The 110,309-nt window shown below is 39.9% G+C and overlaps 3 protein-coding genes and 1 non-coding gene across 12 annotated transcripts; 3 read left to right on the top strand and 1 right to left on the bottom strand.

Annotated features, from left to right (window-relative positions):
* Nucleotides 1-25,041: 25,041 nt before the first annotated feature.
* OPRK1 (opioid receptor kappa 1) lies at nucleotides 25,042-45,593 on the top strand. 2 transcript variants are annotated; one of them, XM_070392248.1, is made up of 4 exons: nucleotides 25,042-25,115; nucleotides 25,469-25,765; nucleotides 38,716-39,068; nucleotides 41,661-45,593. In XM_070392248.1, exons 2-4 carry the CDS (start codon nucleotides 25,509-25,511, stop codon nucleotides 42,191-42,193), a joined length of 1,143 nt encoding a protein of 380 aa, XP_070248349.1. In that variant the 5' UTR covers nucleotides 25,042-25,115; nucleotides 25,469-25,508; the 3' UTR covers nucleotides 42,194-45,593. The 2 variants fall into 2 exon arrangements, with proteins under 2 accessions (XP_070248349.1, XP_070248351.1); XM_070392250.1 differs by lacking the exon at nucleotides 25,042-25,115 and adding an exon at nucleotides 26,530-26,554 and having other exon boundaries at nucleotides 25,731-25,765.
* Nucleotides 45,594-57,826: 12,233 nt separating this feature from the next.
* LOC138993086 (mediator of RNA polymerase II transcription subunit 25-like) lies at nucleotides 57,827-60,064 on the top strand. Its single transcript, XM_070392172.1, has 2 exons — nucleotides 57,827-57,970; nucleotides 58,085-60,064. Exon 2 carries the CDS (start codon nucleotides 58,813-58,815, stop codon nucleotides 59,851-59,853), a length of 1,041 nt encoding a protein of 346 aa, XP_070248273.1. The 5' UTR covers nucleotides 57,827-57,970; nucleotides 58,085-58,812; the 3' UTR covers nucleotides 59,854-60,064.
* Nucleotides 60,065-62,081: 2,017 nt separating this feature from the next.
* TRNAM-CAU (transfer RNA methionine (anticodon CAU)) lies at nucleotides 62,082-62,154 on the top strand. The gene has a single exon. It is a non-coding gene; the product is annotated as a tRNA-Met (tRNA).
* Nucleotides 62,155-65,836: 3,682 nt separating this feature from the next.
* On the bottom strand, nucleotides 65,837-109,952 carry TBC1D31 (TBC1 domain family member 31). 8 transcript variants are annotated; one of them, XM_070392001.1, is made up of 22 exons: nucleotides 109,736-109,945; nucleotides 105,804-105,950; nucleotides 101,832-101,947; nucleotides 96,319-96,497; nucleotides 89,989-90,140; nucleotides 88,514-88,673; nucleotides 86,099-86,299; nucleotides 84,748-84,924; nucleotides 83,369-83,448; nucleotides 83,126-83,272; nucleotides 82,460-82,593; nucleotides 80,090-80,223; nucleotides 79,601-79,780; nucleotides 78,048-78,280; nucleotides 77,629-77,781; nucleotides 76,494-76,629; nucleotides 75,803-75,895; nucleotides 73,809-73,949; nucleotides 72,426-72,620; nucleotides 69,825-69,963; nucleotides 68,410-68,508; nucleotides 65,837-66,173 (listed from the first exon to the last, which is right to left on the bottom strand). In XM_070392001.1, exons 1-22 carry the CDS (start codon nucleotides 109,810-109,812, stop codon nucleotides 66,040-66,042), a joined length of 3,207 nt encoding a protein of 1,068 aa, XP_070248102.1. In that variant the 5' UTR covers nucleotides 109,813-109,945; the 3' UTR covers nucleotides 65,837-66,039. The 8 variants fall into 8 exon arrangements, with proteins under 8 accessions (XP_070248102.1, XP_070248104.1, XP_070248105.1 ...); XM_070392003.1 differs by lacking the exon at nucleotides 73,809-73,949 and having other exon boundaries at nucleotides 109,736-109,947; XM_070392004.1 differs by lacking the exon at nucleotides 72,426-72,620 and having other exon boundaries at nucleotides 109,736-109,947.
* Nucleotides 109,953-110,309: the final 357 nt, after the last annotated feature.

A 110,309-nucleotide genomic window follows, 5' to 3' on the forward strand; every position in this document is an offset into this window, starting at 1 on the left:
TGGGATTTGGGTAAGCATTTAAAGATTTTTTTTCAAGGTAAATTGTTTTAAAATTTTTTAGAGAAACTCGCACACATTCATGCTTATCTTTTATTCTGATGCCATAATTACAAGAAATGTAGTAAATTTGATAGTTCATTTTATATTCATCCATAAATTATAACAAACACAGACTTTTATTATTGGCCAAAAAACGAAATGTGAGGGAACCAGAGGGTAGGGGAGTGGATGGGATCAGCAACATCTCAAGGTGCTTTTTTCTGTCTCCTCTGTCCAAGATTATCACCCGGCTTCTTTTTCCTACATCTTTCCTCTGAGTAGGACAGGTATACCAGTTGGTTTATTTGGTCATACTTGAAATTACTTGATTAAAAATGCACTTGCTGCTTCTCGTCCTTGCTGTTTTGTACCAGGGAGACCTACTTTCTAGTTATTAAAAGCAAATTGTACTTGGAATTTCTATATCATTAATATCACATGTCACTACATTTTTCCATGGACTCATTTCCAACAATCCATTTATTTCTAAAAGTGGAAGAAGTAAACTATGGAACATTGCCTTTACATTCAAGTGGCATGGTGCCATTTGATACGATTCTAAAGGATTTTTGTCTCCTTTGGCTTTGAGTGCCTTGGCTCTAGAAAATCATTTGGTTTTCATTACCCTGAGATTGTTTCAAGTTTAACAGAATGTTCTTTTCAGGGACTATAAAAGTCAATTTAATGAACAGTTGAATCGTTAAAGAAAAAAATCACAAATAATAGCTAGATTTCACTGGGTCCTGTAGAATGTGTATAGATGTGGGGGAAAGTGTGTAGAATTAGAGCTCTTCGGAGGTAGTGATAATAAAATGAAAACTCCCCTTTGACTTTATATCAGCTTTATCTTCATTGGCTATCACTTATATAAGTGATCAGTTCTATGAAAGAAAACAACTTAGAAATGTTATTCAATTGGGGCAAATATGGGAGACACTAAAGATAAAAACCAAAAGAACAAACTGGAAATCTGGCTGGGGAGTGTCAATTTATAAAAGTGTCATGTTATTCCAAACCAAAGTAAAAATGAAAAGGGGCAAGTGGGAAAAAAAAGGTTTAGAAAATATTCTGGTGTGCAGTACATCATAAGAAAGAATATTGTGTGTGTGTGTGTGTGTGTGTGTGTGTGTGTGTGTGTACTCAGACACAGTTTAACACAGAACTGGATAAACTATAATTACTGTGGTTATTTGGGATAAAATGTCAGTTTGTCAAGTTTACTTTCATTTCAAAGTAATTCATATTCTAATCCTATACTTTTTTCCTAAGGTTGTTCTCTCTAGAGATGCATTAATATGAAATGCCTCCAAAAATATTTTAGAGAAGATTCTACACAACTTTGAAATTCCACTTAAAAAATTATCTCTTTAAAATGCTTGAATTTATGGTACTATGTTATAATGGATTTTACTTACCCAAGAACTTGTATAAAGTCAACTTCATTATTTTTAGGTGTTTTTTTTTTTTTTTTTTTTTTAAATAGCAGATGGTTGATAATTTTCACTTCCTCCTAAAGATTATGCCATATTTCCAGAGACATTTTTTTCTATAGGGGAAGAAATGCTGAGCTCTGAGAAGTCCTCTGTGGCATTTGATATGCCTACAGGCTGCCCAGCCAAGTGGACCAAGCCACAGGGTATGTGTGAGCATTTTCCTGGGGTCACATGTGTAGAGATTTTATCTACAGCCAGAGTTTAACAACCTCAATGACAGTCACGTTCCTTAAAAATTCTGTTATCTGAAGGTCCTATAAAAACTGCCCTCTCAATGAAGCATTCTTCATGTTCTGGACATTTTGAACACCCTTGGCTAACTTTCTATGTTAGCTTGGCTTTATCACTTTCTACCAATAGTGGACTCACCTGATGTTAGACTCTTATGGAAGAATTCCATGGCACTGTCTTTGCCTTCTAGGAGATCAGAGCCTGAGTCATGGGAAACACTCAAAAGATGTTGAAGGAAAAGATATATTCAATTTAAAGACATACAACAAGAACAAAGACATTTAAAATCTTCCAATTATTCTGGCCCCATAAGTATAAAATTGAGGGTAAGAAATCGGTGCTTTCCTGTGAGTCTAACAATTGATGGGGGATCTTTCATTATGTGAAAGAGAACTTTACAACGCCTCTCCTAGATACGGGGAATTTTTCTGATAGCCATGTCTAAGTAACCAGGAAGAGTGGCAAGTAGTTTCATCAGGACCTACTAATAGAGTCTACTGTGGTTAGGGTGAATTTTAAAATTATTTTACCCTTGTCATTTCTTATTTTGTTTATGTGTGTTTGTCCCTTTATTTCTTAATTAGTGTTTGTCTATTTATTAAAAAGAAAACTTGGTTTTTATTTTGATTTACTAATTAGGTGTATTAATTTTTCCTTTTGACCTCATTAACTTCTATTTTTATTAAATCCTTTGTGATTTCTTTTTTGTTTACTTTGTTGTTATTTCCTTAAATTGGTAATTTGGTTCATTGGGGATTAAAAAAATTTTTAATGAGTGTTTATTATAAATTTTCTTCTGATCACTGCTTTTTATGTATCATAAATTCTGCTTTATTTTTTGTTATTACTTTTTTAGATACTCTTTTATTTCAGTCTTTATTCCTCTGTTCACCTAAGAATTATTTAATGTGCAATTCTTAAAGTTCTAGGAAGAAGGTCTTTTTAGGTTTTTGATTTTGTTAATAATGTCTAGTTGCATTGCATTGTGACCAAAGAGCATGTTTGTAATGTATGTATTTCTCCAAATTTACCAATATTTCCCTTGTAACCAAATATATGATCAAATATTTTGTGAATATTCCAAAGGCATGTGAGATGATACCTTTCCTACTGTCAGATGTAAAGAGTGATACCTATATATATAAAAGCCAAGCGACTGAACAACCGGTCGCTATGATGCGCACTGCAGCCGGCCAACCAGCCTGATGGGGATGGGGCCGGCCAGCCAACCTCCCACGTCCCCTCCTCTGGACCCCACCCATGCATGAATTTGTGTACCGGTGTCTAGTATATTTATGAGAACTGCTGTATTGATTATACTATGTATATTTTTTAGTCTTACTTATTTTTATCTACTTGACCAGGAATGTTAAAGTCTCCAATCATTAGTATATTTTTATCTTTTCCTTTTGTCTTTATCTCTGCTTCTCTTGCAGTTTTTACTTTTTAAAGAAAATTGGTGTGTTATTTGGTAATAGATATTTATAACTCTTCTATCTTCATTGCAAATTGTGGTTTTTGCATGGAAATTTGTCTCATTTAATATGCTTTCATTTGCATTCTATTTTTGTCTGATATTGGTATCAAAATTCTTTCTAAATGTTTCCATTTCCCTACTATACTCTGCTTGCTATTATTATATATTTAGGCTTTCAAAATACTCTCATTTTCTATAATTTTATACATATGATATTTACTGAGATCTTGATTTGTGAGCCAAATAAAAAATCTTTTTTTTCCAGAGAGGTGAGCTAAGGCTTATTAATATTAACAGATATGACTGATATGTTTGTTCTTAGTTTTGTCATCTATTTTATATTATAATTTTAATGAGTATTATTGAACTTGCTATGTTTCTTTATCTGCATTGTGTTTTCTTTGCTCTTTATTTTAAAAAAATTATTTGGGTATGTACTAGTAGAAGCATTTTTACTTTTGTTCTATTCAGTTTCTTTTTGTTCTTATTCCTTTTGAATATACTTAGTCCCTATTTTCTTATTTAACCTTTAGTTATCTGGCTTGTCAATTTATAATTATATATGTTAACTTCCAATTATTGCCTATGAAACTATCAATGAGCTTATTTTAGTTTCTGTTTTCTTCTCTTGAATTTAGTTACAGTATTGCTACTTTGTGAGAACATATAGCTCATAGAACATAGCCCACACTAAACAGCATATAACATATTCTTCTATCCTTATCCCCATTTTTTAATCTTATATCTATAATCAAATGCATCAACTGCTCAGAACCAGTCTTTTGTTGAGGTTTCTCCAGTACACCCTTGGTTTGATGAAACCCATCCTAAATTACGTTGTTTAAAATGGCTCTTGGGTACAGAATCCCCTAACTTTATGCATGTTTAAAATTCTTTTCCTGTGGACTTGGTAGTTGAAAGATAGCCTGGATATTGATTTTGAAAAGTCTTATGCTAGTTTAACTCTCCCTGCCCTTCGAAGTTATTTCCTCTTTTTGCCTGGAGGCCCTGGGGTTTTTCTTCTCTTTGAATTTTGAACATATTACTAAGGTAGATCTCAGAGCTGATTGTTGCAAGTCAGTTTTTCTTCCTACAGAGTCAGCCCTTTCAATATGTAGCTTAGTGCTTTTTTACTCCTAGAAAGTATTTTTAGATTAAATTTTATGTTATAATTTAAAGTATAAATTCGGTTCCATTGATTCATCTGTTGTGGAGACTCTAATTATGCATAAATTTATGTCTTCAATTTAACCACTTTCTTTTGGACACATGTTACTTCTTATTTTTTTCTCCTTTTCATTTTATTTTGCATATGATCCTTCTTATCTTTAATGCCCTTCATTAAGTTTTCACTTATAATTATTTATTTTTCACCATCTCATTTGGCCCTTATTATTGATATGATTTTACCTTTCCTACTATTTATGTTCTGAGTTCAAATAACTTTCATTTCTTTTTGTATTTTGTCCATTTCTATTTTTGCTTTCTCAATTTTAGATTAGAGGTGTTTTTCATATGTCCAAATTCTTATGTGGGAATAATTTGACTGTTCAAGTTTTTCTCTGATACTTCATTGTTTAGTTGGGGGATGGACAGATAGTTTCCATTAATTGTTTGTTTTTTTTAAATCATTTTATGTTTTATTTTTATAATCATTTTGAGTATATATGATGCTTGCTTTCATCTTGACATTTCTGATAAAAGGACTGTTTGTTTAAGGTGCTTTGCAAGATCTCTAGTTTAAGAGTGTCTGAACTCTTTAAAGGTACAGTTGTGTAGCCCTGACCGGCGTGGCTCAGTGGATAGAGCATCAGCCTGTGGACTGAAGGATTCTGGGTTTGATTCCAGCCAAGGGCACATGCCTGGGTTGTGGGCTCAATCCCCAGTAGGGGGCGTGCAGGAGGCAGCTGATCAATGATTCTCTCTCACCAATGACGTTTCTATCTCTCTCCTTCTCCCTTCCTCTCTGAAATCAATAAAGAAATATTTTTTTTAAAAAGAACAGTTGTGCTAGTTCAAATTAATGGCCTCAGTTCTCTTTACCTCTCTGTATTCATGCTCTTTTTCATGTGACTTTTCAGTTCTTCCTATCGTAGATGTAAGTTGCATTTTGCACACAATTTAAGGGAAGGGATTTTCATGAAACCCCTGAAGCTCATGTGTGCACCACAGGGTCAAAGACTTTGATGCACTGACCAGCAATGCAGAGCTTCTTCCCACAGATGGAACCAGCATTAGTGAAAAAATAAGGAAATTAAACTTAGGCTGTCTGAGCAAGCAACAAACCCATAGTAGCAGATCAATTAGAACCAAACACATTATTGTTTTTTTAATCCTTTGGGCTAAACTCTTCTTTTAGTCTGAGTTAAGTATAATTTCTTCAACCCTCTACTGCACTTCAAAGGTATAGATAAAGTTAGAGAGCTGCTTTAAGATTCATATTAATTCTCTTGGCAAAGAGCCAGCTCATATAATTGAGTGATTCTTTATTCTCTTCAGAACACTTTCTCTGGTTCAGATATTTCTTGCTGACAGTTTTCTGGGCAGCAACTTTATGAACACATAGGATACTACAAACATAAATGTGGGTGAGACTCTATGCATGAAAATCACCCAAAGCATCTTTTGTGGACAGATGAACAGGGTCAATTATCCAGACATAGTTTATTAGATTTTGTTTTCATAGTTACGTCTGACATAATAAAATGTTACAGGTTTTTTATTTTAATAAAGCATTTCAGTATATGATCTTTTGAGTATATGATAATATTGCCTTGACTGGCTTTTATGTCTCAGAGAAGAAAAGAAAACCTGGAGATATTCATTTCCCTGGGCTATGGCGTGTTTCCTAGATTGGATGCTGTAACTGCTCTCAACCTTAGACTCACCTGGGAACATTTAGCAATATGTTCATACTCAGCCCCACACAGACTCAGCTCTTGCTACATATGGGACATTGTGCTAAGCACTAAAGATAGAGGAACAAGACCTAGGTACTTCTTTCAGAACATCATATTCTATGCAAAGGCCATAAAATTAGCAGCCTATGGTTTAATTTGGCCTGAAGATGAACATTATATTTAGCTCATGCATGGTTGGACTCCAAAATTTTAAATTAGTGGCAAATTTTTTTTTACATATATTTTATGTAAAAGCTAATATATTTTTTCAGCCTTAAAAAAAAATCAGGCTATACAGCAGCACTGAGCTCAGGTTATACATGACTCCCATCAGCTGGACAATGCTACTCCTTTAGAAGGTGCAGACCCCCACCTACTTCTACCTTGTCTAGACATTCCTGCTGTTTGTGGCACCCTGTAATCATGGGAGTCTGAGACGTGTGGCCAAGGTGAAGTAGAAAAAATGCAGATCCAGTTGGTAATTATACTGCATAAAAAAGGCTATGATAGATGCATTTACATGAAGCTGTGGGACATGGTGTGTATGTGTGTGTGTGTGTGTGTGTGTGTGTGCACTTTGGAAGAGTATTTCTGGAATTTTTTATTAACATCTTATGTTAAGTTGCATTTTTAAAATAAGATTGATTTGCTGGTTATCCAACAATACACAAAGAATGCAATCTCACAGCAAATTGTGAACTCAATCTAGCATAATTTAGGCACCTATCCCTTCATGAAGCAATCTGCAATTCTATTCACTGTCTACTAAGTACTTGCCATGCACTGTGCACTCAATTACACACTAGGTTTTATTTATGACAGCTCAGAGATTGGCTTCAGTGCCATTCTCCTCTCTGTTCAGGTATCTCTACACTTTTTAAGTGTCGGTGATGATTTACTCATTGTTACCATCTCAGAGGTATATGAATGCTTATACCAGAAATACACAACTAAGAAACAGAATCTCAACAGTAAAATGTTCTTCACTATGAAAAGTTAATATCTGGAAGCAGGTGCCTATCCAATTAAGTCATATAGACGTGGCCATTCATTTCCTTTTGAGATAAGCTTTGAGTGCTTGGAAGCAAGATAGATAAATTGAGTAAAAGAGAAAGAAACGGGGTAGAATAATTAGACCACATAGAGCTTGTTCACCTAAAAATAAAGGGGAGCCAAAGTGGGAGGCAACAAGCACTTATTTGAGATTTTTTAAAAAGCCATTTGGGAAAAGCACTGATTCTGAAACCCAAATCATTTTCAGATTAGGAGACAAAGGCAAGGGGTGTTTATGAGAAAGGGAAGGGAGACAAGTACGTACATGGAAGAAAGGTGTTTCTATTGGTGCAAAAAAGCTAACATAGCAACACTAATTCTAAACAACGTTTTAGAATCATATCATAACATCTGCTTTCTTGCTATCTCTGCAGACAGTTCTTTGGGCCATGTTACTTTAGGCCCAGTCCAAAGGTTATCTTGTCCTGTTTTAACATCCCAGAGGTTTGAGGAGTAGGACCTGCCAGGCAGTTCCTCTGGGATGGCAAGTCTAGCTCCCTTTTAAAGTGGCTCAATTTACATATGTACCTTTAGACAAGCTCTGGGATGTCCCCCTGGAAGGGGAGAGGGAGAGGAACATACGGGAAGGAGGACTTCCCAATTTATATTGGAATTTCACCCAGGTCTAACCTTGTTCTATTGTACTCACATATATAACAAAAATGATCATCTCTGCACATTGGAGAAATACAGTGGCAAACTAGCTGTTTGCTTGCCAACAAGCTCCATGTGTGTTTGTGTCCTGAAAAAAAAAACAACCCCAAGTTGTTAACACTGAGGCTTCAATCCAGAAACATCATTGAAATACATTGTTATCAGAGAATTGCGTGGACTGCCCTTCTCCTTTGCTAGTGGAAGTGGGGTTCTTGGGGTATCACTAGAATAAGAATTTCCTGAGGCTCCTATGGGAGGATGAGATGTGGTAGAAAGTTTTATTTGTGTGGAATTATATCCCTGGGTCCCATTTCCCTTAAACCAGTCCTGGAAAATGTGTAGCTGGGGATCCAGCTGAGCTAAAAGCAAAGCCAGTGTCCAGAGTTTCCCTCCCATAGTGGAGCTGGGTCTGGCACAGCATCAGTCTAGTTCCAGCCCATCAGTCCATCGTGTGTGGGATCCATGTGGGCGAGTGCAGAGCATGACAGCCCCACAAGCCAAGAGGCAGGTGTGAGCAGCAAGAGAGGGAACTCCTTTGTTCTGGAGCTTATGTTTCTCAGATTTCACGCCCTTGCAGTGGCCATGCCCATTCTGGCCAATGACCTGCTCCCAGGTGTGACTGATAGACAAATGCCTTATCTACATCACCCAGACTTTACTGGATATGCCTATAATATTCAGCCTTCCCTGAGATCCTTTCCAGTTAGTTAATAACAGGGTTAAATACAACAATATCAACATGCTATTTATAACTAAGGAATGTGATATTGATGTTTTTTTATTTTATTAAAAATTATTTTGGCCCTAGCTGGTTTGGCTCAGTGGATAGAGTGTCGGCCTGTGGACTCAAGGGTTCCAGGTTCAATTCCGGACAAGGGCACATGCCCCGGTTGTGGGCTTAATCCCCAGTAGGGGGTATGCAGGAGGCAGCCAATCAATGATTCTCTCTCATCATTGATGTTTCTAACTCTCTTTCCCTCTCCCTTCCTCTCTGAACTAAAGAAAAATATTTTTTTAAAATATTGTTTTGCCCTATCTGGTTTGGCTCAGTGGATAGAGCATTGGCCTGTGGACTGAAGGGTCCTGGGTTTGATTCTGGTCAAGGGTACATGCTCAGGTTGCGGGCTTGATCTCCAGTGGGGGGCATATAGGAGGCAGCGGATCAATGATTCTCTCTCATCATTGATGTTTCCATTTCTCCCTTTATGAAATCAATTAAAAAAATAAATTGTTTAAATCCTCAGCTGAGGATATGTTTTTTATTGATTTTTTAGGGAGAGAAGAAGGGGGAGAGAGAGAAAAATAAACAAATATTGATGTGAAAGAGAAACATTGATCACACTGACAGGGTGTCAAACCCACAACCTAGGTATGTGTCCTGACCAGAATTCCAACCCACAACTTTTTGCTATATGGGATGATGCTCCAACCAACTGAGCCACCTGGCCATGAATATGAGATTGATGTTTTACATGAATTATAAAAGGCCCAAAGGAAATAAAAGCCAAAAAGTATTTTATTTTTCTTTGACACCAACCAGATTAAGGTAAGCAAAATAAAATGAATATTGTAAGTTATAAAATATGCAGTTTAAATTTATTGCCATTAAAGACAATGCATTGCCTCAGAAACCTGAGTGCTCTAGGTTGATTTTCCATACTTATTTACATTTACATTATTGCTTAATTCTTCCTTTCATTATGTCTGATTGAAAAAAGCAGCATAGTCACAAACAACTACATATTTAGACTTATTTCTCTTCTCTTTACAATTTTCTATTTCTTTGTCATTACTGTGTTTACCTCCCCATTAAGAAAAATTAGTCAAAGAAAGGACAGTACTTAATTTCCTGCTTAGGCAGGTGGTGCTGTGCCAAAGATAAATGGCCCTGCATGACTAAGCTTTAGACTTGAATTTAAATCCCTGCCAATTTATTAGCTATCTTAAAAAGTGGTATATAACCTGCTAAATTTAAAATTGTAATTATAAAAGATAGTCACTTGGCAATGGGATAAGAGAATTGAAAGCAGCTAAAATGCAAAAGTTCCAAGAATGTTTAGGTGTATCCAGAGGGGGAGAGTTGTCCAGCATAAAAAGGTGAAAAGTAATTATAAATCACCACTGCTAAGGAAAAATTGAAGAAAAAAATATAACAACATTGGCTGCACTATTCCAAGATAAAGAGAAATACAGTTTTTTCATAAGACATAAAAAAAATATTGAGATGCATGTTCTTTCTACTGCTCCTCATCTGCCAAAAACTAGTTGGGATGCCTTTGTTATTAGACCTAAATTTTATTTTAAAAAATAATTAACCTCTCTTAAGAAAATATTGCTAAAATTAAGTAATCATCAAAAACCCTCAAATAGAGAGAGAGACAGAGAAAGAGAGAGAGAGAGAAATAGAGAACTCAGGGCAACTATCTTTGCTTAGGTGACTTCTCCCAAACAAAGCTTAGAATAAGGGCTTATATCTCCGGAAACATGGAAATGGCCCCTGCGATGTAGCTTTGTGTTGAGTATGTTTATCAGCAAGTGTGCTCTCTGTATCAACATGTACAAAGGAGTGAGAGAAGTGGATTTGGACCAATGGAGAAGCTGAAATGTGATGCAGTTGCAATGGAGGCCTCATCAAATCCCATAGCAAGTTTTCAATCTGAGTTGGCCTTGTAGAGTTGTTCCAAATTGGGGCTAGGGGTGTAGGCCTGTATGTCCCAATATGGATGAGTCACTGGGTATTACTAAATGACTAGATTTTTTTCCTAGTCTTAGGAAAGTAGTACAGACCTGAGAAATGCAGCATCTTCAGTCAAAAGCAAATTCTTAGAGAGCCATCATCAAGCAATATTTCTAATCCCTGAGACATGAGTGCCTTCATCCTCATAGGAGTGCTGGATGAAGCACCACAGCATCCATTAAGCTTGCATGTGCCGGAAGCCGGTCCATCCTTGCTGCTTGACACAGTCGCTGCAGGAAAGAAACATCTGCACAGCATATGTTTCAAGTGACCTGGCGTATATGGCATACTGTTCTTAATATGTTTGCTCCCCTTAGCGCCATGTGTTTTAACCAAGGTCACCTCTCCGAGAAAGGTTGTTTCCCCAGGTGGGGATTTTTCCCTGAGGTTAGGGAGGGAATACAACCCCTTAACTAAGTGCCAGGCGGGAAGTTAATCACTTTAACTACAAACAATCACACTTAAGCTACATAATCTTTACTCCCTGGAATGGAGATAAGAAACGCCCTAACCTTTGCAACAGAAATTGACAGGATTAAAATCGACTGGTATAAATACAGATGTAACAAGACAATAAACATCAGATCCTAACCAGAACTTTGCTGGAGATCCCGACCAGAACTTTGGCTGGAGATCCTGGCTAGAGGTCCTGACTAGGCTGCTGATCAACTGAAGGCTGTCTCCGTGTCATTCCTTCTTCGCCCCCTCCATCCACACCTTGGGGAACCCCTGGACCTGCTGGGGTTGGACCCCAGCATGCATGAAGGCTGAATATTTTGGAATGTGGTCAAAAAAAAAAAAGATGGGAGTGGAAGACAGGGAAAAACAAAATAGAGAGGAGCAGGAGGAAGTCAACTTGAGGCATTAGTGCATAATTGAGTTGGTCATTGCTGTGGGCAACTGGGGCTCCTTTGAGAATTCTCTAAAGAACTTGGCAGAAGGCACAGAAACATCCATCTGAAACATGGCAAATGGAAGCATTTATCAAATGGTTTCAATCCCCAGTGGAAAGGGTTATTCCGGGGCTGTTAACTCCCTCTCACTCCTAGATATGTGTTTGTGTTAGAATAGCTGAACAGCCCTAGGTTTGGCTCACTGGATAGAGGGTGGCCCACAGACTGAAGTGTCCCAGGTTCGATTCTGGTCAAGGGCACATACCTTGGTTGCATGCCTTGGTCGGGATGCATGCAGGAGGCAAGCAGACTCCTACAGGACTTCCACATAACAGTAGCTAAAACATTATGGCAGAAAGTAAGTGCTACATGGTGTAACAGAGATGAAGTGCTCTTACATTACACCTGATGGCAACTGGTTGCCAGAGCTGGGGTCAGAGCAAAGCAGTGGGCTGAAATGGTATCAGATAGAGAGGAAATCATATTAGTTTTGCCTTTTCTATTCTTAATAACTACCTGCTAGAAGACCACTAGTCTTTCTTGCTTATTTGGCAAACTCATAACTGAGAATCAATATTTATTAGCTTTATGTTCAGTTATATTTTGCCACATGTATGAACACCAGGAATAATCTGTCACATTTGAGCAAGTATGATGAACATCTTGGGAACTATTGAACTACAATCTAAGAATTCTAAGTGTTTTTCCATTTTGATCCAAAGACATTTCATATGAAGTGTTACAGTTTTTATATTGCTCTTTATGATGAAGAGTTTGGGAGTACGGGGTGGGCAAAAGTAGGTTTACAATTGTGAATACGCTATGGAAGCAATCCAAGTGCCCATCAATAGGTGAGTGGATAAAAAAGTGATGGTACAACCTGGCCAGCATGGCTAAGTGGTTGAGTGTCAACCTGTGAACCAGGAAGTCATAATTTGATTCCCAGTCAGGGCACATGCCCAGGTTGCTGGTTCGATTCCCAGTGTAGGGTGTGCAGGAGGCAGCCAATCAATGATTCTCTCTCATCATTGATGTTTCTATCTCTCTCTCCCTCTCCCTTCCTCTCTGAAATGAATAAAAATATATATATTTTTTAAGAAGTGGTGTTACATATATACAATGGAGTACTACTCAAACCTAAAAAATGAAATCATATTATTTGAGACAGCATGGATAGACCTAGATGATATAATAGCAAGTGAAATAAGGCAGTCAGAGAAAGACAAATACCATGTGATTTCACATTTATGTGGAATCTAAAAAACAATATAAATGAACAAATAAAAGAGAAGCAGACTCATATTTACATAGAATAGGATGGTGGTTCCCTCATATTTAGGGAACTGGGTGAAAAAATTCAGATGTGGTTCTGTGAAACAATAATAATAAATTTTAAAATAAGTAAACCACCATGTGGCTCAGTGGTTGAGCATCGACCTATGAACCAGGAAGTCATGGTTTGATTCCTGGTCAGGGCACATGCTTGGGTTGTGGGCTCGATCCCCAGTAGGGGGTGTGTAGGAGGCAGTTGATTAATGATTTTCATCATTGATGTTTCTATCTCTCTCTCTCTTTCTCTCTGAAATCAATAAAAATTATATTAAAAAATAGGTAAACCACTAGCTAAACTATTTTTGAAATGGGGAAATTTTCAAATATGAAAATAAATCATAAGGGCAAAACAATAAATTATAGGAATATATAATTTACCAAGCCTGACACCATAAAAGACACTGATTTTTCTAATTACATTCTGGTAACAAGAAGGACAAATTCTTATTGAACTTATGCAAATAACTATATTGCCCTGAAAGGTAAGGAGACTCAAAAGAAGTAATTTGTTGGCTGTTGAGAATCAGATGTCAAGTCTAAAGTTTTAATTTCAGTTTACCAAAGTAAAGCCTACAAAATTATTAATTACAAATAGCTTAAAGTCATCAATGAGTAGTATGTGAGTAAATGTTGAAATAGCTCTATGGAAAAAACCAATTCTGATTTGTAGCATTTGCCAGTTTCTGAGGTATAACTACTCCTGTCATTGCTAATTACAGCTACTAATGTGATTCTATAGAACGTGAAGTTGGGAAGAGATGGGTAGTCGCACATTATATAGTATCCCTCATACTGATACAACAGTCATAACTTCCAAAGACTAGATTATAGTAAAAACCTAGTGAACAATTGTGATTCATTTTTAAGTATTAATTACCTTTATTTATAATATAATTTATTTAATTATAGGTTTATGTAATTTAACACTTAGGGTCTTTTAAATAGCTAATTAAAGATGCCTAAAATTATATCAGCAAATTTCAGTATGCTACTCTATTTACCTTCTGATTAAACCATCTCAGCTCTGGGGACTTACCCAGCAGATATACCTGCACATATGTGGAAGACATAACCATACTTGCAGCATTGTTCATGATAGGAGAAGAAAACAATCCAAATTTCTATTTGTGAAGAACTTACTACACAAGCTCTGGTATAACCACAAAATGGAAAGCTCTGAAGAGTTAAACAATTTTTAAAAGAATGAGAAAACTATGTATTTATATAGAAATATCTGCAGTATATACTGCTATATTAAAAATATATTATGCAGAGTATGGTATAGTTTTTGTATAAAAATGTAGAGAAAGTAAGTTAATTATATTTGCATAAAACAAAAACTCAAAAATGTAGTTTACTTATATAAGATGGTAGAATGGAGAAAATAGATCAAAGTTGTCAATACCGCCTGGCTGGTGTGGGTTGGTGGTTGAGTGTCGACCTATGAACCAGGAGGTCACGGTTCAGTTCCCGGTCAAGGCACATGCCTGGCTTTCGGGTTCGATCTGGATCATGTAGGAGGCAGCTGATCAATATTTCTCTCTAATCATTGATGTTTCTATCTCTCTCATCCTCTCCCTTCCTCTCTGAAATCAATAAAAAAATATTTTTTTAAAAGTTGTTAATACTTTTGTAAACAGTTCTGATTTTTGTTTCATGTGACTATATTACCAAGGAAAGTAATGATCTTTTTGAACTAATAAAGGTAAATCTTTTTCTATTTTGAACTATAAATGATATTTTCTCAATATTTACCAACTAAACTTGATAAATTTAATGATTTATAATTGTGAGTGTTACTTTTACATGTGCTATATAATCCTGTTCATATCAATTATTTTCTTCAAATAAACATGGTTGCAGTATTCACTTATTCAATATCTTTCTTTGCATTGGCTGTGGAATTGATCAGTCTTTCCTTCTACTTGCTTTAGTTGTCTAAATATACCCCTCTTATAAGGGAGTTTAATATACTAACATTGACATTTTTTTCACAATGATTTCCACTATGACCATTTGTGGCTGTTTCATAAAGTCCATTAACTAGCTCTTGCACAAGAGACAATGAAGCTGCAGTTCATGTTTCAAAATTAAAGCAAACACTTGACATTCTTCTCACACTTCAGTTTTACCCTTATGACTCATCTCTGCTTTCATTCAACCTGGATAGGTGAAAAGATCACCGGGTGAGATCAAAAGAATGATTCTATTCCTAGTTCCTTCACTTATTAAATGATCATGGTTATGTGGCTTAACCCTTTGGAGACTGTTTTAAATTATAACAAAGATATAATCACGGTTATTCTGCATAAAGCACAAAGAAGTTATCATGACCACATGAGATATTATCATATGAAGTACTTTAACAAAAGCAGGCTTGTACAACTTTATGATATTATTGCCTTCAGCACAAAAAGAGATGTTTTAATATGCTGCACAGATTCTGAAATCCAAATAAAACAGTAACTTTGAAGTAAAACGGTGTTCACATTTTGCTGTATCATTGAAAATAATGATCTTTCAAATGTGAGTTCTGTTTTAATTTGCTTCTATCTTTTCACCAAAAGTAATATTTTATAGCAGCTACTCCCTCTGGTGTTCAAATGTCCTTGTTTTCACGTGTTGTTACTAGTAAACTAGGGAGTTGGAGGGGGGCAGAACTCAGGAATAAAATGAAACAGAATTCACCTCTGTGTTACCTGGAATACTCTTATAATTACCTCTTTCTTTCTTAATGTAGATTATTCAAACTTTCTTTTTGAGAACTAGTCTTTGATCGGTGCAGTCTAAAGCTTTTCATTTTAATGGCATACGTTGCAAAAATGCTAGAAATTGAACATCTTATCTTATTAGACAAAGGAGTCAGTCAGAGATGGTGTTATTAGATGTCAGGAGCTATTGTGGCTTCTGCACTCAGGGGATTTTGTTTCTAGACTCTAAGTGGTAAGTTAATAATTGTGAAATTTACTGCAAAACAAGTAACATTTTTGGCAAATCTTATTCTGAGTCAGAACTCTGAACTTATGAACTCCTAAGTTTTGTTAAACTGACTGAGTTTATTAATCTTAAATGTACACGATGCTACGTAGGATTCAAAAGAATCCACAAGCTTGTTTTCAGTAGATTTATTATCTTTTGAGTTCTATCACTTTGCTCATAAGTAAGTAAGATATGGAAGCAGCCCAAGTGCCCATCGATAGAGGAATTATGGTACTATATACAATGTAATATTACTCAGCCATAAAGAGAATGAAATCTTACCATTTGGGACAACAGAATATTATACTAAGTGAAATACCTCAGAGAAAGACAAATATCACATGATTTCACTTATATGTGAAATCTAAAGAACAAATAAACAAACAAAATTGAAACAGACTCATAGGGAGGGAGACTGGGTACAAAAAGCAAAGGGATTACGAAGTGAAAATTGGTAGTTACAAAACAGTCATGGGGATGTAAAGTACAGCATAGGAGCCCTGTCTGGTTTGGCTCAGTGGATAGAGCATCGGCCTGCGGACTGAAAGGTCCCAGGTTCGATTCCAGTCAAGGGCATGTACGGTGGTTGCAGGCACATCCCCAGTGGGAGGTGTGCAGGAGGCAGCTGGTCAATGTTTCTAACTCTCTATCCCTCTCCCTTCCTCTCTGTAAAAAATCAATAAAAAAAGATAAAGAAAAAGTACAGCATAGGAAATTTAGTCAGTAATATTATAATAACTATGTATGGTGCCAAATAGGTACTGGAAATATTGGGAGGAGTACTTTGTAAAGTATATGATTGGCTAACCACTATGCTGTACACCTGAAACTAATGCAAAATAATATATAATTGAAAATGTAATTGAAAAATAAAATAAAAAGGAGTATATAAGAAAATGGATAAGAAAATACTTTTGGTAAATCAAAAGGATAAGAAACAAAGTTAATAAATCAAATATAACCCCTGTCTCAAATTAATGCTACCTTTCAAAGACATGCTAACCTTCTATCAGTACCTGCTCTGATTTCAAGTCCATTCAATCCATTTTTGCTTCTTTACTATGAAATGTAACATATAACCTGCCATTTTCTTAATTCATTCAGTGAATATATGTTTTGTGGATGCCAAATACAGTATTGGGGTATATCAGTAGTAATATTATTATGAATGTTTATTTAATCAAAATATTTTTCAGTCTTTGCACACAAAACAGGGGGATTGGTGAGGTCAAGCAAACCAAGTGAGTTGGGGGGTTGTTTCTGTGTGATTCCCTGGATACATTCTGGGGATTCTGCACAGTTTTTCCTGGGTCATTTGAGGGCAAGGCAGAAAGCGCTTTTCAGGGACTGAGGAGTGCCTCAGTTCTTAGAAAACCAGTCATCCTCCAAAAGAGCAGTGGGTCAATTCCTCAATGGTCAGTGCCTTTGTGAACCTGACCTCAATGTCCATGTTTGCTGGGTTGTGAATCAGTAGTTTGGGTTGTCCCCAAAGATTAAAAGCTCCTGATCTTCTTGCTCTTTCTTGAAATTCATGGTTTTATACATAAAGTGAAATCATGAACTATGAGCAATACTTAAATAATGTGCTCATGGGTTTAAAGTGACTTTTCTGATTCAGTTCTCAGAAGAGAAAGATCTGAAGTGCCTTCAGCTGTGCTCCAAACCAGTGTTTGCAAGTAGAGTGGTGGGGGCAATAAAGATGGAAATGGAGAGGCATCCTCCTCTGCTCCAGGCCTATTTGGGGTGGACTGTACTGGTGGAGGAAGGAGGGGTTCAGGAAATCTTCATGAAAAATATCCCCAGGGGAATCTCCTCTTACTATGTCTTTTCTAAGCTACATGTGTTGCATACAAACAATGGGAAAGAGAGCGTATCCCCAGAATTGCAGTTTTAGTAATGACAGATGTACTCACTAGGGCTGAGCGAAGGATAAGGGACCGTATTGTTATGATAGAAAACACAGAGAAAATAATAAAAGAATTCCTTGCAGTTCTAATATGTTTCTGTAAAGTGTTATGCAAATAAAATTATGGGAGATATGGTATCACGAGGAACCACATGAAAAATTTTGACTTTCTACCAATAATGCACGTAGTATCTAATCAGCTGAGACGCAATGTGACTTCAACATGTGTGAACCCTTGGCCTGGCAGGATTGAATCAGGTCGCCATGTCTCTCCACAATAGCCAATGAGGACGTCCTTTGGTCAGTATGTGGTCTAGTCATGACCTACCATGTGTGGGTGTGACTATGTTTTAACCACAGTGGAAACATTTAATGCTGATGATTAAAAGAGCAAGGAAACGTCTGCTTGGGGCATCTCTGTGTTGATATTGTTTTGTGTCACTAATGTTTTTTTGTCATATTCCAAGCCAATTCAAAGGCAGGTCCCCCCACCCCCACCCCCTCCACACCCTCCTCCCCACCCCCCAGAAAATGAGAGTTGGGCAAGGGAGCATCTTTTCATGTTCAATTAGGGCATTTGGGAAGACAGATGAACAAGTGCAAGAGTGTAACCTTTCAAAAGGAGCTTAAAGAAAGTCAGAACCAACTTCCTTCTCTATGATGTGGGTTAAGCATGAACAGGGCGACGAATGCATTGCTACTTCCCAGCTTCCTCCTTGTAGCAGGGTGAGTACAACCAGCAAAGTTCCCACACGAATCACGGAATGTGGGTCCTAAAAGGAGACAAACCAACACCTTTAATAAAGGGATATTTATAAGGTGTGGGAAAAGCTGAAGGACACAAAGAAAGGATGAATTCAGTACCCCCGTGAGAAAAGCGGGAGGGAGTTCTTCCACTCCTTGGCCTAAATAGGCAAGAGGTAGGAAGAATTCTTGGTTTTGAGAGGTTAGCCATACAGGGTGGGCTACTAGGCAGGAGCTCTGCCCTTCAGCAAGGAATGCAGAGCCCTGGTGGGAGGGCATTGGGATAAAAATAGGACTTCACTCTGTCTGCCCTCTGATCTTTTGCCAGAGTGTTCCCATACCTGGACCCAACCAGAACCTTTTAGGCACAGAGCAGAGTGGAGAAGATAGAGAGTGGATACACAGGGGCAAATAAAGAATATCCACATGGTTATAGGGAAAACAAAAGCTGGTGTCTTCATGACCCAGGGCTAAGTCCTTGACTCCCAAACATCTCATAGGCCAAAAGCCTGGGACCTTGTCTAATGCACAGAGGGAACCCCCACCCCTGGAGTTCACAGGTCTCTCACTCAGCAGTCAACCCAGATGGGTGGGCTTTTCTGTTCCTACACTGTGATGTAAAGTGAGAAAGGGCCTCAGGGCAAGGCAGAAAAGGCAAGTGTCTTTCACACTACCCCCCTGACATAACCCTCTGCCAATGTAAGAATTTCTTCAACAGGGAACTCTAATACCAAGTGGGTCTTCATCCTTTCATTGTTTTCTTGTCAATTCATTTCCATTCTGCTGCTCGAATATAAATAATAATTTTAATTAGGTATTATCCTTGGACCCCAGTGGTTTTCTCTGTGTCAAATATCTTATTTACAGTCTCTGTCATGTGGACACTTGATTAACTCTACTTCCTAAAATCCTCTCCTCTCTTGACTTCTCTGAGTCTGTTTCTCTTTCTCCTCCTTCATTAACACCTATTATCAGATATAGGAGATGGTATTATGCAAGGACAAAAATAAAGAATGAAAAAGGTATTACTTGAAAAGATTTAGGTAAGGTTTTAAAGAGGTGAAAAACTTCAAAGGAGTTTTCAAGTTAGTACAATTACAATAATTCAAACTATAGACCTCCCTTTCTTATAAATATACAGGGGTGGGGAAAAGTAGGTTAAATTACCAGCCATTATTACCTAAAGGATGTCATAAGTAAGGATACAAAATAATAATAATACAAATAAACAATATAATACTTAGTAAATAAGTAATAATACAATAATAAACTCTTGTTTCCTGTACTCACCACTGTAAGCCTACTTTTTCCCACCCCTGTATAATGTGTGCAGAGGGGTTTTGCTGGGAAAATATTTCTGTAATGAAAACAAAATGTAGAACTCTGCCTGAGACTTTTCAAGTATAAGGTGATATTCTAATTGTGATCATTGCTGGGATACCTCCACTAGTTAGACAGTCTTTTGAAGGCAAAAAAATGTACTAATTATGACAAAAGTAGTTTTGTTTCATTTGAATACTTCCTTTTTTTTTCTTTTTTACCAAATTAAAGGTGAAATGAAGCCAAAATGGGCAGAGCATTAATGGGGCCTCAGGCCACTCTGGTTGCCAGGGGAACCTGGCCTGTGTCTCTGAGCACAGTGAAGAAAGCTGCTCATGTGGAGGTAGGTCATCAGGAGTATGAGATTTTATCATAATATTGGAGGAAAGCTTATAAAAGAGAAAGGAAAATTAAACTGCTAAAATGCTGTACATTGTTATACATGGACATAAAGCACATGTTATTTAACTTACTAGGATTTTATCTCTGTCATTCTGCTCCATGCAAACACTGCTTATAACTACAAGTAAAGCACACTTAAAGCTGAAAAAACGTGTTTTCAGTGATTTTTTTATTGGTTAATGCTACAAAGCATCTTGAGTGGTGGGTACTTTGGCATTTCTGTCATATGGACTTGAAAACACATTGGCAAATTGTGATCAACTCTCTTTCTTGTGGATCTAACAACAGAGATCAACCTGCAATGAGTTTATAGCTGAAAGAAGCAGTTATGTTTGCTTAAGACTCTATGTGCAGCCCACACAACCTTGAGGAAAGCCAGAATGCAGCCAGCTCCACATTACTTCACTCACCAGGTATTGCTAACGTCCCCCAATGGCAGATGAGAGGGCAGGATTTCAGGGTGCAACAGAAGACATGACAAAAGCAATCTCTTTCCCAAGGGGATGTATACTCTGGTGTGAGAGGCAGACTCTAAATTTAAAAAAAAAAATTATGGACACTTAATAATTAACAAACTAGAGACCTGTTGCATGAAAAGATTTGTGCAATAGGCCTTCTCTTCCCCTGGCTGCCGGCACCAGTTTTCCTCTGGCACCCGGGACCCAAGCCTTTGCTGCTCTGCCGAAGCCGCCTTCAGTCTTCGCTCCGCCGCTTCGCGCCTACGTATGCAAACTAACCGCCATCTTTGTTGGCGTTTGATTTGCATATTGCTCTGATTAGCCATGGTTGGTGTAGCGAAGGTAGAGTCAATTTGCATCTTTGTCTGTTATTAGATAGGATATAATTAACTCTGGTGTTATGTAGGAAAGGTGTTGAATAAAACCGAGTAGCCAAAATGGCTCTCCTTCTTCAAGACACTTTACTAATATCTGTTAAATTTCCATAATTAATATTCAATCCCCTTCGTGTCTTTGGCATGAACGCACCCTGTGAGTTATTGCAGGTGTGCAACCTGCACATGTTTGTACAAAAGCATTAGGGAAATTCTTGACAAGTGGCATTGAAGCTGACATATAAAGACTATGTGGTAGCTCTCCAGGTAAAGGGACAGAAAGGGACCATTCTAGGCAGGGAACAACATATGTGAAGGACATGGATGCACAGGAGTAGGGCACATTTGTGTAACTGCGGGGAAGCAAAGGTACCTAGGCCTCATAGCCAATGGAAGTATGACAGAAGACAAAATGGCAGTCAAGGCCCAGATCACTCTGGGCCCTAACAAATATGTTTAAGATTTTGGATTTCAACCTAAGAGTAATAGAGAACCATTGAAGGAACTTAGGCAAGAGAGTGGTGGGCTCAGATTTGGGATATTTGAGACATCACTGATCTTTAATTTGTAGAATGTATTAGAGGGGCAAGAGGAGGTGTGAGAAATTCCATATTGAATCAATATCGTGCACTTTTAGAACAGTGGCTACTTGGTCCCATCCAAAATACTCATGGCGACATTCGGTCTGCACCAACATGTCCTTGAAATTTGATCCTACCAAACACCTACATGAGCATATTTGGTCCATGTCAAATGGTCCTGTTTAAAACATCCATGCTTACAAAGAATCCCTGAGTTCAAATAACCCCATAAGGTTTACTTATACTTTGGGTTTTCAGAATTAATACATTTTTAAAAAGCTATCATGTTTTATTGGTCCAACGTGTTGTGGTTATATTGCCAACAATAGCCCTTCTCATCTTGGTAGCTATTTGATAATGACACATGGGCTTAGGTAGATGACTATTGTCTTTATGGACATTTTGGACAGGATCCAATATCAAGGACCAAATATCAAGGACCTTTTGGTGTGGTCCAGTTGTCTCAATGGACCTTTTGGACAGGACTAAATGTCCTGCAAGGGCACCGCTATAATAAAAAGGCATCTTAGTGTGCTCATTAGTGAGCAAGAATTTATCAGGAAGAAAAGGCATAAGAGCACACATACAAAGGCATGAAAGCCTGACACATAGTTGTGTGTTTGCAGTGTCACCAGCACCAACGGTACTAAGGTGAAAACCAGGTGGAGAATGGAGGAGATGGAAGTGGGGAGTCACAAAGTCAAGTGCTGCACAGACAGAGGCTGTGCTGGGGTGGTGGGTGGATTGCTTGGTGGAAGAGTGGTACTTCACGGATTTGAGGAGGGTGCGTTTTGAAAAAAGAACCATGGTAAAGCTATTATGAGAGATGATTCAACCCCAAATCAAGGCAATTGCTGAGAAAATAGGGAGGAGATGCGAGTTTTGAGAACCATTTAGGAAATTAAGTTGGTACAACTTGTGGTTTGAATGTATATGGAAGTTAAGAAGGAAGAGCCTAGAATTACTATGGGCTTATGCTTGGGTGACCAAGTGAATGATGGTGTCATTAACTGAAAAAAAAGTATAGGAGAAATCACAACAAGCTTGAGGGGAACATAATGAGCTCGGGTTTCTGAGGCTGTGTTTAAGGTACCTGTGAGGCATTTAATTATGTACACGGTGTAGGACCATCTAATGCTGGAGAGAGTCAGTGTTGGAGAGATAAAGGGCAGTTAGAGGCATGCAAGGAAATAAGGATAACAAGGTGAAAATGGGGAGGGGGGTGGGAATTAAGCTGATGAGCAAATGCTGCAGAAACCTTACCACTTAAGAAGGGTTTTGCTAAATACCTCCTCCGGTATTTATTGTTGTTTGGAAAAGAGTGGTTCTGCATTTCTTCTGTTACATGAAATCATTCTGTTCACTCAGCATATGTCAAGAGCCAGAAAAATCTGTGTTTAAACCCAACTCTAATATTAACAGTTGTGTGAGCCACCTGAGTGCAAAACCCAACCCCAAAACTAACCCACGTGGTAAATGATTGCAAAAGGAGGACAGATATTATAAGCACACTTTCAAAAGTGTGTAGCACAGACCAATTGTATCTTCAATGCATAGAATCATCTATATATATAAAAGCCTAAGTGACCAAACGACCGAATGACTGGTCGCTATGATGCACACTGACCACCAGGGGGCAGATGCACACCCACAGCCAACCTCCCATCGCCCTGATTAACCCCGATTGCCAGCAGGCTGAGGGACCCTACCCTTGCACGAATTCATGCACCAGGCTTCTAGTAAATAAATAAAGAGCCAAATAGGTCACAGATATGCAGAAAGGTAAATGGATCATTTTGCCCTTCCCAGCTATTTTCCTAATATATTATTTTTACTTTCTGACTTAGGTACCTCTTACTTTTTGTGAACTTCAAACAAAACATCTTGCTGGGCTGATTTGGAGGTAGCCCAGGATCTCACCAGCAAGAAGTGAGCCCCCAGACGTCTGGAGAAGATTCCTCTGCCATCTTCCTAATGGAGAGGGTCTCTCAGACTCACGGAGATCTCATCAGGTGCAATGTTTTGTGAAAGCTGATGTTTGCAATCAGACTTAAAAGAAATATAAGATTTGATAATATTTATTTTCAAAACGTCTAAGGTGTCCAAGGTTGAAGGGGATTGTTGGGCAAAGGGAAGCTCTTTTGCTCTTCATATCACACCGCTCAAGAGAACTGTGCATTTCAAGGCTGTGGTAAGACTCTGGAGGTTAAAATCCTTCTTTTGGAGATAGGAGCCCTCTTCTGCTGTCAGCTGATGGATGGAATTCCTGTATCAGCCATTATGGTGTCTGCGTGTGGGCATGGATGTGAGCTGTGGAACGCGGTGGGGGGCTGTATTTGTCTCAAGAAGCCAATCTTACACCAGGAATCCAGCTGAGAAAAGGAGGTGCCTTGGTCTCCTGGCATCCAGCCTCCAATACCGAATTAGACAAGGGGAAGTCCCCACTCTTCTCAGGATCCCCACCTCAGTGGCTGAATCCTGGCTCCCCTCCTCCAGCCCTCCTTTACTGTCCTACCTTTAGCCATTGTCCCATGAGTCCCTTTGCCTGCGGGCCTCTTACACCCAGCAGAATCTGACCGTGGTCCCTTGGACTGGCAGAGTTACCCAATGAAACGATGGAGACTGGATTTCTCTAGGGGGGTTCAGGTTCTCAGAGGCATCATAGAGAAGGCGCTATAGTCAGGCTGTGAGGCCGCACGGATGGATGTAGAAGAAAGAGGCATTCTCACCTACATTGGATCAACACTGAGCCCTACGGAGTGTTTTGTTCTGCAGGTAATTCCACACAGTACAGGGAATACCTGCAAGACTCAGTCTGTGGGCTGTCCCAGTTCAAGGATCCTGAAAGGAACAGAAATTAAATCATTACTGTTTTATGACCTGTCTTATTCTAATTGGATGATTTTGCTACTGTATTTGGATGGGTCACTCAAATAAGCAAACCTACGTTGTCTCTCCGCCCCTGAAAGAAGGTGTGTGCTGGGAACTATGCCTACAACAAATTCTGGGCATATCCGGAATAATCCAAGTGAATACTCGCACTAACTAGGCACCTGCTTCCTTACTGCTCAGTGTAAACGACTCAGCGGCTCCCTGGATTGGGATGGTGGGAAGACTGCAGAGCCCTCCCAATGAGGCTGTCGGGAGGGTCTGAGAACTTCCTAAAAGGGTGAGCCCGCAGGGCGAGTTTGGGGCGCGGGGCCGAAGCCCCCACCCCTCGGCAGGTTGTGAGTGGGCAGGACGGGGCGCGGCCCCCGGGTGGGGCGAGCGCGCCACCCGAGCTCCCCGCCCGCGCGCCCCTCGCGCCCGCCCGCCCGCCCGCCACGTACTCGCGCGTCCCGCCCGGCTGAGCGCCGCCAGTCCCGGGAGCCCCGCGCTGGGCTGCAAAGGGCCCTGGGGCAGAGCGGGGAGCGGGGTCCGAGAGCCTCCGCAGTGCTGCGGGTGCCTGGCGACCCTGAGAGCCGAGCCCGAGCCGGGCACGCGCTGTTCATCACCCGCCAGGGCGACCTCGGGACCTCCCCGCGCGTCTCCGGGAGCCAGAGGTGAGCTTCGGGCTTGGCGGGCGCAGTCCTTGGGAGCGAGGACACTGCACTCGAGGTCTCTTGTCCCTGGGGGCTCAGAGCGGCAGGCTGAGGACCTGCCCACCAGGGGACAGTGCCTAGGAAAGGGGGGCTTCTCTGGACCTAGGGAAAAAGAGCGAGAGCTCTCCACCCCACCCGCCACCCAGCAGCGCGCCTGTTCCCTAGGGTGACAGCTAGACGTCCTTCTCCTGGTCCCGCCTGGTGGGCAACAGCGGGCCCTGGACCCCCAGCCCCGCCGGCCTCCCTGCGCGAACGAAGCCTGACGCGGGCAAAGTTTGCCTCCCCAGGAGCAGCTCATTCTCTCGCTCCCGCAGCCCCGGAGGTGCAGCCTGTCCTCAGGCTCCACCTGCAGCCATGGAGTCCCCAGTTCAGATCTTCCGCGGAGATCCGGGCCCCACCTGCGCGCCGAGCACCTGTCTGCTCCCCAACGGCAGCGGCGGGGTCCCGGGCTGGGCCGAGCCCGACAGCAACAGCAGCGCGGGCTCCGAGGACACGCCGCTGGAAGCCGCCTACATCTCCCCCGCCATCCCGGTCATCATCACGGCGGTCTACTCGTTGGTGTTCGTCGTGGGCTTGGTGGGAAACTCCCTGGTCATGTTCGTGATCATCCGGTGAGCGCAGGGTCCGGGCGCGTCAGTGGGCAGAGGCAGGAGGGAGGGCAAGGGCCCGCCACCCAGACCTGCGATGGGGAGCCAGCCAGGTGGTGGGGACTCTATACCGTCTGTGCGGGGCTCGGGAAAGGCTCAGAGGGTGGCCTCTTAGACATGAACGATTTCCTGGGAGAGTTTTTGGTGGGGACTGTGAGGTTCACACAGGGCGAATCCCGGTTGCCAGAGATTCTTGAGCATGTCAGTTTCCTCGTTTCCCCAACCCCTCCATCCTTCCACCTCATTCTCAAACTCTGGGCAGGTAAGTACCAGGGTGTGGACCAAGGCCAATGCTCCCGGAGAGAAAACCAGTCCATTTGCTTGGCCCTTTGCTCGGTTGCCTGGGCCAGTTGGGAGCACTTTGTTTTGCTCTTTGAAAATAGTTTTTTAAGATAAATTCAGACCCACCGAGTACACTGTACATAAATCAGAATTTCCATGATTCATCAGGTTAGTACTAAGTTTTATGAAGCGAAAACCAATCTACTATTTAAGGTTGTTTGGTATGCACGCGTGAGCCTTTTTTAGTACTGAAATGCTATTTGTTTAGCCCATCAGGGACTTTTGTAAATAAGTCATCTAATATTTATCTCTGGAGTATGTATGGGTGGTGGAAGTTTTTAAAAAAATTGCTTTTTTTTATTCTCCACCGTGAGAAATTGAAGGTTTTATTTTATTATTCTTTTGTGGGATTCTGTTGATTTCTACTTCCAATAATAAATATCCAGCTATCCACATAATGCTAATGCTCTGGTAAGTGAAGTTATTCTTTTTTTTTTTTTTTTTCGCTTAAAGTATTACAAAGGGTATTACATAAGTGTCCTTTCCCCCCCCCCCCCCCCCCCCGCCCTTGACAAACCCCTACCCTCCCTTACCCCCCAGTGTCTTATGTCCATTAGTTATGCTTATATGCATGCATACAAGTCCTTCGGTTGATCTCTTACTCCCCTCCCTCCTGCCCCCCAACTCTCTCTGGCCTTCCCACTGCAGTTTGACAATCAGTTTGAGGCAGCTCTGCCTCTGTATATTGTTCAAAAGTTTGTAATGGTCTTTATTATCCATGAATGAGTGAGATCATGTGGTATTTTTCCTTCATTGACTGGCTTGTTAAGTGAAGTTATTCTTACTTTGGCCTCTTTCAACAAAGAAAAAGAAGAAAAATACAACTTTGTTCTGGTTGCCCCTTGAGACATATGTGTTTCACTTTTGGGAGACTTAATGCCCTGGCGATGCACCTTTGGGAGGGAATAAGAAGCTTACATTGCTTGGAGAATATCCTGTGAAATAAAATGTGCAAGTCACTCTGTTTAGGGGCATTAAAAAATGAGGAACTAATTTCTTCTTTTTATCCTGACTTGAGTTTTAAAACAGGCTTTTTACTTATCATGAACTTTAAGAACAGTATCTACAGTAGCTGGAGTCTGATTCTCTTGGGAAATCATTGTCATACGGATGGTTTTTGCTTTTTTTTTGGCTTGGGAATGTCAGGTCTTTTATCTTCACCCATGCTCCGAAACTAAAAACCATTATTTAGACCTCCAAACACATTATAAAGCTCATTTTACCTACAATTAGTGTCTGTAGCTTGGTACCCTTGGTTTCCATAATTGCTTATTGCATTTTACAGGAATTCTATCAGTGATGAGTAAAAGCTACAGAAGGGGGGAATATTTTAAAAGCAAATTGTTTTTCCAAGTCATTAGTAATTTCAGGGCTGCTCTCCATTAGAGAGAAGATTATAGTAACAAAAAGAAAAGAAAAGACAGCTGTATTTTATATTATAATTAACATTTTTAAAAGATCTTTGATACAGAGGCTGTTGTTTTGTAATAAAAGATTGTTACACAAAAAGAGGTCGCTAAGAAAAAGTCCAACTCTGCTCCTACTCATACTGTATTTACGTGCTTCAGTAAAACAGACACGGCTTATTGTCATTTGAATGAGCACCTGAAGTTTTTGCCTGAGAAGAGTTTCTTTAGCTGCTCTACAACTTTTTATATGGCCCTGCAGACTAAGATTAAAAATAATGAAAAATCCTAAAATATGTGCCAAGACAATGGAGAACATTAGACATGTCAAAAAGAAGAATCATTGTAGAGGCCCAGTGCATGAAATTTATGCACAGGAGGCGGGGGTCCCTCAGCCTGGCCTGCACCCTCTTCAATCTGGGACCGCTGGCTCCTAACCGCTCACCTGCCTACCTGCCTGATCACCCCTAACCACTTTGCCTGCCTGCCTGATTGCCCCTAACCTCTCTGCCTGCTGGCCTGATCACCCCTAACTGCCTCTGCCTGCCAGCCTGATCACCCCTAACCGCCCTCCCCTGCTGGCCTGATCACCTCTAACCACCTCTGCCTTGGCCCCCACCACCGTGGCTTTGTCCGGAAGGATGTCCAGAAGACATTCAGTCTAATTAGCATATTACCCTTTCATTAGTATATATATATATATATATATATATATATATATATATATATATGTATATATATATGTATATATATATATATATATATTGCATTATATATAAGCCAGTAACCTATCTTCCTTTTCCTATACATGTATATATATATATATCTCCAGGACTAAATTTGTTAGAAGGGGATACATTTAGCTACAAATACAAAAGCAGTTAGACAGTTCACATAAAAACATCTTCCATCCTTCCACCTCATTCTCAATTAGTTGGTGATTATGTTGGATAATAAATGAAAAGTGAAGAATTATACTATTATCCTGGAATGCCAGCCTATTGAAATGATAGTGCTCATAAATCTATAGCTAAGGGAATTGTAGAGTACCTAGAATTTGTTCAGAATGATACATAAAACCTCAGAAGAAAAATTGGGGGACTTGGATTTCATTGGCTCAGGTGAAGAAAGGAGTGAAGATTGGAGAGGGTGGCCTCAAGAGGGTCCTGGGATGCTGTTTAAGAACTGAGCATGGATTCAAATTGATGTTGAGGGCTGAGCAATATTGCTTGGAAAGATGAAGGCTCACTTTTGAGAAGAACACGATTTTAATATACATGCAAAGGGGTCCTGGTGGAGTTCAGTCAACTAGGAACTCATCCTGGAGATGGAATGTGGGTGCTTGGATGGCAGTGCAGGTGCCAGTCTAACGGCCAGCTGAGACCTGAGGAGAAAGTTAGGGTTGTGGAACAAACATTGATTGTTTGTGAGCCTGCCTTACAAATTAAAGTTTCAATTGTTTTCATCATTTAATGTGTACCATCTTTCATGATTCCCTAACATGAGGGCACATTAACCTTTCACTATGAAAACCTTAAATTTTGTGCCTTTCAGCAAACCCTTCCCTCCAGGCTTTGGGGTTTGTAGCCTTGGGGAGGGAAGTTCTTCTTTAGCTTTTGATCCACATCCTTGGGTCCCACCAACACTGTGTGCCTATGGTGTGACACTCGTGTTCTCTTCACCTGCAACCCAGCTCACACTCCAGACCTTGCCAGGTAGCCCCACCTCTAACATATTAAACATCCATTCTCCCACTCTCATTACAACTTCCCATGCAGACAGCTGTCTCCTCCCTTAGCAAAACATAATTAAAATTTAATAAACACTTACTATAAGCCAGGCTGGTAAAGCTACCTACTTCACTTGAATTATTTTATTTAATCTTTGCAGCCATAGATATATTATCATGACCACTTAACAGATGTTGAAAGTAAGGCAAAGAAAGATTAAATAAACTGACTAACGCCACAACTTGCTAACTGTGGGACAAGAATGATCCCAGCAGCTTGACCCCAGATCCTGTGCTGTGATCCATTCTGCTATTCATTTTCCTTTAGACCACTTCTACAGACTGGGATACCTTCTTACCTGGCACACCTTCATTTTCTCCCAGACTATTTCTTCTTTTCTTACCTAGCCTAGACCCCAGGAGCCATAACTTCAGCCTCTTTGATAATATACTCAAATACCATGATTTCCTGCCCCTTTGCCACTCTATCCCATCAAACCTTAATTCTGGTTCAAGCCAGTAACCTATCTTCCTTGTTCCTATACCCAGCTAGATTAATGCTGCAGAATAAAATCAATTTTATCTTTGTCAGAGCAACAGCACTTGCTTCAAGTGCATCCGACTAGAATTCTGCCTAGTTTCCTGTGTCTCCTATTTTCCAGAAGGGTCCCATTCCTTTTACTATTTCCCACTTTAAAAACCTAATTTAAATGGTACTAATTCTCAAGCCCTCTATCTGACTATATCATCCACCTGCTAGGAACACTCCTTCTCTTACCTACATGTACTGGCAGCCACCCTCCCCTCATTCCCTTTCATCTCAAAGAGTTCCCTTCCTTCTATCCAAGGCAAATCCCTGCTCCTGTGTTTTGAACTTTCACAGCTATAGGTTTCTTTGCCATATCAGTTATCTCCTTTCTACTCTATCCATAATCTCTCCCCTTCTACTGCTTTTGTCCGGTAAGCACCTGGACATACTCAAGTATTTCTCATCTTAGAAATAATCAACATCCATAAAGCTTCCATTTTTCTGAGTTCCCTTAGCTAATGTCTTTTCATCCTCTTGTTTGTCATAGGCCAGCTTCTTGGAGGAATAATCCCTCCTCTTCATTTCCTTGTCTTCCGCCTATTCCTCAACTCAGTGCCCTTAGGTTCTTTTCCTGGCGGTTCTTCACCAAAGTTATGGCGCTCACATTCCAGATGCTCACGTGTGAGGCTGGTTATCACTTGTTTTCCATGGACACTTGGCGGGCTTGACCAATCTTACATTCCTCACTTTCCACACCAGCATCCTGTTCTTGACTTCCTTCCACGTCCTTTAAGGTTCTCTTTAGTCTCCATCACAGACACCTCTTCCTTTTATGTTTCTTAAATAGTCACATTTTCCAGAGCCTTCTTAGCTCTCTTTGGTTCTCCCTTGACATACTCTCTCTTAGTCAGGTTTCCACTAGCGAAGCAGAACCAGTAGGGGATGTACATATGAAGAGATTTATTGCAAGGAATTGACATGTCATTGTAGGGCTGGCTAGGCAAGTCTGGAACCCATGGGGCGGGCATCAAGGAAGGCAGGTGCATCCAGGTGGAATTTTGTCTTCCTCAGAGAAGCCTCAGCTCTGCTCTTAAGGCCTTTCAACTGTTTGGATGAGGCCCACCAGATTACCTAGGATAATGTCCCTTGTTTAAAGTCAACTGATTATGGACTTTAACCACATCTACAAAACACCTTTACAGCAACACCTAGGTGAGTGCTTGACTGAATATTGGGTGAGTATAGCTTGGCCAAGATGGCACATCAAATTGATCATCCCACTCTCAATGGTATTATCCATTTCTCTGGCCATAATATTCAGGCAAATTCCGACTAATCCTAAATCCATGAATCTCTCTCCCAGGTGTTAATACCTAGCTGCAGACTCAGTTGGCCTCCTTCCTTCCTGATGGCTCTATGTAATTATATTGCAAGTACTTCAAGTTTCTAGAGAATCTGCCTGTATTAATTTGCAATGGCTGCTATAACAAAGTACCACAGATTAGGTGGCTTTAACAACAGACATATATTTTTTCATACTCCTGGAGGCTAGAAGTTCAAGATCAAGGGGTTGGCAAGCTTGGTTTCTTCTGAGGCCTCTCTCCTTGGCTTGCAGATGGCTGTTTTCTCCCTGTGTCTTCACATTGTCTTCTGTCTGTGTCCTAATAGTCTCTTCTTATGACGCCAGCCATACTGAATTAGGGCACATCTTAAGACCCATTTTACCTCATTTTATCTTTATAAAGGCCCTGTCTTCCAAGGCAGTCCCATTCTGAAGACTCAGCATTTGGACTTGAACACATGAATTTGGGTCAAGGGACACAATTCAGCCCTAAACACAATCTGTTCCCTTCCTGTTCTACTTAAGAAAACACTCACCTCAAGCTTCAATATGCATGATAATTATGGATATACACTGAGTGGCCAGATTATTATGACCGGCCAGATTATTATGACCACCCCATCAGTACTTCGTTGGGCCACCTTTTGTATGTTCTTTTTTAATTTAAAGAAAAGCTTTACCTGACTTAGTCTGGGCCTCATGGTTGAATTTGTGCCAGTCTGACAACTGTGTGGCTATAGCCAAATTGGAGAAATATGGGAAGAGTGGAGTAACCCAATCAGAGTGTCTGCTACAGTGCCTGCCTCTTTTCCTTCCCAGCTGTTTTATTCCTCCACCTCGAAGTACTCATTGTAATTATTGTAGTTTATGTGCACACCATAAACATGTAGTTTATTCCATATTCTCTCAAATGTCAACATAGCTCACCTTAGATAATACTGCCAAACCATGCGAGAGAGGCGTTAGAGAAAAGGCAGAGGTATATTGTATAATTAGCCACGTGCCACTCCCTGTTATCTAACATTAGTCGTACCTTAGACTTTGGTTAAAAAAATGTGTCATACTTTATCCTAAATTCTCTTTTGGACTCAATATTAAATATTTCCTTAAAACAAAAATAGCAAAGATAACTTCAGAAATTATTTACAAAGGGCCTATCTTGCATTTCTCAAAGTAATTTTATCATTTGACAACCTCTAAAAAGAGAGAGTTGATTTTATTGCAAGTGTTTATGTGGATTAGCTAAATGGAATTATTTTCTCCTCTGAGACATGTGATTGCAGATAAAGTCCAAATCTTTGCGGAACTGTTTCAGAGATAAGAGATTAAACACACACACCCTCCCCCCTAAGAAAAAAGATAAAAAGGCAAAAAATAACTTGGTGATCAGTATAGAGTTCCTAAACTCTAACAGACTCCAGGCAAAATTGTAGTCTCCATGGTTACTTCTTGATTATGTTGACTTTATCAGATTACAGTTTTTCCTGGTGCCTATCTTCTCATTAGTTCCAGAGGAACTTCTCTCTCCTTGGGGATGATAGCACCTCTCCATTAGTCATTCAAGGGAGAACAGTATCTTTATGTGAACTATGCAGTTCTCACCTCCTTTTCTCTATATTAATTTGTGGGTACACTCAATTATCATCCCTAGTGGCTCTGTGCTCAGCTAAAAACCTAACATTGTATGCCTGCAAGACAGGTTTAGACCTGTATTAACAAAAGATGGTTTCAGAATAACGTTTATTTATTCCTCAACAGAAAACAACCAATGAATTTTTTTGTTTCTTTCTTTCTTTGGAGGGGGTGCTGGCTTATGACTTAGATAAGGAAACCTTATGCAAGAAGAATAAATTTTAGGAGTGGGAATAATACTGTAAACTGCTTGCTGATCAAGCCAGTCAGACTTCACATAAAAGATAAGAAAACAGAAAATATGTGAGGAATTGAGAAATTCCAAAGGAAATTGGTCTACAGGTGAGCAAGGAAGCCATCAGATTAAGAATGGCTAGATTTATGAGCATTTAGAGATTGGCTATAACAACAGGAACAATTTTCTGAGCTCCTGTTGAGCTCATTAACTCATTATTAACTCATTTAACTGCACAACAAAACTCAAAACTCTGTGCTTTACGATGTTGCTTTTCACCTAGTAAATGGCTCACTTCCTCTGGACAAAAGAGGGAGCAGGAGGGTAACTGTATCTCCTCTGTGCCAGCACCCTTTAGCCTACTTTAGCTAGGTCAGTTTTCAGTAGAAAAATGGAAAAATAATTTAGCCCAGCCAGCGTGGCTCATTGGTTGAGTGTTGACCTATGAACCAGGAGGTCACAATTTGATTCCAGTCAGGCCATGTGCTCGGTTGTGGGCTTGATCCCCAGTGTGGGGCCTGTAGGAGGTAGCCGATGAATGAATCTCTCTCATCAATGATGTTTCTATCTCTCTCTTCCTCTCCTTTCCTCTCTGATATCAATAAAAATATATTTTTTTAAAAAAAGGAAAATAATTTAAGATGTCTACATACGTATTCAGATAGCTGTACACTAGGAAACTTCAGTCATTTGAGATTTGTAGTTTTCCACTAGGTGTTCTTGGCCATTATAAATACGCTTCGCACACAGTTGCATGTACTCGAACATTGTTCTGGCAGTCAGGGCCCTGATTACAGACAGGATGAGCAGTTACTGGGGTGTTAACTATTCCAGGGAAATCATTACTTTGACATTCCCCTGTTCTCCTTTCCCTGCCACCACCCTGTAGGGGTGTGCGGTGATGCAAGTCCACCATTCTGGCTACGTGCCTGGTGACTGCGGTCTCCACAGTCATGGGACTCAGGGACACACTCCACTTCTCAGTTCGCTTTATAGTGTTTGCTTTTTTCATTGGGAGAATAATTCTGGAGAACAATTCTGGAGAACTGAAGGGGCCTGATGCCTATGGGAATATGACTCCTTTAGAATACTACATATCGGAGCAATTTCAAAGTCAGATCATTGGAGAAACAATAACTGCATTTCCCTTCTTCTTCTAAAATTAATAAGCTACTTCCCTTTAGGAAAGGACCATGATTACAATAGTAAGTAGTCCGAAAGGACAGATTAATTTCATCAAGATAAACTGAAAATATGGACAGGATTTAATGAAGCAAACTCATTATGTCTTCAAATTAATTCTTCTGAGAATTCACATCAGTATACCTATCATTATTTTTTTTAATCACTTTAAACATAAAATGTAGAAGCCTATGTGTCTGGAAAACACACACAGAAAAATGAGTAAGTCATATTGTTAGCAATGCAGAGAAGAGTACCAAAACTTGTCTCTCACTAAGCCAGTCTTCCACTGTTGGCTGAAAGGCCTGCCTTTCTCAGGGGCTGCAGAATTTTCCTGCTGCTAAGTTTGGTGTTTTGGGGTCTTCAGATTCCTAATGCAGCCCTAATATTATAAGTTAAAGGCCGGCTTGTAGGTGTTTATTGTTTTCATTATGTTGGAGCTGTAGTTATATGGCTACTCAGAAGGCTCAGATTTTACTTCCCCACTGTCTCACGAATTTGTGGTTTCAGGCAATTCACTTACTTCCTCTTTATTCAGTTCCCGCAACTGAAAAATGGGTAGTGCCTTTCATAAAACTCAAACACCATAAAGAACATGGCAGCATTTGTCCATCAAGGGGCAGCATGCTAATGTTTTATATCAGTGTTCACTTCTGGACTATGCGCTCTTACCTCATGTCACATGTTGTCTATCCTCATGACACATATGTGACCACACTAATCAGAATGTTTTTCAATCTTTAGCTGATGGAGGTGGCATTATTCTCAGAATCACATTATTTCTCTGATGAAATTCCTGACTCCTTAAGAAGCTTTTGAATGACAGTCCTGAATTCCTTTACTTATTAGACATGGAGTCTGAAAACCAATGAAAAGTATCTCCGGAAAAAAAATGCAGGCATTGGTATCTTATGGGATTGTGATACTGATTATTTGGACAGTAGTTGATAACTAATAATGACAGTAGCAATGATAACAGCAGCAGGAGCAGCAATATGACAATGACGGTTGGCATTCACTGAGCAACTATCAAGTACCAGGTCCCGTGCTAAGTAATTGGTGCTTAGCCATCAAGATTGTGGACTTACCATGCTGTCATAAAGCTAAAAAGGAGCTTCTGATTAATGAATCAGGATTTAAATTAAAAAACAAAACACTTGGACGATACACCTCAATAGCAAGACATTCTAATAATCTAGGAATGACCTTCCCCCTGCATGTTGTCTGAGAACAGCAGGCGCAAGGAAAGAGCCAGAAGCCCTGAGACCACTGTGTCAGAACATGGCCCCCATGGGTGCCTCGTTTCTTGGGTTGCTAGTGTCACACTTTCCCGGAAATGCGTCCTGGTGACATTGGTTCCCGATACCTCAGCAGATAACTTGGTTCCCTTTGCCATCACACAAGCATGTATGGTTGCCAATCTAAGAGCCATGCCTTGATTCTCTGTAAAGAGCACTAGACTGGGAAGGTCTTGAGTTAAGGTATCATGGGGAGCATTTGTAACTCCTGGAGACACCCTCCGCCATGTTGCCTCATTGCTGGCTCTCAGTTCCTTAGTTGACCCCTCTTTGGGGCCTGCTCTCCCGCCTCTGCTAGTACACCATACTGTTATTTTCAGGTTTGTAACTTTGTCAGGTTTAGTGAGGACAGCCCACAGACTTTGCTCTATTAGTGCCATATGCTCCTGTGGTGTGTGTGCTAAAAAGTGCCACCACTCGCTGCCAGCCCACCCCCAGCCTCTCCACATAAGCCCCAAATGCCCACCCAGATGATGCCATTTTACTTGAAATACTTGTGAATTTTAGTAAAGCAGTGTGGATGACATGGAAAATAATTTTGTGTATCCTCTCAGAGTAAGAAAGCTTACTTGTTTTTTCCATCAGTGGACATACAGTGACCAGAGGACTAACTACTGTTTCATTTTGGTTAAATACAAACAATACCCAACAGCTCAACCAGACTGTCATTGGGGGTGAGGGTTTTGTCTTATGGATCCAGGCCAGTGTAGGATGTAAGACTGTCAATAAATATTTGTTGAACTCTTTGCTTATTTATTACTTTAATTATACCTGTTTAGTTCTTCCTTCGTGGTGCTGCAGGGCTATAAGCATCTGTCTTTCAGGAATGTGGGAGAGAGGCCTTGCTCTTCTGCCCCTTCCAGATCCTCCCACTGAGCCTCTGCCTCTGCTGACACTAGACAAATTACTTACCCGAGTATAACCTTCTTCACCTCTATTGGGGGAAAAGACATAAATCTTCAGGGTAAACTTGAAGGGCAGTTGTTGTGAGAATCAAATAGGATACACTGAAGTCAACATATTGAGTTTGGTGCTGGGGAGAGAGAGGTAAGAATGCGGGAGCTGGGATCAAACCCCTGGGCGTGAATTCCTGCCATGCCACTTATCATTGTATTACTTTGAGAAATTTACAGAATAGGGAATTTTACAGAGGCCTCCACCACATAAGAGAGGAAAGAGGAGTTGGGGAACATGAAATAAATTAGACGTATTCTCCAGACCAGGTGCATGCTACTAATTATTTCAGGAACTTTATGAAACAGGCATTCTATTTCCCATTTTGTCGTTGGGAAACTGCAGCTCAGGGTTCTTAGTGACCTCTCCAAAGTCTGTCAGTTGGGAGGAAACGTGACTAGATCACAGGTCTGCCTAAGCGTGTAAGGCAGAGATCAGTTTAACTTTATAGAGAAAGAAGAGAATATCAGGGAAACAATGTGAGACTAGAAGTCAAAGATATTTCCTGCTCGAATCTTGGCTAGCATTAGGGATTTGGAGGGAGAAAGTTGAAAAAGTAAGAGGTCAGCTTGTAAGATGCATTTTTTTTTAAGCATAAAACCATGTTTTAAAGAAGACAATGTCTGGACAGATAGCCTTTCCGTGCGCTCATTAGAAATATTTGGCTCTGCCTCAGTAAATGTATTTGCTTAGTTATCTACGCCTTTATAAAACCTATGCCCTGAGCATTGGCCTTGCACATGGAATCACTTTCTAAAGCTTATGGGACATTTAAAAATATTTGAGTAAAAACTGTAAGACAAAAGCATATTTTTAAATAAACTCCCCACTCTCCAGATGAATGCAGTGCTTAGCCAACAGAGCATCAAAATGAAAAACAAAAGATATTAACTGTAGTACCAGTCCTTATGATGCTTTTATTCAAGCACAAACAAATATGTTTCTTAAGAATGGAAGAGAGGAAGGGAAGATTGGGAGTGGGGAAAGGGTAAGGGGTGGAATTAGGAGACTGTGAGTGAAATGTGATCCTCTGTGTCAGATATTTTGAATGAGGCCATCCACTGCCTTTATCTCTTGTATTGCCATTTTGGTTTTATTAACCTTATTTCACAGGAACCGAAACTCAGAAAAGTCTTATAATGAGTTCAGACTCGGGACTATTTGACTACTCATTAGACCGCATTGTTTCCAAGGGGAGTCAAGGCTGTTCTATCATTTCATGGTAAAAGAAATTTCTCATGTGGCAAATTTATGTCTTGAATGACACCAACACAGTGATCAATGAATACCATTGATATTGATTTTATAGCCAAAGCAGAAATGGTTTTCCATGAGATAGCTTCCTTTAAATGACCTTTAATAAAAGTCATGACCATAACCTTGAGAAAGCCTGGCTCCTTGAAGGCTCAGTGGGCATGGCTGAATTAATTGTGATAAAGTCTACAAATCTGAAGTGTGTAGAAAGTAATAACTTAGGGATTTTCCAAACATATGTTGGCATTTGGCCTCTGAAAGCCTGCGGATATAGTTTGGAACATTTCATGCCCTATAGATCCCTGAGGAATCACTCTAAGTGAGAAAATTTTCTTAATTTGGTTTTAGTTGAAAATGGAATTGTTCTAAACTTCATGTTGTAATGAAAAGAATAATTTGGGCTTAAAGGCAATCTTTCTGACCTACTTTTAAATTACTCTCCCCACATTTGGAAGATGAAACAAATTATGTGCTTGAAAACTCACTCAAGATGGGAGTAAAGCAAAACAGAATTCTTTCTCACCAGCTGTACCAGATTACATTTAGTGCTGTGACATGTATAAGGGAAGGACTCAGCCTGCTGTGTTTACAGAATGCATTGAAAATTAAAAACCAGTGCACAGTGGCAAATTAAAAACCAACAAACTTAGTTGTATTTTAGCCAGTGAATTTGAAAAGACCTGTATTATATGCAAGTCTGTTGAGAAGCTCTGTACTAACTAGTATATTCATCTATTTATCTATGCTGTTTTCTTTACCTGTTAATTTTTTTATTTAAATGAAGTTTTGCACAAAGCAGTAGAATAAAAGCGAAAATCAGAGATTTGGGGCCATTTTTATATTACTCCTAAAGTCTAGAATAGTTCTCTTACTGATATTAAATACTCAATACATATCTGAAGAAATAAGGAATGAAAGTAAATTCAATAATCCACAGGCTTTCACAAACATTTTTACCTCAGGGATTTGACATAAAGATGGAAGGAAATTATCTCACTTCTTGTCTTTTAGATACACTAAGATGAAGACGGCGACCAACATTTATATATTTAACCTGGCTTTGGCTGATGCTTTAGTGACTACCACCATGCCCTTCCAGAGCACGGTTTATCTGATGAATTCCTGGCCCTTTGGGGATGTGCTGTGCAAGATAGTCATTTCCATTGACTACTACAACATGTTTACCAGCATTTTCACCTTGACCATGATGAGTGTGGACCGATACATTGCTGTGTGCCACCCTGTCAAGGCGCTGGACTTTCGCACACCCTTGAATGCAAAGATCATCAATATCTGTATTTGGCTCCTGTCTTCATCTGTTGGCATATCCGCGATTGTCCTTGGAGGAACCAAAGTCAGGGAAGGTAAGGGCAGGCATTTTCATTTAATTTTTTAAACATACTTCTAATGAAACAAAATCTTAATTTGGGAGTGATTAGAACACACATCTAGTGGAAAAGGCAAAAGACAATGGAAAGATTATGCCTAAATCCATGCAAGATGAGAAATAAGACAATTTTGTGTCCCTTTCCATATTTAAACACAAGCTGAGATAGTGACCTTACCTGAACACAGAGCCCAACCTGTCTCCCATTTCGGAAGTGCTATCAGAATCTGGAGAAATGGGGCTGAAGGTAAGGAACAATAGGCATATGGGTTTATGGAATACAATTCCACTGTATCCTGGCTATTTTGAGATACCTCCTTGCTCCTCTTCTTTCTCCCTAAAAAGGGACCCATGCATCGTCCCATACACCAAAAGGTGGCAGGTTCAATTCCTGATCAGGCACATACCTAGGTTGGGGGTTCAATCCCCAGTCAGGGTGTGTACAGGGGCAACTGATGGATGTTTCTCTCCCTCTCCCTCTCCCTCTCCCTCTCCCTCTCCCTCTCCCTCTCCCTCTCCCTCTCCTTCTCTTTCTAAAAAGACAAATCAATAAAAACATATCCTTGGTTGAGGGTAAAAACAAAACTCTATGGAATATTATGCAGCTATAAAAAAAGAAGGATCTCTTACCCTTTGAGACAGCATGGAGGGACATGGAGAGCATTGTGCTAAGCAAAATAAGCCATTCAGAGACAGTGAAGTATCACATGATCTCACTTATATGTGGGATCTAATCAACCAATGAACAAAATAGATCCAAAAGCATGGAAGCATGGCACAAGCTGACAGATCTCAGAGGGAAGGGGGCAGAGATTAAGCAAGGAACTTATATGCATATGGACACAGACAATAGTGTGGTGAAGGCCTGAGGTGGAGTAGGAACTGGGTGGAGGAGGTCAATGGTGGAAATATGGGAGACATCTGTAATGCTCTCTTCAATAAAGATCAAAAAAATAAAAAAATAGCACCTTATTATGTTGTGATTGACATGTAAATAGCTGTGCATATTTAATGTATACAACTCAATAAGTTTTGGGATAATTACATACCTGTGGAACCATGACCCCATCAAGAGCATAAACACATCTGTCACCTTTCAAAATTTCCTCCTGCCCTCTTTACTATTACTTTTGTATTCATGTTAAGAACATTTAACATAAGATCTACCCCTCTTGGCAAATTTTAAGTCTGCAGTACAATATTTTTAGCTGTTGGGCCTATGACGCAGAGTAAATGTCCAGAGCCTATTTACTTGCATAACTGAAAGTTTGTACCCTTGACCATCATCTCTCCCTCCACAAGCCCCTAGAAACCACTGTTCTACTCTCTACCTCTATGAGTTTGACTATTTTATATTCCACATATAAGTTAGATCATATAGTATTTGTCTTTTTGTATCTCACTTATTTTACTTAGCATAATGTGTACCAGGTGTCCACCCATGTTGTTGCAAATGGCAGGATTTTCTTTCTTTCTAAGGCTGAATAATATTTCATTATATATATCACATCTTTTATTCATCCATGAATGGATATTATGGATATTTAGGTTGTTTCCATATCTTAGCTGAGGCCAACCACAAGGAAGAGACAATGTTAGAATACACAAAAGTTAAGCAGAAAAAACAAAAAAATCAAAAATATTCCCTACCTTCAAGGAAGCTAGATTCAACAGACAAGTCAAACCCATCTTAGCGATGTCTAAGAAAAATAATCCTGAATATTTTAGCCTACACCCAAATCATATACAAATTTGGTTTTCCAATCAATATTGCAAAACAAATATTTTGAGATGCTTCTTTTCAAAATAGTACTTTATTTTTTTCAATTTACTTTCAATATTATTTTGTATTGGTTTCAAGTATACAGTATGGTGGTTAGACAATCATATCAGGGTAAAATATTTTTTAAACTCAGGTTTTTGCAATGTGCCACCCATCAAAAGTTGCTTAATAACTATTTTTTTCTATGATAATAGTGATTTTTAAAAAATTATTTTAACTCTTCTTAGTCCTACAAATATTATAGCAAACATTAAAAGATATTTTTGTTCATTTTTTTATAGTAACTATTTTGGACAATGATTTTTGTAGAGACTCAAAAATTACAAGTTATTCTAGGAGATTTTATTACTGAGAGGCTTGATCTGATACTTAATTGATTATATTTTTTGTATTTTAAAGTATATGTAATTGAAATTATAAAAAGATGCACTGTGTTTTATTGAGGGATATTTGATTAAGAGCACATTCAAATGTTTTAGAAAACATTACTAATAGAACTGTTTCTTTATTTAAACATACTCGTGGTATTTTTGAAGCAGAGTTTTCCAACATCAGAAGAAAATATATGTGTGTGTGTGTGTGTGTGTATTTTTTTTTTTTTAATCCTCACCTGAGGGTATTTTTCCACTGATTTTTAGGAAGAGTGGAAGGGAGTGGGAGAGAGAAACATCCATATAATAGAGACACATTGATTGGTATGAGCCCAGACCAGGGTGGGGATCCAGCCTGCAACCAAGATATGGGTAATAATACTTTTCTTTTTGTATTGTGGTGTTGTTTTTGCAGACTTGGATGTCATCGAGTGCTCCTTGCAGTTCCCGGATGACGATTACTCGTGGTGGGACCTCTTCATGAAAATCTGCGTCTTCGTCTTTGCCTTTGTGATCCCCGTCATCATCATCATCATCTGCTACACCCTGATGATCCTGCGCTTAAAGAGCGTCCGACTCCTCTCCGGCTCCCGAGAGAAAGATCGCAACCTCCGGCGAATCACCAGGCTGGTCCTGGTGGTGGTGGCCGTTTTCATCATCTGCTGGACCCCCATTCACATCTTCATTCTGGTGGAGGCGCTGGGGAGCACCTCTCACAGCACTGCTGCCCTCTCCAGCTATTACTTCTGCATCGCCTTGGGTTACACCAACAGCAGCCTGAACCCCATCCTCTATGCCTTCCTCGACGAAAATTTCAAGCGGTGTTTTAGGGACTTCTGCTTTCCAATTAAGATGAGGATGGAGCGGCAGAGCACTAGCAGGGTCAGAAATACGGTTCAGGATCCTGCTTACGTGAGGGATGTTGATGGGATAAATAAACCAGTATGACTAGTCGTGGAGATGTCTTCTTATAGTTCCCTGGGAAGAGAAGAGTTCAATGATCTAGGTTTAACTCAGATTACTACTGCAGTCTGAAGCGGAAAAGTAGAATTTCTTACAAACTTTTAGAAGTCTCACGGTCTGAAGTCATACATGAGGCTGTAGTAGTGACCCAGGTCAATGGAAGCATCAAGGTTGTAGGAACTGAGCGAGCAAATACAACCCCTCAGAAGGGTAGGGAAGCAAGGCTGGTTTCCAGTTCCTCTGATGAACAAGAAACAAGCCTTTTTCTTCTGGTTGCCTAGATTTACTTCAGGACTCAGCTGTCGCGAGCCTCCTATGCAATGTGGTTCAAAAGCTCTGTATAGGAAACAAAGCAAAACAAAATGTTGGTTTCAGAGCCCAGTGGGCATCCAATCCCGATGCTTAACATTGACAGTAACAACGACAACCATTTCCAGGGGCCATGCCCAGCTCACTTTATGCTACATGGAGCCACATTGTGTGGTGAGGATTCTACCTTAAGTTTGACTTGGACTCATACCTGAAAAGTCTGATGTTCATATAGACTAGAAAATTATCTTGATATTTAAACATACAAAAGATGGGTTGCAATATAGTTTAATTCCCCCAAAGAACTATATTTATAGCATGCTATTCAGATAAATAATCTCATGATAAGGTGTGTCCTCATGCTAAGAAACATAAATTGGTTTAAATATCACCAAAAGTATATACTAGTACAGTTCCATCTGTAAATAATAGTATATGTGTAAACTAGAAATGGGTTTGCCATAAAGCCGGGCAGTTTCTTGAGAGCGTGTTAATAATTTCCCCGAGTTATTTAGTGATGCTGAGGCATTTTGCTGCAACATCAGCTTCCCTCTGAGAATCAGTCAATGGCGCATCTCTTTGTGACTCCCCGAGCACCAATTAGTCCTTTATAGGGTCCATAACGCCACAGAATATTTAACTCACTCCCAGGCTGTAGCCTTTGCCGAATCTAGTTTATATGCAACATCTCTTTATGAATATATTCCTATTACCATATTGTCTGTGTTCGTGAAGGGAAGGCATTTTGCTCGTGTAAATCTCAAGTTATTCTTCCGTGGCTTTCGGTGGAAAGTAGAATTGGTCCTAACTGTGGGCTGAATGAGGACATGATGTCACTCGGGGTGCTCGGACACCCATGGCACTGGGTTCTGTGAAGAACACACCTGAGAGGATAATGTCATGAGCATCACATTTAGGGTAATTTTGCTAAAACTTTCAGATGACATATAAATTTCCCCTCCCTTTTCCTGAAAATTATGGTTTCAGAAGTAATGGCTTTTTCTGTCATTTGCCTGGGCAGAAAAGGGGGTAATTTAAAAATAACACTCATCTTTTCTTTAGCCTATATGTTATGTTATTAGGACAGAACCCTTTGAAATTTAATTGGAAAATCAAAGGCATAGACCTATAGACCTATACACATCACTACTTCTGTAAGTTCTGTTCACTGTGTGTGCTCTCTCTTGTGTATATATTCTTTTTAGATTGAAGTTTTTATATGTGGCTTCAGAGTTTTAATATGATGATGTTTGTCAATTCGTTAGTCAATTCCAGATTTTCATGGCACCTAATCCATGGCAGCAAGGTGAGGTTTTTCATGATAAAAATATAGAGCTTTGCCTGGCTGGAATGGCTCAGTGGTTGAGCATTGACCTGTGAACCGGGAGGTTATGGTTCAATTCCCAGTCAGGCACATGCCCGGTTGTGGGCTCAGTCCCCAGTGTGGGGTGTGCAGGAGGCAGTTGATCAATGAATGACTCTCTCATCATTGATGTTTCCCTCTCTCTCTCTCTCTCTCTCTCTCTGTCTCTCCCCCTTCCTCTCTGAAATCAATAAAAATAAAAAACAACAACATAGAGCTCTTTTGAACATTTCTTAAATTGTATTGATTTTTCTTAGGTGTTCTTATAGTCTTATAAATAAAAGTAGATAGAAATGGGTTAAATATTGGTTGACATTCACCCATGGTTAAAAATCTTGGATATCATACAGGAAGGAGATCTGTATAGCAAATAATTTCAGAAATAAACCCTACTGACGTGGGAAATATAGAAACCTCTTTAAATGGTAAAACCCAAAACTCTAACAGAGATGAAATCACGGAACAAACTTACAGTAATGTGTTCTCTTTAACTTAGCACCACACATGCCTTCATAGCACCAGTTGCCATCATTAGAGCCTGAGCTTCAGCCTGGGTATTCTCCATCTCTTATATCTAAGTTTGCAGGCCAAGGAGAGGGAAGTAGCTCTAGGTGACCCTGAGGGGTGTTAGACGCTTCTCCATTATTGTTAACACCAATCTCCCGAAAATGAAAGAGGAGGGAGGGTGGCGATGTCATTTAAGGGCACTGCATTAAAGAATGATAAAGTGACTCATGTATGTGAGGAAAAATAGCACTTACACAAACCTGTTTCTCCTTGAAAGTGTGTATGTGCACAAGACTGTGTGCATGCATGAATGGGTGAAAGTGTGTGTACATGTCTCTGTATGTGTGTGTACTGTCGTGAAGCAGTGGTTGTATTGCGATTCCTTCATCATTCCATACATTTGTCCCAGCCCAGCTGTGTCCCATCTCTTCGTGCTCCTGTTCTCCCATGGCAGCAAGGAGGGCACTGCCCCCTGTGTCTTTGAGACTAGAGCTGCATGTATCCTTGAGTTAAAGCTCTACACAAACTCCATCTTCCAACCTGGGTAACGACTTCTGTGAGACAGAATCTAGTGAGGAGTCAGAAAACATTCAGGGAAATGAAACAGATGTGCAAGAGCCAAGAGGGTGAAAAAACCCATAATCCTAACTGGGAGGAGAGTATTTGTGTCTCAGACTACTCTTAGGAACCTAGGAGCAGCCCCGATGCGGAGAGTTTAAGTAAAAACTTCAGGCCTTATACTAAAAAAGGAAGCATAGTTTGGAAAATAGTTTTGAGAAAACAACGAGGACTATTCACATAAATTTTAAGAAAATGGCTCCATTCTATGATGCGTTAGTGAGAAATAAAAGTTCTTAAATTTGTAAACCATTATCAGGCAATTTATGCGTGTTTCTTCTAGTGTTGGGACGTAGTAAGACGAATTACTGAAATAAAAGAAACACGTTGGTTGGCTTTAAATTAGAGCTGTTTCAGGAGAACGCTGTGACAAGTTTGCATGTCCATTCAATACGATTTATTTTCTAAGCGAGAGCCATTTGGAAGATTCAGCATAAATATGGAGCGCTCATTCCTAAGGTGATTTTATTCTCTGCAAGAAAAGTATATTCATATATCCTTTACTATGATGTTTATTATTCATATCTTGTTACTTTTAAGATGATAATTATGCATTGTATATATGATTGTGTGCCTTGCAATAAAATAAAAATTGTACTGCTAAAATTCACAGCAGAGGATTTCTGTGCTAAATAATTTATTCTTTAATACCTGAAATGATGCTGCACTTAAGCAAGAATAATGTTAATTGTTACTTTTTTTGTTACTTTAAACTATATACCATAACTTTAACTTTCCATTCATGACAATTCTGTAGATGATCAATAGAAGGACCAAAACATGCAGGAATCTAAGCAATGATCTAAAATTTTTAAACCTATCAGTTGCTTAGGAAATTTTACCTGTTTTCACAGCAATGCTGCCAAGAACCCAGAAGCAATGTTATATGCTACCTTTCCTATGAAAAACCACGGGTTCGCTAGGAAAATATGCAAAATTTAAAATCAAACTGTCCTGCCAGTAACAACATAAACTCAGCCTTGAAACACAAGCAGCCTTCTGCCCCTACTCTCAGTCCAATATGACCACATCACTGCCATGAATGATCTGTTTCTAAGCCTCGTGGAATTTGTATACACAAAGAGCAATTTCAAAACCAGTATCCTCCTGGTTTTTAAGATATATGCAACCGTATGTTTATTGCAGCATTATTTACAATAACCAAGATGTGGAAGAAATCCGAGTGCCTATCATCATCGATGGGATAAAGACGAGGTGGAACATGTAAATAATGGAATATTATTCCACCATAAAAATGAATGAACTCTTACCACTTGAGACAACGTGGATGGACCCAGAGGCAATAAAGCTACATTAAATATGTCAGACAGAGAAAGACAAATACCATATGATTCCACTTATATGTGGAATCTAAAGAACAAAATAAACAAAACAGACACAGGCTCATAGATGCAGAGAAAAAGCTGACATTTGCCCTATGGGAGGGAAGATGGGAGGCTGCATAAAAAAGTTAAACAGATTAGGAAGTACAAATTGGTAATTACAAAATAGTCATGGGGATGTAAAGTACAGCAATATTGTAATAACTGTAGGGTATCAGGTGAATACTTGAATTATCGGGGGGTCACTTTGCAAATTCTATAATTGTCTAAGCACTATGCTGTACACCTGAAAGTAATATAAAATAATATTGACTAGTCACTGTAATTGAAAAATAAGATTAAAAAATTAAAATAAATAAATGTGTTAGGAAGAGAGTGGCCACAGCTAGTGTTGTCTCAATTTCCCTATTTCAGTCCCTTTCTGCCCCCATTAAAAAAAAAAATCTCTTGAAATAAAACTTCTGTTGTTTGTTAGCCCTCACTGGTTTTCTCAGTGGTTAGAGCATTGGCCTTTGGACTGAAGTATCTTGGTTTCGATTGCGGTCAAGGGCACGAATGTTGGTTGTAGTCTCAATCCCTGGTCCTGGTTAGGGCATGGGCTGGAGACAATCAATCGATGTGTCTAGATTCACATCAATATTTCTCTCTCTCTATCTCTCTCTCAATATATAAATGAACAAATGAATGAATTATGTGAAGTAGGAAATGCATGGTGCTATGGCAGTAGACATATTCTGAATCATTTACTAATTGAATAATCTTAAAATTAGTTATGTTCTTCTCACCTAGAAAGTACTGCTACTTGGGCATGTGCCCTGATCCTGAAATAACTACCTTTCAGGATGATTATAAAGAGATGATGATATAATTTATATTCAAATGATTTATAAACAATCAACCTCTATACAACAATGTTATTATTAACCTGCTAAATAATGATTCAGAAACTTTTCTGGAAACCAAAATTAAGATTCCCTAGTGCCTTTGTTTTATAGTGAAGTAAGAAGTGTGACTAGAGCCAATTATTGCCTTTTGGAAACTGTGCTTCACTAAAGTCTGTATGACCAAAGGGAAGAATTAAATTCAGAAACTCTAATCTCACAATATTGAGTTACGTTTGGCAATGTCTGGTTAGATGTGTGTACCAGGTAACTTGGTAATTGTTAAGTCAAAATCCAGAGAGATTGCTTGGGCTAGAATTTAAAGGGTTTTTCTTGAGACCAAGGTTTGCATTGTTGGACACAAAACATTTTCTTAATAACATCTCCATGAGAAAGCAATCTTCTTTTTCCGAGAAAAATCATTTTTTTGGAGAAATCTTGTTTGTTGTTAAAAGCCTAAGCCCACTAAATGTTTAAATGATTATCTGCTGAGAGATTTCTTTCCAAACGGTTTTCCTTTAAATGTGCTTTCATGTATTATAGAGCCCTAGACAAAGATGGTTTTACCCAAAAATTTTAAATGAATTAAATCACTACAATAAAAAAAACAACTGTTGGTTTTGGCATTGCCAACGAACCACAGCAATTCTAGGCTTTTGCTGTTCAATTAAACTTCATTTCACCTTAAACTCCATGAAGTCTCACCCCAGCCAGTGTGGCTCAGTGGTTGAGCATCAACCTATGAACAAGGAAGATCAGGTTCGATTCTTGATCAGGGCACATGCCCAAGTAGCAGGCTCGATCCCTAGCAGAGGGCATGCAAGAAGAAGCCAATAAATGATTCTCTCTCTCATCATTGATGTTTCTATGTCTCTCTCCCTCTCCCTTTGTCTCTGAAATCAATAAAAATATATTTTAAAAAAACAATCAAAAGCTCTAGCTGGTTTCGCTCAGTGGATAGAGCATCGGCCTGAGGACTGAAGGGTCCAGGGTTTGATTCTGGTCAAGGGCACATGCCCGGGTTGCAGGCTCGATCCCCAATGTGGCGTGTGCAGGAGGCAGCAGATTGATAATTCTCTCTCATCATTGATGTTTCTCTCTCTCTCTCCCCCTCCCTTCCTCTCTGAAGTTAATAAAAATATAAAGAAAAAAAAAACCTTCCATGAAGTCTCAAGCACACTTTACATATAGAAACAGTGGCATACTGAACTCAGTGGCAAGGAGCAAACGTAATGCTGTGCATTTATACTTCCAGAAAGGACTTGCTTCGTTTCCATGGCACTCCATGGTCCCAGCTCTCCTACCTCTGCTGGCTTTAGTGGAGTGAAGTCAGCTTGTAAGACCAGAAGGCTTCACAGAGACCGGGAGAAAGGGCGTCTCATAAGATTCCTTTGTTGATTTTATTCCATTGTGCCTATTCCTTCAGCCTACTCTGTTTTCCCACTGGAACACAGCGCAGTACTCTGCACCTCTGGTTACCGAACCACCTTTCTTTGACTTCAAAGTCAAAAGAAAGCTATTGTATAAGTTCCTTTCACCTTAAAAATTCGGAGAAGTACATCTTCACTCGCTGCCTGTTTTTTAAAGCACTGTGTCTTTAATTTCACACAGCCTGGCTTCTGTCCCACAATGCCGGTTCTGCACAGCACTTCACAGGCTACAGAGAACTGAGATGTGGCCTGTTAACTCCCATGCACCAAAGAGGGAAGTTAAGGCCTGACTGGGGCTTTTCTTCTACACACAGTCACGGTGTGTTACCAGTACCTGGCCCTCTGCATGCTCCCATTGGACGGTCCTCCTTCTTCTCAGCTTCTTTACATGCTTACATGCTACTCTTTCTCTCTTTCTTGGTTTCCTCCACACTCCACACTGCTGAGCTCCCACCTCACAAGTCCCAATTTTGTGCTCCCTCACTGCACCCTGTCTATGGGCCTTCCTCTCAAGGCTGCTTCTTTGTGTCCCCTAGGATATGCTTTTGTTGATGAGAGAGAGAGAGAGAGGGAGAGAGAGAGAGAGAGAGAGAGAGAGAGAGAGAGAGATGAGAGAATTGATTGATGTGAGAAAAACATCAATCGATTGCCTCCTGTACATGCCCGACTGGGGGATTGAACGTAAAACCTAGTTATGTGCCCTGACAGAGAATTAAACCCAAAATTCTTTGGTGCATGGGACCACACTCCAGCCAACTGAGTCACCCGGCCAGGGCTCTTAGCTCTTTTTGGATGGATCCCAAAAGTCTGTAGGGGCTCTGATCTAGTTTTTACATTTTAATTTCAAACTCCACTATCTCAAACTCAGTCTTCTCTTCTTCCCAAACACCCTCTCCCAGGAAAACTCCTATTTCTGTCACACTTACCATAATTGCCCCAGTCACTAAGGCTTGAACAATTCATGGCAGCCTTGACCTGGCGGTTGCTTTTCCACAGCTAATCACCAAGACCTATTAGCCTGCCCTTTATTGTGTGACTTAAAATCTCTTCTTTTCCACCTTCCTGTAGTTCAAGTACTTACTTCCTGTTTGTTTTCTCAACCTTAGGTTTTTCCTGTTCCTTCCCCTCATTCCGCCCCCGCCCCCCCCCCCCCCCAAAAAAATTCTACAGCCACTGCCAGGTTAGTCTTTTTCACCAGTTCAGGGTAACAACAACAGTTAACCCTTTTGAGTGGGTCTTTATTGTGAGGTATACATATCTTCAGTTCATCCTAACAAAAACCCTATGAAGTAGATACTATTAGTTTGATTCCCATCTTACATGTAGAAAATTAAGTATCATAGAGGGCATACAACTGGCCAAGTTTACACAAGCGTAAGTGGCAAAGCTGAGATTCAGAAAAGGTCACCTGTCTCTGAAACACATGGGCTTGTCTCCCACACCAGAGTGGCCTGGGCTCTTGGGTCCTGGTGTAGACTTGTAGCTGTGTATACCTTCTAGACTTCTGTTTTGCCCCTCGATCTCACTATGCCTTTCCATTTAGTAGAAGGGACCCCTGAGTCTTGTGTGCTCTAGTTCCTGGTAACCATAAGAGCCACAGAGTTCTGAGCCCCACCCCCATGTCTGGGACCCTGTTGACCTGCCTAATTTTTGTTATTTCCATACTCTCTTCCCAGGACACACAATGAAGAATGGCCTGTATGCTGTTCAGCTGCTGTTAGATCTCAACCTGGGACCTGCCTGAATGCCTGCTTTTATATCGCAGAGCCTTGGGTATAAACCTGGGCGGATCTTTTAGTATATTCTAATTTGTACTTACAATAACTCTTCTAAGGAAACTTTAACTCTCCAGTCCCAGTCTGCCAGTCTGATTAAGGTAACCAGTAAATTATGACATTTGTCCTAATTAAAATCCATACTAAGGCTGACTTCCTGAGCAAGCTAGGTCTGGTCCAGCCCAGAACTGCTTTCATTTCCCCTACCTCTTTCTATTTTCCAGCTTTTTCAAGGGTCTTCCCACATTTTCCCAGCTCTCCCAACATAAAGGATGTGCATTGGATCAGGGATTTTCAGGCTTGGCTATGTAACACAATCACCTGAGAAACATTCAACATACAGATGACAAGCCTACGCTGAAGTCCTACTGACTTCAGAACCACCAACTAAGACTTCCTTGAATCCTCAATGCTTATGCATAATAAACAATAATTATTCATGATGGTTTTAGTGTTGTTTTTTAATGCTTCAATGAACTCATAAATTGCATAGGCGATGTAAGCCACCTGGCCCAATGCCTGACAGATAATGGGTTTTCTGTAAATGCTAATTAGTTCCTCTACTCTTTATTCTAGTCATCACAAGTTTATTGCTTTCATTTGTTTAAATAAACATTTTAAATAGAGTTACATCTTCTACATTTCTTCCTGTTCTGTATAGTTACAGCATCTTTAGTCAAAGTTTTGCTGGCTTACTCTTGACCTAAAATTATCCTTTCAGACTCTTTCATTGATCTTTTGACATTAAACTTATTCATTAGTCTCTATATTTCTTAAACTTCTATAAAAACTATATATATTCTGCCACCTACTCTTTTTTCTATTTTTATTCTTGGTCTCTGCTTTCTTTATTTTTTTTTGCTAAAATTTTCTTCCAACTAGTGAAGTAGGCCTTGACATTTCAGAGCCATTGACTTGATGTGTCTTTACAATATTTTACTCTATTTAAATTACCTTTGTTGAACATTACTGGAAAACCTTGAAACTTAAATGTTAAATTTTCTGTCTGATTAGAATAGCCTGGATAGCTGGGAAAGGTAGAAGAGAATTTCAAAGCTAAGAGAGATCTTAGATATTATCAGTTCACCTACTTCATTTACAGGAGGCAGCTGAGACACAGATAAAGTGCATTACCAAAGGTGACGTTGTTAACTAGTTACTCTTATGGTGGGAGGAAGTGGAGGGAGACTAGCTCAAGTTTAACTGGGGCATATTAAAATTGTACGAGTGTTTTTTCATCTGCCCCTCCCCCTATATTTCGTCTCTTAAAATGACAGAAAAACAGCAAGCAATCAGAGGTTTTGGATTTAATAGTTTCTGTAAAGTCTGATTTCTAGTGTTGGAAAATTCAGGGTCTCTGAGTATTCTATGTTGCAGTGACGCGTCCAAAACTGGTACTTCCCAGAGTTGGGAGTTTTAAATGTACCAGTGAGAAAAGGTTTCTCTCCTTCGAGAAGAAAGAAGACCACTCCTCAAAACCCAGCAGATCTATCTCCTGTCCCAGAGCTTTTCCTCCTGTCCCATATTTTAAGGATTTTTGTTCATTTTCTTTCTGTTTTCCCAGTGGAGCAAAAAAGACCAAAACCTAACCCGAGTTTCAGGATACAGGGCAGTGGTGGCTGTGAAGGGAGTGATATGGAACAACGAGTCACTCCTTCTGCACCCACACCCTAGGAATGTGCTTTAGAGGAAAACAACAAAAAATGCAAATAAAAAAAGACACCCACTAGAGTTACCAAATCCATACATCCAAGACAGAAAAGAAGGTTGGAGGGTAAATGGCACAGAGAGAAAAACAAAGTATCAAATCAGTTCAGGCATTGGGCTAGCAAATGCTAGGGAAGAGCCACAGAGAAGCCTGTGGCCCTGTCAGGCTCGCCTGTGGCGGTCACTATTCACAGACTGGTGTCAGAAGACTATGCCCTCTGTGCACCTGAGACCAAAACCCCAATTTCTCAGAGAGAAGGGCACATGCGGAGGGCCCTTGGCAGAATGGGCCTTGCCTCTGGTGGGGAGAAGAGGAGAAGGGCCCAGAGCTTGCATAGCATCCCCTCTGGAGGACAGGTGGCTCAGTGGCCTGCAGCAGCCTTCAGGTAACCGGAGAGGGAGGCAGTGAATGGAACTCCCCTGTGAAGATCGAGCTCAGGGCAGACTGCAGGCAGATGGTCTTATGGAAGAATGTGTTGCTTAAGAAGACCACCAAGAAGAGGTGCACCTGGCTTTTTGCCCATCGTTAAGTTGGTCCAGAATGAAGGAAAAAGGATAGAGAAGAAAGAGCCAGCCACGGATAATGTACAAGGATTGCACTGCTGTAAGGAAAGCCAAAGCAAGCCACATCTGAGTGACTAGTAAGGCCAATACTTTTCAATGTTTGATAATTCCCAAAGTAAAGCTGGGCTGGGAGCGCAGGGAGAGATCAGGGGTGAAAAGAAAAGTCCCGGCCCCTGGCCACTGTGAATGCCCCGGCACAGACAAATCCCGCAGCTTCTGGTCTTCACCTTCAGGTACGTGGACAATTCCTTAGGTGCTCCCTTGGGGTGCAATGGCAAACCCGCCAGAATCTAGGACACACATATCTTCTGGTTTCCCACAGGCTCGTCAGACTTCCACCATCAATCACATGCACAAGAATGTTCACTACAGTATTTGTTCCTAATTGGGGAGAATGAGATGCTCTGGAGTCAGAGACCTGGAGCAGCTTAGGCTGCCATAACAAAGGACCACTGACCGGGGACTTCAACAACAGAAATGTATCCTCTCACCATTCTGGAGGCTGAGTGTCCCAGACCAAGGTGTTGGTAGGGTTGGTTTCTTCTAAGGCCTCTCACCTTGGCTTGTAGATGGCCATCTTGTTTCAGGTGTTCACACGGTGTTCCTCTGTGTATCTGTGTCCAATCTCTGCTGTGTTTACAAATAATGAGGGAGATCTATATGTATTAGCAGGAAAAGAGATCACGGCTTATTGTTCATTGGACAATGGAAGTCACAGGACAATATGGTGCTGATATCCGTGATTCTCTCTGGAGAGGGAACAGGATTAGGGGCGAGGGTGGGATGAGGGGGACTTTATTTACTTGTGTATGTCTCTCTGTGTGGCAGATTGGATTATTCTCAATTCTTCATTCCCTCCCTTGCCCTGGCTTTGCAGCCTCTCCCGCTGTGTATTTCCCTGCCCCATGGTTGTTGAACTTGACCAGATGATTTGGTCTGGCCAATGGAATTTAGATGGAGGTAACAGAGTAGAAGCCTTAAATGTGCTTTTTTGGCATCGCTTGGTCTCTTGGGCTGTTGTGACCTTCAGTGAGAAGAATATACCCTGGGAAATGGCTGATCACAGGAAAATGTGAAGACATGACGAGTCGAGCTGAACCCAACCTCAGCTTAGAGCTAGCTCAGAGACCCACATACCCCTGAGCAATTATGCTTACCTTGAAAACATTCTGCTGAGTGAAGTAAGCCAGATACAAAACGACAAATATTGCATGCTTCCATTTACATGAAGTATCTAGAATAAGCAAATTCGTAGACAGTCTACTAGAGGCCACCAGGGGCTTGTGGGGTTATTACACGGGTACAGAGTTTGTGCTTGGGGATTAAAAGGTTTGGAAATAGATAATTATAATAGTTTCACAGCATAACAAATGTACTTAATACCACTGAATAAGGCACTTAAAATGGTAAATTTTGTATTATATATATTTTATCACAATTAAAAAAAATAATAACATAATATACCAAAAGACATTGAATTTATACTTTAAATGGATAAATTGTATGGTATGTGAATTATATATCTCAATAAAGCTATTAAAAACATGCTTGTTGTTTAAGTCATTAAGTTTGGGGTGATTTGTTAACTAGCACTAGTGTGGCAATAGCTGACTGATACTGTGTGTGTGTGTGTGTGAATGTGTGCATTTTATAATAAGCACATATTATTTGTGTGATACAAAATATGCAAACAGAATTTATTCGCTCCTCTTTCCTGTCTCCCTGCCCAATGGTGGCACCAGGATGATTCTGGACATTGCTCATCCTAATTTGGAGTGACTTGGCTTCTCTCTTCATCCTTGGCCGTCAACCAGATCCAAGTCCTGGCTGTTCCCGCAGACTGTGTCTCCACTTGGCTCCCTCCTCTTGGTCTCTGCAGCCATCGCCCTGGGTCTGGATTATTTCATGGGTTTCCCAGGGGGGTCTCACTGCCTGGGTCCATCCTGAGCCAGGGGAGAGGACTAATTTGCAACATGTTTCCATTAAGTTACCCTGCACAGCAAGCCCTGAGTTCACACACACACACACACACACACACACACACACACGCTTTCCACACTGTAAAATGGGCTCACAACAGCCTTTATTGCCTGTCACATCACAGCTGAGCCCCATCAAATGTCACCTGGACATGTACCCCAGGGGTACAGATCGATCAGCTGTACAAACAGCAGCTGTAGGCGGATGGGGCTGCTGCTCCTTTCCCATCTGCTGGTCCTCCACCTTCAGGATCTCACTGCTTGGGTGTGAAAACCCCCAGCACTACACATACGGGGAATGTTCCATTCAAAACACTGGGTTAGAAGTTGAGAAAGTGAAGGACTTTATGGTTAATTATTGTGGCTTCCAATTTAAAAGTGAAAGAGGACCTAATGAATCTGATAGATGAGAAGTGAGCTTTTTAGGCTATAACTTGGAATTAAGAAATTGAGTTTTGCCCTAACTGGTTTAGCTCAGTGGATAGAGCGTCGGCCTGCGGACTGAAAGGTCTCAAGTTCAATTCCAGTCAAGGGCATGTACCTTGGTTGCGGGAACATCCCCAGTAGGAGGCGTGCAGGAGGCAGCTGATCGATGTTTCTCTCTCATCGATGTTTCTAACTCTCTATCTCTCTCCCTTCCTCTCTGTAAAAAAATCAATAAAATATAAAAAAAAGAAAGAAATTGAGTTTTAACTGGTGGGAATGCAGACTGGTGCAGCCACTGTGGAAAACAGTATGGTGTTTCCTCAAAAAATTAAAAATGGAACTCCCATTTGACCCAGTAATCCCACTTCTAGGACGATATCCCAAGAAATCAGAAACACCAATCAGAAAGGATATATGCACTTTTATGTTCATAGCAGCACAATTTACAATAGCTAAGATTTGGAAACAGCCTAAGTGCCCAGCAGTTCAGTGGATTAAAAAACTCTGGTTGATCTACATAATGGAATACTATGCTGCTATAAAAAAGGAACTCTTACTATTTGCAGCAGAATGAATGGACCTGGAGAGCATTATGCTAAATGAAATAAGCCAGACAGAGAAAGATAAATATCACATGCTCTCACTCACTTGTGGTATATAATGAACAACATAAACTGATGAACAAAAATAGAGCTAGAAAAAAAATATTTTAGGATATACTAGAAGTAATTCTGTTATTTGCAGAATTTTAATATTTCCTACAACTTTTGTAATCTTAGACTATGTTAGTATAGTTTGGTAGTATTATTATATTTTAAATTTTTTTCTTGAAATATTGTTTATTACATGTAACATTATTATATTTAAAATCTTTTTCTTGAAAAAATACATGCAATGTGTTAAAACTGATACAATATTATTGTTTTCTTATGTTTTATATTTTTGCATAATTTATTCTGAAACTAGTATTTGAGTATTCTTGAACTGAAACTAGTATTTGAATGTTCTTTTAAAAAAAGAAATCGAGTTTTAGCGCTGAAACAAACTTTATTCCATCTTTTCTACTTCCTCATGTGAACAAAGTTTCTCAATATTTACATCTGTTAATATGAAAAACACGAAAAGAATTAATGTTGAACCCCATCTCATTCAAAAAGTAACAGGCAGCCATGGATACATGAACTAAGTGGAATTAAAGAGACACACCTGCCCAGCCAGCATGGCTCCGTGTTTAAGCATCGACCAGAGGTCACTGGTTTGATTCCCAGTCAGGGTGAGGGTGCATGCCCAGGTTGTGGGCTCAATCCCCAGGAGGCAGCTGATCTTTCCTGTTTTCTCTCTCATCATTGATGTTTCTAGTTCTCTCCCTCTCCCTTCCTCTCTGAAATCAATAAAAATATGTATTTTAAAATAATAAAAAAGTAAAGACATATCTATCTCATGAATATTTGTTTTTGATTAAATTTTACATTTTTACATTTAATAATTATTCTTCAAATCTATACATAGTTTTATGATTTTTAATTAATTGTGTAGTAATACAAATAATTATATGCCAACTTAGAAAAAAAAGACACTTAGAGACTTATGTTCACAGAAAACAAGTTTATTTCAATTTAAGTATATAATTTTGTTTGTGAGAGGTATGTTAGGGTAATCAGTAATCACTCAAACATAAAATATGTATTATGTGAGGATAAAATTCTGTGTGTGTGAGGGGGGCGGGGGGGGGAGGAGTAGACCAGAAATATGAGCTTATGGGGAATAAATGTAAATTCAACAAGTGTTGAAGAGGAGCTAATTCATGTATATTTAAAATAGGTGATGGAATACTACGCTGCTGTAAAAAGAAAGGATCTCCTACCATTTGCAACAGCATGGATGGAGCTGGAGAGCATTATGCTAAGTGAAATATGTCAATCAGAGAAAGATAAATATCACATGATCTCACTCACTTTTGGATTATAATGAACAACATAAACTGATAAACAAAACAGATCCAGAGACAGAGAAGCATTGATCAGATGCTCAAACCTCAGAGGGAAGGCAGGGGAGGGTGGGGGCAAAGGGGAGAGATCAACCAAAGGACTTGTATGCATGCATATAAGCATAGCCAATGGACACAGACACCAGGGGAGTGAGAGCATGAGGGGGGGGGGGGGGGGGGGGGCAATGGGGAGATAAGGACACATATGTAATACTTTAATCAATAAAGGAAGAGAAATAGTAATAAATAAATTTTAAAAAAATAGGTGATGGCTTATATGGAATTCATGGGATATTTAGATTTCATTAGATGCATGTTAAACGTCACTTATGCAGTTTTATTTTTATTTTTAAAAAATCAACATATATGTATTGGAAATTACATCCTTTGTAACTTAGAATTTATGAGAAATTTGAGATATCCATTGAACATCATGCAAGGAAGTGCGAGGGTATTTTTCAAAATTAAGGGGTGCAAAAGTGAGGAAACACTTTGGGGAACGGCTGCTGGGGGTGAGATGCCAGCACAGCTGTCTGACTCAGGATGGAATCCCGCCTTCCCTGCCACCCGCTGCTTGAACTTGGGCAGGCCATCCACGCCTTTGAGCTTGCCTGCCTGTCAGTGAAGGGCAGTCTAACACTGACCCCTGCAGGCTGTCCTGAGAGTAAACACGCCGGCGCCGGAGGAAGGAGTGCCTACATCCGCCCGAGGAGGAAGGGGAGGAGACTGTTGACGTGGCTCCGGAACGGCCAGGCCGAGATCCCGCCGCAGAAACGGAGTCTGGCTCCCACCGCCACATCAAATTACAAGTAAATTGTAGCGCAGTCATCATTCAGAACGTCCTGAAATCAGGCTGAAGCCACATCGAGACTGGTAGGAGGGGGGTAGCCGTGGACCAGCTGGTACCACGACCTTATTTGGCGGAAAAAAATTCTCTTAAAGGGCCCGCGCATGATTTAATTGGATTTTTTTGGCTTTGAATTCTAGCTCCGGGATAGCAGCTCGAAAGGCCCCGAGGACATATGGGGAGGAACTGAATTGTCTGGCATCAGGACCAGAGCTGGGGGAGGGGGCAGACACAGAGCCAGCAGGGGAGCACCCCACTCAACTCTCAGACCTACTCAAAGTGTTTCCAGTGGCTTTTCCATACGAATGACCTGCCTTGGCTCACACTTCAGACTTTCCTAACATCTCTCAAACAAGCAGCACCTGGCCTCAGCGTGCAGCACCTCTTGCTAAGTGGCAACCAGCCGTGTTTTGCAGCTTGGCCTCTTCTGAGCACCCCCAAGCCCGGCGCAAGTACCAGCTATCTGCAGATCGCTTTGTAACTCTGGCCAGGTGGCCCTGGGCAGAACACAGGCAGGGTCTTGTCTGGGCCTGCACCTCCCAGAAGGTCCCAGAGCCAGTGCACCCGGTGGATAGCTTCAGACCACACTGAAGCCCAAACAACCTCCTCCACAGGGGACATACTCAAGGGGTGGACCTAGCAGGCACTAGAGCTCTGCTAAAGTAAGTCCTGCTTTGTGTGTGTGTGCGCACCTGTGTGTGCACAGTGACTGGGGAGGCTTTGCCACTGAACTCTACAGGACACCTACTATTGCCACTGAATCCTACGGGACACGTGTTATAGGCCACTCTGCCAAGCCTGGAGATATAGCAGCTCTGTGCCTAGAAACAAACACAGAGTAGGTGCCAAAAGGAGGAGACAAAGAAGCATGTCCCAAAGGAAAGAACAGAACCAAACTCCAGAAAAAGAACTAAACAAAATGGAGACAAGCAATCTACCAGATGCAGAGTTCAAAACACTGGTTATAAGGATACTCAGTGAACTTAGGGAAACAGTAGTTGAACTTAGAGAGAACTTCAATAGCATGAGTAAGGACATGGAAACCATAAAAAAGGACATAGAAATCATAAAACAGAACCAGTCCATGGTGGCCCGTGGCCAGTGGGCATCATCCATGGTGGGCACTGAGGCCCAAGGCGGGGTGAATGGCCCTTTCCCAGCCCAGCTCAGAGCCTCAGCCCCCAGTGGGCAGCAGTCAGTCTTCAACAAACTCCTGGCCTGGAGCGGGGTCCTGGAATGGAAGAGGCCCGCTTCCTTTGCGGACACCAAGACCAAAGTGATGCAGTCACTGCCTTGCCAGGTCTACGTGAATCCCAGCGAGAACCTGAAAACAGCGCAGTGGCCCCAGAAGCTGATCGTGCATCTCATCCGTGGGCAGCTGCTGATCTCACTGGCCACTTTGCTCCGGAAGTCAAGGAAGGTCCAGTTCCTTGTCACCAACAAAAACCTGGAGTCCGTCAAACTCTTCTACCGTCTCATGGACAAGGGCTATGTGGGCTGCATGCACCTCCCCCAGCAGGCCCCCGGGGAACCGTACCTGCTTATGCTCATGTACTCATCCAAGAAAAAAGCCTTCCTGGGCCTTGTCCCCGAGGACCAGAAGGGCATAGTCAAGGGTATCCGGCGGATCATCAACAACCACAGGCAGGTTAAGCAGCAGAGGCTGGAGCAGCTGGCCGGGATGGGGGCACAGCAGGCCCCCCCAGGGCCCATTCTGGAGGACCAGGCACTCCAGCTCTGCCCGCCACAGCCTGAGCCTCCGGGCACTGTGGGGGGCCCTGAGGCCGAAGGGCAGGCCAAGCCCCAAGATGCTGCCCAGGACCCCCCAGGCACTACCGAAGGCCCCCCTGGAGCAGCTCCCAGCCCACCCTCTTCTGGACCTGTCCTTCCAAACCAAGGAAAGCCTTGAACTGTCACGGGGAAGGAGCCTAGGGAGCCGTGCGTCCACTACATGTGGATCCTGGGGCACAAAAAGGACATTTAGGGAAACTGAGGGAGTCTGAATCAAGATAGACAGTCAATAACCTCTCAACACTGGTTCACTAATTGTTGCAAAGATACCATACTCACCTAAAATGTTAAGAATAAGGGAAACGGGGGTGGGGGTGGGGGTGGGGCTTTATAGGGACTCTACTATCTTTGTAATTTCTCTGTAAACCTAAGACTTAGAATAATAAAGTTTATTTTTAAAACGTCTTCAATTCGTACGTGCCCACACATATTAATCACTGACGTTACGTTTTTGCGTATTCTTTCGGAGGTTTAGTGAACAAACACCAGCAAATGTGAATATACCTCCCCCCTCCCCCCTACAGAAATGGTGACCCCTCCCTCCCTGCTTTCCTCCCTCATTCCAAATCAGGCATAGAGTCCCAGTTCTTATTTACAACTGGGAAGACATTCTTGGGAACAGTTCCCTGTTGATGGACACTAGCTGTTTCCAATTGTTTTCAGTTCTGATACGACTTCAGGGAATAACCATGGCCGTGGACGAGTCTGTCTGTTGGACACCTTCCCAGTCATGGGACTGCTGGACCTGGCAGTTTGTAATTGTGGGAGACAGGGCCATTGGGGTTTAACTCACGTCCATCAGCGTTCCTCAGGCCTGGAGATCGAGTGAAACTCCGTGACACCCCAAGTTTGCAGTCCACAGGGGTCAGGGACCCTGCAAAGATTCCTATGAGTGTGTGTGCAACATGTGGGTTCCCTCTCTGGCCCCTGCCAGGGCCTCTGCCCTCGCAGCCTGACCCCAAGAATACCTCCCCTTGGGTGGGGAGCATGGGTGGGAGAGTTTTCTGGAGGATTGGGAGGTCTTGGGGTTCCCTTGGGGACCATGAGGGTGGGAAGTTCCACCCAATCCTCCAGGTCTGGGGTCAGCACAACCTGCCTCCATCCATGAGGCCTCCTAAGGAGACATTAGGATGCCCTAAGGAGCCCACCACCCCTCCTCTAGCTACCCGGGGGCCTCCTCTGTCCTGGGTCTCACAGACCTCTCCTCTAGGGGGTGCTCTCCACCCGCTCCCATTATCTCTCCTCCCACTCCCAGGAATTCCAGTGCTTGCTCCTACCATAATATTTTCTCCACCTCCTTACACTCATCGCCATTCACTTCCCTTAACATCCCACCTTATCTTTCACATTCTGGGTGATTTAAAAAATCCCTCTCCCAGCACTTTATAGTAAAAATTTTAGATACACAGAAACGTTGGAAGGATTGCACCGTGGATATCCGTACCTCCGCCACCTAACTGCACTGACATTTTACTACTCGCAGTCTTCCTAATCGCCCCACCTCCGTCCTTAGGTCCCTTGGTCCATTGAACCGTACCGTATGACCGTCATTTTTAATTTATTATTTTTTAGGTAAAACTTACATAGAGCGAAATATGCAAATCTTAAGGATGTCGCAGTCTGGCTGATTTTAGATGGCACGTGTATTTATTTTAACATATAAATAGGGGGGAAACCCCACACGTTTCCCGTTAATGATAGTGACCCCAAGCTTCCTTGAACAAGGAATGTATTTAAGTGAGCTGTGCTAATGGGGGTAGTGGGGGTTAGGTAGAGATGGGGCGGGGCTTCCAACAGGCTGCCGCTGTCGCTTCCGGAGCTGCGGACGCCTCTAAGAGTGGCCTCGGCCTGGGGCGCCGGGAGGGGCTGGGGACTCGGCTGGAGTGGGTTTGCCGTGGGACCGAAATAGTGTGCGTGTGTTACTGTGCAGTTGCGCGCCCCCTTCCAACTCTTTGAAGCGGGGAGTGTCCCTGCGAACGCAGCACCGGGAACACAGTAGGTGCCCAATAAGTGTTTCCCGCGATCACACCGGTGCAGACGCTTTGCAAACTATACAAAAATCAGTTTACTATTGCTGGGAGAAGCGCAGTCTTCCGTGTCGCCCTTGCCAGCGCAGCGCCGTCTAGCAAGCCGCAGTGTTTGTTTGCAAACAGACCCGCAGGAGGAGGAAGACCGGAGCCCGGATGGGCGCTTGGGCCAGGACGTCCTCCCTTTCGAACTCTGGGGGCGGAGAACTCTCAGTGTCCCGCGATCCGCTGTAGAAGAACAAGATCAGAGTTCCGTGAGCATGCGCACAGGGCCGCCGGGCCAGGCTCATTACTGTACAGCTGAGAGAGCTTGCTAGGTGCCTCGTTAGCGCAGTAGGTAGCGCGTCAGTCTCATAATCTGAAGGTCGTGAGTTCGATCCTCACACGGGGCACAATACTTTTGTTCGCTCTAGGTCCGTCTCTTGCTGGAAAGGGGCATTTTATTTGCTCGCCTGTGGACTGGGAGACACCGGGCTTCCTCACTTTTCCACTTTGGGGTCACCCTTCTGTCTGCTGACGCTCTGTTCAGCCTGTCCTCTCCGAAGTGCCCGTGCCGGGGAGGTTTCACTGTCTAAAATCTCCCGACTGCCCTGCTGCTCTGCAGGCTCCTGGCTTCTGGGCCGGGGTCGGAGGACCAGTGCGAAGGCTAGAGCAGGCGATAAGGGGGGACAGGGACATCTGCGCAAAACTAGCCCGCGCTGGATAGGCCGGGACCCAGCTGAGCCTCCGTGGAAGAGCCCTATCCTCACCACCTCCTTGCTGCGGGGGGGTGGGGGTGGGGGCAGGAGGGAGCACCCCTACCGTCCCACGCTGCACTACTGGCCGTCGCGGGGGACATGCAAAGCCCGAGTTAGCGAGTTCATTTGTCATAAATCCACTCCTACATTCCACCCCCTAAGCCTTTGGGTACCTTCATTCACATCATGCCAGGGAAATTCTGGCATGTCAGTCTGATTAAATGGAAGCCAACCTGAGTCCACATTTCTGTCAGTTAACTGTTGGAGCTCCGCCCAATGAGTGTGCCAGTTACCATCTTGCTGCCTCTCGGCTCCGATGCACTTTTCAGTACCTGCACCCCAATAACGGACTAGGCTCTTCAAGCACTTCTCCTTACAGTGTGCACCGTGCTAAGCTGCCAGTAGGGGGTGCTGCAGGACACGTAGGAGCAATGGGCATAGGAGCAATCAGCTCCAAAGTGGTTTGGCCTATTCTTGTTCCTGTTTCAGGGTTCCTCAGTGGTGCGAGTGTGTAGGGACACCTAGTGGTGCTCTGCCCTAGCTGTGTGCCCAGAGCGCACAATCTCTGTGCCTTCACAGTTCCAGCCCAATGACTTTACTGCAGTCCTCCCAACCCGGCATGGCACGTTCCAGGTCTAGTGCCGGCAGCAGCGCCCTGACACGCTCTGGGCACTCTGTGCCTTCCAGTATTGGTTTGCCTGTGCCCTGGTGGGTGGTTTCCTGTGGCTCTCCTGACTTGGCTAGTGCTGGCCAGTGTGCACACCACCCCGACACTCAGGATCCTGATGCCCTGACCCTGTGTGCTTTAACACTACAGCCTTGGATTGCCTGCACCCCAGAGACTTACCTCCTGAGGCCTGAGGACTGTGGGCCAGCTCTGGCATGGGCGACCCCACAATCCCTCGCTATCCAGTGGTCTGCAACCCCTTCTCCAACTAGGTCTGAACCTGAGCCTGGGGGAGGGCGGGGGCCTCCCTTCCAAGTTTCTTTCCTGTACTCTCCCTCAGTCCTGCACACCCTTTAGAATCCTCATTACATCTTTAGTTATTCCCCTATCATAGTTCAATAACTCTTGATATTAAACTTTCCCTGCTCAAATTATCATGTGGTTTGTCTCCTGATCGGATCCAGACCGATACAAGATTAAAAACTACATCCAGAATCTGAGATAAGTGCACCCATACTGATAAATTAAGCCTCCAGCAGTCCTTATAAGTCATCATTCCCACTGCAACGGTTAACATGGATGGAATCATTGTGAAAAGGCCTGTGGCAAATGCTCAAATCTTGCTCAACACCAGAGAATTCATACCAGGGAAAAACCATGTATGAATGTAATGTGAAAAGGCCTTTCATCAATTTAATAACTTACTCAACACCACTGACTTCATACAGGAGAGAAACTCTTTTAAATGTAGTCAATGTGGACAGGGATTTAGCTAAAGCCCCAAATTTATCCAACACTGTACAATTCACCCCAGAGAGAAGCCTTATGGCTGTAGTAAATATGAAAAGGCCTTTAGGAACCTCTCTGCTTTGACAAACTCAAAGGAGTACTTGAGAGAAGCTTTTAGAATGTAGCCAGCATGGGAATTTTTGCCAAGCTCAGCCTTTAGTATTCAGCATCCAGAAATTTATATTGTAAAGAAGTTGGGGTAAGGTTGAGGATATAAAGTCAAGAAGCAGGGAGAGATCACCAGAAATGTATTTCATGAAAGGTGATAACCTTTGAAATGCCAACCAATCACATAGGACCAAAGAGAGCCAGCCAAGTACCTGCGAAGGCAGGGACTTTATCAAGAATATTACTGGGAAAACTGTAGGCTCGGAGAAAATGGAGATCAAAGGAATTTCTTCATTTGGTTGAGACTATGCATAACTCACTTTCACTGGATGAACAGAAACTTTAAAAATATGAAATATTGCCCAGCCAGCGTGGTTGAGCATTAACCTATGAACTTGGAGGTTAAGGTTTGATTCCAGGTCAGGGCACATGCTTGGGTTGCTGGCTTGATACCCAGTAGAGGGCGTGATGATTCTATCTCATCGTTCATATTTCTCTCTCTTCCTCTCTGAAATAATATATATCTTAAAAATGAAGTATTATAATGCTATAGAAAGAAGTATGTGCGCAGTTGCAAAACCAATTAAGGTATAAATTCTAGTAAAAGAGGACCTGAAGTAGAGGTCAGAAACCAGCAATATACAGCTGATTCTGACTGGCATAATCACAATATTTCATTTTTCAATTACAGTTGACATTCAATACTATATTAGTTTTAGGTATGTAGACATTTATATGCCTTACAAAGTGATCCCCCCAATAAGTCTAGTACCCACCTGGCACATTACAATACTAGAGGCCCGATGCACGTCACTATATGTCAAGCACTGCCCAGGAACTTTGTGTACATTATCTTATCTAGTCCTTACATCAAGTCCATGAGCGACTTCCCCTTCCTTTTGGAAATGGGTGAAGAGAAGTAATTCGCCCCAGAGGATGAAGCAGCCTGGTGTGGAGCTGAGCAGGGAGAGGGGGAGAGGATTTCTGCAGCCAGGAGAGCAGAGACGCTAATGTTATGACTGCGGTGTTGGGAGCACAGCAGGATCACCGCAGAGAGGAGATCCTGCTGCTGGGGGGCTGGAGGGGGACAATCTTGGCCACACCACACAGCTGATGCTCTAGTCTCTCTCAGTCCTGGCTGTACAGGCGTAGAGATGGTTCCCGCTCTTTATCTCAGTTTAGCTTTAAAATCAACCCTCATCAACTAAAGTCACGGAGGTTTATGCTGGCCCTTACAACCTGAAAGAGCCTAACACAAGTTTGAATATCTGTGGAGAGCGGCTACAGTGTTTGGACAGTTTCAATCTGCATTGCTGCAGAGAACACGCCTTAATGAGACAGGTTTTCGAGTTCGAGCCTGGGACTAATGAGAGGGCACGATCCTCTCGTAGCAAAGCCACGTGCAAGTCCCAGCACAATTATGACCAAAGGCTATGGTTGTAAGCTTGACCTTATGGTCCGGACCTGTGGTCCCACGTGGCTGAGTGATATAGGCTGTGGGAGGTGCAGCAAGTAAACAAAGCTTGATCAGGTGCATGTAATTGAGTAGATTCGAAACACTCGAGAACATTGGAACCACGTCCTTACTTTGCCTTGTGGAATCTGGCTATAAAATAAAAACTCAGGTTTCAGCTGTGGTGCTGTTGCTAGGTCTCCATCAGTGAGGGCAGTGTCCCACCCAGCGCCCAGCTTTCTTCTCTCTTCTGTCTTTTCTCAATCCTTCACCGTCCCCTCTCAGGCTCACCGAACCTGGCTGTGCTGGTGTGGCACAAATATCTTCAAAAATTTTTATTGTGAGAAGTACCAGAAGCCATTTACAAGCCAAAAAACATAAGAATTAAATAGAACACATAATTTTTCTACACACAGTTTTCTATACAAAAGGTTGATCTTTACAGGAATTTAAATAATCTAAAAATCAGTTTCACTGATTGCAAAATAGGCATTTCTTTGACTCTTTCAAGGTGACCAGCCTCCTATGTGGCCAAAAGATGAGGTGTTTGACATCTGCTACGAGCCTGCGCAGTGAGTCTCTGGCGAAGGTTTCTCACTCTCTCCAGAAGGTCCCGTTCCATGGTGTCCCACTGTATTTTTCTTTGGTTTAAAGAAACTTGAAGACAAAATTTAAAATTAACAATAGTTTAATCTTCTGATGTTAGCAATGACACAGCATTTATTTTAAAGGTAAACATGTTGTAAAAATCAGTAATGAAATAAATACAATAAAAACCAAACTTCTTAATAAAAGCCTGACATATTACCTTGCCCTATGTGGTTCCATTTACAAGCTACATATATATTTGTTGAACTGAATGAATGTTATTGGACAATTTACCCAATTTTGGTTATTAAGCATTTTTTTTTTCCAATTTGGAGGTACAATCTTTTAAATTAGGAACAAAGTCTGTCCAAAGAAAATTTGATTTCTTTGTAACAACCATAAGTTTCCTCACTAGGATGCTTAATGTAATGAGAAAAGACATTCTACGTTGCCCAAATTAATATTGTATACACCATGAGCAATTTCCAATGATGAAATAAAAATGAATAAATAAAATGCTTTTAATAGTGGCTAACACAGGGAGAGGCCAGAATCAAGATTAAAATATTACAGAGTCCAAGTGTCAATCATGCTGAGTTAGAGGGGCTAGTAATACTGGAATTTGGAAAAAAATGCCTTAAAAATACACTTCTCTGAAACTCAGTTACATATTTAAACAGCTTCAATTTCTGAAACTACTTTTTTCTTCCAAGCAATATAACTTTTATGCTTCATTTTGCTGCCAAGTAACCAAACTTTATCAAATGTCCCCAAGCCAATTTTAGAATTTAGAATTATCTCGTTAAGTCCTGACGTGTCAGAAGAGACAAGAGCTAAAAATCTCTTATTTTTGTTTGACTTACATGACTTTTGGGTTAATTCCTGTTCTAACACAGAACTTATAGGTGATATAAGAGTATGAGTTAGCAAAAATATTTTACACAATGCTGGATTCTCATGACTTGTTATTGGGGTGTATTTCTTATAAAGCTGGTTTTAGTGGACAATATATAAAAATTTGTTCTTCTAAAACAGGGGTGGGCGATGTCTGGTTCACGGGCCATATAAGGCCCTCGAAATCATTTGGTCTGATCCTGCCAAGGCATTAGGAGTGAGTTTATTAAATGTTTGATCAAATATAGCAGGCTAATATTTAAGTTGATAATTTTGCATGGCCATCGAATGATGTTATAAATATCCAAATGGCCCCAGGCAGAAAAAAAGGTTCCCCACCCATGTTCTAAAAGAACTCAAAATACCTTGTAAAATCCTGCTTCATCTATATGATAGTTTTATTGAAAAAGTCAGTTTAAATGAAGTCTAACAGTTTCCTGTCCCCTCCCTCCCCTCCTTTTAAAAACGCATAGACACAGAGAACAGACTGACAGCTGAGGTGGGGTGGAAGTGCTGGGTGAAATAGGTGAAGTGATTAAGCAAAAAAAACAAACAAAGAGACACAGACAATAGCCTGGTGATTACCAGAAGGAAGGTGGGGTGAAGGGAGGTAGAAGGGGGTGTAGGGGGAATAAATGCTGACCAGACTATGGAATGTTGAACACACAATATACAGATGATGTATTACAGAATTGTACACTTGAAACCCATTTAATAAAAAATGTAACCCAACAAATTCATTACAAATGTATATTAAAAAACCAACCAAACAAACAAAAACAAAATCCAAATCAAGTACTTTACTGTGGAAATTTTTAGTTCCTTTATATGGGCTAGTGCTGTGACTATATTTCCCTAAGATGTTTCCATTCGAACCCTTCCAAAAATGACCAAAACCTCCAGTGAATCAAGTCAGGGATCAAATGTCACCTGCTCAGCATGAAGCCGCTAGCCTCCGGCCATCTGACTTTAATAAGTGCTGTCCTGGCTGCAGTACCCACAGCAAACAGGTTTTCAATGGTTGTTGGGAGCCCAGCCCAGAACAGAGGCAAGAAAATTCAAATGCTTTGAAAACGAATTCTGAGGTTTTCTCTTCACAAGGATGTAAAACAGTCAGGAATCATTAATTTAGTTAGGGACAGACTTCTATTGTTCCGGGTGGTGCTGATGCTAAAGAAGTGGAGAAGCGTTAATGATGTTGGCCGACTGCCTTCACTTGGGTTTTGGTCTGATCCCGTTGTTTCCCCAGATGGAGATTTGGGAATCTTGCTGCCTCCATTTTAGGATTTCCATCCCCAGTGTCCTGGGAAAATGGCATCAACATGCCACAAATGTAATTTAAGTCACAATCTTGCTTAAATATTACTACATTTATCATAATGGAAGAAATCTTTCTTGTTTATCAACTTACTCCGTGTTGAGGAATCCATTTCAGAAATGTCATTTAACAGTGAGGTTCTAGGCAAACGGCTTGAGGCAACCCGTTCATTTTGGCATCTGGGCACTATTGCTACAAAAGTGAGGAGACAAGAGGGTGCTTGGGAGTGAGTAGAATTAATTAATTCCAAGTGGCCCCTAGTTCACCAAAATTGTCGAGGAGAAAAGCCCTTTACTTTTCTGTTCTGAGAAGACTGCTGGGAAGAAGGTGAGACCATTCAAAAGGCCAGGAAATGCAGTTAGAATTAAGAGCTGAGCAGTTTTGGTAAAGTACTCTGAAACACCTTTAACCCAAACAAAACGCCTACAAACAACTTAAAAATATGGCTGTTAAGACAGAGATGCCAAACATTTATTGGAAGGGATTATGAAATATAATTAGCAAGCTTTCCCCGAGAACTGTGAGCTATCACTGCTGGCTTCAACCAGGCAGGGCCTAATCACAAAATACACAGGAATCAGAACCACCAATAGGCAAGTTTTACCTGAAACCTTCTTAGGTAGTAAGCAGAGCAGTGCCCACCCCTAGCTGGTACCCCTCCCCATTTTTAATTAATCACTCCCTTCATTTCAAAAGTTACACTCACTCTCCAGCTGTGCTCTTACAGTTCCCTACCTCCTACAGCTGTACAGCCAACAAGACATCCACATCTTTTGATTTTTCATTCTAACGTCACTATGACTGCCCCTTCTTTTCTGCTCCCATCCCTAGGGTTGCCTCCGTGAGTCAAGCCCAGAATGTGTGGGTCACACTCATTAAGGTGCCTGCTTTTAGCTGCTCTCAAGAGCTTTAGCTAACAGTTTTAACTCAGCTTTAGCTCAATGAGTCATTAAGATAATCTGACTAATTATCATTTGAACTGGTGTGGGGGATGGCATGAGAGTCATCTTCAACTATCTGAGGGCTGTCATATGGCAGAAGTGGGAAATGCCATCTGCATTGCTCCAGAGAACAGGCCTTAGTGAGAGAATTAAAAATCAGTAAGAAAAGCAGAGTCAATGTTACACAAGGGGAAAACTTTCAGGTGACATCTGCATAAAATGGAATAAAGCACACATTTTTACTAAAATAAACTAAAAATGGCACTTTGTAAACATGAAGGGGATGCCACAGACCATAGAACCATGGAAGAAAATAGAATTCCACGGATGGCTGAGAAAATGTTTCTTTATTGAAGCTGTTTCTTTGACAGCCCCACTGCCTAAGGCTACTCCTTCTGACCAAAAAAATGGTGACTAGGGTGACCAGGTAGGGATTACCTTTTAGCTGAGCAATAATTTGAATAAAAGTGCCAAAACACACCTCAAGGATTTATCCACAATAACGAACCGTATCATTTAAATGAATCTGTAACACCATGGAGAGAGGAAGGCATTCACGGAACTCACCCTTATTATGTATGTGTTCAGCGTGTTCCAAAGCATCGTCTATCTCCTTCTCTAGAAACCACTTTATAGATGCATCTGAAAGAGCAGAAGCTTTCTTTTCTGATTTCAGCTGAAAGTCTTTTTCTTTAGCTTCCTTCCACTAAATATAAATAAGGGGGTGGGGAGAGGGGAAATCACATGAACATTGTGGTAATGCATGTTCCTGCAGTGGAAGAAGCCCCTCTGTTACCTGTTCTACTTCCCCTCGTACTGCCCAGGCAGGAGGCCCTGTCTGTTTGGAGTCGGGTAAGTGGGTGCCGGCCTTGGCCAGGGCAGCTGAGGAATTGGAAAGCGGAGGCCCTTCTGATGTCACTCAGTACCAGGTGCACAAACAGGTCCCAACTGTCACTGAGTTAATGCATTTCAACACATTTCAAATCTCAAGTCTTAGAAGGTTAAGTTTTAGTTTTTTAAATGAATGACAACTGTTTCATTTAGTTTGAATGCTATGCCTTAATAATAAAGTCTCTAAAATTCAGAGGATAATTTTTTTTTACTTTCAGGTTCATTGAGAAATAACTGGCATATGTCACTGGGTAAGCAAGCCATACAGCGTGATGGTGTGATTTACGTATATGGTGAAGTGATTAAAACAAGGTTCAGCTAAATCCATCTTCTCATATAGATACAACAAAGAGAAAAGAAAAGAAAAAATGTTTTTCTTTTGACGAGAACTTTTAGAATTCACTCTCTTCACAACTTTCCTATCTATCTATCATACAGCAGCTGCTAGCCATGGTCATCATGTTGTGGAGAATAAATTCTTTGCCCAGCTCTGGTATACTTAATGACTATAGAAAGTCAAGTAATCACTACTAGCCCCTATTTTCTTCTTCCTAAAGTGAGAAAACAATAACCTTACAATGAGCTTAAAAGGTAAATAACATAAACAATTTGAAAAACGATATAATTCCTAAGGTTTACCTATGTTCTAGCAATGCTACAGGTTTTACATACAAACTTTTAAAACATATATATATTTTATTTCAGAGAGGGAGGGAGAGGGAAGGATAGAAACATCAATGATAAGAGAGAATCATTGATCAGCGGCCTCTTACACAACCCCCACTGGGGATCAAGCCTGCAACCTGGGCATGTGCTTGACCAGAATTAAACTTTGACCTGGTTCATAGGTCAACACTCAACCTCTGAGCCATCTCGGCCAGGCTATATACAAACTTTTTATATGCCAAATGTCTTTTATAGAAATGCTAATGAGTTAAATATGCATTAAATAATCATTAGGGCCAGGGAGGACCATAGAGATCCATCCCTTTCATGTTACTGATGAGGAGACTGAGATTGAGTAATCCTCCAAGACACAGTAGTCAAGCTAGAACCCAGGACACTGGACACAAAGGCAGATCTCTGCATGAAATGAAAAGCTAGGATTCTCCGTGTACTCTCAAACACACCATTTTACCCACAGGAGAGTAACACCTAATTTTACAGTCTAGCAGCCCCAGTGCCAGCAATCTTTACCTTGCAGATGTGGGATTTCATCACCACTTTCCTAAAAAGAACCTCAGTGATCTGGCATCACTCCCACCCCTTCCCGTCCATGAATGAAAGGGTTATATCCTGGGGTTGAGTAGGAGGAAGATGAGTCTGGAACAGTGACCTGAAGGAAATATATTATGGAAAGCTTTCAGAATAGAACTATGATCTAGCAGCAGAAAGAGGAATGAATGAAAGCCAGTTATCTTCTTAGGGAAGGCCACTGTGTCTGCTACATCCATAGAGCACAGGTCCCCGAGCTGTTCAGGGAGGATCAACCAAAAGATACATTATGTGAGATATATACTCTTAAGTAATCTCCTCAAAACCCATTTTCTGGGTCTTCTTTGGGAATAGAATTCTAATTCTATTTGGGATGATAATGCTCCCTGCTAAAAAGACTTCATTTCCAAAATCCTTTGTAGCCAAATGTGGCTAGAAATGCATCTGGGAATTCTGGAAAGGAGTTCTGGGAGATGGAGCCTCTTGCACTTCTGTCCTACCTTCTTCTTGCTGCATGGAATGTGTATGGGAGGCTGAAACCCATCATCCTGGATAGTAAGTTCACCTTGACAATGAGAGACGCATACCAGGAAGTAGGTAGAAAAGCTGGAGGAGGCAATGTCCCGATGGCCTTAAGTCAGGATACAACACCCGACTGCCTGCCTCCAGACTTCTCTCATGTGAAAAGAAAAACTTCTATCTTGTTTATCATCACTTTTATTTTGGTTTTTGTTACTAGCAACTACATATAATTCTTAACTCTTCAAAATCCTCTACATTGTAAGTATAAAGAATTAGGTAAAGTAGTAATATTATGCAATCAGCTAGGACAAATCCCACAAGCTGAGAAGCTGAGATACACTAATGAAATGGGGAAGATGCTTAGTCAGTGTTAGGTAGCATCCATCAATATTAGACTTCTCTGAGCAATACCTATTAAACTTAGATCATCTTTAAGATATTTCCCAACAAAAAATTACTTGGTTTGATATTTTTGTCATTTGGTTATGTAATATCTCCAAATTTAAATAATTAGTAACAAGACTATAACATTATTCTTACTTTTTTAGCTTCATTCTGCATCATTGCATTCAATACTTCTATTTCTTTCCTTCTGTTTTCCCGAAGGAGTTTGGCCATTTCCCGGTAAGATTCATTTCGTTGTTGATCGTCCCATCTCTGTTTTTGTAAAGCCTGAATTTGCCAGTCAGTATTTAGACAGGCTTGTTCAGCTTTTGCCAAGTTTTCTTCAATTAACTAAGAAAAAATTGTACATTTCAGAAACAAGGTCAGACTATATATAATTATGGCATATCCACTTAACGTATCCAGGGCAGCTGCTTGTAACCCTGGGTGCATATTCAATCACCTCTGGGTGTTTAAAGCAAACTGGTGTCCAGGACCCACCACAGATCAACTAAATCAGTCTCTGGGGTGGCTGGGCATTGGTCCTTTTAGAAACCTCTTCAGCCCAGCCGTAGTGGCTCAGTTGGTGCACCGAAAGGTTGCTGGTTCGATTCCTGGTCAGGCACATACCCGGGTTGTGAGTTCGATGCCTGGTCGTTTATAGAAGGCAACCTATCAATCTTTTTCTCTCTCTCCTTCCTCTCTCTAAGCATGTCCTTGGGAGCAGAGGGGGAGATCTTCAGGCGACTGGAATTTAAGGTTGAGAACTTCTAGGCTAAGGGATAGGTGGGATTAAACAATTTCCATGTTTCAACCCCTTGAAAAGGAGTCAGGAGAGCCCATTCTTACAGACTGAACAAAAATCTTTAAGGAAAAAGATGGTAGGAATATTGTAGGGTTATCAGCCAGGAACTGTTGCAGAAAAGAAAGTAAGAAACTCCTACACTATTCGTGGCTTCTGTCAGGCCCTGCCAGAGACCCACTTAGTATTCTGTTTAAGGGATAATAGAGAACATTCTTTTGTGAAGATCTCATATTCTATTTCAATTCATTTAAGCCAGAATTTCTCCACAAGAAATTTTATAAGTTTGGGAAATTTTCTTAAAGAGTCACAATGTACTATATCCTCAAATTTGGCATGAAAAAGAGTATGACAGAATTTCCAATATTATTTGTCACCTTCCATGTTACTGAATAATAGTTATTAATATTTTAGAGAATATACTTTGAAACTACTGGCTTGTATGTCACGTAGAGACCTGATATTTTGTCACTAAATCTACTCAGGGACAATATCTGAGACCGTAACATAGTAGGATACTACAATTTATAAAGTTATTATTTCCTTTGTATTTTTTTCTAAGTCTTAAAATTCTCAGAGTACAAAAGACATGTATATGGCTGTCAAAGAAATATCTGCAAATAAAATGTGAGATTCTAGAAACTATGCTAACTGAAGCAAAGACATGGATTCTTTCTTTTGCAATGAGGGCGGGTGGAAATTCCTTTATGTGTACACTAAATTGAACACATTTTTACCTTTTGGGCTTTTTGGTTCTGTGTTTGATCTGCTTCTATCAGTCTATGAAATGAGCGTTCTTCAAGATCCACTTTTCGTCTATAGGCATCTATATCTTCTCTCATTTCTTTTGCAACAGTTTCTTTATTTCTAGTAAGATTCTGTTTAAAAAACCATTTGTTAAAAAAAAATCACCAATCTAGAATAATGCTAGAATACAAAAATGACTTTCCTTTTTTCCAGATTTCTAATATGCACACAAATAAAAACTGTAGTCATCTAATTTTCAAAGTAAAAAACAAACATCAGTGACATCAGTGAAAATAAAAGAATAAGGAGCTCTGAAAACTCTCTCATCCACCGGAGCACTGAGAACCCTGGCAAAACCAACTTTTTCAAAACTCTGGAAATTAACTGAAGGCCTGCAGCAATCTGGGAGCACTTATCCATGGCTGAACCTTGGTAAGAACAGCAAGCATTATGACATTTTTAACTTTAATCATTCCTATGTCCACCCCAACCCTAAGCTCTACATTAGCCTGGAAAACCAGCAGCCTGGCAGCCAATGGAGGGGGCAAATGGAGTTGGCGCTCCTTCAAACTCCCATTCCCAGAGAACTGTCATCATCTGACCTGTCAAAGGTTCTGAAAGACCCCACTCCCAAGGCTGTCTTTACTAGTATTTGACCTGACGCAGAACTCAACTACTTTGTCCAGCCTTTTTCCTGGGGACATTTGCTAAAAACAATCAGGGGAAACTGTTGAATGTATTGGCTGCCTGAGGCAATGGATCCGAGTTAGTATAAACATGCTAATCAAAAAGCTTTATAGGGAAAGATGGGGTACTGATGTCCACAGGGGGCTTTGAAAAGCTCTGGTAGATCCTGGGACTCTAGAAGGCCATGTGCAAGTGTAAGGCTGTGCACATGCCAAGGGCTATATGAATGCTCAGACCTCAGAAGGTCCTAAGCTGTCAACTCTGGTGAACTGAGGCTTTGCACAACCAGAAAGTGGAATCTAAGACAGAGTTGTAAACTATGTAAGTGTTCCAGGGCCACCAACATGATGTACACAGAGTCCCTTGGCAAAGACTAGAGGCTTACGGTTCAAAGCATTTAAGGAAATATCTGTCCAATCACTAAGCTACCGGAGGAGGGACTTAAGTGGCTACATATGATGAAGACTGAAAACAACCCAAATATCCACCAACTGATGAACGAATAAACAAAATGTGATCTGTCCATACAATGGAATATTTATTATTCAGCCATAAAAATAATAAAGTGCTGACTCAAGCTGAATCTGAACCTTGACTGAACCTTGAAAACATTATGCTACCTGAAAGAAACTGTCACAAAAGATCACAAATTGTAAGATTTCATTTATATGAAATGTCCAGAATAGATAAATACAGAGACAGAAAGTAAATTAGTGGTTGCCAGGGCAGAGAACAGGAGTGAGTGTTAATGGGTACAGGTGTTGGGGATGGGGGTGGGATAGTAAACAGTATTCAAGAAGATTTAAGTTGAAAAAGCAAATTACCAATTGTTCATAGCAAATAACCTCACTCACCCTTATTGATGATATTTAGCAGTTATTTTCTAACAGAGTTTTTTCTACTTTTCTAACTCTGTATTTGCAGCATAATTACCATATTATTAAAATAAAAATGTTTTTCAATTATAAGCAGAGAAGATATATGTATGAAGAAGTTGATTGCCAAAAATTCTAAACCACATAAACTACCAACAGAAGAAAAACAGTTTAAGTTATGGCTCATTAAAGCCACTACAAATGATAACTACAAAGATATGCAGCATTTAGGAAAAGAGTTTGATTAAGCAAAAAATAAAAACAACAAACTGTATATTCAGACATTTTTGCTACCTTACAATCCTAGATGACACTGTTTTTCTTAAAAACAAAACAAAACATTAAAAAACCATGAAAAATACAGTCTAAAAAGAGTTTGTATGAACCCTGTTTTTCTTATATTGGAAATAGCTGATTTATACCTTCTCATAAAGTCTTTTTTGTGATTCAAGTTCCAGATGTCTCATTTCTAGGTCTTTGGCTGTGGTAGCAATTTCTCGATCTCTCATATTTACCTACGTTCAAAGAAAACCACAAACTGTGAATACCAAAAAGAATTTACAAAATAATTTTTGTTTACTAGATTTAGTAATCTTTTAATCTGAACAACCCACTACAAGTGTTTAAAATAACAGCTACTGGGTTTTTGAAACCAGAGTAATTGATATTATATTAACATTCACTGTGGAATCTACGAATAATGTCGGAGTTAAAATTAAGCCTGATTTTCTAAAAAGAAAGCACAATTATCATATGCTCATCTACCATACTGGGAGAACAGATGACAGTTCTTACCATATTACATTAGCCAATATTCCAAGTTAGTAAAACTTGAGCAATTTAAATTTGCAGTGGATAAAAATATAGAATGTTTAATCACCAAAGACACTGGTCAACCTGACTAATTTTCCTGGCATTTCTAAAATATTTAACCATGATGAAATATATGAAAGAGAATGAGAATAGCTGAGGGAAAAAGTCAATTAAGTTAGAGGGGCTATTTAGCATTCGTTGTGAGCTCCAGAGGTAATATTTAACTTACAGGTGTTCATTACATTTAAATAAAACTAAATGAAGAGGATGCATGAGTACTAAAAATAATAAATAATAAACCTTTCTCTCAATCTCATCATCCAGTCTCCTCAGTTCCATTTCCTGCTGATCTTGCTGAAGCTTCAGCAAACGCCTTCTTGCGGCATCCTGTAAGTGCATTTCCTGTATTTTCAGCTCCCTTTTCACAGCATCTAGTCTTAAATACAAAATGCAGGGCGGGGCGGGGGGGGGTTACATGGAAAACAGATGTTCACATGAAAAGTCATACAGGTTATATCAAGAGGAACAAGTAAAAACATTTCCCAATATAGATTTAAATGGAAAATCATTACATCTTACAACAATGAAAGGCCTGCCACCTACTTAGGTCCACTTCCCAATTTCACTGGTGCCACTGCATCCAGCTGTTTACAGTATATAAATGAAAGATGCCCAGTTACAAGTCTGCACTCCTGGAAACGACAAGTGTCCACATGACAAGTCTCCTTCCCATATGTACATGTTCTTCTTAAGCTTTACTACTCACTTCCTCTTAATGCAAGTGATATCTCTATCTCAAGGAAGAATGCCAAAAAATGCTCCAATGTCACCAAAGATTATACTTATTCTCTTAGAATTTTAGGAGAAGGCTAATAGCTTAGCTCGGTAGCTCTTTTTAACCACATTAGAAATCTGTTTCATAAAGTCACTCCCAAGAAAAAGGATCATCTTAATTAATTTCACCATTTTACCTTTAAGCATTTAATACTTCTTCCCGTGTCCTCAAAGTATGAAATGCATGATGAGATAATCATTGTATGTTTCAATTTGCAGGTCACGTAGATATATTTAAAACATAATTTTAAAAATTATGCTCCATCAAAGGTAATTTATCCAGAACAGTAATACAGAGCATTTCTGTCCATTGTAGAATAATGTTTCTAACAATGTCCTCCCAGGCACATAGATCTTGTATTATTCTGAATAATCAATGCAGTTATATCATAGTCAGGATACCTTCAGAATTATACTTGACTATATTACATTTGAAAAGTGGTATCTATACAGATTTCTTTTTATCAACTTAAATATTTGCTTAATGGAAATACCACAGTGGGTCATGACACATATAGTGCTGTTCCTATAATGAAAAATGGAAAAAAAAATTGTTCAACTAATTTGTATGTCCAGACTTTTTCAAGCTGATAAAACATACCTCTGTCTTTGCTGTATCATCTTCTCCTCCTCTTGTAGGAGCATTTCTCTCCTGGTTTCTTCAGCTTTATGGAGTAGTTCTTGTTTTTGGCACCAAGCTTCATCTTCAGCTCGTTGTTGGTCCACTTCAGCTTGCATATTCTTAACCGACTGCCTTAAGTAGGCAATATTTATTATTATATGAAAATCAAACAAGAAAACTTAAGTCCAAGAACAACCAAAACACAAAATGCATAACTGATAATACTAGTATATAATTGTTTTACTTTTATATGTAAGAATTAAATATCTTTAGAGACATTTCCAGCCTTCAAATGCTAATTTTACACAAATACATAATCATGTACATGTATTTTTCATAAAAATTTTTCTTGTTTAATAGATTTTGTTTCTATCAAACAACAACTTTTCCATGATTACCTCTCTCTTAAGTAATCCAATTCATCATTCCTTATTCTTTCCCGTTCCTGTGTCTGATAGTCCACAATGAACTTGGGATACTGGTTAAATACTGGATACTGTCCTTTTGTCAGTGCCACAAAACCACTGAGCATACTCTCTGGATGAATGTCAGCAGGTGTGGTATCCATGAGATGATAAACTTCTCTAATTACAACACTTATGTCCAGGTTATTCCGATGGTGAAAAAAGTACTGTAAGAAAAATTTGTGTTTAAATCGAGATTTATCTAACAAAGCATTTACAGGTGGAATTAAAATGGGAGTTTAAAAAGTAACTATAAATTTATCATGAAGAGGATTTCTTTTTTCAAATTCACTGAAGCTTTCCTTAACCCAAGTTCTAAAATGAAGATCCAATTTTATATTTTCTTTTTTTTTTTTAATATATTTTATTGATTTTTTCACAGAGAGGAAGGGAGAGAGATAGAGAGTTAGAAACATCGATGAGAGAGAAACATCGATCAGCTGCCTCCTGCACATCTCCCACTGGGAATGCGCCCACAACCCAGGTACATGCCCTTGACTGGAATCGAACCCGGGACTCTTCAGTCCACAGGCCGACGTTCTATCCACTGAGCCAAACCGGTTTTGGCAAATTTATATTTTCAATGTAAAAAAAATTTAACCACCATATTATACACTTTCAAAATAACACTTTAAAATTATAACTCAAAATGAAGACTTCTTAAATAATAGAAGAATACTTCAATAATGGAACAAATGCTTCTACTTGGATTTTATACCTTCAAAATGCAAAATAAATAAATTGGGGGGGGAAATTAGCCTTTGAAAAGAAATTATCTTGATTTTTTTTTTTTTAATCTGAAAAATTTTCACATTATCTTGTTCTGCTGGCAGATCCAAATTCATAAAGGATGGGGCAAAAGTAGGTTTATAGTTGTTCGTATGGAAAATACAATAATAAATAACAATACAAGAATACACTCCATGTTTCACAAAGTCACCTAAAACACCTTGTACACACTGCTCCCCTACCCCTCCACATACACATATATATCTTGTGAGCATAAAGTAAAAATAAAGTTTAATTTGACAGGGATCACAAAATAAGAAACAAAAAAACAAACAAAACCCATCTCTAATGCTTTCTTTCAGCCACTCTCCTGCCAAGTCTCAAAATTCTCAGTTACCATTCAGCACATGTAATAAGCATTCAGATTATCACAGACCAGATGGGTCACTGTGATAAGATCATGTACAGAATAAACCCCATTTTAAAATATCCTTTATACAGGCAAAAAAGGACAAAACTCCCATATTATCATGATTCTTTTCTGAAGCTAAGATGTTAAGACTAACAATCTGCTGCAATTGCCTGCTGAATTGTCTACAAACAATGAAAGAACATGGCTGTGGTATAACTTGCTCTCCACTATATTCCTACCCCTTCGTACCAGGACCTGACATACAATAGGTACTCAATAAATAAATGGGCTTTTCAATGGAAAGAAATGAAATTAAGAACTGCCACCTCAGAACAAGGATATTTACCTCAAAATCATCTTTACGATCACAGTTGAGCAAAGGAGCTCTAGAACATATGTTGTAGGCTACAACGGTCATCAGCAGGAATGAAGGATGGTTGGAAAAGACATTATCAAATAATTTTAGCCACTCCTCTCTTGTCAGTACTTCTGAGAACACAGTTTCAAGAAGAGGCCATGCATATAGCTAAAACGAATAAGAAAAAGTGTATTAGTTTCCTAGGGAAAAGTCATAACATCATTGCTTACGTTTGGTTTAGTTATTGAAATTATTACATTTAAAACATAATTAAGTAAAGAACTACCTTACTTTGGACCCTTCTTTATAGACTTTCAGGAAAGCAGTTTAAATGAGGAAAGAGAATGAAATACTGTTAAAAATACAATAGTATGTTTTTTATTATACTCTCTCAAGAAAATACTGTTTTATTTGTGATAGAACTAATGCTAGTTTCCAAAATAAGTTGTGCTATTGTAAGAACCTGACACTTCTTACCTGGGAAGTTACGTCACGATCTATGAAGTGCTGCAGCAGCTCCTTGTCATGAAATGCCAGGACATTTTCTATCATGCTAAGAATGTTGATAGGAGGGTTAGGAAAATACTCAAACCAGTGTTGACACCAATTGGCTATGAAGAAAAAAACGGGAAAGTTATCTTTACCTTTCTAATATTATCAAAGAACTTTGCAATTTTTATTTTTTTTATTTTTTTTTTTATTTTTTATTTTTTTTTTTTTAAATATATTTTATTGATTTTTCACAGAGAGGAAGGGAGAGAGATAGAGTCAGAAACATCGATGAGAGAGAAACATCGACCAGCTGCCTCCTGCACATCTCCTACTGGGGATGTGCCTGCAACCCAGGTACATGCCCTTGACCGGAATCGAACCCGGGACCTTTCAGTCCCCAGGCCGACGCTCTATCCACTGAGCCAAACCGGTTTCGGCAGAACTTTGCAATTTTTAAATGTATCCACTCTTCATGTTCTCTGCATGCCCGTTAATAATAAAAAACATAACTCTTTAAATTCTAGAACAATAGATTTAAAAATTCCATCATGTTAACCTAATATTTTAGGTTAAAAGAAATTTGCCAATTTCTTCAGAGCAGTCAATGAGAAACAAACAAACAAAAAATTAAAACAAAACTCCCCAAAGCATTCCTGATCCCAGCTACAAGGCACTTTCTTGTTGATTTGTTTCTAATAGTTCTTATTTCATTTTTTATTTATTGAATTTATTGGGGTGACATTGGTTAATAAAATTACATAGGTTTCAGATGCAGAATCCTATAATACATCATCTGTATACCGTATTGTGTGTTCACACCCCAAGTCAAGTCTCCTTCCATCATCATTAATTCCCCCTCTATCCTCTTCTACCTCCCACACCCCCTTGATTTGTTTCTTTTCCTTTTAAAATAAAACTCTTAGTGTTACTGGCAGGGCAAACTAGTACAACCCTTTTGGGGGATCAATTAGAAAATTCATATTTTATGACATAATAATATCAATTATTGAAATCTACCCAATAGAAATTATTATAAATATTTGCATGTGAATATAATTATAACATTGTTAACTTATAATAAGTAAAAATTACAAACAACCTAAATGTCCAACAATAGATTAAATTAGTACACGCACACTATGAAATACTACAGTCAATAAAATGGTTATAAAGTTTATAAAATAAGGAAAATGTATACAACACATTAAATCAAAGTAATATGATTATAAAAATAAAAAACAGCCTAACAATGTGAAAAAATTAGGAAAACCCCCAGAAGCATAGCAGTTGAGGAATAGATAAATTACAGTGTACCTAAAGATGAAATACATTACGCAGGAAATAAATTATGTTTTTCAAAAATATATAATGATTTGGGGGAAATGCTCTTATAAGAAATTCACATATATTATCAGAGATTATCTTGGAGGGAAAAGAATATTGGTAGATTTTCTTTTCTTTTGTATATTTTCCTATATTTTCTTCAATGATCAGTGAAAACTTATCAAAGCAAATACAATGTCATAAAAATGAACAAAAAAAACAATGTAAAGAGAAATATTCACAATATGTACACCTGGATCTTTTCAGAATTTTATTGTTATTTTTACCTTCTCCCTTCTGTGTATAAGAAAAACACTCTAAGTAATTTAAAAATAAATAGAAGATTAGTAATGTTTGTTAAAACAACCTATAATTTGAGTCCAGTTTATCAATTGTTCAACTGATCTGATCAACCAACATGAAAACAATGACTCACTTGTCAGTGTAGAGGACGATGAAAAGCAGTCAACACCATGATTGGGAATACAGGCTACAGGCTATGCCGGCCTGGTCCAATCCTTGTTCTGCCACCAAGCTAACCTTGGGAACTTAAGCTCTCTGTGCCTCAGTTTCCTTATCTATAGAAAGGGGACAGTAACACCACCTACCTCATAGATTGTGGTAAGGACTAAATGAGTTAATAGAGACAAAACACTGAGATGGTACCTGGCACACAGGAAGTTCTCAAACGTCAGCTATGGGTGATGAGAAGGAGGTAGCGGCCAGCACTTGCCACAACCGGCATTGTGTGCTAAGTGCTTTACATACTTACTACGTCCCATGAATAACTGACTTCTAGTAGGAAACCCATCTGCTTCCTTCTTACCAACAATTAGCTATAACAGTGTCTTCTAAAATACAACTATCCAAATGTTCTTGTAAATGAGAGGTTGATGTGTAAGTGGCTGCACTATTTTATGCTCTATAGCTGATTGTTTCACACTAGATTTGTTAAATGTGGCAAAGGTGCAAAGACATCAGGAAAATGGACAAGAATTCAATCTTGGTTTCATTTAATGCTTATTTACTTACTTATGAGAGTAGCAACAACTTCAAAACAGATGAGTTGGTTGTTCTGGAATAATTTTACAAATGGAAATGCCAGGAGTGGAAGATATGGTGTATCACTAAAGATGGCAGACCAGTGCGCCAATGCAGATAGGGTTCTGTGAATAAAATAAGGAAATAAAGACCAGAAAACAGATTATTATTAAAAAATTTTTTTATTTTTTGCTAAAAGTATTACAAAGGTATTATTAAAATTTATTTGAATAGACAATACAGTCACATAATAAAAAATTTGATACAGAAAGTATATTTGCTGAAAATTCTCTCTCCCTATTGTCTAGCTCACATCCCCTGTTACCATCATCAAAACTTTCTCCAATGTGCGAGTTACTCAGTCTCTCATCTTTTATGACATTGACACTTTGAGGAATACCAGACAGTTATTTCATAGATTGCCCCTCAACTTGTGGGTCAGTCTCATGACTAGACTGAGGTTATACATTTTTGGCAAGAATACCACAAAAGCAATGTGTAATATAGTGATGGGCTTCATCACTGGCGATTTTAAACTTGAGTACTTGGTTAAGGTAGTGTCTGCTGAGTTTCTCTACTATAAAATTACCATTTTCCCATTTGTATATGATAAATGTTTTGGAGAAGATTCACATTGCTGCAATATACTGAACATACCTCTGTAATACTCTGAGTAGTTTCCTACTTTTGATGGGGTATTCCCTCTGAAGGTTGAGAAATGCCACGTGAACACCTTTATCTATCAAGCTACTAAATGCAGTGTGATTTTCAGGCAACTGTAGCAGAGAGCGCCAAATGAACATTCTGAAATGAAAATGTAATTTTTTACCAAGAAAAATCTGGGGGTGGGGGGGGTGGGGGGTGTAAAACCGGTTTAACATGAAATAATTTCAATTTTACCTGTATTTTGTTGGATATTCACCATAGCCTTTTAATAAGATTTGCAAACGTTTTTTATTTAATCCATCTGACAATTCATTCTATAAAGAAAAAATATCAATAAACGACATAATCATAAAATTGAAAAAGTAAACTAGCCCACAGTGGCTGTTCAACACAAAACAGGGTAAGAAATATTTTTATATCATTGGACTCTCTCTCTCTCTCTCTCTCTCTCTCTCTCTCTCTCCTCTCCCTCTCTCTCTCTCTCACACACACACACACACTCATGCACGCACACGGTAACAGATCATCTCAAACAAGGCAAAAAGACAAATTGGTACATCCTTTTTATAGAATAATTTGGCTATTACTATCAAAATTTTTATGCACAGACTCTGACTTTAAAATATCTACTTCTACAGATACATTTGTGCAAATGTTCAAATATGATTGTACAAGGATATTCACTGCATCACAGATTGTGTTAACAGAAGACTGACAATATAACCTAAGCGCCAGCCAGCCGAGTACTAGTTAGATAAATTAAAGTGCATCCATAATGCAGTACTATGCAAATATTTTTAAAATATTGTAGCACTACATGTACTAATATAACAGATATTCAATCTGTTAAGTGATAAAAGCAAGCTATAGGACAGCGCTAAAGTAAGATTACATTGCTGTAAAAAACTTAAAAATAATATATGCAGATAGACATATGTTTACGTATGCACAGAAGACTTCAGAAAGGACAACTATTAACAACAGTAGCCTCTGGGGAGTGAGACGAAGAGTGAGCTAGGGAACAGGGAGGAAGAAAGTGTGCTTTCAGTTTTCCCTTTATAACCTTCTGTACCATCACTGTCTCACAGATAACGCAAGTCACAAATGTCATCTAAAACTTTCTAGGAACGACAGTAGAAAAGTAAAAAGAAGGAGGTAAAATTAAGTTGAATAATATATATTATTTAACTGAATAAAAATGTTATAATTTCAACATATAATCAGCATAAAGTTATTCATTATTAAGATATGCTACATTCTTTTGTTCACACTAAGACTTCAATACCTGATGTGTGTTTCGCATGTACAGTACATCTCAGCGCAGACTAGCCACGTCTCAAGTACTCATCAGCCACAAGGGGCTAGGATATTTGATGGTGCAATTCTATACGGTTTGACTTTTACAAAAGCAGAAGCATGTGTTAATTTTATATTAAAAATTTTTTTATATTAAAAAAATTTTAAGCACATTATAATTTTAGTTATACTACTTTCTTCTCATCATATTATTTTTTTACTTCCTAAGAGAGGGAAGAATGATGATGGCCTAGAAAGCATGAGCCTTGTCTACGGCAGTCATGATAAACGCAAGTTTAATCATGATGTGTTCTTACCTCTTTATTTTCAAGATGGCCAGTCAGGTCTTGCTTTAATATTCTGGTCTGTATTTTGTTTTCCTTTGATTTTGCTGGCCGCTGTACTCTTCCTGATGTTACTTTCATCTTAAAATCACCAGAAGTCAATTTACGTTTAGGCAAATCTTCAATCACTTTCACTAAAGGAGGAGGTGGCTAAAGGGGAAAAAAAAAAATCTAGTAGCTCTCCTTAGAAAATAGACCTGTTAATATATGATTTATAAAATTTGTTTTGATCAATTTAATAATGAGCCTTACTTATGTAATTATTTTTCAGACAAAAAGTGTAAATAAAATATCTAAGAATGTTTCCTTGTTGACTAGCAAATCAAAGCAAATTTCTGCCAAATTCCTTTGAAGAATACACATGAAGACACATGATTTACAACAACACATAGAATTTAATAATTCCATGAAAGCTGGACTTACATCACAGACTAAAATCCATGTTTGCATTCTGTGATAAGGTTAGTAGCATGGTGATCATTTGTAGCAGGAAGACAGTTAGACATTGGCCTCTACAATGCTGAGAAAAGCCCTCCAATGTTCTTTGGGTGCAAGTGAATTTTCTCTGAGGGAAACTGAGGGGCAGTGGCAGGCAGTAAGGGCTCTAAGTTTTGGAATATCTGCTTAAATAACTGTTATTCAAGAGCAGTTAATGAAGACCAATACAAGGGTGGCTAATATGGGTGGAGGACAGGCAGCACATATATACGTATTTCAAACTTAAGAAATTAATGACTTAGTATTGACTAGATTTAGGAAATAAAGAAATAGGAAGAGTCACAGTGCTCCAAGGATTCTAGAAGGAAGAGTGAGACAGAAACAAAGAGACTGGAACGAAAGGCCTCCTTTGGGGAGCAGGTTATGTGGGGCACCTTGCATGGGGCAGGGACACCAGACTGATGCCCTTGAGAAAGGCAGACATTTAAGAATGGAGGATAAGTGGGAGATCAAGTCTGGAGATACAGCTTTGGGAGGAAAAGAAAATATATCCTGAAAAATGGATACAGTCCAAGGACGTTAGAAGTTTGTAGCATAAAGATTTTATTTTTGATGATACATGTAAATTTTTTTTAAAAATTGATGTTATTGCCCGGCCGGTGTAGCTCAGTGGTTGAGCATCAACCCAGGAGCCAAGAGGTAACTGGTTTCATTCACGGTCAGGGCACATGCCTGAGCTGCAGGCTCAATCCCCAGTAGGAGGCAGTCAATTGATGAAGTTTTTCTCTCATCGCTGTTTCTCTCTCTATCCCTCTCCCTTCCTCTCTCTCTAAAAATCAAGACAAATCATATTAAAAATATTGATATTATTTACTTGATAACATACCTTATTTATTTCTTGTGTTAAAGCTTGAACTGAATATATGTTCAGACTTCCATTTTCCATAACACATGCAATGTACCGTCCATGTGGGCTAATTACCGATGAGCTGATTCCTTCGTCAAGGCTCCCGATTTCAAAGAGAAGTTTACAAGTCTGTATGTTGATGAATCTCATAATACCATCTTGACTTAGCACTCCAAGAGTCTAACAGTAGAGAGAAACCAAGTCAAGTCAAAAGTCTGAAAGCCCAACTATACACACCTGTATGTACGTGTGCTACTTATATATGTATTTTTTTGAGACAAGGACAGTTGGAGATCATATTCGCAGAGGACCGTTATATATTTTCAAATCCCCAATTCTGGTTCATGGAGATTTGCCTGTTCAGGTCCAGAGAAGCCTGGCTTTCCTCGGAACAAGCCAGAGCCCACCCTGGGGAACTTTATAGAAAGGTCACCTCCGAATCCTCCCTCCCCACAGGCAGGCATGAGATCGCCACTAATCCCCCTACAGAGGGAACACAGGAGATGAGATAGTTCCTCACTTTGATCTCCACACTGGCTGTGGGAAGTGAGGCTGGTGAACCTGTGTATTCCACACTGTCCCACAGTTTGATCAAAGCTAACATCCATCCTGCTGCTCCCGCACACCTGTGACTCTCAGTGAGGCTCCCCAGGTCGACTTGCTTTCAGCTGCTATAACTAACATTTGGGGACCGTAGAAAGTTTCTGAGTTGCAAGAATAGTGGAGACGTAAGAGGAAAACTAGTCTTTTAAAGGTAAATAAAATTTTAACTCATATTTTGCAAAATTAAAAACATACTAGAAATGAGTAAGCAACTATGGAAGACCACAGTTTAGAGGTGGTTGGAAGCAGTTTGAAGGTGACAATCTAAAAAGCATGTCCTCTGTTGGTTAGGTTGTAGGAAACCCCCTCATTCACAGCTAATGTAACCTCTCCAGAGGGCACCCATCACATTTACAGAACATACACCCGATACCACTATTTCAATTCTTGGATTTTGTCCTACAGACAGGCTGTGTGGATGCTGCATGCAAAAGGTATTCAGTGAAGTATTATTTGTAAAAGAAAAGAACTAAAAAAAAGGTGAAGTGCCCACTAATAAGACTGGTTAAAAAATTGTGGAACACTATAAAATATGAAGTTCTGCAGTGATAAAGAATTATCTTCAAGGTAAATTAAGTGAAGAAAAGCAAGGTGCACAGCTATAGAAAAAGTGGGGAAAACGAAAGACTAACAACAGTAGGTATGGAGAGTCAATAACTGGGCAACTGGGAGAGCGGGAGGAGAAAGAGATTTCACTGTCTGCCTATATATATTTATGTTTACAACTATGTGACTGTATTACCTATTAAAAAACTTAAGGGTGAAGCTGGGTGGAGGGGGGATGTGGGGAGAAAACAGGGGGCATCTGTAATACTGTCAACAATAACAAATAAAAATTTTAAAAATTTAAGATAGATATAATAAACATATACACACAATACATATACATACACACACACATCATGGGCGTATATAAAAATTTGTTAAAGTGTAAGACCCAAGATAATCAATTTAAAACAAAAAGAGTTCATGGAAGTTACAAAATAGTGACAGGAATGTAAAGTACAGCATAGGAGGTATATAGTCAATAATATTATAATAGCCATCTATGGTGACCATTTGGGTACTAAAAATATCAGGGGGAATGCTTTGTAGAGCATATGATTGTCTAACCATTATGCTATATAACTGAAACTAATACAACATAATATTGAATGTAAACTGTAATTTAAATTTTTTAATAATTTTTTTTTTAAGTTAAGGTTGGACTATACTCAACTATTAAAAAGAAAGATGTGTGTTGGGGGTGGGGTGGGAAAATCACTTTGTATACTAAGGCAAGATGCCTTATGTTTCATAGGATTGAGGTGAGCAATTATGGTAGATAAAACACTGTTCAACAAAATGAGAAAATTGTAGCTCTAGTCTCACCTTTAATCATTACAATCAACAGGAGTGTTGATAGGTCATTTAAGTTTCTATGCTTTAGTGTCATAATCTGTAGAACGGTGAGAATACTTCCTTGCCCATGCTCAAAGAATTTAAGGTTCAAATAAAAAATAACATGTGAAAGCATCCTGTAGACTATGAAGTAGGGCATGAAATTAAAATACACTGATCTTAGGAAAAAATAAATGAAAAGCTACCCTTTAGAAAAAAAGTACATTGCCAGTAACATACGAAACCTAAAATTAAAAAATTCTTTTTCAATGTTAGACTCTTCTCAACAATAGATTAGCAATTCAAGTCCTTGTAACAATCAGGGTACAAGTTAAATGAGAGGGCTATCACAGTTCAGAAACTGGTATGATCCTTCTCAACACGGAGAATGTCCTGCGTTATGTTACCAACCTGGTTAGAACCAGCATCGAAACTATCAGGAAGAAACTCTAGATGGCGAATGGCTCGAACTTTAGTTGGCATCTGGATAATTCTAAATAGCTGTTTCGCTTCTAAGCACCACAAATGAAGATGGTTTGATTTGCCTCCAGCGGCCAGGACTCGGCCATCTCTAGATAATAAAAAGGCGAGAAAGTAAGATGAGCTGAATTGTTCACAGTGGCACTGTCCCATATGACCCAATATGATGATGGAAAGTTCTGCATCCATGCTGTCCAACATAGTCACTACGAGCCACATGTGATTGAGAACTTACATGTGGCTAGTGCTTCTAAGGAAATTAATTCTTAATTTTATTAATTTACATGGTCCCATGCACCCAGTGACAACCATAGGGAAAGCTCGTGTTTACAGTATACGTGTTTTTTTTTTTTTACCTATTGTGCTAAGAAACCAGCTTAACAAATATTTGTTTGATGACTTAATTGGGGGGTTTGGAGTAACATTTAGATTTTATCTCATACTCTCAAAGTCAGTTACCACTTTCCCACTTTCTACATTTCACATACAGAATTGGTACAACATTGCTATATGAAAAACCAAAAACCCCAGACAACTTCCTGCTCAAACAAAGCTACTTAATTTTATAAAGTATAAAAAGAATTAGCTGTATTGATTTGCAAGGTTGCTGCTCATTCATTCACCAGGCTTGTAAAGTGTCCACTATCAGCCAGGTCTCATTCCAGATACCAGGGACACAGGAGTGAACAGATATGTAAGATCCTGATCTTAAGGGATTTTCAGTTTAGAGGAGGGGTGGGGAACCTTTTTCTGCCAACGGCCATTTGGATATTTATAACATCATTCATGGGCCATACAAAATTATCAACTTAAAAATTAGCCTGCTATATTTGGTCAAACATTTAATTAACTCACCCCTAATGCTTTGGCAGGGCCAGACCAAATGATTTTGAAGGCCTTATATGGCCCGCGGGCTGGACGTTCCCCACCCCTGGTCTAGAGGAAGGCAAGCAAACAAATAAATGAGCCTGATCTCAGCTGAGCAATTCTGTAAAGAACCATGCAGTGAGTGGCGTGCAGAGCTGGGGAAGGAGGAGAGCTGCGCCTGACTATAGTTATTCAAAAAGTGCCCTTATCCTTTAAAAATACACATTGAAATATTTATGGCTGAAATGATATGCTTGGGCTTTGCTTTAAGACAATGCAGTAGAGAAGCAGTAGGTGGAGTTATAGATTTTAAAAAAAGTGCCTATTAGCTGATGATGATTATAGCTAATGAAAGTATTGTAATTAGGACTCCATGTACTTTCATATTTTTATGTATATTGGAAATTTTCCACAATAAAGTAAAACAAGTTCTACAGGCTATATCTAAGTTTGAAGTAAGATACTGAATGGAAATTTATAAAACTTTACTGAAAGTTAAATTTCTTAAAAATTCTCAGTGTCTTAAAATGCACATTTACCTGGTCACAGCAAACACTTTGTATAATATGCTAGAGCTTTCGGGTGGAGCTGGCAATTGATATTTGCAAAAAAGTGTATCACATTCCCAGGCGAAGATGGAATTATCTTTAAAGCAGCTGAGGATGGTATTACTTAATGGGAGAAAGAAAACCTAAAGATGGAGGAAAAAAGTCATTGACATATAAGGATCATATAGCCCTTCTTAAATTTAAAATTATACAATTAGCCAAACATTCTTTTTAAAAATTATTTTTTCTTGAACTAGAGAAAAATACATTCACAATATATGAAAGGGGATAATACTGATATTTCACATACCATTATAAACTAAAAAGAAAAGGTAAAATCCTTTAAATAAAAAATAGGTGACTATAATGACTAGGCAATTCATAAAATACTAAGTAGCAATTTAAAAATATTTAACCTTAGTAAAGATTCAAATGAAAATAACAAGATACCATTTTATGTGAATCAAATTTCCTTAAAAATAATACACACATATATGTATACACAACTATACATATACTCACATATGTATTATATTTACAAACTATATACTTATATAAACACTCCATTAAATACTAACTACTGATAAATGTTAAAGGTAATAAATGGCGAAAGCATTGGAAAAGGGCATGGTCACACACTGCTGCTGGTAGTCAAAACTGGTTAAAAATACTGTACAGCAAATCTCAACAGCCTTAAAAATACATATCTCTTCTGAACTAGTCAATCTGTTTCTAAGAATTAATCCTTTGGGGTGGGGGGGAATCAGCAAAGTGCTTTAAAATAAATGTTTGTTGAGCATTACTTATAAAAAATGTAAAAAGTGGAAAACAAATACATGATCATATTGTTTTAGAGATTCAATTTACTTAATGGACAAGTAAGACTAAAATTGATAGCAAAGTTGAAAATATCATTTTGCTAATTTCTCATGAGTTTCAATGGCCTCAAATATAATTTTGTGCGTCATCTGTGTAAAACACATGAAGAGAGGGAAAGAAGGCAGGAAAATAAGGAAAGAAAATGGAAGAAACCAATGCATTAAGGACAAAATATTCCTGCCCATCCTCTCAAAATAAATCCCCTCAAATGGCTTGAGACATTTCACATGGTTTGAACCTTGGTTACAACTCCAGCTATTTATTCTTTGATTCCAATCTAGAAGAGCCTCCTTAACTATATAGCTTATTATAACACTTTATATTTGAACACATTTTGTCATTGTTTCTACAGCTGTGTCTTTAAAGCTTTATTATTATTTTTAAACATATGACTCTGTGTTGGAAAAAGAGGAGTAGGACTCAATGAGGCAGCAGAGCACCTTTAAGAAGTCGTGGCCTCTCATTCCAATCCCTGGTTTGTCACACACCTTTGCAATGTTACCAGTGTCAGAAGGAAGCCTGTTTCTCTTGGAATGCTGCATTCTTTGGGGGTGAGGTGTTCAGTGTCTTTTAACAGTGGATTGGAGTGTCTCTTGAGTATTTAGAATCTGGATACAGCTATTGTCACAGTCATGACAGACAGCAAACCAGAATGACTGTCCAGGGGAAAATCAAACACCAAAACTATGGTGGCTTTCCGCAGTGTTACAAAAATAGTGGGTTAATAAGGCTCTTTCTGAAATACTTCTGCAACCTTGACTCCAATTTGTGTTACTGTCACCCAGCTTATTATATACATACAGTTAAGAAGTGATTCTAATAGTAATATTATACAAGAATTTCAGGGAATTGTAAGCCATAATTTTCTCAACAAAAATTGCAGGCTATTGTCATAAACTCTGTTTTTCTCATATACATATAATAGTATCTTTTCCCAATAATAAACAGTGCTAAAAAACACACGGTAATACACACATACATAATAATGTACTATGGAAAATACTGGTTAAATAAAAAAGCCTACTCGGGATTCATGTTAACAAGACATAATAAAAATGCTGACTCAATTGATCCAGCCTGATCCAGCTCCTCACTTTTGTCTTTGGCTCACTTTGTCAAAGACAACCTCTGGGAGATCTCTTGCCAAAAGATTCAGGAAGGCATTTATAGTATAAGAGCCATATAGAAAGAATCTGTAACGAATATAGTGTACTCTATCATGGATGCATTAAAAGATGGTTTCAAATCCAATGTCAAAAAATGTGACAATATATAAATAAATTCATACAATATGTAAAAAAGTGACAAGATTTTTATTATAATTAGCAACATTTTTCTAGAAAAGTAATAAATTTATTCCTACTGAGAGAAGCAAAAGCTTAAGTTAATGAGCATCAGCTGCTATTTTAGGGGAATAGCTGTGATAAATTATTGCCTACATGATTATTCATTACTAGATCTGTGATTTTAATTGCCAGAGTTTAATGATTATAAAATTGTTCCTAATGAATCATGCCACTATTTAGATAGTGTCATGTCTTGACAAGCATAAAAAGCTTGTAATAAAAACTGTAAAAGCATTAACAAATGTACAGGGATGAGGCTGTGGTTTTTCCTTGCAAAAGATGAGAATCCTATGCTTTTCAAATCCATCTTTGAGAGGTATGTGAGCTTTTATCCAAGTTCAAAGAGTACAGGCTAGTCATCTGAGCAAGTTAAGGCCAAATGTATAATTCAGCAGCAATTTTAGTGAGCTCCTATTGTATATACAGAGATTAAATTAAGTTCAGTATCTTTATTAAATATTTTCTAATATCCATCATGAAATCTTTTCTGATATATATTGAACCACAAAAATCAGAAATCCCAAGGTTTATTCCAAAACCCAAACAAAGAGCTAAATAACCTACCTCCAAGCATCAGCAAAAGAATAAAAATTTACTATAATATGAAGAGGTGTAACTAACCGGTTTACCTGCAAGCAGGACTGTATAATGGACTGACTGTGGATTCAAACTGCAACTCCTCTATAAGCTGTGTGACACTGGACAAGTTACTTAATGTTTCTGACCTTCAGCTTCCCTATTCGTACAATGAGGATAATGGCATCTACTTTTTTGGATTATTTAAGCTTAAAAAAAACAAAGTGCTAGGTACATAGTAAGAACTCAATAACTGGGATCTATTACTATTAATATTAATTACTGCTACTGCTAGTACAAAAATCAGTGGAAAGCTGTTGGAGTGGTAGGTTCTTTAAGAACATTTGAAATCCAAGGTCCATAGCTCTCTATCTGAAACCCTTGGGGCCAGGTGTGTTCCAGAATTCGGAATTACTTCTGACGTGAGAAAAGCAATATGATGCATATTCTATAAATTTATGTGGAACTGCTAGGTGAACTGGAGCAATACCCCACACTCAAAACATTAATCTTTCAGCCTCATGTCAATTCAGTCCAGGCTCTGCTGCCAGACGAATTCAAGGCAGATCAGATTTTGCCGCCAAGTGAGTTATTGAACAACTTTTGGCCTTTTGAATTACTAATAAGGAATCGTGCATCTATTTAATGTGTTTTAAAAAAAATAGCCGGGCTGATGTAGCTCAGTGGCTGAGCATCAACCTAGGAACCAGGAGGTCACAGTTCAATTCCAGGTCAGGGCACATGCCTAGGTTGTGGGCTCGATCACCAGTGTGGGGTGTGCAGGAGGCGGCTGATCAATGATTCTCTATCATAATATAATCACTTTATAGCTTTTTAAGGTATTTAATTGCATAATCCCATAATGGAACTAAATAACAGATAACAATAATAATAGATAATAATAACAGTAATAATAGAAACAGCAGCAGCTGCAGCTATCTTTTACTAAGCACTTACTATACAATAAGCATTGTACTGAGTGCCTTACACAGATGATCACATTCAATCCTGAAGCTGATTGTAAGGTATTATTACTATTTTCATCTTATACACATAAGAGAAATAGCTTGTCAAAAAGGTTTGACACGAATCTACTCATGCCTTTATAAGAAACAGAGGTGAGAGATTGAGTTAAATGATCAATGATAAAACAGTAAGATGAAGCCAGAATATGGGGCATTTTCTAAGACAATTAGCCTGGTCTCTCACTCAGAAAAAAATTGATGTTATATAAAATAAAAATGGTGGAAGACTGTTTTAGATTAAAAGAGCCCTCATAAAATGAGACCCACAGCACCATCTGTCATCATGTGCCATAAAAAAATCACAAAAGTTCTACTTAAAATGTAGAATCAGAAACTGGAATAAAAATATAGTTTGATAAGAATAAAAGTCTTGCTTTATAATTATTTCCCATTTTCAGCAGAATAAACCAGGAATGGCAACATCTGGCCCACCTCAGGTTTTTGTATAGCCCAGCAGCTAAGAATGGTCTATACATTTTTAAATTACTTCATTATAGATGCTTATATGAGTACACACATAATATCCTCAATTTTGCTCGTGGCCTAGAGAACCAAAAATATTTACTAGCTGGTCTTCTGAGAAAAGAAAAAGTTGGCTGGTAACCAATAGACTATGCTGCTTTATTTTGGAACAATATATTTACATGAATACTGCATACTATACATACATTTCCTACACTTAATTTTATTCTCATATCACTAACATTTGAGGCCTATTTTTTAAACTAAAATGTCTAAATGTCTGATCAAGGTTAAAATTGGCAAATATCCAGTGTATACTAATTTTAATTTCATGGTAAAAAGAACAGATAGTTTTTGTGTCATTATTTCATAACTGTTTCCATTGTGGGTCCAACTCCCAAAGCTCCCTTCAAAAACCTACTAAGACATTTGGCCTAAATCCCCGATGAATAAGCTGACTACAACTTTTATCTTTCTTTAATCATCAAAGGCAAATTAAAGAACTTTGGAATTTCCATGGAGACTACAAAATAAATTTTTGGTTGACATGCACTGCTAACTGCTCATGTTAATACCAGAGAACTTAAAAGCAATAATGCATATATAACACAACTTGAAGCAAAATAATTAATCACACGGGAGACCAAGACAAACCTAAAAATAGTATTATGCTAATCAAATTAAAAAAATTAAACCTTAAAAGCAAAAGAAGTGGATTTTTTTAAAAGTGATATATGTATACAATAGAATATTGATCAGCAATAAAGAGGAACAAACTACTAATACATACAACAACATAGATAAATCTCAACAACATTATGCAGAGTGAAAAAAGCTTTACACATATCATTAATGACTATTTATGTGACATTTTAGAACAGACAGAACTAATCCATGCTGGAGAACTTCCGGGCAGTTCTTATCTGGGAAGGGATAGCATGGACCTTTCTGGGAAGATGGTAATGATAGGTCTGCACAGATTACAAAGGTGTGTGCATGTGTCAACACTTAACAAATGAATACTTAAGATTTGTGTATTTCACTATATATATATATATGACATCAAAACATACTGAATGATTAAGTATTTATGGGCATAAAAATGGTTAGAACCATAATATAGTTTAGTAACATAACGGGAGGTCTAGCCCTGCTGGTGTGGTTCAGTGGTTGAGCATTGACCTATGAACCAGGAGGTCACAGTTTGATTCCTGATCAGGGCACATGCCCGGGTTCTGGGGTTGATGCCCAGTATGGGGTGTGCAGGAGGCAGCCGATGCATAATTCTCTCTCATCATTAATATTTTAGTCTCTCCCTCTCCCTTCCTCTCTGAAATCAATAAAAATATATTTTTTTAAAAAATAAAGGGAAGTCTAATATAGGAACACGTCAATGTTAGAATCTAGATGGGGGTGTACATGTGCTCACTGTGAAATTCTTACAAATCTGCTGTATGTTTAAAATGTTTCATAACAGAATGTTGGGGGTTAAACCTAAAGCAAAACCAATCAGCTAAATAAAAACTATCAGCTTGCTAAAGTTGAAGTTATATACTATAATAATAATTTTTTTATTATTTTTTTTTATTTTTTTATTTTTTTTAAATATATTTTATTGATTTTTTACAGAGAGGAAGGGAGAGAGATAGAGAGTTAGAAACATCGATGAGAGAGAAACATCGATCGGCTGCCTCCTGCACATCTCCTCTGGGGATGTGCCCGCAACCCCAGGTACATGCCCTTGACCGGAATCGAACCTGGGACCTTTCAGTCCGCAGGCCGACACTCTATCCACTGAGCCAAACCGGTTTTGGCAATAATTTTTTTAAATAAGAAAAAAAGCTCGGTAAGTAATAAGCTGTAGCCATAGGCAACATCTTCAATTCTATAGGCCACTTTGCTTTGCTTGTTGAGTTACAAAAACACTGGTATGTGGGACAAATGCATCATTATTCTTAAATCATCTATAAATACTGTTGGCCAAGAAACTAGCCTGAGAAACACAATAGACCAAGATGTTCCCCCTCACTGACCTTTTGTATACCCACAGACTGGAGAATATTCAGCTTTCTTTTTCTCTGAAATGTATCCAAGTCCCAGAGCTGTGCTGTATCAGAAGAAGTAGTGATGGCGTACTTCCCTGATGCATGCACAGAGATTGAAAACACCGATGATTCATGTCCTCTCATCCAGCTAACCAGCTCCTTGGTGACTGTGGTAAAAAGTAAAATGGTTATACAGATATAACACTATATATCATCCAAAAACTAATCCAACTGATGACTAGGTATTATGAGGCACCTCCATTAATCTCTACAAACATGGAAGCCTGTGTCTCGTTAATAAAACTCACTATAGGACATGTTAGTAACATGTATATGTATCATGGAGGCATGAGGATGAGGCCAAAAGGGTTTAGGAAAAGCCTTCAGTGTGCTGGGAGCTCGGGCTTTCTCTTGTGAGGAATATTCTCATGATAGAGAGTGCTATACCTGAGCTGTGTTTCAGGAAGAACATTTTGAGGCACCTGGTGGCTCTATTGGAAAGGGGAAGAGATTAGACAAAAGGACTAATTTATTTGCTGCTGTAACCACCCAGGAGGGAGATAAGGAGAGTCTACACTAAGAATGTGGTGACACAGAAAGGACAAATTCAAGAGCTATGAAGGAGAAAAATCAAAGGACTTTGTGATCAAATGGATGTCAAATGGATGAAAGAGGAGTTAAGACTCCAGTGGTCCCTGTTTAGTTATGTAAACAGATGGTGATACTTCTAACTAACTACCTCCCTAGTGAGAACTACATAAGGAGGAACAGATTTAGCAGTGTGGGGAGAAGAGATAATGAATTTGATTTGCAAAATTGATTCTGAGGCACATGTGTGTGCACATGTGCATGCGTGTGTGACATACAAGCAGAGAAAACAGCCAAAAACTGTTCATGATAATTATCAGAGGGTAGTAAAATCATAAGTGATCTTTATTTACTCTTTACATTTTTGTGTCTCCAAGTTTTCTATGGTAAGCATCTTTTAATCAGTCTTTTTTCCCTCCAGAAAGATGGATATGAGGAAAGTAGAAAGTAAGACGTAAGTCTGAGGGGGGAAGGGGGGACAATGGGGACAAAAAAGGGGACATTTGTAATACTTTCAACAATAAAGATTTTTAAAAAAATGTAAACCTGGGAAACATTAAGGCACAAAGTATGTCAAAACTAAAGACAGCGGAACAGATAAACCCTTAGGGAGAGAGTAGTGGTTTCTGAGCTCCAGTCTAAAAAGTCTGGCATTAATGGTCAATTTTTCACTAATCTTCAGTGAAATGAGAAAAATAAGAATAATGACTTTTTCAGAAAGCTAAATTTAAAGTACTACTTTTTAATCTAGTATTATATCCTTCTAAGTTTCTTTTTGTTAAAAAAAAACCTTTTGTTTTATGAAGTTATGATTTTTTTCTAATGTCAATTAGCAAAACTAAAAGTTGACAACCTATGTGGGTTCTTCTACTTTTTGTTTTTAATTGGGTCAAAAATCCAAAGTCTAGGAGCCGCTACTAGTATAAGAAGCCAGGAGAGAGACTACTATAGAAGCTGTCAGAAAGGCAGGAGAAAAACCAAGGGACAGTATGAAAACTAAGACTCTTAAAGTCATCCAAAGTGTTGAATGCCACTGAGAAGGAGAATGAGAGTTTAAAGGGGATTTAAACATTAAGAAGTTACTCATGACCTTGGAGATAGAAGTCTCAGTAGCATGGAGTTGGGGGAGCAAGAATCAGAATCTATTGATGGACGCTTCAAAGATGCAGGACTTGGTAGTGAAGACAGAGGGAGGTAGTTGGAGAGGTGAAGACAATATTTAACCAAGGGGCCTCATGGGGGAGGGAGGGTATCAATAAGACAGCAGAAACTATAAAAAGATGGAACTAAGACAGAAGAACAGAGTGGAATATAAGGAAAGCAATCGCACAGAAGCATAAAGACTTAGTTTTTCAGAATTTCTGTGCCAGCAGTGTTGGTAATGCCAAAAATTGGGAACAGTTTAAAGTCCATCAATAGGTAATAGGTTAAATAATTCTGGTTGTGCAAATATCAACAGAGTAGATAGAATATTTGGTAATGATGTCAAATATACGTATGAATTTTTGAGGTAAGAAAATGATTGCAAACAATATAGATAGATGATCATGTTTGTTAGAATGTAGAAAAGGTATATGCATGAAAACAGACTTGGGAAGATAGGTCACATTACAAAATCCCTGTCTCTGGGCATCACTGAAGACCGCTGCTTTTTCTCTAGCACAGTGGTTCTCAACCTTCTGGCCCTTTAAATACAGTTCCTCATGTTGTGACCCAACCATAAAATTATTTTCGTTGCTACTTCATAACTGTAATGTTGCTACTGTTATGAATCGTAATGTCAATATCTGATATGCAGGATGGTCTTAGGCGACCCCGGTGAAAGGGTCATTGGACCGCCAAAGGGGTCGCGACCCACAGGTTGAGAATCGCTGCTCTGGCACATGTAGCAGTGATGAAGAACAGGGACCCTGCAGCTAGACTACCAGATTGGGAATCCTGGCTCTTCCACTTAGAAACTGTGGCGCCTGGGCCAAGTTACTTCTGTGCCTCATTTCCTCATTTGCAAAATGGGGATAAGAAGTATCCATTTTCGTGGGTTATTATGATGATTAAAATTAATTAACATGGGAGGAGGAGCCAAGATGGCGGCGTAGGTAAACACCGGAGACCGCTGCCGCAAACAACCATTTCAAAAATACAACTAAAAGACTGAACGGACATCACCCAGAACCACAGGAAGGCTGGCTGAAGAGAGACTCTACAACTAGAAGGAAAGAGAACAGCAAATCGAGGCTCAGAGGCGGCGCAGTGTGGAAAATACAAAGGTACCGAGGTGCGCGCGCAAAGCAGGCTGGTGGCTGAGGGCGCGGTTGTCGTTTTCTGTCGGGAGTGAGTCTCAGACTCTGGGCTCCAGATCCGGGCGAGTCTCTAGGGACCCAGACTCAAACGGGAGAAGCGGGATTATCCGGCATCAGTTGGAACCTGAGGGCAGCTTTCTCTCCGAGGTTTGCAGCGGCTGCCGGGGTTCTGAGAAGCAGAGCCTCTGGGAACGGGACTGAGCGTGGCCATAACTGCTCCCTCTGCCCGCCCTGTTGATCCCGCCCCGCCCAAAGCCTGCGCACAGCCATTTGCCGATCGCCTCAGGCAAAGGCTGGATTAGCACCTCCCCAGAAGGCAGACGTTTTCCATACAGCTGATTCCTATAGCCAGTCAGCCTGGGGGTCAAATCCCTCTAGAGTTAACTACAACAATTAAGGCTTGGCTAGAACAAGACTGCGCACAGAGACCACAAGGGGGTGCACCAAGAAAGCATAAAAGATGCGGAGACAAAAAAACATGACAGAAATGGAGGATATGGAGCTAAGAATCGCAATTTTGAGGGCTTGCCATAAATTTGTGCAGAGCCTCACGAAAACTAATGAGACCCTCGATGCTACGATAAAGAAATTAGAAAGTAAGCATACACGGACTGAAATAAAGAATATTATACCCAATAGCAGACCAGAGGAGTACAATAATCAAACCAAAGATTCGACAAAAAACACCCAATTGGAAAAGCAAAATGAAAAAAGAATCCGAAAGTGTGAAGATAGTGTAAGGAGCCTCTGGGACAGCTTTAAGCGGTCTAATATCAGAATTATTGGAGTGCCAGAAGATGAGAGACAGCAAGATATTGAAAACCTATTTCAAGAAATAATGGCAGAAAACTTCCCCCACCTGGAGAAAGAAATGGACTTACAGGTCCAAGAAGCGCAGAGAACCCCAAACAAAAGGAATCCAAAGAGGACCACACCAAGACACATCATCATTAAAATGCCAAGAGCAAAAGACAAAGAGAAAATCTTAAAAGCAGCAAGAGAAAGAGGCTCAATTACCTACAAGGGAATACCCATACGACTGTCAGCTGATTTCTCAACAGAAACTTTGCAGGCCAGAAGGGAATGGCAAGAAATATTCAAAGTGCTGAATACCAAGAACCTACAACCAAGATTACTTTATCCAGCAAAGCTATCATTCAGAATTGAAGGTCAGATAAAGAGCTTCACAGATAAGGAAAAGCTAAAGGAGTTCATCACCGCCAAATCAGTATTATATGAAATGCTGAAAGGTATCCTTTAAGAAGAGGAAGAAGAAGAAAAAGGTAAAGATACAAACTATGAACAACAAACATGCATCTATCAACAAATGAATCTAAGAATCAAGTGAATAAATAACCTGATGTACAGAATGAACTGGTGATTATAATAGAATCAGGGACATAGAAAGGGAATAGACTGACTATTCTTGGGGGAAAAAGGGGTGTGGGAGATGCGGGAAGTGACTGGACAAAAATCATGCACCTATGGATGAACACAGTGGGTGGGGAGTGAGGGTGGAGGGTGGGGTGGGAGCTGGAAGGAGGGGAGTTATGGGGGGAAAAAAGAGGAACAAATGTAATAATCTGAACAATAAAGATTTAATTTAAAAAAAAAAAAATTAATTAACATGTATCAAGTCATAGAACAAAGAGTAAACACTGAGTGTCAGCTAGCACTATTATTACTATTATTATTATTATAGTTTATATATTGTTTTAAACCTAACACATCAATTACTTTAATAACAAGAAAAAATACAGTTGAGATACCTTTTTTTCTTAGAAAGAATAAGAGGTTCAGTTTATAGAACTCTACACTCTATAAAAAATGTTGTATAAAATACATAGGTTATATTTAAAAAGTATTCTTCTGTCCTGTGTATCTGGAATTTGGCCGTCAAAGGGAGGTAAGTCTTTATCCAGGCTCTGGGGAGACACCCTCTAAACCCCTGGGACTTCCCCAGCCATAGGAATGTCTTTGTTATTCAGACAGCAGCTGACAGTTTATGCTAAGGGGAGAACCTCAAGTGGAGGTCGGCCATACCAGAAAGACCAACCATGTGAGTGATTGGAAGGTTGGGGCTTTGGGCCACATATCAGCCTGACCTCCATGGAGAGGATGAAAGGATGAAAACCGAGTTCATCCCGGAGGGCAATAACCCAATCAATCATGCCTACACAATGAAGCCTCAATATAAACTCTGGACATCAAAATGGGTGATTTTCTTGGTTTGTCAATACTCAGTGGGGATGGCCACACACAGAAGCTGAGAGCGTAATGTGTCCCGGAGGACAATGGAACCTTCTCAGATTCCACCCTATGTTTCTTTCATTGGCTGGGTCTAATTTCTATCCTTTTGCTACATTAAAACTATAATCCTAAGCATAGTGCTTTCCTGAGTTCTGTGAATCATCCTAGTGAATTATCAAGCCAGAGGGTACTTGTGGGAAACCCTGAGTATACAGCTAGCTGATCTGATTGGAGGATGGCCCTGGAGCCCCTGAACTTGTGGCTAGTGAGGGATGGCTTTTGGGGACTGCTCCCACAGACCCCTTGCAGGACTCTAGCCTATATTTTACCCTGCTTCAAAAGACAAATAGGAGGACTTCTTACCTGTATCGAAACATTTAATAGAATAATCAGCTAACGCCACAAGGAATTCAGACTTCCTATGAAGATTAAAGGCCAGAGCTGTGCAAGCTTGTGCTGTTCGCTGAACAAGATTAAACCTATTAAGAGATGACTGCATTAGTATCAGCAATTCTTCTAATAACCATCAATTTTATGTTGGAGGAGTCCTTAGAGACAAAGAAAATGAAACCCAGGCCAAAAATAGATTAAGAAGAGAGTTAAATGCCATGGAAAGGAGTCTGGCTTTTACTTACAGAGTGGGAAGCCAGCAGAATCATGATCAGGCATGTCTTTTAGAAAGATGATTCTGGCAGCAATGGCACATGGACCGAGGGACAAGGAAGAAGTGCTCACTGAGAAAGCCGCTACAGAGAATCTCAACCAGAGTTATGAGTATAAAGTGAAAGAACAAGCAAAAGACGTGTCAGAAGTCAAGTGGAGAGAGGCTCAGTGACCCCCTAACATGGTGACGAGGGAGAAAGCAGGAATTCTTCACGTGTACATGAAGATGAGAAGGTATCTCATAAGGTTATCGTGATGATTAACTATACAATGACTAAATGAAATAATACGTTAAGTGCTTAGCAGAGTAGTTGGCACAAAGCCAGAGTTTAATCTACAAAAAAATACATTTTTCAACCTTGGGCAAAAGATGAACAAGTTTGGGGACAGGAAAAAATAAGCTGGATTTTAAACATGTGGAAATTAAACCACTGGATTGATTAGGCCCTTGCAAAAACATTTAGAGCTGCTTTGTCCAAAAGAAATATAATGCAGGTCACATGTATAATTTAAATTTTTCTAGGTGCCACATTAAAAAAGTAAAAAGAAACAGTCAAATTAATCTTAATGTATTTTTACTTAATTCAATATGTTGAAATATTTCAACAATTAATTAAAAATTAATGAGATATTTTACATTCTTTTTTTTTCATCCTAAGTCTTAAAAACCCAGTGCATATTTTACACTAACAACACATCTTAATTTGGACTAGCCACCTTTCAGGGGCTCAAGAGCTCCATGCGGCCAGTGGCTGCATGGCAGCGGTCTGGAAGCTACCCAGTGGTGGCAGAAGCAGATCTGAGTTACCCGTATTCACATGGCAGCTGAGTGAAGCCGGAGGCTTGGGGGTGGTGAGATTATCAAAGAGGAACCTGGAATATGGAAGGAAGCAGGGCAAAGCCAGATCCCAAAGTAGCACGACAATAAAGGGAAGAAGAGTCAGCAAAACACGGAAAAAAATAAAGAGGTAGGAAAATCAGGAAAATGTTGTGCCCTGAAGCATAAGAAAAAACATTTCAGGGAGGAGGGAAGACAAGAGCATTTAATAAAAGAAAAATTGTAGAAACCACTGGATTAGGCAATTAGGAAGGTTGTGAGGAAGCCCAGCGTAGTGGATTTTAGAATCAGGCCAGATCTCAGCTCTGCCACTTACTCCTCTGCTCTGCTGTAAATATTTACAGAGAGAACAGGGACGTGGACAAAATAAAAGAGAGGACCTCATGACCCGGGGGTGGCTATAGAAGACAGAGATTAGCCCTGGAAGAAATCAGGATCACCTACTTTTATGAATAAAGTGGCAAAGAGGTACAGATGGCTGAACTTTCAGATATATTTGAGGCTGCCGTTGGGGAGGAGGAAGGGGAGCTTGAAGGCAGCAGTCAAAATAAGAGTAGGGTCCAACACAAGGAAATTGATAAAGGTTTGAAAGCCTCAGAGGCTGCTCTACGCTGTTTGGCTCAGTGGATAGAGTGTCGGCCTGTGGACTGAAGGGTCCCTGGTATGATACCGGTCAAGGGTACGTGCCTCAATACCCTGTGACCTGCCATGGAGGAGGCAACCAATCAATGTGTCAGACACATTGATGTTTCTCTCTCTCTCTCTGTCTCTCCCCCTACCTTCCACTCTCTCTAAAAATCAATGGAAAAATATCCTCCATTGAGGATTAGCAACAACAACAACAAAAACAAACACCCAGAAGAGGATGGGAGAAGTAAATAACAAGAGAAGCAAATGAAATATTCATTATTCTGTAATGCAGCCAGACAACAATTATTTTTATTTCATTTAGCAGTGGGAGCAAAGGAGAGACAGTTGTATTGATTTAAGACCGGGAACTGGCAGGGTAGGTTAGGCAAGAGTAAAGGGTGGGAGAACTGTAACCATTGCATTTTTAGTAATGAGGAGAAACATGAATAACAGACTTCTATCTAGTAAACCACAGATAAATAAATCACATACGACCTCTTCTTTTCTTGAACTTTTTGAAAATAAGTTACTGAGATCATGTTCCCTACAAACAAGGAAATTCTCCTGTGTGATCACAATACAACCATCAAAACCAGAAAACTACGTTTATATGTTACCACCATCTAATCCTCAGACCCCATTCAATTTGCCAGTTGTCCCCGTAATGTCCTCCACAACAAAAGGACCAGTTCAGATTCATGCTCTTACATGTCATGAGTCTAGCCTCCCTCTGTCCGGAATAGCTCTTCAGTCTTTCCACAACTGTCATGGCCTTGACCCCTGTGAAGATTACAGGCCAGTCTTGTAATACAATGCCCTTCAATTACCTTGGCCTGGTGATCCAACAGATTAGATTCCGGTTACATGGCCTTGGAACGGAATATCGCAGAGGTGACACTGTATGCTCTTTACTGTACCTTATCAGGTAGCACACAAGTTTTGATTTGTCCCACTATTCATTTAACTGTAATCATTTGATCAGGTGGTGTTCGGCAGGCTTCTTCACTGTAAAATTACCCCTTTTCCTCTGAAATTAATAAATATTTTGTGGGAAGTACTTTCTGGCTATGCAAATATCTGCTCTCATTAAACTGCTGAGTGCAGCACAAATGCCTGGATTTCTATTTTATTCAATGAGTTATGATCCATTACTATCATTATTTATTTTAATACTCAAATTGTCTACAATATGGCCCGAGGGAACTCCTTCAAGCTGACATTTACTAGTATGTCCTTGTGAAACATTCCCATTATTTTCGAAAAATTCCTTCTTTCTAGCTACAAAAAGTTCCAGGATCATCTTGTACTTTGCCCGCCTCCATCCTGAAAGTGGTCATTTCTGCAAGGATCCCCAAATCCTTTCAGCAGATGTGGTGTTTAGAAAAGAAGAACTGAGCATGTTCTTTGTAAGCCGGGAAGGCTGTTGTTGCTCCCAGGTCCTATGAACGGACAAAGCTAGGAAGTATATGTATATATCATTCATTCATTTGCTCATACACACACCTCTATTTATTTCTATATCTCTATATATTCAAAACCAGAGTTCGCATAGACATATCAAATTGCAATCCAGTACCACAGACTCATTCTAATTTCCTTCCTTTCCAAGAATTAGAAACCTGGCCCCCATTATCCTCAATGTACGTACCCATTTGATCAACGCCCCTATCTTTCTCATGATTGCCCCGCCCCCCCATGCAGACACCTTCTAACTCTGGCTGGGCAGTGCAGGTCTCCCTCCCACCTGCCCCCTCTGCACGAATGCCTCCCTTGATGAGTCTCACTTAATTGCAAAGGGAGAGAAGAAGAGGAAGAAGAGGAGGATCAATTCTTTAAGATCCCTAGATCTAGCATTCTGACAACAATGTACAAAGAAATTGTGTTCTTTCTAAATTGCTGAATGAAGTACCAGACATTTACTGACAAATTGGCAATAACAAATCTTTAAATTTAAGGAAAAACAAACTACTAGAGATACTGTTAAAACCAGAACTTTATTTAATTCTCTCCAACATACTAGTATAACCGTATTATCTTTCTATCCTTCCCCACTTTCTTCCATCAGCATTAAGAGAGTGTTTTTCAAGGCACCTGAAACACACTAAGAACTTAATAAATCTTCCTGGATGAATAAGTAATAGCAGGTACCAAAAGTCAGTGAATTAATAACATTAAATAAGGCAAATATCAAAAGTATCACTCACCTGTTTCCAGGCAAGTCAAAACCATAGATATTTCCTTGATGATCCCCAGCAATTAAGCAATCACCGGAGCTATCAAAAGCCACATTCAAAAATCGCAGAACTTTGGGAAGGTAATCAGAAGTGGTATGAATGATGTTCACTATAATTCTGCAAAAAATACCAAACACACACACATTAAATTCTATGTCAGTCAGGCATTACTTGTTATTATGAAAAATATGGCTTTTATGGCATAATTCACTAATTTTGAAGTTGTTTGCCTACCCATTCTCCCCTCTCCTACTATTGCTGCTGTTTCTCCTCTATTAGAAGCAATCCTACAATGATTTCTGAAAACAGTTCAGAAAGTTACTCATCAAAGTAGCTGTTGTTCATTTAGTCATCAAACACCTGACAAGTCACTATGTGTCATGCACTGAATAAGCCAGGAACTAAGAGTAATCGATAGACATGGGTACTGCCCTCATGGAACTTCCAGGTTAGTGGTAAAGACACATTTAAAAAATAGATGCACATAGGAACAGATTTATAAATTGTGACAGACAGACAACAACAGGATAAAGGAGAATGTATTTTGGATTTAAATTGTTACAGTAAGCAACAGACATGATAAAAACAATAAGTTTTATATAAATCACAAGCTACCATATAGAAGGAAAATTTCAATCCAATATTCCAAGTTTAAGATATCCTAATGAGATTTTGTTTTTGTGACATAGTGTTCCAAAGTGAAAGTGTCCTTGAGTTTTATTTTCAGCTATATTTGTCTAAAGTTACTTTTTTTTTTGAGAGAGCAAAAGCATATATCTACTAAAAAGTAAGCTATTTAAAACTTACAGCACAAAATAACTCCTTAAAATATGAGTGTATATTCAGGTCATGAACAAGAATAGTCCCATTCTTTATTGCAATAATAGTTTTCATATCATGAAAATTTGACTCTGGGGACATTTTTGAATTTTAATATTAGAGACATCTATTTTCCTCAGTATCACTTCATTAAAAAATACTAAATTGAATTAAGTGCATTAAACATGTTCTTCAGTTTATCTAAAAAGGGCTTTTCAGACTCATTGGGTGAAACAGCAAAATTCTTTTAATGCTCACTTTTATCGAGTCCCTGAGAAAGAGTCGGTCTGTGCTTGACCAAGCTTTAGTCAGGCTCCTGACCTTCTAGCAGGCCCCATCTGTGCACTTCCTTATAAAATCTAATTTTAGCAAGAACGCTGCTCAGGCAGGTTAATCAGAATCCCCTATCCTCAACATCCCATCATCCTTGATATGTGATCTTGTTCCTTCCTCATCTTCAGTCTTCCAGGGGACGTCTTACCCTGGCCTGTCTTCAGCCAGAATCCTGTTAGGTCGGTTTAGCCAGAACTCCCTTCCCCAGATGCTTTCTCCTAATAATTTTCCATCCACTGTTTGACCCCCACCCTGTTCCTTGGTTGTAAATTCCGACTTGCCCAGCTGTATTCAGAATCCAAACCAGTTCTGTACTGAGGTCTCTTTTCCACTATTGCAATAATCCTGAATAAAATCTGTTTTTACCATCTTAACTATTGCCCAACTCTGGTTTTTCTCTGATATTCTCAGAGGGAGAGGGGAGAAATAAACGTATCGAAATGACAAATAATCACATTAAAATGTTCCCAGGAAATTAAACTCAGACAGAGCAAATGACTTTTGCCTCCAGTCTTTTTTCTATAACATTTATTACGTGTTTGGATTATAAAATTACACAATCATTGTTCAAAATATGGAAAACACAGAAAAACACTAATACATACATAAAAATATTACAACCTTACCAGCTAAATATAGTCACAATTAATAGCAGCATTCTCCCTTTCTAATTTTTCATATAAATCACCCTTACTAATATTTATTTTAGCAAAACTGTCTCAATTGCTCACAGGTTGCCTGATAGAGTTCCTAAGTCCTTAAACAAAATAAAAACATTAAATATGTTCTCAACACAAGGATGCAGGAGACACTATTTTAAAGTCTTCATAACACCCTATGACAACCCTGTCTGGTAGGTATGATTATCTTCTCTTACAGCCGTAGGGATTAATTTGCCCAAGGTCACAGAGCTAGTAAATGGGTATTTATTTCAACTGAAGTCCATCTGACCCCACAGGCAGTGCTCCCTGCTCTCTCAACACCATAATGAAGGATTTTAACAAAGAAAAAGAAAGCTGTTTTAGTGGAAGAAGCAAATAAGGACATTTATTTGCACACAAACTTGTTTCTTTCATTTTTGGAATCTTGCACATATATCTCGATGTTTTATAACGGCAAAAAAGAGAATTATTGTGGGTTGGCAATAACGTTTAGAATATTTACAAAATGTCAGAAGTAGGGGTGGTATTTACAAAGAAAATTCCTACTACAGAATCCCAATGCTGGACAAAACATTTTATTCAATGGAGTTGGAGGGGCAGCAGCACTGTTAGGGGACTGATAGGAACCAGAAACCAAACCAACTGCTGGTACGACGACTAGCGCTGTGCTGCTCAGGGCATGCAGAGTTGGCACTTAAAAGTCTGTTGATTTGTAGAGGAGCAACCCAAGGATCAACAGAAAAATGACAAGAACAAGAAGCACACTGAAACACAAACTCAAGTGATGAAACAAAGTCCGGGAAATCCTAGGGAATTAGAAGCAAGAAGATCAACCCGTGTGGCAACTGGAACCGACATGGCATCACTTTGGGGCAAAGGCTACCATTACAATCACACAGGAGAGGCTGAGCCTTAAACAGGACAGATATTTGAGAACAGAATGCAAAGCGGGGCTGGGAGGGGAGGGATAAATGGGCAGAGCACAGAGGATGTTCAGGGCAGTGAGAATATTCTGTATGGTATTCTGATGGTGGATACATGTCATTATACACTTGTCCAAACCCATAGAATGTACAACATCCAGAGTGAATCTTAATGTAAACTGTGGACTCTGGGTGATAATGATGTGTCAGTGTAGGTTTACCCATTGCAACAACTGTACCACTCTGGTGGGGGATGAGGATATTGGGAAGGCTATGCATGTGTGGGGGCAGGCGGTATGTGGGAAATCTGTACCTTCCTCTCAATTTTGCTGTGAACCTAAACTGGAGGAGGAGGAGGAGGAAGAGGAAGAGGAGGAGGAGGAGGAGAGGGAGGGGGAGGGGGAAGGGAGAGGGGAGGGGGAGGGGGACAACAACAACAAGAAGAACAAGAAGAAGAAGAAGAAGAAGTCTATTAAGAAAAGAGGACCAGAAGCAGAAGCGCTGGCCTTACTGGAAGGCTGACCTGCATTGTGGAGCCACCACCCCTACACAAGCTAAAATGTAAACTCCAGAGTAGCGGGCGTTTGTTTGTTCTATTACAGTCTCAGCGCTTGGAAGCTTGGCACATCGTAGGTGCTCACTAAAGAGCTGATGAATGAATGCTTGCCTGAATGCAGGCAGGGACTGAAGGATGGACCAACTGCGGCATTTGGAAGGGGTGGAAATGCACCGTTCTCCTTCGCCCGCATCTGGAGTTCTTGTCCAGCTGCAGTAGCTAACCGAGTCTTACTGAGCATCTACCAGGAACACCATAGGATGCTATGGTAATTTAGGCAGGCCGAGTCCTGGCATCACCAGCAGCGCAAATGCTCCCGCGTGTTTCCGAGGACCACCTGTCTCCGGCCCCAGGCTAATCCTGGTCACACCTTGGCCCCCGGACTGGAAAGGGGTGTCCGAAACTCAGGCTATCGGCACCTCCTGAAGTCACCCAAGCCGGGCATCCCGGGCCGATCAGAGCCAGAACCCGAACCTCCCCCAGGCCCCCTGCACCCCTTGCAGCGATCCTCTCTAACAGCCCCTCCAACGCCTCTCCAAAGCGAGGACCCGCCCCTCGCCGGCCCCCACCCCTTGCACAGCCGGTGCCCCCCCCCGCCTCGGTGTTTACCCGTCCCGAGCGGCCGGGGATGGCTTGCGGTGCCATATCTTGCCGCTCTCCTTGTTGCCCAGGTCTGTGCTCTGCATGTCGGAGCCCACCCGCGGCTGCCAGCCGGCAGGTGACAACCGTCCGGTGCTCTCCCGGCAGGCCCCGCGCTCTAGGCCCGGGAAGTTTGAGCGCCAGCCCCCGACGGCCAGGATCTCCCTCTGCCAGGGCCAACCACGCGCAGGACGCCGGCCTTGTACGTGCAGCCAATCGGAAGGCGGTTTCCTTCCCAACTCTGCCCCGCAAGCCTTCCCGCTTAGGACGATGGAATAAGCCAACGACCTTTTAGACTCCGCCCCTTTCGAGGTCCGTCCCCCGGCAACCAAGGCCTTCTGGGAATCGTAGTTTTCTGCAGGTGTGACATAGGTGAGAGGAATAGGCATGGGAATGCTGCATTCTGGGGTCCTCACGGAATTTTAGGCTCCAACGGAGGCAATAAAAGTGATTTCCTCCTGTGGTTCCTACATTCTGTTCTATATTGCATTTAGGGACTAAGGGGTTGTAGAGACAACTAAAAGAGAACCAAGGACTCAAATAC

This window comes from Myotis yumanensis, unplaced genomic scaffold (genome assembly GCF_028538775.1).
Source record: "Myotis yumanensis isolate MYYU_CA2020_CCGP unplaced genomic scaffold, mMyoYum1.0.hap1 SCAF_15, whole genome shotgun sequence".
Classification (NCBI taxonomy): Eukaryota; Metazoa; Chordata; class Mammalia; order Chiroptera; family Vespertilionidae; genus Myotis; species Myotis yumanensis.

What these genes read in the sequence shown, in the direction of transcription:
- TBC1D31 (XM_070392001.1), bottom strand. Translation starts at nt 109,812, where the DNA reads ATGCAGAGCACAGACCTGGGCAACAAGGAGAGCGGCAAGATATGGCAC. An exon ending in TTTGACTTGCCTGGAAACAG is followed by an intron (nt 101,948 to 105,803) that starts GTGAGTGATACT and finishes ATCTCTTAATAG; the next exon opens with GTTTAATCTTGTTCAGCGAA. An exon ending in TCGATGCTGGTTCTAACCAG is followed by an intron (nt 86,300 to 88,513) that starts GTTGGTAACATA and finishes CTCTACTGTTAG; the next exon opens with ACTCTTGGAGTGCTAAGTCA.
- LOC138993086 (XM_070392172.1), top strand. Translation starts at nt 58,813, where the DNA reads ATGTCCCAAAGGAAAGAACAGAACCAAACTCCAGAAAAAGAACTAAAC.
- OPRK1 (XM_070392248.1), top strand. Translation starts at nt 25,509, where the DNA reads ATGGAGTCCCCAGTTCAGATCTTCCGCGGAGATCCGGGCCCCACCTGC. An exon ending in GTCATGTTCGTGATCATCCG is followed by an intron (nt 25,766 to 38,715) that starts GTGAGCGCAGGG and finishes CTTGTCTTTTAG; the next exon opens with ATACACTAAGATGAAGACGG. An exon ending in AGGAACCAAAGTCAGGGAAG is followed by an intron (nt 39,069 to 41,660) that starts GTAAGGGCAGGC and finishes TTGTTTTTGCAG; the next exon opens with ACTTGGATGTCATCGAGTGC.